This window comes from Podarcis raffonei, chromosome 4 (assembly GCF_027172205.1).
Source record: "Podarcis raffonei isolate rPodRaf1 chromosome 4, rPodRaf1.pri, whole genome shotgun sequence".
In the NCBI taxonomy this organism is placed as follows: Eukaryota; Metazoa; Chordata; class Lepidosauria; order Squamata; family Lacertidae; genus Podarcis; species Podarcis raffonei.
Window position 1 is genome coordinate 97378864 of NC_070605.1, and position 144179 is coordinate 97523042.

General features: G+C 42.8%; 2 protein-coding genes and 1 long non-coding RNA gene across 17 annotated transcripts; 2 read left to right on the top strand and 1 right to left on the bottom strand.

Moving 5' to 3' along the window:
* The first annotated feature begins 2100 nt into the window (after positions 1-2100).
* Positions 2101-82501, top strand: MBNL2 (muscleblind like splicing regulator 2). 15 transcript variants are annotated; one of them, XM_053384595.1, is made up of 10 exons: positions 2102-2272; positions 22210-22976; positions 44995-45159; positions 47167-47367; positions 48823-49086; positions 52980-53033; positions 53664-53817; positions 59989-60024; positions 63524-63618; positions 77465-77672. In XM_053384595.1, the coding sequence occupies exons 2-10, from the start codon at positions 22803-22805 to the stop codon at positions 77477-77479; spliced, it is 1158 nt and encodes a 385-aa protein (XP_053240570.1). In that variant the 5' UTR covers positions 2102-2272; positions 22210-22802; the 3' UTR covers positions 77480-77672. The 15 variants fall into 15 exon arrangements, with proteins under 15 accessions (XP_053240584.1, XP_053240570.1, XP_053240578.1 ...); XM_053384598.1 differs by lacking the exon at positions 2102-2272 and adding an exon at positions 2763-2847; XM_053384596.1 differs by lacking the exon at positions 2102-2272 and adding an exon at positions 12353-12572.
* A 16911-nt stretch (positions 82502-99412) lies between these two features.
* LOC128411959 (uncharacterized) lies at positions 99413-101102 on the bottom strand. Its single transcript, XR_008329985.1, has 2 exons — positions 100385-101102; positions 99413-99599 (listed from the first exon to the last, which is right to left on the bottom strand). It is a non-coding gene; the product is annotated as an uncharacterized LOC128411959 (long non-coding RNA).
* A 188-nt stretch (positions 101103-101290) lies between these two features.
* RAP2A (RAP2A, member of RAS oncogene family) lies at positions 101291-119748 on the top strand. The gene is made up of 2 exons (XM_053384611.1): positions 101291-101810; positions 115562-119748. Exons 1-2 carry the CDS (start codon positions 101497-101499, stop codon positions 115797-115799), a joined length of 552 nt encoding a protein of 183 aa, XP_053240586.1. The 5' UTR covers positions 101291-101496; the 3' UTR covers positions 115800-119748.
* Positions 119749-144179: the final 24431 nt, after the last annotated feature.

Consider the following 144179-nt stretch of genomic DNA (forward strand, 5'->3'; position numbering starts at 1 on the left):
TCCCTTGGCCAGTAAACTGAGATGAGCGCCACAACCCCAGAGTCGTCCGCAACTGGACCTAATGGTCAGGGGTCCCTTTACCTTTACCTGGATATAGGGAGGCATTTGTTATGCAAAACATGCACTTTGTGACTGAGCTATGACCCTCACTCTATGATAGTACTTCATAACAAAAGGCAGAACACACACACTTTGTACAATGATAGTAGTTCATTAATGAAATATACCCATTAATTCATCATTGACAAGCTGGAACAATATACTGTGTTGTAACTACATGTATATAAAGCAAAGAATATCTTCAGAGAGAGCAGTGGTTATCAATAAAGAATTCTGCTGTGCAAGTAATGATTACAAAATAATAGGGAATATTGTCTTGGGTCTAATTATGCTAGTCGGTTTTTCACTTTTGGTTAGTGAGAAAGTGGAACCCAGATTTAAGAGGTTACTAAGAAGAATTGTTTGCCTCTTCTCCCCGCCTCTGCTCCCATTTTGCTTGTTACTATTTCCAATTTGTGTGTCACAATCCTGCCCCTATGCAAAGAGTAGGGGGACGTGGAGCTTCTCGTGACAATGGTGCATGAGACATCAACCAGGTGTGATAGCTTAAGGCTATCATGCATGTCCCTTCTGCACAATACACTGAAAGCTGTATCATACCACTTTGAAGAATCACAGCTCTCCCCACACCACACCAAGAATCTTGGGAAACGTAGTTTGTTAAGGGTGCTGAGAGTTGTCAGATTTCTCCTAGCAGAGCTACAATTCCCAGAGTTCCCTAGGAAGAGCCATTGTTAATGCATTTGAGAAAATGTCACTCTGTGAGGAGAGCAGGGGTACCCTAGCAACTCTTAGCACACTTAACAAACTACAGTTCCCAGGATTCTTTGGGGGGAGACATGGGTGCTTAAAGTAGTATTACATTGTTTTAAAAGTTTAAATCAAAAGTGCAGATGGGGCCCTGTTTGCAGCAGAAACTAGCTCTGGGTGATGCTGAAGGACTGGTGTTCATATCACCAAGATGCTCCTCAGCTCACCATCCCCACATTTCAGGAACAGTTTTCTCCTTTGAAAACTATGTACAGTATAAAGTGATAAATGTAATGGAGAAATATGCAATCTGCAAATGCCAGTCCAAGATACTCTACTGCCTGAAGTGGGACAGCAAATGGTGCCTCTACCACTCAGTTAAAAATGCATCCTAGCCAAGGCCTTTAAAGTTATTTGGCACCTGAGGTGGAAAATCCCACAGGTGCCTTTCCTCTTCTCTGGTAGTAAAAATACAATAATGATGATGATGATAATAAATCAAATGACCAACAATTCACTGTCCTTTCAGGACACCCATAATCAGCTGGTAAGGCAGGCCCTGCCAGAGGACTTTTAATTCCAACCCCTCAAATGATATCCCACCTACTGTAATGGACTGGGGAGAGAAGCAAGACTAGTGACAGCCGAGCTAAGAGCTCAATTCAGAGGTTTGTTTTGTGCTTTTCACTCAAATTGTGCAAGTTGGAAAAAGCCAGGCTTCTACGGCTGTTGATTCTCATGTTCTCTGACGCCTGGTTCCTATCATGGTGCGCGTGTTTTGAAAGCAAGCCCATTTCAAGGGCAAACAATGCCCGTTTTTCGTGCTTTATCAATAGGGCGGGGAAGAAAAAAACAACAACTAAGAAATATCATGGTTATGATTTGTCCGTTTTTCACAATGAGGGTCGAGGGCCCCCCAAGGCAAGGCGGAGAGGGGCCTCGGCTTCCCCGGCAGCCAGCCCAGCCCCTCCGCCTTCACCTTGGCGGAGCCGCAGGGCTGAGGCGGCGGCGAGGCCTGAAGCGCCGCGAGAGGGACTGTCGGTTTCCGCCCCACGTCACGCTTCGCCAGGAGAGGGCCGGCCAGCTGAAAGCCGAGGCCGCCCGACGCCGGTCCCTAAAGCTCCGAGGCGGGTGCGCCTCCGAGGGACGCGCGGCGACCCCCGGGCATGGGCCGCAGAGGCGCCGGGGGTGCAGCGGGCTCAGGGAAGCCGCCCGCGTCTCCCGCCGCCGCCGCCGCCCGGCGTCTCCTCGCGCGCTGCCTGCCGGCGGGGGCTGCAGCGGCTCTGTGAGGAGGAGCAGAAGAGGCGGCGCCGCGGCGGCTTTGGCCCGGCCCTTCGGGGTGGGCCCGGGCCAGCCCGTCCCCAGCGGCCGCCCCCGCCCGCCGCGCCGGCAGAGCTGGCAAGTTCCTGCCTTTCGCGCCCAGCCCCAGACGCGCGGACGCGGCTCGGTCTCTCCGCGGCAGGTGAGGGGACGAAGCGGCGGCGGCGGCGAGGGCGAGGGGACCTTGGCGAGGCGCGGCGGGTGGCGGCCAGGTGCGGGCGGCGGGCTGAGGGGAGGACGCCGGCCTCTCTCCCGGGGGCGGCGGGGACGCACGTAGGGAACGCGGGCTGGGCGGGGGGTCGCGGCGAGGCGGCGGCGGCGTCACCTCTCCGCCCGCCCGCGCGCAGCGGGTACTATGGAGATGAGCGCAGGTTCGCTGCGCAAGAAGAGCCGCGGCGTTGCCAGGCGCCCTGTTTACCCTCCAGACCCGGGTTTACGCGTTTGGCGTGCTCTTTTCCCGGGGACCCGACGCTCGCGCACTCACACGAGCAGTTGGCGCCCGAGGTGCTGCCGGGTTTAACCCCTGGCTGTCCGGCTCCCCCCGCGCCGAGGAGGCACCGGGGCTGGTGGGGCGTCGGGAGAGGCGTTCTTTGCAAGGGACGCGCGTGTGAAGGAGCAGAACGCCTCTCCCTCTCTTTGCTCAGGGAGGAGGGAGGAGTAGTTCTGACTTAGATCAGATTAAAAGCCATGATGGGAGCCAGATCCCTTTCCCTTAGGGTATGCCAACTTGGTCTACTACTCCTTCAATCCCCTCCCCCCTAATAATAGTAATAATCATAATCATAATGACACCAACGCCAAGGTCTCCTGCAGCTGACTCAGGCCTTTTTCAAATCTTTCCCCTCCCCGAGTAATGAGTAGCATATGTAACTTGGGATCCGCTTGAATGAGGCACAAATGCGTTGGTTTTCAACAGTTTTTTAAAAGATCTGACGCATCTGCGTCTGCCCTTGCGGAAAGAAGAATAAAGTTACGTGCCTGCCTGTCCAGGGTACAACAGTGTCAGGCTACTGAGAACGTGTGGAAAGAAAGCCACGCACTCCCTATTACTTTTGGTTCAGTGCAGATTCACAGTTTTGTTAACTCAGCATTTGGCAACCCCTGGTGCTTTTTGGTGGTAGCAGCAGCAGCAGCAGCGAGCAGCTCATGTTTGCATTTGGCTGAATTGTTTCAAGCAAGGAAGAGAGCCTGACTGCAAGGTGCTTTGTATGGTGGTGTTTTCTAAATGTTTTGTTTCCTGGTTCTGTAGTTGCAGCTGTTGGTGAGATTGGTGCAAGAAGTAACATTCTTAGGGACATTGCATTTACAGAAGTGATCTGGCGCCAGAAACAGAGTTCAGAGACAGTAAAATATGTTGTTCTCTTGGCTGTTAAGGATCTGTGACCAGGACTACTCTGTAAGAGGGGAAGATGAAAGAAAATGCAACACTAGAGGCAGAGGAATTTTACATAAAAACAAGGCTTCAGACACTGAGGCTGCATTGGGATGGTATCTTTTTTCTGCAGGCTTGCAATTCATAAAATCCCATTTTATGCAGTATGATATTGTTTGAATGCAAGAAAACATTACGTTTGTGAAAATGCTGCAATCCTATGCCTACATGGGAAGTCCCATGTGCTCACTGATACTTAAAGAGCAATCTTGTGTGTTTTTACTCAGAAGTAAGTTCACTAGTGGGTCGCGGGGACGCGGGTGGCGCTGTGGGTAAAAGCCTCAGCGCCTAGGGCTTGCCGATCGAAAGGTCGGCGGTTCGAATCCCCGCGGCGGGGTGCGCTCCCGTTGCTCGATCCCAGCGCCTGCCAACCTAGCAGTTTGAAAGCACCCTCGGGTGCAAGTAGATAAATAGGGACCGCTTACTAGCGGGAAGGTAAACGGCGTTTCCGTGTGCTGCGCTGGCTCGCCAGATGCAGCTTTGTCACGCTGGCCACGTGACCCGGAAGTGTCTCCGGACAGCGCTGGCCCCTGGCCTCTTAAGTGAGATGGGCGCACAACCCTAGAGTCTGTCAAGACTGGCCCGTACGGGCAGGGGTACCTTTAAGTTCACTAGTGGTGCTTGCTCCCTAAGCAACTGTGTTTAGGATTTCAGTCTTCCTCCCAGTTAAGCCTGCATGGAATTTCAGACTACATCCCACTGAAATCACTTGAGATTTACTTCTGAATATACGTGCTTAGATTTGTGCTGTGAGTGCAGTCTCCTCCTCCACTGGACTCGGTGAAGAGAGCCACCTTGCTTTTAGTGGAACAGCCCCCCCTCCTGACACAATCGTGCACCAAAGGCTACATACCAGTGGTGTGAAAGAGTGGGTGCCATCTTACATTCTCATGTGTATTATAAGATGGATGGGAAGGTGGCACACTCCATTCAAACCATGCATGGTAGAAGGGGGTCATATATATTTGTTAATTTGCGCACCCATATGCAGTCTCCCAATCCACCATTGGTGATGGTGTAGTCTGCTTCCTGCGTGTATCTTTCTTGGTGGGTTGGAACAAAAAGGTGTAGCCTGACCCGTACTGAACTCATATTAAAACTTACCATTTAGTGAGGGGAGATTGTTGCCTAAGGAGAGTTTGCAAATTAAAATGATCATAACATGCTTTAAAAATGGCATTAAAGGTTCTGCACAATTGTCAACATGTGGGAAAAGTTGGCAGCATAGCTGACGTTTGTTTTGTATCTGGCTAGCACTGTCTTAGCTTCCGAGATCAGACGAGATCAGGCGTGTTCAGGGTAGTATGGCCATAGACATACGCGGGTGGCGCTGTGGGTAAAACCTCAGCTCCTAGGACTTGCCGATCGCATGGTCGGCGGTTCGAATCCCCGCAGCGGGGTGCGCTCCCGTTGCTCGGTCCCAGCGCCTGCCAACCTAGCAGTTTGAAAGCACCCCCGGGTGCAAGTAGATAAATAGGGACCGCTTTATAGCGGGAAGGTAAACGGCGTTTCCGTGTGCGGCTCTGCCTCGCCAGGGTAGCTTCGTCACGCTGGCCACGAGACCCGGAAGTGTCTGCGGACAGCGCTGGCTCCCGGCCTATAGAGTGAGATGAGCGCACAACCCTAGAGTCTGTCAAGACTGGCCCGTACGGGCAGGGGTATCTTTACCTTTACCTTTAGCGCTGTCTTATTGCTTTTAAGTTGCTGCCTTAGCATTATTTATTTGATTCAGTTGTCTCAATGTATTTCGTTTGTCTTAACAGGCAGCTTGAGAACATTTTAAATATATGAAAACTTTTGAACTTTATATTAAAAAACCTGAACTGAATTGTGATTCCCATCAAAAATATTATCATGTGTTTCAAGCTGCTGAGCTGTGGCATTTAGACTTGCAGTTTGCCTTTGTAGTTCTGAATTAATTATAATAATTTTATAAACACTTAAATGCAATGTTATATTAAAGGATAAAATTAGCACTATATGGGTGCCTTGGAGCCACTTTTAGGATGTATGAAACCAACATATGGTAGTGAAATGTTGGTGGGCACCTAACAGTGTTCCATCGACTTGGGTAGACCATACATCCAGTAAATGAACTCTGAATTGCAGTGGTTGCTTAAATCTATAAACCTAAGGCTGTATTGTCCCTGCATAGGGAGTTAGTAACTAGGAAGTGGACACAATAGAACTTACTTCAAAGTAAACATGGAAAAGGATTCTGTTGCACATTTGTTCATTTCTTATAGAAATGTGGGGTTGTTGTTTTTTTCCTGACTAGTGAGAATACTGAACAGTCATACCAAAATGACTTGCTTTGGATATTCTTGGGTTAAGTCCCATTGAATTCATTGGGAGAAAACAATACTGTGTGTGGATCATAATTTAACTTTGCTCCAGATGAAATAAGTGAATTTAGTAATACTGTAGCATCTGATAATTATACCGCCTGGTTGCCTCCTAATTTAATATGTTATAAAAGTAGTGGGGTTGTAGCTGCTGTATGTCATGGGGGAAAGGGCCCAACTCAGATATAATGAATACAGTGTTTAATTAAATATCTTAATAGGGGCATGTGGAAAAATAAGAGAGCGATTCTTCAAGTTGTAGAAGAACTGATGTGTCATCAACTCCTTTCTTTTGTTCTCCTATTCTCATCCAAGCTGCAACTTGTTGCACACTCATAGTTTTCTCATTTAATGTTTAACTCTGCAAACACACCCTACCCAAAGGAAGATGCAACCATCGCCAGGCAGCATCTATTACTTCTTTCCACATGTCTAAACCTGATCCTTAAAGCTGGTATCTCAATAGGCTATCAGTGAATCGCATGGAATGCCAGATGTTCAAAGAAAATGGGCTACTGCCTGTTTACAATGGCTGCACTTGTACATATTGCTGAACCATGGTCTAGCACTACATGCATGAGTGTAAATGAACGGAGGCTAGCTCTTCTACAAAAATAGTCCTGCATTAAGGATAGAGATCACTTTTTCAATTTTGGGGTGTGGGTTGAGCACAGTCTCTGATGGAAAATGCTTGTCCATTTTTGAAATTTTATCAATGGCAAGATAAACTTAGATATTGTTGACTTCCCACCCCACCCCAGCTCACATTGGGTTGAGTAAAAAATAAGTTAGGGTACTTAAAAATAAGTGGATCGTCTTATTTTTGGAAGAGCCCAAATTTAGACTCCCTTGTGGCCCCCAAACCCCATGTCAAGGTGCAATCGTTATAAGCCATGGAATTTCTGTGGCTTATAATGACAGAAACCCTCTAATTAGGACCAACCAAACTGTCACAAAATAGTGGCAGACTTTCTCTTCATCAGGCAACTATTGCGCAAAGCAGATGATGGGGCAATGAAGAAAAAGCAAAAGTAAAATAACAATAAAATAAAGGCAATTTATAGTTAAGCATGCCTGAAAGGAATCCTCTTGATGTTCTCTTATCAGCCTAGCCTCAGGAAAAACCCTCTCCAGAGTAGTTAATTCTCACACAAATATACCTGTTTACCACATTCTTTTCATAGAGTTTGCTGTTTGTGTGCATTTTGCCTATTAAATGGTGAGAATGTGCATTGTGTGAGAGGAGGCAGCTGTCTCCTTATCCTCCCATTCTTTTAAGAGTTATTTAAAAAATGGATCTGTTTGGGAACTCTTTTTTTTGTAGGGGGGAGGACAGTTTTCCTTCCTGGTGTTCTGGCCAGGGCATTTGTCAGTACCTGCCAAACGGTGATGCTGTATGGCTGCTCATTATGCCCTGGGAGTTGTCCTTCTCCAACATAGGCGCCTACCAGGTAAAATTATAGAAGCAAATTACAGCCAGGGATGGAGAAGCTGTAGCCCCCTAGATGTTATTGGCCGTACACAGAAAACATTTTTGGCTTACCTTGAAACCAGTAAAGGGTAAAACAGTCTTCAGATCTTGCGGTGTGAAGTGCTTACTGTGTAGCTGACCACAGTGAAGGACTCTATGCATGTCCATTTACCAAAGCCGTGTCCAGATTAAATTGAATTAATGAAGATTGACAGATATTGTGTCCTCAGTGGGAATGATAGGGACACCCATAACAGATAGGGATCAGTCTCCTCTTGTCACTCAGGTCTAAAACCTTGGGGACTTGCATAAACTACTCTTGTACTTGGCACTTCAGGATAGGCTGGAATGCTTTTGTGTCAGATTCTTAAGGCTGTACAGTGGTACCTCGGGTTACATACGCTTCAGGTTACATACGCTTCCGGTTACAGACTCCACTAACCCAGAAATATTACCTCGGGTTAAGAACTTTGCTTCAGGATGAAACAGAAATCGTGCATCGGCGGCGCAGCGGCAGCAGGAGGCCACATTAGCTAAAGTGGTACCTCAGGTTAAGAACAGTTTCAGGTTAAGAACAGACCTCCAGAACTAATTAGGTTCTTAACCCGAGGTACCACTGTCAATGCAAGATTGCTCTTGAAGTTGGTTTTGAGGCTTCAGCTGGTGCAGAGTACAGCAGGAGTCAATCTGCTTGCTGGATTAGGTCATCGCTGGCACAGCACATGACGTGGGTCAAGTGTCAACATTGTTGGGCACCTACCTAAGCACCGGGAGCTCAGACGGGCTCATTGCCAATTCCACTGCCATTGGAATCCCTTCCACCACCAGAGCTGTGGCATGACACTGCTGCCACCACTGCTGGTACATTCTTCAGTCACTTCCTTGCCTTTGTGCCCTCTTTCTTTTCGTGATGCTTATCCAGAAGCAGTACATATTATGGGAGCTTAGCTGATACTTGGCTCTGTTATGCAGCAGGTGGCCATCATGGTAGAGGCAATGCCTGACGTTCTTGGGGAATGTAACCTGGTGGTTGTCTCTTGTTGGCTCAGATCACACACTAAGCAATAACTGCCTGCTGCCAGGTGGCATGTCTGTGGAGATAAGGAGGCCAAAGTGAGTGTACAAAGGAGATGTGCTGTATGGGAACTCGGGTGGTAGAACCAGATGGGGCCCCATTAGTAGCATGAAAAGACTGATTTAAACCTGATGTTGACCCTGCATGTTTGTGCTTCGTAATCTGAATGGACTCCCCAATTCTATGTCCTGACCTTGACCTATAAGTCATAAGTGTTTTGGGAATTCATATTGACCGTAGCAGGCAGCATGCCAGGGGTGCCTCTGGCTGAGTTGCTGCTGCATAACGGGAAAGAGAGTGGTAAGGGTAAGGCAGCTGTGAGGTTGGCGCAGTGCAAACACACTGGCAGGAGCACAGGAGTTGTAATGCGCTGGGCTAGATGCTGTATGATTTTGTTGTCTTTTTACTTATTTTGTTACTTCTATATTGCATTCTATAGGTTTCAGATTGTAATGCAATCAAATATAAGAAAGGAAAGCAATAAAATGCAATATTAATATTTAAGCTGATGGATTGTTGCCTTCCATCTTCCACCATGCATCCACAGATATGCCATGGACCAAATTAATAAAAATGCAATATTAATACAGTGGTACCTTGGGTTACAGACGCTTCAGGTTACAGACTCCGCTAACCCAGAAATAGTGCCTCGGGTTATGAACTTTGCTTCAGGACGAGAACAGAAATTGTGCGGCGGCGGTGTGGCGGCAGCGGGAGGCCCCGTTAGATAAAGTGGTGCTTCAGGTTAAGAACAGTTTCAGGTTAAGAACAGACCTCCAGAACGAATTAAGTTCTTAATCCGAGGTACCACTGTATTTAAACTGATGGATTGTTGCCTTCCATCTTCCACCATGCATCCACATATATGCCACGGACCAAAATAAGTTTTCAGGCCACAGTTTGGGAACCCCCAACCTAGAGCAAAACACTGGGGCTGGGAACATATCCAGTCCATTCTGCAACCGTTTCACTTGCTGTTGGTTCGCTTCCATACTGAATTCAAAGTGCTGGTTTTAACCTTTAAAAGCCTTTTTTGGACTGAGTGGCTTTCATACTGTCCTACCCACCATAAATTATAAGGATGGATTGGGTGCTGAGCCTCTCTTTATTTATTTTTAAAATATATAAGCTGCTCTTTTTTGTCAAAACACCCTCAAAGCGTTGCACTTGAAATTTAAAAACAAAACGCACAAGTCATAATCAGAACAAATCATACTTGGCATCATCTAGTAGTACTAAAAACACGTAGAAATGGGATGCTTTTCACACTCTTCCTAAACGTTGAGAGAAAGCACTAGATATGCCTCTTGAAGGACAGAGTTTCAGAGTTTGGATACTTCATCCATGAAGGCCGTCTTCCATGGATTCACCAGCTGAACAGGATGTGGAGCAGGGCTACCCTCTAAGTTCTCAGTAGGTTGGCAGAATCTTGTATGAGGACAGCAGACCTTTTTTGCAAGGTGTGTAGCCTGTGCTGCGGGTGTAAGTGACAGAAGGCACTCCTGCAAGGTGCAATATTGGGTCCAGGAGCAACATTGGCCTGTAAGTCTACTTTGATGGGATAGAGCAAAATGTCCCTTGAGCATCAGCATCAGTCAGACGATGTCTGCATTCAGTCTCAGCCTAATCAACCTCATCCATTTCATCATCAATTCTAAACACTTGCTTTAGCACCTAGCTGTTTAGTTGATGAAGTATAGAACTGGGTTTCATCAACATGATGATGATACCCAACTGCACAGCTCCAGACTATCTTGCCCCATGGCTTTGTGTGTGTGTGTTGAGCAATGTGTAATAGTATCAACTCCTGTGGAGTCCCACTTGACAGAACCCAGCGAGGAAATGAGCTTGCCTCATCAGTTATGGCTCCTTTGCATGTGTTCAGTTAGGCTTCCCTTTCGTTCCCATTAGAATAAATCACATTTGTTCTTCAGAGTGCTATTAAATGCCCAATGCTTATACTTCGGTGACTGAATGCTCTAGTCTAGACCATGTGTTAACAAGCTGGTCCATGTTACAAAAGTATCCACAGGCATCATTCAGGTGGTCAGCAGTGTATCCTGTGAACCACCCTGAGACCTGCGGTTGTAAGGCGGTATACAAATTTAATTAATAATGATAATGATGTCTGTGGATTTGTGGTTGAAGATGAGTGATGGCACATCCATTGCAATAAGTATTCCTAGTGATTTTTAATTGCATTTTATTGTTTCTTTATATTTCTTATGATTTATTGTACTGCAATTTGAAATCTACGGCATGCAATAAAATACAGCGTATGAGAAGTAAAATTACAACAGGCAGACAAGTTGTCTTCTAAGACACTCAGCATTTTTCAAGTGGTCTATGGGGGGGGGGAGTGTTTGGGAACTACTGCTCTAGACCATTATCTTGTTGAATGTATGTATTAGCCCTTATAGATCATTGTAGTGTAGGAAGGAACCTAAAGGAACTGTTTATTCTTCAAGTGTTAGTTTTTCCATGAAGCGAAACTCTCAGGAAATAATAATAATACTTATTTATTAAATTTGTTAGTTTCTTTATCTTGTCCAAGGCAACCTGAAGTGACTTACAACCAACCAAGCCATGCCAAGAAATCGTTGGAGCTAATTAAAAAACACATCTCTATTGTGCCGCAGGAATTATATCTCAATCTGTACCTCAGCATCCAAATTATTGGAAGATATGTGTTTTATATATAACCCATTTATTTATAGGATTTCTTACTTTGACAGTAGGTCTCAGGGCAAGCTGCAACCATATAAAATAAGTTAAAACAATTTACAACAGAAAAACTGAGCGAGTCCTAAATTCTACGGGTTGTATCCAATGTTAGTTTTAATTCAGAGTGCATCAATAGAAATTAATGAGCATGACTAACTTAGATCCATTAATTTCAGTGGGCCTACTCTGAGTAAAATTTAGTTGGCTACGGCTCTGAATCTCAACTATCAAACATCAGGCGATGCGTCCTCAGCATGCAAAGGAAACTATGCAACAAAAATGCCAGCTGTGCTTCTGTGGAGATCTAGTTCCACAGGTGTGCCCTCTCTGTGGCTGGGCTGCCACATCCTGAACTTCTGAAGGTGGCAGAATCACCCTCTGCTGATCTTAACACCCCCCTCTCCCCCAAAAATAATAATTCTGTAGGGATGGAGACAGTCTCTCAGGTCTTTTCCTACCTCATGTGTGCCAAACGTAACTTTAAAAATATAACATCAGACTCTTTTTCAAATTTAGAAGCTAAATAAATGAGGTAATGCTATGGTACGTTGTTTGCGGCAAACCTCTTTCTAAGAAAAAAATGCAATTTCCACATTGAATGTGGAGATTATAAACCGCTTGTCTAAATTCATCAGCTTTTATTTTGGCAACCTTTTTTTTTTTTGAGTGAAGGTTACATTACTTGGATTAATATGCACGAACAAATCTCAGTACCAACAGATGGCAGCCTGTTAACCATAACCCTGTACATACCAGCACTACTGCTTCTGAGGGGGGAAAAAGCTGGTGGTGTTGACTCTTTCGTCTGATTTTAAAATGTAAATTATTTCCTTCAGTATTTGTATGCATGTCCTCCTGTGTTTTCTTTCAAATCGTTCTCAAATCAGCCTGCAATTGAATCGGTACCTGAGCATCTGGTGGTGTTTCTCCCCCTACCCCCTTCTTTTATTTCTGTTTTCTTGTAGAGGTGTCATTTTACCTTCTCAAGAAACACCATTTTCCAGGGAGATTCCTTTCTCATTGGCGTGGACGCATTGTTTTTGCACATTAGGCAAGCTGCGCTGCCTTGTCAGTCAATGCATTCCAACCAGTTTAAGACCAACAGAGCTGCTGAACTACTGTGTGATTGGCTACAGTGGACTGGGAGGGATTTTGCTGGAAGGAAGGGCTGCAGTTGTTCACCAACAGAGTTCAGGCTGCCTTTGCTTCATCATCGAAAGGAAAATCCCCAGATAAAGCGTATGGCTTCCAGAGAGGCGGGAGAAAATAAGCAGCGGTAATTATTTCACCGGAGACTTATTCATCGTCATGATGCAATCGAAAAGATAGGACCGCTATTGCATTAGAGTATTTTGTTTGCGTGATTTAAGTGTCAGATAGACAGAGGAACACAAGGTATGTAGGAGGCTGGTTTTCTTTTACTGAATGTTTAAAGAGTTTGCTGCAGTATGCTGCATACCATATGTGTTGCTTAAAGGGGCAGAAAAAGAGACATCCCCCCCCCATGTACAAAGAGTCTCTGTAGGATGTTTGTGTTTTATTAAGAGAATTCAGTGTAAAGCAATTCAAGTGATCCTGTCTCTCTATAGGATGATGGGACAGATCTATTGAAAAATAACACATTTTTTTGTGGGGAAACAAGCAGTCAATGTTTCTAAAAAGTATTGCATGTCTAAATGAACCTTGAATCTGGGAAGGGGATTAATGAACTTTGCAACAGATAGATTCGAAAGGAGTTCATGGAATAAAACATTCTGTCTTGCGGGGGGGGGGGGATGTCAGCTTAAACTAACAGCACAACCCTGTACCAGTTTCGTCAGAAATAAGCCCCGCTATGTTCAATGGGGCTTACTCCCAGGTAAGCCTGTGATTGTTTTAGTGAAGCTACCTGCCAAAATTTGGCAATGGCCATAATTTCTAAAAGGAATCTGTTTCTTCACAAAAGAACAGTGGGAATCGTAGCCCATTGCAATGTACGTCTCCATGATTTGATAGCAGTGATTGATTTGGAGTGTTATTTTCAAACTTGTCATGCTATTTCCAAAGTTGTCAGTACTGTAGAACCCTTATATAAAACAGAAATGGCCAGGCTAGTAATAGTTACTGCAGATATCTTATCTATATACATTTTTAATGAGAACACACAGCCAGCAGAATAATTTAATGAGGAGGCCTGGCTTTTAAAGCCGAGACATGTCAGTTTACTTGATAAGAACTAGCTACAAGCAGCAACAGAGAAGATTTATGTTGAATACTCTCACTTACGAGATTGGGGAAAGCTGCAGTTTGGATGGAAGACTCTGATTCTTCTGAATAGAAAGTTGGGTTTGAAAAGGCAGAGTTTACTGTTAATTTCACTGTCTTCTATACCCACTGTGTTCAAGAAGAAATCAATTTGCAGAAATTGGTTGTTAGTTGTTCATTTCTCTCTTTTTTTTCATTCTTGACCATTGTTTTTTACACACACATGATTTTATGATGAAGGTTTTTAAAACTGAAGCATGAAAAATACTAATTCATGATCTGTCATGGGTATTTAAGCATACAGTTCATTTCTCAAAACATTTCTCAATTAAAGGAGTTCAGACTGAGCATGCTTTCAGAGTTGAACTATAATATCGTATTTAGCTGCTACCAAACAAACTGGTATTGCAAAAGCAGAATAGTAACTGCTTGTCTGGTTTTTAGGGCATGTACTTAAAGATTTATCAAGTTGCTTCTATGCAGTGCAACATCTCTGTAATTTTAAGAAATGTTCCAATTTTGTTTCACTGAAAAATGTTTCGCCTATCTGTACAAAGTTGCACATAATGTTTAGTTAATCCAAACACACAAGTATGTTGTATCTGTTAAGTGAGGAGTTGCTTAACTTCTCATTTGTCCTATCATTTACTTCCTGATATGGCAGAGTGTTGATCGGAATGTGCTCCTAGCTACAATATAGCTGCAATTATATATCCAGTTTTCTTGGAGTAAACTTTATTGAACCCAATGAGACTTTTGGGTAGATATGTGTAGGATTGCTCTGTGATTGCCTTCATTTGTTCAGAGAGGCTTCTGGAAGGTTGATATTGATATAGGCTGCTTTTCTATTTTAGAACAGTGCCTTTTTCAAATTACTAAAAAAAACGGGGAAAAAGAATTGCCTTTAGGAATACTTAAGGAGTAATTCTACACCAGCATAAAGCAAGCTTGCCATAAAGTAAGCCAATTTTAAAGTTACACCAGATCCAAGCTCTGTTACGCAGTGGGGTTGTTGCTATCAGGCCTAAGCCTGGTAGAGGAAAAACAAGCCTTTAAATAGTGTTTTAGTTACATTTCCCTTTTTCCTGGTTTGATTTATTCCGGGGTGCCAGTTCATATGACTCAGCTGAAAGGGCTTAGAATCCAGACAAAGTCCCACCACACCCCAGAACACCCCATTTTCAGGGCTTTCTCCAGTTTAAGATTCACTGGATCTCAGGTAAGCTGGGATGGAGGAGATACTGGCATATCTCTGGCTGAGCCGAGGTTGAGGCAGTGTAGCCCAGCTGTGCCAAGAATCCCCCTGCTCAGCCAGAGATCTGCTGGATCCTAACCCACTCATCCCAGTGGATCATTTTATCATTTCCCCTGTAATTGGAGCTACTTGTATGGCATTGTTTTTTAATTCTCCCAACTTCAGATTGCTTGTAAAGTGTGTAAAGGGAGGACACTACTATGCAACTCGCTGGCTGATGTTATATGTAAGCTCTGATAGATAAATTGAAACACCAAATCTACGAGTCCAGGATGAAGATAAGATGCCACCCTAACAATAAACAAGACCTAAGTTTTTATTTGAATTCTGTTAGTATTATCTATAAGTAAGATATCTGTCACATATATCTAATATACAATTTAAATAACTTTCCTTAGCCCAAACCTGGTGATCTCAAGATGTTTTGGATTCTACAGCCTCCACCAACCTCTGCCAGTGTGGTCAGTAATCACGGATGATGGAAACTGCAGTTCAAAACGTCTAAAGGTTGTGGAAGACTAGTTTGGAGTGTTTCAGCATCTTACACGGCATCGTGGCAAATACCGCTTTCAGCAGATATAAGAGGAAGCACGTAGCACTAGTATTTTGGGGCTAGATTGCCAGCTCATTTTCAGACCCAATTCATGGTTCTCATGTTAATGTTCTAAACCATAAACAACTTAGGCCCTAAATATATGAAAGAACACTTCCTTCTCTACAGACCCTCTTGGGGACTAAGATCAACAGAGGGTAGTTCCTCTGCCTGCAGAGGTTTGGCGTAGTAGTGACTGGAAGAGAGGGCATTCTCTGTGACAGTCACTGTGTTGTGGAACACCCTACTTACAGAGGTAGGTCTGGAATGCTCATTATACAGCTTGCGGGCAATTCTGAAGACGTACTTCATTAACTGGCTTTTGACACTCGGGGTGTATATTTTTAGGATCCACTTTGTTTTTGGTAATTGTAAGTTGTTTTAAAATGTTTTTAATACTGTTTTTTAATGTTGTAACCTGCTCTGGGACTTTGGGGGAGGGATAGGATGATGATGATGATGAAGAAGATGAAGAAGAAGAAGAAGAATGATGTATGGGGTGTTAGGGGAGGAGTAGCACCTCTGATCCCCACTATGCACTCAGCTCTCACCTGTGGCTCCTAGAAGCTGTCAGTATGTGACAGTGGCCACACACCAGGAAAGGCTTCAACTGGCTGGCTAAACCAGGTGTGGGTAGCTGATGGGTCTCAAACCCTTAGTGAGTTAGGGATTTCCCCCACATGCAAAGATAGGCTCCAGCAGATGGAGTGGAAAAAAGCAATAGCGGGTCCAATGGTCAAGAAGGCAGTTTTGGCACATGCCATAGAGGTTAGTGAGGGGCAGATTGGGCTCATCAATCTGAGAAGGCAGCCCATACAAGAGAAGGAAAAATCTGGTCCTAAACCTCCACCGCCTAACAAGATATCTTCGGGAGAAGAAAAGGCTAAGGAGTAAACCCTACACAAATTCAGAGTGGTGTCCCTAAGACAGTTTCATGGGGACTTCATGCCTCCTTCTGGAAAATCCTGCAGCCAAGCTGTTGCCCAATGTGTTGCTCTGCTTTCCTTTGGCCCACATCAGAGAGATCTTATTGTCTGGGCAGCCCAGGACCTCCACACACAATGCTCAGGTTTGCATCCCAGGTAGGTCACTGGTGCTGCTAATGTTCACTCATGGAGGTGCACTCCATTGTCTCTTGAGACGGATGCCAATAACAGCAGCCGCAGCAACAACAATAATGGAAAGCAGACTCAGAGGAAAGCAGCCACTGCGATACCAAATGGGAAGGTAATTGAGCATGAAGTGTCGGAATGCACTGTAACAATAGTAGCTGGGGCACTCCCCTTGTGGAGGACACTGGGCAAGGCAAGGCAAGATATAGTGCACCTGAATCATACGTTTGCAGTACTAGCTACCCAAAACCCAAGCTTTTTTCATTCTTCTAGTGACAGTTTTGGGTCAAGACAACCTTTATTAGGATGATGGTACTCTGTGAATTGGCCCTATGCCACAGTACTTGGGATGCGATGGAGTTGCGTCATGCATAATTTCCTTTTTGCATGATCCTCTGGGGATCTGACTAGTTTGGAAATGAATTGTCTGTATGTATAGGCTGGACACCACTGAGCAGGAGTCGCATGCGCCTCCATCCTTTTGCTTGAGACATCAACAACTATTTGCTTTCTAAGTTGTTTTGTGCAGTGCGTCAGCTCTCTCTGCTTGTGGCACATTGTGCTCTGGACTGCCAAGACTTGTGAATGGATAGTCCTGCTGTTAGGCAGGAAATTGTGCTAGAACGCTTGTGGCAAAAAGTCTGTGATTACCAAGGTGTGTGCCCTTCATTGGGTGGGCACTGAATGCTCTCATTGTAGAAAGCACAGCTCAAGAGAACTTGGCAGTATATTTTTAACTTCAAGTAGTGTGAGGAAAATGTGAAGTATATACATCTCTAAATATCACATGTGAACACTGAGGTAAGGCATGCTAGCCTGAAAAAACTGTTCCAGAAGTATTTAACACTCTTTGCTTTTACTCGCGATGGATGTTGCCTGAGGCCGCTAGCAGAACTCATTATGTTTGGAACAGGGAGGAAGGCTACTCCAAATGCCAGGTGCCGTATTCACCTGCAGGTATAAGAAGAATTCGTTGGCAACCATGAAGGTTTCATTTATGCACTCATATTAGAGGGAGTGATGGTGGAAATTGGTATGGTTGCTATTGCATGTTATCGTGTTGACTCTTGGGGCATGATCCGGTTCCACTGATTTTAATGGGAATATTAACCATGTGTTTAAATAACTTGCACTGAAATCAATGGATGCTTAAAATCTTTGGTCTGGCAAGACTTTGGCCTTTTGATTTCTATCTCATTAGTGCATTAGCCTTTTTGGAAAACAAAGAAGAGGTAATGCTTAATAAACATAACTTGTGTATATTCTCTATTGAATTTAATGGGGCTTATGTGCACCTACATTTAATCAATCAATCAATCCAATCAGTTAATTAATTAACAGCCCTTCAGCCCAAGGATCACTGGGCGGTTTACAGTATAAGAACACAAAAATACATTTAATATAAAGATACTAGTTGTAGTTGTAGTAGTAGTAGTTGTTGTTAGGTGATATTTACTGATGTGGTATTTGAATTTAGAATACAATATATGGGGATACCTAAGAATGACATTGATATAATAAAACTACTATTAAGCAGAGAGGACAGTCTCGTGCAAAAATATGATTTGAAATTTGCCTTGTGTCCTAGAATTCCGCGAACATCCATCTGGTAATTGGTAAATAACAGCATATCTACAATTTGAGTTCCTGCATGAATTAATTAATATCCACATATCCATCTCTTTGATATACTGTGCTCTGCTGTTGCTCCCTTGAGTGTATTGATCTTAATTGCCGTTCTTTTGCTAATTTAATTTTAGCTTCTGATGGAAAATTCTGTCCTGTGTTCCCTTTACTCCTTCCTACTACCTGGAGTGAAGCACGAATTAACATTACATATGTACCAGTTCAAAACATGCAGTTCAAAACTACATCAACCATTATATACATTTTGTAATTTAATAACCACACATATTAAAAGCCCAATATAACAAATCCCATTGGTTTCAATTGGGTTTATTGGCTTGGAGAATTTGTGGATACTTTACACTCTGATCCTAATCCTAGCTGTGATTACATGGAAAATAAATTCCAATAATTTTGGCAGGTCTTGCTTCTTAGGAAGTGTGTTTATACTGAAGTCTTTGGTTTTTATTTATCTCCCGGCTCAGTTGAAATATTACCTTCTTGATGGTTGAGCCAATTCATCACAATGGGATTTCACACCACCAAAAAACCACCGTATGTCCAAATCCTATGAAGTACTGCTGACATTAACAGCAGAAACCAGATTCTGTGGGGACTTACTAGATAGTAGCTAAGCAGTTTGAACTCTCCCACGTGATTGGGATGAAGAAACAGGGCTCAAGGGAGTTGAGATCTGGAGACGGCACACACACACTGTATATTTAAAGCACATGACTTACCTCAAAGAATCCTGGAAACGGTAGTTTAACCACTGCAGAGCTACAATTTCCAGCATTTAGTTCCTAGACTTCTTCGGGAGAAGTCATGTGCTTTCAATGTGCATTAAACATGTGGTGTGTACACACCAGAGAGGCAGCTCCGGCCCAGCAGAGGTAACCTTTAAATCAGACCTCAGTGTAAAGGTGTCCTATAGAATCTTTCCACTTTCAGAGCTGTTGCAAGTTTGCATTTGCTAACATAGCATACGCCTACTTACTCTCTTAACTTGCTTTTGTGGCATCAGGAAAGACACCCTCATTTAAGCAATGTGCCTTTTTGCAGCGAGTTACTAATCGCTTTGAAACTAACCTGACTGGCTTGATCACTTTCCACTTGCAAGAGTTGTTATCCATTACATCTTGCCTGGGCTTGACCGACAAACCCACAGGCAGAGTAGACCTAAGGCAGCAGATTTTATTAAAGATTTCACAAACTGCTTCCAAATCCTTGTTTGAAATTGAAATCCTAGTGTGACGTAGGTTTGGAAGCGGTCCTGGTTAGGGCTGGCCTTAAGTTGCATGGCATTGGCAAGCTTTGGTTATTGCAAACCACAGAAGGGAGGGGTGAAGCTGCTGCGCGTGACGGGGATGGGGCAGAACAAGGAGTGCTCAAACTTGTGGAACATTCCCAATCATTTGTTGATTAGGTGAGCATGACATGTGAACCAGTATGGTAAGCTAAACGTAATTGGTCTGTTGGCTTTTCAAAGCTCATCCCGACAAAGAATGGGTGTCTCTCTGAAGTGAATTCAGTGTACAAGCAAGCCCATATATACATTGTAGTGAAATCGAAGTTCTTTAACTTTTACCTTAATATGTGTGTATTCTTATTTCGGCCTATTCTTAGATGAGTTATCTTAGAATCATAGAACTGGAGGGGAAGAATCATAGAATCGAAGGGGACTGCAAAGGTCATCTCGTCCAACCCCCTGCAATACAGGAATCTCAGCTAGGGATACCTCAGTTGGTAGAGCTTGAGACTGTTCATCTCAAGGTTGTGGGGTCAAGCCCTACATTGGGCAAAAGATTCCTTCATTGCAGAGGGTTGGACTACATGATCCTCACGGTCCCTCCCAACTCTTTCATTCTATGATCGTGTCTTCTGTTCTTAACATTAGATACACTGCAGATTCTTTGAGATTTGTTTCTGATGAGTTGTTTAGAACAGCCTCACACGTCATGCCATACCTGCTTTTGCTGCTCAGTTTCTCAAGCAGGTATAATTTGTGGACTTGTAATGCTGAATGCACACCAGAAGGGGACCTTCAGACAGCTAGAGCTGTTAGCATGTGCAGACAGCTGTTGGTGTGCATCTGCCCTTCATACTTAATGTGTGTTAGTCAAGACACTGGTGTAGTGCTAGTATATCCCCAACAAGTGCTACGTACAGAAGTTTATTTTATGTGCATTTGATGGGGTTGACCAGTTTTAGCTCGTTTCTGAATGAAGCAGAGAAAATCATAACAAAAAGGAAGAGAGTAATGATCTAAGAATTGTGTAAGAAGAAAAAGGTGCTGCTAGACTCCCACAGGGATCTGCAAGCAGTTTTGTGTGGATATTGAAAAGCATGGGGGATAAAATGGAGCCTTTAGGATCCCCATGGCCTAATTGCTGCAGAGGAGAGCAACCATCCCCCAGCACAACCGTTTTGCAAATGACTGTCCCAAGTAGGGAGAAGAACCACTTTGGTGCTGTACTGCCTGCCGGAGAGGGTGGAGTTGCCACGGAAGTGACTTTAGGAAGCTGGTCAGACTAATGGTCCATCTAGTTCAGTATTGTTTTTTCTGCCTGGAAGTAACTTTCTAGGTTTTCAGATCGTGCTCTTTTCCAGCCCTACCTGGGGCCCTTTGGATGTGCTCTGTTGCTAAGCCATGGCCACTCCCCAAAGTCCAAAGACCCTCAGACTTGCTCTTCTCAGCTCACCTGGTAGAACATTGCAGCTGATGTGAGGGTCCGCGGAGTCCTGAATCCTTCAGACCCTGGTCTGCAGCACCATACAGAGGAGCACGATAACCCACCACACCCAGGAAGGTCCCAGCGTTCTAGGGAGAGGTACAGCCGCCCTGTCCAGTTGCTTAAGGACCAGTTCAAGGATTTAACCATGATGGGAAGGGAGATGATGTTGGCAGAACAACAACCTGTGATGAATCCTCACTGCCATTATCGGGGCACAAGGGGTGCCTTCTCTTGTCACAACAGATTTCAAAATACATTAACTAAGCTGACCCAATACACAATTATCCAGCCTTGCATAAAGGAATTCTTTTCTGGAGAGTTTTTGCCATGGTAGCAACATGGGCCCTGCTTCCTTTGCAGCTGGTGGTAGATTTTTCCTCCCGCTTTCCCACATGGCCTAAACGCCACCCGTGCTATTATAATATAAAGCCAGCTTTGAAGTAAACCCAATAGATTTTCTTAATAAGCTCATTGCTATCCTGTAAATAGCACATTAAAAAAAACCCAACCTACCTTATAGTGGCTAGTGGATCAGTGGATCAGGTTAAGTAATCCTGGCAAGGAAGATGTGGTTCATTTTAATGAAATTGTTACTTGTAGGTGAACATTATAAATAAGAAAACAAATAAACAAAGCTTGATCAGCCTTGCAAAATAATTCCATCCATTTGATTCCTAGTACACTTTTTGCTACATTCTGTGGTGCCAGTCACGATGTTTTGCAATGAAATCTATTTAGGGTTACAGACTTTGTCTCTGCTAAGAGATGAGGAACGCTATTTTTTTCCTGGAAGAAGGCACATTCAGAGAAGGCCTTTACCTCCTGAGGAAATGAGGACAGACTGCTTGGAGATAGCTGCTAAATAATGCAAACTGAGACTGCAGCCCTAAACACTGAGCATGCATAGGATTGCCTTGTGAGTAGTAAAATGATGAACTGGAAACTGTTATAGAGCCTTCTGAATAGTAAGCATGTTCATCTGCATTATGCTAGGGCTAGAATGATCAGTAATTTGTTTTATATTTTTAATTTTAAAATATGTAACTAGCCCCAAGACTGAGTGTCAAATGTGATAAAACATTAAGAACTTTGTCTTCTCCCAGCTTAATCCTTCCCTCCCAAAGTCAGCCCAGACAGATAAATATCAAGTAACAGTGGAAAATGTTCATTTGTGTTAGCAGGTCTTAGGTGAAAAAAACCTTACAACTGATACTGATAGTGAAAGTGACTAGTTAATAATAATAAAAAAAAGAACAGGTGTTTCCTGCAAAACTTGTGTTTGTCATTTAAGGATGAAGAGATTAGCTGATTGTGCAGTTTGTGCTATATTTCCTTTACATATCCTTGGCTTTAAAAATCTGTGGCACGTTGTAAGAAGCAACTAATGCCATAAAGCTACTTAGATAGGGCGAAAAACCACAGGTAATTTGAAAGTTGTTTGAATAAGATTTCTGCTTTATTTTCACAGGTTCATGCATTGTAAGTGCCTTTCTGAAGTCACTCGTACAAGGAACAATCCGTCTGCTTTTTTCCAGAACGATTTCTCTGCCAGCTCTTACCTTATGTGTCATCTGCAGCCGTTTGCCAGCCACTTGATGCAAAACTGACTCCTGCATTTACAGAGCCTGAGGAAAATATTAGTTTGGGCATGAAAACTGCTGAATGTGTAGCTCTTTCTGTGTAATCAATGCCAACAAAGAGGACACAGTGGGCTGAAATGTTGTTGAGGAATGCCATTGCATGAAAATAAAACTTGCTTAACAAAACGGTGTCAACAAAACCATCGAGGGACTCACATTTTCTACAGCCAGAAATGCTACCGAGCATGAATATTGTGCAGCCAAAAGTCTACAAGTGGCACATATTGATTGATGATTGACATGCTTGCTGATAAATAGTTGTCTCATTCAGCTTTGTGCGCATTGGACTCTCTGAAGGATTTATTACATCATTGCTGCAAGGAGCGATTTACATTGAAAGGGTGTCCCTGAGTTGTTGGAATTCATAACTCGAGGTGATTTCATTAACAGCAACTCTCAAAATCTAAATCAATTGTACATCATGGCTTTGAATGTTGCTCCTGTAAGAGATACAAAATGGCTGACATTAGAAGTGTGCAGGCAGTTTCAGAGAGGAACTTGTTCACGCTCTGATGAGGAATGTAAATTTGCACATCCACCCAAAAGCTGCCAGGTTGAAAATGGAAGAGTTATTGCCTGCTTCGATTCCCTAAAGGTAAGAACTAAACATTATGTGTCTTGTTTATGGCAAGAAATAATGGTTTATTAAGTAATTTTAAAGATACTGCTGCTGTTAACAGTTGCAGTGTAAATTAAATACAAATTCTGGTTTGTATTAACAGCAGCTTAGAATCCAGACTACGATGTGAGTTTCCAAATATACAGCAGGCAAACCAAGGATTGGAACTTGCCTCTTTTTGTTTCCCAACCTCTCTCTATACCCAGCTTAATTAAATTCACTGCTGTCTGTGTTTCAAAAGTCTGGTCTGGATAGAACAGCAGACTATGGTGTTCCACAGACTAGGACAGGCAGAGGCAAACTTGGCCCTCCAGATGCTTTGGGATTACAATTCCCATCATCCCTGACCACTGGTCCTGTTAGCTAGGGATGATGGGAGTTGTAGTCCCAAGACATCTGGAGGGCCGAGTTCGCCTATGCCTGGACTAGGAAGTCAAGGAGGGAATAGGAGAATGGAAGTGGGTAAAGGGGAACGCATGAGCCTGAAACTATTAACGAAAGCCAAACATGGGTTTTCCATTACATCCAAACTAGATCACCATTCCTTTTACTTGAGGTGTTGTCTGAATTCAGCCTGTGTTGTATCTTATTTGAAGAAGGGGGGGAGACTGCATATTTTCCTTGTAGCTGTGAATCTCAAAGTCTGTGGTGTCACCTAGTATGCCGTGAGTAATAAATTGATTTACATAATTATAAGCTCCTATGTTCCCAAAGTACTACCAAAAGAGGAGGCTGCCCACTGTTCCTGCAGCTTTAATTGCTCTGGCCTTACCTCCCTCTGTCAGCCTCCACAATGTGGAGGTAATTCTTACACATAGGCTAATACATTGTGAACAACTTGTCTATAAGGCCACTTTCTCAAATGAATCTTAAATGGCTATGTTTTGAAAACTTCTAATGTGAATGTTCAAACTAGATGGGCTGGATGCACACTCAACTTTATTCAATCCCCTCTAAAATTAAAACTGATGATGCGATTTGGAAAAATCAAGAGATTCAAAAGTGTTTAATATTGTCGTATTCTGAAAGCATCCCAAGCCCCTTTAGCCACAGATTCCTGTAAATGACACCTTTAGATGATGTACTTCTTCTTCCCTTGCTTATTCTATCCTACCCAAGTCAACTGGCCTGGTGTATGAGAGTCAGAGCCCAGTATCTCTTGCCTGCGTCCCTAAACCCGCTCTCCTATAAACCCCAACATTTCCATTTAGCATACCCAGCACCCCAGAAGCTGCAGAGCTTCACCAAAGCTGTTTGATAGTCAGTTCATGCTACAGAGAGCACATGTCTTCTTTCTTCAGCCACTACCTTCCTAAGCTAAGGGCAGCGGGGTTTCTGGCAGCCCACCGGCTTTTCAGCCCTCCTCCTCACAGTCAAGTTGTGGGATCAGCCTGAGAAAGTCTGTCCGGCTTCTTGAAACTTTTTGTTTGTATAAAGCATAAGAGCAACAAAAGTTTTATCGTGCATTTTTTATTGTAATTGGTTTGGTTGTTTATACAGGCTTATGAAGAGTCAAATTCTTAGTTCTGAGAATCAAAAGACCTGTTTAGTTTTAAAACGTTGATGTGGTTAAATGATTAAGGCTATTTTTGGCTTAGTGGTGGTACCTGGCTAGTATGTAGACTTTTATGCTCTCTTTCTCGGAATGGTAAGTACTTGTCTGTCACGCCCATTCTCTCTTTGGCTTAGAGCCCCCTTCCATAAAACGTTTTTCAACTTTGCACGTCTTAAATCTAAGACATTTGGATGTATGCATACCCTTTAAGAAGGGGAAGTGTTTGCATCACCACCAAGATGCAAGTTAGTTTGCAAATGTATATCTTAGCAGTAAACAGGTTCACACGATAACCTTCCTTTAGGATATTTCTGGTGTGTGTCTGGTCTGGAGAGAGATGTAAAAAGAAAGGCCCCTTCAGGAAAATCTGTTGGCTTTATATCATGCAAGTCCTTCACACAAACAATTGTCTTTGTGCACTATTAATGACCTTAATTCATGGATTATCATATTGTGTTTTAATAGCTTCTTAAGAGATGTTCTAGCTCATTTAGGACAGTGGAAGCATGCATGTTTTATTCTTACATGCACATCCTTTGCTCTCTTAGTCTATATGCGCCACATATAAACCATTTTACGTCCAACGCAACTTGCCTCGCTACCATAACCCACTCCTGGGTTAGCTCCTAACATCAGACTTGCTCACCCCATTATTCACTGTCAGTCCCTGACCTCTCCTCCATCACTGTATTGCGTGTCCGTTGTCAACTGTTTGCCACTTTTGTGAATTTGTATAATACCAAGGAAGACTTGGCGCTATGTGCAATTAAATATTTAGCAGCAGGAACAGGAGTCCAAGTGATTGAAGGTGCGTGAGGGTCACTATTGCCATGCTTTTCATACAAGCAGAGTTATCTTTGCTTAAATTTTTATATAAGCAAGTTTGCATGATGACCCTGGGGGCTGGGAGGCTTGTTCGCAAGTCACAGCACAGAGACAAACTCAGCATGATGGAAGCAAAGACATTTGTTTCTTCGTGGATCTGCCCTTATTCACAGGTAGTGCAGTGAAGGGAAAGAAAGAAAGAAAGAAAGAAAGAAAGAAAGAAAGAAAGATGGGGGGGACACCTGTCACTTCTCACAGTGATGGTGGGGAAAGTTCAGCTCCCACCAGCACCCTTCTTTTTTTCTCAGAAATTTGACCCACCTATCAGTTGCTTTTTGTCTGATTGGACAGATATGGGAACAGCAAGCACAGCTGCCCCAAACCACTCTGTCATTATCTCACTTGGTGATTTGGGGCAAGTCACAATATCTCAGTCTCTGTTCTCAATCTCAGTAAAAGATTAGGCACCTCCCTCCAAGCTGAATGAATGAATGAGGTGGAGAACTGTAAAATGATTAGGGGATGAAAACTTCTTGCCTGCTGCCCAGAATCTGCTCTCCTTCTAGTTCATATTTACAAGAGACATAACCCCAGAGGGGCTGCAGCAGAGCATGTGTATGAAGGTATCAGGGTTCTAGAGAAAAGGAAATTCATAACTGAAAGCATTTTGTTGGCCATATATTTTTACAACTTTTATTCCATGTTCATGAAATCCTTAACTGTGGTACTAATCACTTGGCCAAATTTGCTTCAGATTCTCAGTGGTTACTAGCAGAAGTGGCCCGCTGGGTGTAGCAGAGATGCCACACTGATGTCCTGTTAGGTGGGTCACTATTGCTTACAGGAAGTTGGCACAGTGTAGATGCACTAGCGGAGCCAGTGGTGTGTTTTCATCATGCCAACTTTTCTGCCACCTTACTCCACCTTTACGCCTTTCTCCTGCCTAGAAGTTATATTCCTGGTATACCAAGTTGACATTTCTGATATAATATTATATTTGAAAACTTTCAGAAGAGAATTAACACATACATACGGGCAATAGCCTTAGACAGTTTTCAGCAGAATTAAACACTTATCTAAAAGTCTTCTTAGAAGGAAGGCTTGCAGTGAAGCCAAAGACATAGTATATCATCTTCTCTGAAATTTTCCAGTGGGGAAGTATTATTGCAAATATGCATATATATATATCAACAAGAAAGCGCCACAAAGGGAGAATAGGAACGGAAAAATCACCATGAGGTGATCCAAATTATTGAATAACCAGGGCCAAAGCAAAAGACAGCTTAACATTACTACCCATATTTCACATTAATATTTGTTGGCTGTATTGACTGGCAAGATACTAGGTGTTTTTTATCATGTTTGTAGGGGGTGTTGCATAATAATTTTAAAAATGCAATATTTTGAAATATTTCTGCCTCATAACTGGCCTTTATAAACCTAGAGGCTGTATTTTGAACCAAGTTTCTGTGCAGTTTTGAAAGACAGCTTCATTGGATAACAGTGCCTGGGTTATCTCTTCATAAGCTGAAGCTGATGAAAAGGTGCTTCGTGAAGAGAGGTCACTTGGGCCATACCTAGGAACCTGATCATTTTAGGGGGAGTGCAAATCAATTCAGAACAGGCTGAACACCATCTGCTTGACCAGATGTACCCCTTGCCCATAGCCACTTTTGGACATATGGTGAAAAGTGGGGCATGAATGCCTTAAATAAAATAATAGAACTTCCATCTTGTCAGGATTGAGTTTCTGTTTAATAGCCTTCACCCATCCCATTGTCTATCCCAGACAGTGATTCAACAGTCTGACCGCCTCACTTGTCTGAGATGCAAAAAGGAGAACTAGAGCTGGATGTCATCAACCTATTTTATAGACTGATGCTCTTGGGACATGGGAACTGTGAGGATCTTAATGCATCCGATCCCTGACATAGGCACCTTGTCTGTTTTAAAGACATCTGTTTTCTGTACCAAAATATGAATACATACATAATGTTTACCGTATTTTTCCCTCTATAACACGCAGATTTTTTCTCCTAAAAAGGAAGGGGAAATGTCTGTGCGTGGTATTGAGCGAATGTGTGGCCCCTGGAGCCGAAAAATCAGGCAAAAATCAAATCGCGCTTCACGGAGAAGGGAAACCTGAAAAGAGGAAGCGGCTGCTTTCCTGCATTCTGCTTCAGGGTCTTACTGCCCACCCTCCTCTGTTTCGTTGCTGTGTTTGCTGAAACGGAGCAAAGAGCAGGGAAAGCCCCTCCCCTCCAGGCAAGCAGAGGGGAAAGCAGAGTGTCGTTCCTTCTAATTCCTCTCTGTGCTCCGGTACTGCTGGGGGAGAGGGAGAGAGGGGGGGGAGGGAGAGAGAGAGGGGGGAGGGAGAGAGAGAGAGAGATGGCTGGCTTGGGTGGGGGAAAACTTTTGCCTTTCTTTCCTCCCTCCCGTTAAATCCCTCTCCTGCATTCTTAGCCAGCTGCTTCTCTGCACACCCCTCTCATGTCCCTTCTTTGTTTTTCCTTCACTCCCCACTTAAAATGTGGTTACAAAGCATAGATCCACATGGATCCTCAGGATCTTTGCATTGGGTCACCCCAAATTCACCATCAGATCACATAGCATGTCCATGGCTACAGCCTGCCCCCCCAAAATCACGCACCCACTGTTGCCTGGGGCTGCAATGGTGCAAAAATGTGGTTACAAAGCATGGATCTACAGGGATTCTCAGGATCTTTGCATTGGGTCACCCCAAATTCACCATCAGATCACATAGCATGTCCATGGCTACAGCCTGCCCCCCCAAAATCACGCACCCACTGTTGCCTGGGGCTGCAATGGTGCAAAAATGTGGTTACAACGCATGGATCTACAGGGATTCTCAGGATCTTTGCATTGGGTCACCCCAAATTCACCATCAGATCACATAGCATGTCCATGGCTACAGCCTGCACCAGAAAAATCACGCACCCACTGTTGCCTGGGGCTGCAATGGTGCAAAAACGTGGTTACAAAGCATGGATCCACAGGAATTCTCAGGATTTTTGCATTGGGTCACCCCAAATTCACCATCAGATCACATGTCTGTGGCCACAGCATGAAGCACAAAAATGATACATCCACTGTTTCATTCAGAATGTTTTTTCCCTTGTTTTCCTCCTCTAAAAACGATGTGCGTGTTATGGTCAGGTGCGTGTTATAGAGCGAAAAATACGGTATATCTTACCTAGGGGTGGCAGGAGTTCAACAGTAACTAATCCCAGATCTAAAATTGTGGCCCTCCACTCTTCAGCCATTTAATCCAGATCAATACTGGAGTAATCACATGGATTATAATGAGATAAATATTTGAAGAAAACATGCATGCTAATTTTTCCATTCCATACACATAAAATTGGCCCCAAATATTTGAGACTTAAATTGTTTGGAACTTCAATGCATCATGTTCCTTAAGAATTGTTACCTAGAAGCACAAGTTGCACCAATAGCTAGCTCTGTGCCGGAGTGTTCTCTGCCTGAGAGCAAGGTACTAATACTAAACTTAGCAGATTTATATCTCAGTTCCAATAGGGAACACCACCATGTTGCCAGCCCTATAACAGAGCATATCTGATGTGCATGGCCTCTGGATCTGATATTATCTCTTTGCTGCTGAAACAGATTCAATGCAGGCTATCCAAATACCTTTAAGTAAATGATGAACAGTAGCATCAAACAACCCCCCTCCCCAATATTCATTTTTACTAAGGGAGATGGCAAAAACCTTGGTTGTAATTTTAAAAGGTACCGTTTAAATCAGGCTGTAGTATAACAATACTTAATTGTTGTAAAGCGTTTTCACTTGTTCCCAGTGCTTCACATGCTTTCTGTGGTTGTCATCCTTCTGACTCTGCAAGGTGTGCAAACATTATTATCCCCATATTTCAGATGAATGGACTGTTGCTGAAAGAGAATGTCATGCCTAAGGACACATAGTAGATTCATGGCAGGGGTGAGATTTGAACCAGCACTCCAACTGCAATTGCACCATACATTTGTATTATGGCATTACCATATTAGCATTTTTTTTTCAACTCCTTTCCTAATACTCTCTAAGATGGAGCTGACACACAGTGACAACAACCCCAGTATCTCTTTCCTGGCCAGTCATCACCAGTTCAGACCCTACTAACGTATATATGTCGTTAGAATTTTTTGAATTTAATAATCACATAAAAATGATTTAAGCAAGTGCAGCTTCCCTTAGATTCTTATAATCTAATAACCCCCTCTTTTTAAGGCTTTCATACTAAATAAATAAGAAAAATCCTGCTTTAAAATGATTTAAATCAAACTTCATTTTTACTAGTCAGATATTTTCTAAAGTTGGTTGTACATCAGTACAACAACAACAACAACAACAACAACAACAACAACAACAACAACAACAACATAATAATAATAATAATAATAATAATAATAATAATTTATTAGTTGTACCACACCCATCTGTCTGAGTTGCCCAAGCCACTCTAGGCAGTTTCCAACAAAATCTAATAGAACATAATGAAACATCAGGCATTAAAAAAATCCTGATGACTACGGAAAGTTGCATAATTGTGTCTCTTTGACATCTGAGGGGAGGGCATTCCAGAGAGCAGGCGCCACTACAAAGAAGGCTCTCTGCCTGGTTCCCTGTAATTTCACTTCTTACAATGAAGAAACCACCAGAAGGCTCTGAAAACTGGACCTCTCTTTCCAGCTGGGTTGAACGATGGGGGGCGATAGACATGCTCCTTCAGGTATACAGGACCGATGCCGTTTAGGGCTTTAAAGGCCAGCACCAACACTTTGAATTGTGCTAGGAAACGTACTGGGAGCCAATGTAGGTCTTTCAGGACCAGTGTTATACAGTGGTGCCCCGCAAGACGAATGCCTCACAAGACGGAAAACCCGCTAGACGAAAGAGTTTTCCGTTTTGGAGGTGCTTTGCAAAACGAATTTCCTATGGGCTTGCTTCGCAAGACGAAAATGTCTTGCAAGTTCCTGCAGGGTTTTTTTCCTCCCCCCCCCCCTTTTCCCAAGCCGCTTATCAGCTGATCCGCTAAGCCGCTTAACAGCTGATCGCTAAGCCGCTTATCAGCTGATCCGCTAAGCCGCTTAACAGCTGATCCGCTAAGCCGCTTAACAGCTGATCCGCTAAGCCGCTTATCAGCTGATCTGCTAATAGCGCTAATCCGCTAAGGGGCTTGCTTCACAAGACGAAAAAACCGCAAGACGAAGAGACTCGCGGAACGGATTCTTTTCATCTTGCGAGGCACCACTGTATAGTCTCGGCAACCACTCCCGGTCACCAGTCTAGCTGCTGCATTCTGTAGTTTCCGGGTCACCTTCAAAGGTAGCCCCACATAGAGCGCATTGCAGTAGTCCAAGCAGGAGATAACCAAAACATATACCACGCTGGTGAAACAGGACGCAGACAAGTAGGGTCTCAGCTGGCGTACTGGATGGAGCTCCTGGACACATACTGTATTTTTCGCTCCATAAGACGCACCAGACCATAAGACGCACCTAGTTTTTGGAGGAGGAAAACAAGAAAAAAAATATTCTGAATCTCAGAAGCCAGAACAAGAGGGATTGCTGCGCAGCAAAAGCAGCGATCCCCCTTGCTGTTCTGGCTTCTGGGATAGCCGCGCAGCCTGCATTCGCTCCATAAGACGCACACACATTTCCCCTTACTTTTTAGGAGGGAAAAAGTGAGTCTTATAGAGCAAAAAATACGGTAATTGGCCTGTGCCTCCATGGACAGCTGTCCATGACCCCAGGCTGCACACCTGGTCCTAGGGGCATAGTTCAGGGAGTCCTCCACACCTGCCCACTTGCTGTAAGCGGTACTTCTGTCTCGTCGAGATTCAGTCTCAATCTGTTAATCCATCCTCTAACTGCCTCCACAAACTTACAGAGTTCTCTATACTTACATGCTCTAAGAGTAAGCCTCACTGAACTTAATGACACTACTTTTGAGTATGCCTCTATAGGATTGCACTGTGATTTGATTTGAAAGCACTGGCTTCTGCTTGTTCTTTAGACACATGTCAATCCCAGAAGAAGAGTTCACATTCTTTACAGAGAATAATGTATTTTTTTAAATAATTTTTTTAGAGCTGAGCTGACTGCTGAGGTAGCTGGAGGGTATAAAACTGGATTCTGTTCATGGATTATTCTGAATGAAAAGAGATTGGCTTCTTGGACCTAGGGGCTGGATCACAACACTTTTGATGATTTTCTAGTCCCTGTTCCTTCTCTAGTTACCATAATAATGCACTACTTCTGTATATAGATAGAGAGATCTACTCATTATGTTTGAAAGAGGGTCATGGAGTCAGTTGTAAATGACGTTGCTTTAAGATGTTTGAATTTAGCATGTGTCAGCGCTGCCCAAGGTCCCAGCTCACACAAGACCAACGCTGCTTCTTTCTCTAGTATAAAAGTCTTTATTGAAGTTCAGTTTCACTTCCACACGCGCAGCGTGCAACGCTACGTCTGTACCTTAGACCGTCGAAGCTCCATCTGAATCTCCTCCCCCTTGACACCAGTTTAAGATTCTAGCCTTACTCCACCTCTTCCTCTGTTCCTTCCTTCTCTGGGTCCGCCTGCTAGTCGGAGTCTCACTCTTCCTAGACTCCTCTGACGCTGAGTCCCCTGACTCTTCCCCCTCCCTCCTTCGGGCTTTAGGACCTGGCTCCCAATCCGGGTTTTCTGCTGTCCCGCGCTCCTGCACATTTGAACTTGGCGCGCGCGCGCAGCCTCCCACTTTCCTTCTGACCGTTACACTTGTGTCACTGCTCCCTCTTTCGGGGAGGCTAGCTGGACCTGCCCTTCCCTCCGTTTCCCCACTTCCCGATGGGGGCGTGGTTATCCCTGACTCATCTTCTCTCCCCGCTGGAGGAGAGGCTGGTCCTGACTCATGTGACTCTTCCCCCCCACTGTGCTCTGGTGGGGGAACTGGTCCTGATCCTCCGCTGCTCCCTTGGGAGTCCCCGCTGGTCCCTTGTTTCTGGAGCGTCCCCCCTGGGACCCCCCTTGTCCTTACCATAGGCGCCCCCTCCTGGGAATCTTCTGATTCGCTGGAGAAGCTCATGGAATCTCTCGGGCCACTGTCATATTCCCCTACGCTCCCCTCTGATTCCTCTCCTCCGCTCTCTATTTGCTCTCTCCCCTGTGCTTCTGCTCCTGAGCCTCTGACAGCATGTTTGTATTGTATTCAGACCTCCTTTTAAATCAGCCCCCCCCCAAAAAAAACCCCACTCAGCCTTATAATTGGAAGACTAGGTCAACCAATGATATTTACCAACATATTTAGTAGGACTGGGTTTTGTTTTTCAGGTTTTCGGGGATTTTTTGTTTTTGCAGCTGTAGCATCTCTTGAAGTAGAAACATCAAGATATAAAGACACATTCACAGGCTTGTAATAGCTTGTCTTAGTAATTATAGATTTGTTTCAAATTGTAGCCTTCCGCTAACAGAAGAGTCTGTCATCTTACATTGAAATGAGCAATTAAGTGTACAACTTGTAATATATTTGGTTGTTTAAAGAGAACCACAAAATACAATATGTTTGTTTGCTTCTCCTTTTTAAGTTTGGGATTGTACATTTTTAAAAGCGGAATGTTCATTAAGAGAAATTATATAATCCATTCAGCGCAGTTTCCTAATTATTAGACAATAATTGATTTACAGTACAATCCTGCTCCTGCTTACTTGGAAGTAAGCACCACTGTGTTTATTGGGGATTTTCCCCTCTAGTAAGGATTATAGCTTTAAAGAATCAAGATTTAGTGCCCCCCACTTTGAACTAGTGGGAAACAGAGAGAGTGGAAATGGGGAATAAAAATGCCAGGAAAAATGTCTGATGTCCTCTCCCGGTATACCCCACAGAGGAACTTAAGGTCCATAAACAGCAACACCCTAGAGGTCCCGGGCCCTAAGGAAGTTAGATTAGCCTCAACCAGAGCCAGGGCCTTTTCAACACTGGCTCCGGCTTGGTGGAACGCCCTGCCTCATGAGACCAGGGCCCTGCAGGATCTGATTTCTTTCCGCAGGGCCTGTAAGACAGAGTTGTTCCGCCTGGCCTTTGGCTTGGAGCCAATTTGATTCCCTCCCCCTCTTTTTTCCTTTCTCCTCCTGTGATGAGGCTGCATTTTAATGTTTTAATGTTGTATTTTAATCTTGTTTTTTAAGTTGCATTTCAATCAACTTGTTTTTTATTGGTTGTTAGCCGCCCTGAGCCCAGTCTTGGCTGGGGAGCGCGGGGTATAAATAAAATTTATTATTATTATTATTATTATTATTATTATTATTATTATTATTATTTAAACAATTAGATATGAGACTTGTTGATTGATCTGGGAACGCTAGCAATATTATGCGCCAGGAATTTCTTAATTTAGAACTGCGGTCATACCTCGAGTTAAAGTTGCTTCAGGTTGAGTGCTTTCAGGTTGCGCTCCGCGGCGACCCGGAAGTAACGGAACACGTTACTTCAGGGTTTCGCCACTCACACATGCGCAGATGGTCAAAATGACATCATGCACATGTGCGGAAGTGGCGAATCGCAACCCAGTGCATGCGCAGGTGCAAGTTGTGTTTACTTCAGGATGCAAACAGGGCTCCGGAATGGATCCCATTCGTATTCAGAGGTACCACTGTACTGATCTATTCATGATTACAAAGGGAAGACACCCAGGAGTAAAATTTTAAGGTTTTTGACTGACAGTGCATATCATTGCAGGTTAAATATTTAAAAACCACCCCATGTATCCTCCTTTACAGTAAACCGCATTGAAAGTGTGTATTTTGAGTAAACCTGTATAGTAGGAGTTGCCAACTTTCGAGAACTAGTGTGGAAATTTCCAATTTTGAGCAAGTGATGGGGTGCCAGTTACAGAATGGCTGTTGTTTCGTGGTGGTGGGGGGCATAATACAAAATTAGAGAGGGGCAACCGTCCCCTTCTTTATGCTTCCCTTAGGAAGTCCACTGTGTCCTGCTGGTCCTGAGAATGGAGATCACACATACAAACATTAATGCTTGTGCTGTCTATTAACAACAGGGAGCATTCATCAGTACCAGGAAAAATATACGAGGTAGCCACGCCACTCTCATTTTGCAGAGATCAGAAGGTATATGCACATTTTGCCCTATAGCTTGCTTTCCTTTTTTAAAAATATAATTTCTACTAACAGGCAAATCAAATCACATTAGTTCCAAATTATACAGCCAGATTTTTAAAATTTTTGTTGGGGGTACCCATACTTCAAGCTCCGAAAGGGATCCAAACTTCACTCTTGCTGCTGCTGCTTTAATTAAACAGTTCTATCCAGTTCTATCCAGATAGTCTCTTTGTTATTTTCCTCATCTTCTTGTTGTTATTATCATATATTCCTTTCTTTGTGATCTCTGATAATCTTCACAAGCGGGTTGCAAGCAAACATATTCTGTGTGGGTTTTACACTCTCCAAGAGTCATATCACATAAAGGACAGACGCCATTTCCACACCTCCGTAAAAAACATTCCCACAGTCTGTCCGTTGATTTCCACAGGCTTGCCAATCTATATCTCAGGGGGACCTGCCAGGTCAAGATCACATTCCGATAACCATACATTCACATTCCGATGACCCTGGTCCTCCTCCCCCTCGTCCTCCTATGGGCAAGCCTGTCTTAACGAAAGTCCATTTGTAATTGCGTCATAAAACTTTCTTTCCATTCCCCGATGTTTCCACCAGTCCTCTCTTTGATCAGTAATTCATTTCCACACAGTTCTTAACTCCTGCTTGTGATTAGTAATTAGCAACGATTCTTCTCTCTGGAGGGGAGGGTTCTTGGTACTCACATAAGACAAAATAAGAAAAGTTTTTTCCTCCCCCCCCCTTTCCGTTTCACTCCAACATACCAGTCTTTTAATGATGATTCTTCACTTGATTTATTTGTCCAGCCCGTCGCTCCGCTCACAGAGATCCCATTAATCAGCAGTCTTTACTCCCGATCTTCACTTGATGTATGTGTATTAGCTTCTTTCCAATTATATATTTCCAATTATATATTTCGAGCTAATGCGAACCAGTGCGCGATTAGAGACAGCGTCAGGGAGAACCGACCTCACCCGAGGGCTTCATGCCAAGAGTCCTCACCCCCTTCTTTCGAATCCGGGGGTGAATTATGGACACAGCTGGCAAGGCAGTCCCCCCCCCCATTCCCTTGGGGGGGCAAGGGAGGCTGCATACTCCCATCACAGCCTCTTAATTACCTCGTGTGGGTCAGAGAGATGTTATTGTCGGCCATCTTCCAATGCGCCCCCTGGTGGCCCTATAGCTTGCTTTCCAAGTGGGCTAAAAACTTTATTATTATTATTTTACATTATTATTATGAATCTCTTTAACAATAACAAAACACAAAAATCAAGAACAACTTTGGTGCAATGGAATACAACACAATTACATAAGATGTTAAGTCTCTTGTACAAATACACCTAAGAGCCCAAGCAACATTGCTGAATTTTCAGATTCTCCTGTCAAGAATTGCTGAAGGCTTTCTAAACCTCCCTCCTTAATTAAGACACTAAAAAAGGGATACCATTCTTTATCAAACAAATCAAGGTCAGTCCCCCCTTGAATAACTTAATGGTGGTAAGTTAGATGTTCTGAGAACTATATAATCCATATATTGTTATACCACATCTCTTGAGATTTCCAGTGGGATGTTGTTACTAGTCTCACATGGTGAGAGTCACTTTCTAGGGGCAAGAGAGCTAGAGCTGGGTCTGGAATTAGCTTCTGAGGTGCAATACACACACATACACACTCTTTGAAAAATACTTTTTTAAAACATGAAACCGGGGCGTCTTTTTAGGAGCACCCTGAAAGCTTTAATGGGTTCTGGGATGGCAGTCCCTCATGTATAGGATTGCACCAGGGCAAATCAATACTGAAAGGGGCTGGGGCGGTGCAGAATGGTGGATATACCACCACATCCGAAGCCCTGGTAAGTGATGCGAGGCTTTCCCTCTTTTTGTTGTTGTCACTGATCCAAAGTCTCCATGACCTTGCGCCCAAACATCCCATTTTGTGGCTTCCACTGACTACTGTTGGCAGGAGAGACCTTCATATCAGTTCTCACCTCTGGTGGTAGAGAGATGACTGCTGCATTGTTACTACCTTCTTGTTGTCAACATAGGGAGGTAGGATTGAAACCTACATTTTGAAAGCAGCCATTACTTAATAAAGTCCTAAATAAACCAGCTTCTATTTAAGATGTGATCCTTAACATCCTGGCTTAGAAGTGAGGATCACTAAAATTCTGACAGGATTGGACATCACAGCTAGCTACCAGATTTGCAAGTCCAGTTCTAATTTGTAGATCTCTGTATGTATAAAATTAATTTCAGACATCTGTTGATAGGAATAATCTGTAGCAATCATTTACAGTGACATGTTGATGAGAGCTGTTCATCCCCTTTCCTCAAGGAACATCCATGTACAATTATTAATTTCTTTTAATAAAGTAAACTTGAAATCCTTACCAAAGTAGAGTTGTTTCTGCCCTCCAGCTCAGATGTTGCCTAGTGATCTGGCTGTGTGAATTTTCTTCAGACAAAATGCTACTTATCCATCATAATTTTACTGTCACACACTGATATAAGACAGAAAAAGAAAAAGACTTCACTCAAGTAAATCAGTTATTTTTAGAACACAAGTCGTTTGAAAAGCATTACGGAAAAATCTTAAACTTGAAAAGGACTAATGATAGAGCACAGTTTAAGCTCTGTTATATTTTTAACCTAAATATCTTTCAGATCAACTCAGATCTGAAGTGCCATGGTGATTTTAATCATTGTATGAGGTACATGTCAGAAAGAGAAGCTTGAAACAAGTAACTCAGTCATCTTTGTTATAAGTGGTTGGGACTGTGGCATGGAGATAATTAGAAATATGCATTTGCTGTGTATTACAATGCTGTGGTCATCTTGAATGGAAAAATATCCCTCTTGAATGCCAGAATTCGATCAAGTGAAATCAGATTTCTGAACTAAGCTAGTATTTGCTTTGGGTTGTCTGTTCAGAGTAATTGCCACTTATGTCCTTCATCGTACTCTGACTTTTCTGCTGGGCAGCTTTGCAGATATTGCCAGAGACAGATTAATTTTGTTAATCATATTTTGACTAGCTTCCCTGATTCCCTTACCACTCTTGGTGTGTTTCATCTGCATAGCACCTAATAACGACAACAACAACAACAACAACAACAACAACAACAATAATAATAATTTTATATATACCCTGCTCATCTGGCTGAGTTTCGACATCCACTCTGGGCTGCTCATCTGATAACAACAACAATAATAAATGTTATTTATACCCCGCCCTCCCCAGCCAAGACCGGGCTCAGGGCGGCTAACACCAGGTATAAAAACAATTGATTAAAATACAACTTAAAAACAAGATTAAAATACAGCATTTAAAATGCAGCCTCATTTCAGTAGAAACTCAAATCAAAAACTTTTTGGGGATGAAAACGTCAAATCTTCACCAAGGCCAACTATCCAGAATGGTCCTACGTGGGCCAGAAAAAAGCCAGGGAAGTCCCCAAATAGGGGAGGGGATCAAGTTGATTCCAAGCCAAAGGCCAGGTGGAACAACTCTGTCTTACAGGCCCTGCGGAAAGTAATCAGATCCTGCAGGGCCCTGGTCTCATGAGGCTAAGTTTGTTCAGGCTCGCCTAACAGGAGGACCCACAAAAGTTGTAGAACTCAAGTAACCAAGAAGATGACTTGATGAGAGTCGGAGTCAGCTCACTCCAGTTCCCCCCACCCCACCCTTCTCAGCAATGATTTGTATAACAGCAGCAGTGAGACTGAGAAGGGCAAAGCTGACAGGCAGCACCATCACCTGGAGCGGTTGGAAGGCGGGCAAGGAAGGCTGACTGAGGCTGGGAGGAGCAGCAACACCCGGTCCACCCAACAGACGGGTCTGTTATGCTAGACTGCAGGTTAGATCTTGTAAAGGTGAGAGAGGTGGATAATGAGAGTATTGTGCTTGTTTACCCCATGGCATGGTGAGCACTTTCAGTCTCAAAGGAGGAAAAGGAGCGTCCTGGCAGAAAAAGACAAATCTCCCCTCCCCACAGCCTCTAAGGTCATTCCCAATAAGCAGTGTTTACACCGACAGACCCCGCTTTAATGTTTTTTTTGCCGGAATACAGGATGCGTGCAAACTCTGCCTTGGCGTGTGAGGTTTTCATTTCAGCTATAAATGTGAATGGAATCTGGTCTTTTTATTTTCTTTAATCCCCTCAAGCGCTGCTTTATCAAGATTAAGGAATGATTTGGCAAATGAAGTTCTTCGTTTATTTTTAATCTGCTCCCCATAATTTTTTGTCACCTTCCCAAGGAACTGGAAATGTTTTCTCATGCTGCCCTCTCGTTGGGAAATCCTGCCCCCCATAACACATGCATTGTTTTGTTTTGTTTTTTAATAAAATTTTTATTGGTTTTTCAACATACAGTATAAAACAATACAAAAGACGAACACAAACAAACAAACATATAAACATGTATAATTTCATAAATTTTTTCATGTACCCAATTTCAGCGACTTCCCCATGCCTCCCTTTTCTGCATCCCTGTTTTGAGCTTTTTTTCAGCAACCCCTGGTCCAGATTACTTATTAATTCCTTTCTTTAACCTCTTTCTTTCCTCTTATCCAATCATTTATCGCTGCAAATCTGTTATGCTTTACCCATGACATTTTAACACTCAGTAATTTTACAGAAATTTTTAAGATAAAGTTTGAATTTCTTCCAATCTTCTTCCGCCGTCTCTTTCCCTTGGTCACGGATTCTGCTCGTCATCTCTGCTAGTCCCATATATTCGATCACCTTCGTCTGCCACTCTTCCAGTGTGGGTAGTTCTTGTGTCTTCCAATACTTTGCTAGTAAAACTCTCGCTGCTGTTGTTGCATACATAAAAAACATCCTATCTTTCTTTGACACCAATTGGCCTACCATGCCCAGGAGAAAAGCCTCTGGTTTTTTGTGAAAGGTACACTTAAGCACCTTCTTAATTTCGTTATATATCATTTCCCAGAAGGCCTTAATCCTTGGGCACGTCCACCAAAGGTGATAGAAAGTACCTTCAGTTTCATTACATTTCCAACATTTATTATTGGGCAAATGATAAATTTTTGCAAGCTTGACTGGGGTCATGTACCACCTATAAATCATTTTCATAATATTCTCTCTTAAGGCATTACATGCCGTAAATTTTATACCGGTGGTCCATAACTGTTCCCAGTCAGCAAACATAATGTCATGACCAATGTCCTGTGCCCATTTAATCATAGCTGATTTAACCATTTCATCCTGTGTATTCCATTTCAGCAGCAAGTTGTACATTCTAGACAGGTTCTTCGTATTGGGTTCTAACAATTCTGTTTCTAACTTTGACTTCTCCACCTGGAAGCCAATTTTCCTGTCCTGTTTGAAAACTTCATTTATCTGAACACATGCATTGTTAATGGCACAGTTGCAGCCCTGGCAGTATCATTAAGCAATGAAACCCAGCCAGCCAGCCTCACACAGAGATAAGAGAATGTGCCTTTGTATAGTGGTGGAATTTTCATCCATCTACTTGAATGCTTTGCAAGATTGTTGCTTTTTGCCCTTTTCTAGGAAAACCACTTTTCTGCTTGGACAATGAAGGATGAAGTCTACTAATAAAATAAAGCCTCTGTATATTGTTCATAATACAGTAAAGCTTAGAGACGGTTTGGTGATATCAGACTCGCATTGTGCCAGGCACTTGGGGCATATGTAGTAAAAATGTAGACCTTGCCTCAGAGAGACAGTAATATGTAAGCCATTGGTATTGACTTTCCAGCCAGAGTTTAGCATATTTAATTCCTATTGAAATCACCAGTGCTTAAAATAATACTTAACTTTGGCAGGATCCTGCCCTGGGTGACCTTCTTGATACGTTCTTAACACATCTTGTTCTGCAGGCCAGTTGCTTATAACCTCCTAGTTCCATTTCTCCAATTAGCAGTGTCATCTAGTTAGTTCCCAGAACTGAAGAATTCAACCTGTTCTCCAGCAAAGGAGAGGCCATGGTCTCAAGCAGGCAGGTTTTATGGATGGTTAGATGGTCAGAATAATAGAATTTAGGTCCTTTTAATTTCCTCTGCTGTACTTGCCCCTTTAGTAATTGAGTTTCCATTTATGTAATTAGTGCAAAAGGGTGGGATTAACATATGTAACAGAAACAGATAATTTATTAATTATAATTTATGTTCACTATAGTATGCAGATGGCTTTATTATAGTGTTGTGTGGAGGAAAGGGGGGTTTTTCCTTACTTTATTAACAAAACCCAACTTCTATTCCAATGGTTTTCTTAAACCCATACTTCTGCCACCATTTAATTCCACCTCTGTCCTTAATAGCCCAGTGGGATATAGACGTGCTTCAAAGCCAATCTGGTATAGTTGCTATACTTAACTATGATATTAATGTTTATTTCTTACAAGATTATGTAGTACACAGGCTTATGTGGTTACTTTAATATAGTTCTATCTCCTTAAATTCTTATACGCTTTTCTAACTTGTTACTGGAACTTGAAATACCAACCAAGACAACTTGGAGGATGTAATCTGTTACAGTATTAAAAATCTTCTGCTCAGTTGCCTTGGTATTTGACTCCACTCCAGTTAAGCCTTACTAACAGTGTAACTGAGGACTTTGGCAAAAGCCCTTGTTCGGTCACGTATTCAAGCATAGGATCTGTTTTTCATCTTCTTCTGGCTGTCCACCACAAGGACCAAGCACCAAGCTACATTGATTTATCCTGACTAGCACCTAGCCATATATGCATTTCTTCTGACTCCACCCCACATCCAGCTCCAGCCAATCACACTATCCAACTAAGAATTCTAAACCTGCCACCCACCAACCAGAATTTGTGTACCTTCTCTCCTTCTTTTGCATAGAGTTCCGTCTCCAGCCCCTCCCCAGCTCTCAGTTAGGGTTCCCCAGTGACTGTTATAAACCGACTTTCACCTGACCAGATAGAAGACTTCTTCCATCACAAACATTATACAAGGGTTGGGTGGGGTGGTAAAGCTTATATTCTTCTACTTTAGTGTATATGTCTCTTTCCCCCCTCCTTTCTTCCCAAGTTATTCAACACTAAAGTCTCACAACAAATGTAACTGATCTGTAGAAAACACAACCTGAAAAAGAGACAATGCACGTGCTTTTATAAACCATGAAAATCTTTAATATTTCTTTTTTAAAAAATAATAATCATGCAGCAGACATTACAGTACAGAAAAACACGCTAAGTTACACAAAACAGTCAAACCTCAGTTCCCGAATGCCTCCGTTACTGTACGTTTCGGCTCCTGAACGCCCAAAACCCGAAAGTAAGTGTTCTGGTATTTGAACATTTTTCAGAATCCGAATGTCCAACGCAACTTCCGCTTGAGTGCAAGAAGCTCTTGCAACCAATCGTAAGCCGCACCTCAGTTGTCGAATGTTTTGGAAGCTGAACGGGCTTCCGGAATGGATTACATTCAACAACCGAGGTTTGACTGTACCTATTAAAAGACAGTTGAAACAAACAGGATTTCTTTTCAGTTTGCAAAGTACATTGGGGTCCAGCTTCTAAACATTTATTTAGTGTCAATAATGTGTTTGGCCACCTCATGAGAAGAGAAGACTCCCTGGAGAAGACCCTGATGTTGGGAAAGATGGAGGGCACAAGGAGAAGGGGGCGACAGAGGACGAGATGGTTGGATAGTGTTTTCGAGGTTACCAGCATGAGTTTGACCAAACTGCGGGAGGCAGTGGAGGACAGAGGTGCCTGGCGTGCTCTGGTCCATGGGGTCACGAAGAGTCGGACACGACTAAACGACTAAACAACAAAAATGTGTTATGCTTAGGCTTGTAGGAGGTAATAATTATATATGGATTTAAGAAAAAATAGCAGATATTTTGTAAGGTTAGAACTGCACTGGGTAGTTCTAGAGACAAGGGGGGGCGGAATCAAAGGAAGGATACTTGAGACACTCTGTATGTGATCTCTAGGGGAAATGTCACCCCATTTGTCAGTAGTAGAAAATCTCCCTATCTTCAAAACAAACAAAAACCAAACAGGTTTTCTGTCTGGGTGTAAGAAGGGATGCTGTGTTGTTGTTTTTTTAACTTGATCAAATGTAAAATAACTGTGTTAAATTGAAATCTGAGACTAATGTAACAAAACAAATGGAAGAAGTCTACATACAAAAAATTGAATCCCTTACTCTCTTATCAAATAGAGTGGCTCAGTTCTAACAGCTGTATCTTGGCCTTTTTAGTTGTGCACACAGTCCCTTCACTCTTCTCTTTGCAGTGCAGACATTCAAACCATTAAGTCTCTAATTAGCCATTGTTTCTCATTTTGCCCAAACTGGGAAACCTGACTTCAGAACCAGCCAGGATGTTAATCCACTGTTTGAATTTGGTTTAATATCCTGTCTTGGCCCAGTTCTGGTAACCATAGCTTCCCTGTTTGCACAAAACAGAAAACATGGTTCATTAAAGACTTCCTGGTTTGAGTCCCCAAGCTGTGAAGGGTCTGCAAGCACAGACAAAAAGCTCATTTATATCTCATTTATATAAAGCTTATTAAGCTGAGATAGGATTCTCTACACACAGCCATTAAAATGAAGCCTGTTTCTTATTGTTGAACAAATCAAAACAAAGGGCTGTCAAAAACATTCTCCTTTTGAGATCAAACATTTCAAATGTGGCATAATGAGTTACATCCCAGGTGGCCTTTCTGTAAACTGAAGCAGCTCTAAAGTTTTCAGAGGGGGCTGTAATTTAGCAGCGGTCTCTGCAGATTTTTACTACTGCTTTATTTACTACATTGCTACCTTTCTTCCAAAGGGACGCGGGTGGCGCTGTGGGTTAAACCACAGAGCCTAGGACTTGCCGATCAGAAGGTCGGTGGTTCGAATCCCCGCGACAGGGTGAGCTCCCATTGCTCGGTCCCTGCTCCTGCCAACCTAGCAGTTCGAAAGCACCTCAAAGTGCAAGTAGATAGGTACGGCTGCGGCGGGAAGGTAAATGGTGTTTCCGTGTGCTGCTCTGGTTCACCAGAAGCGGCTTAGTCATGCTGGCCACATGACCTAGAAGCTGTCTGCGGACAAACGCCGGCTCCCTCGGCCTATAGAGCAAGATGAGCGCGCAACCCCAGAGTCGGTCACGACTGGACCTAATGGTCAGGGGTCCCTTTACCTTTACCTTACCCTTCTTCTAATGAGCTCAGGGCAGTATATCTGGTTCTCCTCACCCCGTCCATTTAGTCCTCACAACAACCCTATAAAATAACATAGAGAGAGAGTGACTTGTCTGAGATCACCTAAGGAGCTTCTGGGTTAAGTGGGAATTTGAACCTCCGTTTCTCTAACCACAACATCACACTGGCTTCTGGAAGAGTAGAGAGTTCTGCTTTGGACCTTTGGATCCAAACTATTATGTCATGTGTACGTTGTTACTTTTTGAACTGTGAATATCAATTAAGATAGTATGGACATTTATGGTTTATCTCATGAAGTAGATGGCAGCTTTATTGAATATCCAAGCGGGTGGGTGAATGGAAGACTGTAATAATGGTAGGTCTCATCACATCTGCTGGGAGGAGGAGAATGGTGTCAAGCAAAGGTTGGTCCTGGGAGTATGCCTCTTGACCCTTCTCCGTTGCAGGGCACTCAAGGGTCTTTAAGAGGCCTTAGCAACCCATCCTTCTCACTTCTGTATGGCTAAGTTACTGCCTCATATAAAAAGTGGTCCTAGGGTAGGATTGAGCCTGGAGCAGCCTTTTTCAACCTGTGGGTCCTCAGATGTTTGTTGGACTACAACTCCCATCACCCCTAGCTAGCAAGGCCAGAGCTCAGGGATGATGGGAGTTGTAGTCCAACAACATCTGGGGACCCACAGGTTGAGAACTGCTGCTCTAGAGTCTCCCCCATTGAAGCTCTTGGAGTGTGGCTGAGAAATGCAGTTCTGTGAGCACTACGTCCAGTCTCATGGCGTATGTCATGGGGTGTGTTTGGAAGTAGAGCAGGGCATGCCTCTGTGTCTTTTTGCGTTGGATATGATGCTCCTTAACCTTCAACTTCTCCCTTCATTCCATCCATAGAGGGCAGCACCAAGGCTCCACCTAACTGCTGAAGTATTACCGTATTTTTTGCACCATAACACTCACTTTTTTCCTCCTAGAAAGTAAGGGGAAATGTCTGTGCGTGTTATGGAGGGAATGCCTATGGGTGGCATGCCTACGGATTTTCCTCCTCTAAAAACTACATGCGTGTTATGGTCGTGTGCGTGTTATAGAGCGAAAAATACGGTATTTTGCAAGGCCGTTAATGATCAGACCACAATACTAAATATGCTACATACAAGTACTTCCCATTGATTTCAATGGAATGCTCAATATTATTAGGACAGGGATGTAATGCCTTGGAGAAAGGCCAACCATTTCAGATGCTTTTGTGATAACACCAGCCTATAGTTAAATTTCCAGAACTGAGTAACATTTTCACATTTTTCAGAGCCGTTGCACAAGGGAGAACTGCAAATATCTTCATCCACCAACACATTTGAAAACGCAGCTAGAAATTAATGGAAGGAACAACCTGATCCAACAGAAAACTGCAGCAGCAATGCTTGCACAGCAGATGCAATTTATGTTTCCAGGAACGCCTCTTCAGCCAATGGTAAGTACCTTTAACAAAAGAGTTGTCTGTATTACCTTTACAAGTCATTTTCAGATAAACTGACAAATGCATTTCAAGCACTTTAACATTTCCACCTTAACTTATGTAGTTATTACAATATTGCTGTTGTGAAGTTCTGAAATAAAATGCCTAGATCAGTTGTGTAAATTAAATTCATATATATCTATATCGATACATACATAAATAGATTTGTACAGCTGTTTTGAAACGTTTCAGTTTCAGGACTAGGCAGCTTATTGATTATTAGGCCAATAAGTGAAAGTCTGAGCTGTAGAGCTATATTTGGATAGTTTATAAAATTATTTTTATATACCATAATTTGTATGCATTCTTCATTAAAGGCAGGGCTATTGGGGGTTGTTATTATTCTAGAATGGCTTTGTTCTGAAAGTTTAACCTATAATGTGGAAATCATATTATGAACTTGCAGCCTTTTGTTTAGCATTCTTGTTGATTGTCCTTTAGCATTTTTGTCATCACAGTTTCAGGTGCATGCTATTCCTTTATAGGTTCAGATAATACCTATGAATTTCCTAATCTGTAACTGACAGTTTCTACTCACCCTTCTTTAGTCCGACTAGAAGGAGGCCATACCATAATGTATAACAAAGTGTGGTTCAGATTTATTTTGGGGGGGACTTCAGAAGGGTTATGCGGATGGTTGTACTCTGCAGTCACACTTGGGAGCAAGTCATGCTGGCTGAAATTTTTTGGATTTTGAGTTTATCTGGACAACCACAGGTTTCCTTTTCCTGAAACAATATTGCGTACCCCTCACTGTTTTCCAAAAGGATCATGCCAAATATATGCCTTCAACTGGATTTGCAGGTTTATAGTTTAGTTAATTTTACCGATGTAAAATCACCCAGCCATTTACTGGTTGCTTGTGCTGCCTTTTTCCATCTTTATCTTATGCCTTTATGTGCAGTACTCATATATCCTCCCACACAAAAATGACTTAAGAACTCCTCATATTGAGCCAGTTATAAAATGTGAACTTCAATTTTTCTACTTCTTAATGTCTGTTTTGGTTATTCCTTTTGGTCTAATTTATGGAGGCTAAGCCATGTTTTTCCTTTGAGGCTGAGGCCTGTAGCGGAAGCTACCTCAGCAGCACGTAATATATTCTAGACACAATCACAAATGCTTTTCAGACTGGTGAGTCACTTAAAAACAATGAAATGATATGTGTTTGGAAACACCCATCTATTTACATTGTGAGCCCTCATACATTACACATACTATCCCGTGTTTTCTTTGAGCAGCCTCAGGTCCATAATTTCAAACTACAACCATATATTTCAGTCTCACATGGTTAAATCATTCCCCCGCTTCAAGAAACTGCTCAGATGTCTGGAAGCTTCCCTGTTCTCCCATCCTGTTTTTGACCAAATTCAACAGCGTAGTCTTTCCAACCTGGCAATTGTTTGACTCTGTAGTAAACACTGACTTTTAGGACCTGCTTGGTTGTATTTTACTATTTCCTTTTAAAGAAATAATTAAAATCCACCTACCTGCACTCACACACCCCTTGCAAATTGCCTAACTCCAGACTCGGATGCTGAGGAGACCGCAAACAATCCATGCAGGGTAGAATCATATTGACTTTTGTCATAATTCTCTGCAGAGAAGCTGCTTCCCTGATATGAACCTGTTTATTGCGGCAGTGTTTGTCTGGAATGTGAGTTATCCATCACTGTAGGCTCTGGACACATGAACGTCGACTCGGTTTATATCTTAACAAGAGAAATTCTTTTTTTCAAAGTTCCCTGCAACGTCCGGAGCAGCATTCTGGAGGCTGGCCAGTGTAGTTGTGGTTCTCCTAAAAAGTGGTGCATCTGGCTGGAAATTGCCATTTTGACCCTTATTGAACCATGTTTGCCTATAGGATTTACATGTTTGTTTTTCATATCTCTCTCTCTCTCTCTCTCTCTCTCTCTCTCTCTCTCTCTCTCTCTCCCTCTCTCCCCCCCCCCCTTTCCTCAGCACTCATTTCCTGTAGGGCCAACAATAGGATCCAACACAGCACTTAGCTTTGCACCATATTTAACACCCGTCACTCCTGGGGTTGGATTAGTTCCTACTGAAATTGTCCCCACGCAGCCTGTCATTGTTCCTGGGAGCCCCCCTGTCTCAGTCCCTGGTTCAACCACGACCCAGAAACTCCTCAGGACCGATAAGCTAGAGGTATGGTGAGCACCGTTATGCTGATGCGTACTTCGTATGTTAGGATTCTGGTAAAATGGGGGGGGGGGGTTAGTGCAGTGAAGCAGTTCCCTAACCTTAGTTACCACTGAGCAGAGGCATTGCAGATACTGCAGCAGAGATCAGCTCAGAGTAACAGGAGTACAGAAGTAATTACATCATTATATTACTGCCGCTGTGTTTTTATATGGCGTGGGTTTGAGGCTGTTAGCAGTTTTACACGGAAAGGACCTAATAAATCCAGAACATAAACCCAGGGAGAGACTCTGCACACCAGCTATTTATAGGTCTGTTACCAACTAAACATGCACAATTGTTTGCTTGTCCTAAAAAAGAAAACAATGTGTTTTGGGAAAGCTGAGCTACTATCCCAACCTTGTAACATATGAAAACTAGCACAAAATGGGCCAGAGGGATAGCAGGAGTGCTCTATGCTAAGTCAGAAGTGAGGGTTCCATCATTTTGCTCTCTTCCTGATGGCAGACAATACGGCTGCTGTATGACCCCTACCACTAACCAGCTCTGCTGACACTATAAACAAGGGGCAGAAGAGCAAGATTTGCTTGTGTTTTTGAAGGTGCATGTACATCTCTAATCACACTTAGGCGACTTTATAGATTTGTGAGGAAGCATTAAGGGTTAAAATACCTTATTCTCCTAATGCCTCAAAGGTGATTGCAGGTACAAGGAAAATCTAGGCTGCTGGTCTTCATCTTGCGGGTTGTGAGTTTCGCTAAGTTGGGGTGAGCCAACGGCAGGAAAAGTATCCTGCAGCGAAAGAGGAAAGGGCAATGTAACAGAGATGGAAATGGGGAAAGGGCTAATCTGAAGCGAGAGGGCATGGCGTGGATCCTGAGATAAGTTAACTTAAAAGTTCAGGGAAGGAAAGTTACCTGTCCTTCTTGCAGCCCCCTGGGCTTCTACTCTGAAAGGTCAGGTGCTCTTCCTGAACAATGTGACATGGGGCATGGGGGCGGCAGGGGGCTGGTGGGCGGGGTGAAAACAAGGAATGAGACATTTTCCTTCTGTGAACTTCCTTCTGATAACTTACCCTAGCATTCAAGTCCCGTTTTAGCCAATTCCCCTCTTCTCCAGGAGCCACCAGGCCACATTATTTAAACCGGCTTCTAGAGAAGGAAGGCTTTTCAGGGGAAGCAGGTGGCTGAAGGGGGAAGAAGGAGACAGGAAGCATTCCTTCAGTGAACCTCCTTGCCTTAAGTTATCTTATGATCCAGAGCTGTGTGCCTGAAGATACATAAGTTGCAGAGCGGTTGTAGGTTGAAGTTGGAAGTTTGGTTTGAAAAGCACTGGAGGCCATTTGGTCTCGAGCCTTTGGGAGTTACATTTTTGAATGTCTTCTCTTGTTCAGTATATGCAACTACCCCACCCCACCCCTCCTGATCTAGTATGCATAATGAGTATTGTTTTGCGCACCAGGTTTGCAGGGAGTTCCAGCGAGGAAACTGTGCACGGGGCGAAACTGACTGCCGCTTTGCACATCCTGCAGACAGCACAATGATTGATACAAATGACAACACCGTAACTGTTTGTATGGATTACATAAAGGGGCGCTGCATGAGGGAGAAATGCAAATATTTTCACCCTCCTGCTCACTTGCAGGCCAAAATCAAAGCTGCTCAGCACCAAGCCAACCAGGCTGCAGTGGCTGCTCAGGCAGCTGCTGCAGCTGCTACAGTGATGGTAAGTGCAAGAATGCAGGATCCGTAATTACTGCTTTTGTGAAGCCAGCATTGCTTTTAAGAGTGTAATTTAGCTTAAAGCCTTTACCAGAATATGGTCTTCTATTAATTTGCGAATGCTGATCTAATGAAATAATCCAGTGATCCAAGGTCCTTTTTCACTTTGTACCTTTAGCACAATAGGCATCTTTTTGGAGAACAACGCAATTAATGCCCTATTTGCCATCGTTTAGGACGTGTTTTTTTAGGAATGGCTGGGTGAGGAGTCTATTTGGATGTTCAGAAATTTGGATAGGCTTGTCTAACAGCAACATGCAGTTAACATTTGCATAGTGGTTTCTGGGACCCATAGTCTTGATGTAGCTGTATAGAAGTCTCTGATAAGTTGATTGCTGTTTTCTTAGTGACTGGAAGCATTGCTTTTTGATTAAGCAGTATATAAAACTTGTTAAATGAAGGCTATCAAGGGAGAAGAGGAAAAAATGCTTTATATATGCGGGTATTGAGGACTGGAGAGAATAGAATCCTAAATTTATGTGCATTTAGGGCAGGGGTCAGCAACCTTTTTCAGCCGTGGGCCGGTCCACCGTCCCTCAGACCATGTGGGGGGGCCGGACTATATTTTGAAAAAAATATATGAATGAATTCCTATGCCCCACAAATAACCCAGAGATGCAATTTAAATAAAAGCACACATTCTACTCATGCAAAAACACCAGGCAGGCCCCACAAATAACCCAGAGATGCATTTTAAATAAAAGGACACATTCTACTCATGTAAAAACACGCTGCTTCCCGGACCGCCCGTGGGCCGGATTGAGAAGGCGATTGGGCTGCATCCAGCCCATGGGCCTTAGGTTGCCTACCCCTGATTTAGGGTCTGTTCACCTGTCTAGTTTGATGTGGAGATAGCATGGTGAACATGCACAAACCAGTGTGGCATCTTGTGAGTTGCTATGGGTTGAGCTCTCCTACAGAAAATTTCCAAATGGGGATTGAACTTGGACGTGGCAGGCTTCAATGCCCTTGGCATTCCATCACTTACCACCATGATTGTTTGAATGGACTCCTCATTTTTCTTTAAAGTAAAAAATTAAAAGAACATGCTGTTATCTCAGAAGGTTGATGGACAGCTTAATACACTGACTTGCCACAGCATTTTTGCACAGTTCCAAGAACAGCTCTTAAGTGCATAGAAGGGTTTGTGCAGGTACACCCTGAAAAAGCTCATTGCACTGTGCTGAGTTTAAAAAAAGGAATGCTGAAAGTGCCCGCTGTACACTGAAAGTGCTCAGGTGCATACAGAGCTAACCACATGACTCTCTGCTGCTGTTTTTAAGACTGCCAGGAATGTCATACTGATGGCTAGAGAAAGTATCTTTCCAGAAGTGGCTTCTTTTAGTTCAAAGGAAGTGCTGAAAGAGCTGGTTTTGCCCTCACATTTTTCTCACTACTTCTGGAATGTGGGTACTTATCATCCTGAAAACTTTTATGTTGGTAGCAAATTAGTATCAGTAGAAGCAGAATTTTCCTACCTGGAAGATAAGCTGACTCCACACACAGGTCAAAGAGGCATTGTCCTCACTGGCAAATATTTAAGACTTCTACTGTATGCGGTATGAGATACACAGCACACTACAGAATTTACTTAGTGAAAGCCAACCTTCTGCAAAGACTTGATATGCTTAGCAAGAGAACAGAAATATTTCAAGGTCAAAGAATACACATGTTTTAGAGGGAGAAAGGAGGGTGTCTCCCACTTCAGTGTATGTTCGCAGCACACCAGAATAATCTTAAAGCATCAGAGTTATTCTAATGTTTGTTTAACTTAAAAAGCAGTTTAGGGTTTGGGTGTGAATGCGGCTCAGAGCGAAAATGCCTCTGGAGCACATAGGAACTGAACCTCCTTTTAAATTTACATAAGCCAGTGTTCAAACTGAACATTTGAAAAGGATGGTGTGTTCCATTGATGACTATAGGAATGCAGAATCATTGGCCTAGCAGTTATATCCTTTACTTCTTAGGGTCAAGAACATAATTTTATCTTTGGTTAGGAGCCCAGAAGCTACCTTACTTGTTTCTTAGCTTCTGTGGCCATCATTGCCCTTGATCCACACCTTGTCATGTGCAACCAATCATATGCAAAAGCTAGTGGTATGGCTATGCATTTCCACCTCTGTGAAGAGACACATTCATTTCAGTGGGACTCAGATGAGCATGGGAATACAAATTCAGATGTGCATCAACATCTGCATTGACTAATTACATCTTAGCCTGCTTCTGCTCATAGATCTCCCTTGCTGGGACAGCTGTCTTAAGAAGCAAGGTCGGAGGGTTTCCTAAACATGCACACACAACTTTTTTTTATTGCCGCTTAAAATGTCATTCAAAACGTTCTTAAGTACTAAGAATAAACATATGCAGTCGTACAAATGCAGCAACAACCCTTTCCAAGCACCCACAGACTCAAACTTGGCACCTACAGAGCCTCTTCCTTTTGTTTGTTTGTATATAAGTATGATCTTTGAGTGACTCCATTCTCTTTGGAGGGTTATGTGCTGGCAATGCTGCAAAGATCAGGCTTTCTTCATGTTCCAAGTGTGGCGCCACAACAAGAAAATATGACCCCCGAATACCGTTGTCTCCAGAGGAGAAACCTATTGTGCTGAGAGTGTAAATGAGAGTTCAAATGTTTTAAAATTTTAGCTTAGAAGAAAAACTTCACAGACATTTATTGGAAGTGTAGTCAAGACCACCCCTCTTTCTTTGTGACTTAGAAATATTGACAGTCCAAACTTGTATGGAAGAGGTCCCAAGAACCTCCAGTTCAGCATTAGTAAGGCTGGTAAAGGAGACTCTGGAAAGCCACTGCTACACAGAGTAGATGGATAAATGATACGGCTTTGTGGAAGGCAGTTTCATATGCTTTTTGTTCTTACACAGGACGTAATGTCTTTAAAATATTATACAATGCAGTGTTGCCATTTCTGCTTTGATCATAAAATAAAACTTCTGACTCGCAATGAGCAGTGTTTTCCATTACTATGTTTTATTAAAACTTGGTATATAGATTATGTGACTAAAGGTGAAAAAACAACAACATAGAAAGTACTAATTCAAAATAATGTGCAGTTTTTCTCTGCTTTGTGCGGTAAGTTCACTGGAAAAAAACTTAAGCTGTTGTTCCCAGCATAGAAAAAGAAAAAGGCCCGTGCTGAATTTGCTGATAAGTTAATTATCCTAAATAACATTTACTAAATACACCAAAAAAAATAGATTTTAAAATTAAAACAGATTTAAAATTTTACACTTTGCTAATAGAAGATCTATTCCTAATAACATGGTAAACCTCTTATGTGCTCATTCCATTAAATCGTTTTTAAAAAACCTTTTCAGTTGTTTAGATTTGAATGTTAGCATTTGGAGATTAACTTGTGCTTTTTAACATGGCATAACTAACTTATCAAAAATTCTTTTAGGAACACCTCCCCCCCTAAAATAATGCTTTCCTATGTAGCATTCAAGCTTACCGGTGCTTATAAATGCTTAAGGGTGTCTGCAAGCTGCTGTTTTAATCAACTTTCCTAAATTTCAAACATCTATATTTTACTCTCTTATATGCTTTTAACTAAGGTACAGTAGATGCATTTTTTGCTTCAGTACTAATTCGAGATGTAATATTCATTTCTTTAGAAAACAAAACATTTTTGTTGTTGTGCATGCCTAGTGTTTTGTATGTTGTATATTGCATTCAGAATATTTTTTTCCTTCTCACCTATCCACAATGCAATGCCGTTCCCATGATGCACCTCTGCTTGCTGTTTACCTGTATGTTAATTCGCTTGAATCCCATTGGCCCACTGCCATCATGTGCTCGCTGCCTGTTATTAAAAGACTCAGTCGACTGCCAAAGCAATGAAGCGACCTCTCGAAGCAACTGTAGACCTGGTACTTTGACCTTTCACCTTTTGCTTTGCATGTAGCTTTTCCGAGATGCAAAATAATTTTTAATGTTAACTGAATTTTCTTGTATTATTAATTTTACAAAAATAATTTCCGTATTTTAGCCATTTCATTTCCACATGTAGTGATTGCAAAGCAACTTTCCGCCTTTCCTAACACAGTTCCATCTTCAACTATATTCCCTTAAAAGCTTTTTAAAAATCCTGCTTTTGTAATTGAAGATGCTTCTTCTATGCTAATTAATCTAGTTAACGGTGCAAAGATATTTAACTTTTTAAAAATGTTATGAAAGACAAGTGCTGTTTCTCTTCTTCTATTTTTAGCCATATTTAAAGAAAGATCTTTGGATTTCTTTAAAAACCCCTTCGGTCTTGAAAAGCTTTTTTTGTTTTGTTTTCGTTTCAGTTTAATTGTTGTGGTGCTATAATTTTAGTTTAATTGTGCCATGCATTTACTATCAATAACAAAAAAATGCCATCCATTTGACATTGTTCCTGTTTTGAACTAATGTGCATGGCAAGGCATCTTCAACCAAATGTAATATTTTAAGAGTAGAACAACCTATTACAGCTTCTGTCAACCTTACTACTGCTACTCTTATTATTCCATTTACAGGCCTTTCCTCCTGGTGTTCTTCACACTTTACCAAAGAGGCAAGCACTTGAGAAAAGCAATGGGGCCAGTGCTGTTTTTAATCCCAGTTTCTTGCACTACCAACAGGCTCTTGCTAGTGCACAGTTGCAGCAACATGCAGCATTTATTCCAACAGGTAGGTCATTTTAAGAGTTTAGTTTTGTTTCTTTAAATCTCCGCAGCAGAGATCACTCTCTTTGTGATTACATTCATTGTGCTTTCCCTTGGACAAATCCGTCATTTTCTAACCTCTTTTGTGACCAAAAAAATATTACGTGGGATTATATTTTACTTCTGAAGAGCATTAGGATTTCAGAAACATGTCAGTGTGGTGAAAAGACTTTGGGTTGGATCCAGACCCACTCATTCTTAGAACAGATCCATTGAAATCTACGAGTCCCATGGAGATTTTAGTGGGTCTGATCTAAGGGTGACTAGGCCTGGACCCAATGCATTAAATGTGAACAATCTACAGGACTGCTTATTTTTGGTCTTTCTTCATATGTGTCACAACAACCCATTGGGACGGAACACAGTCTGTTCTCGTCTCCATTGTTTTCTGTCAGCTTGAATCATGTTCTGCAATACACCTCTTTGCACAGGTGTTTTGGGAACTGAAGAGAAAGAGCCTTGAGGGACAAAGTAGACATTCAGTTTCACTAAGAGTATGTTAAGTACTTGCAATTAACTTCCTCTGTCCTTCAAGTATATCTTGCATGGCTTACCTGTACATTTCTCAAGCAGAATGAAATTCCTACTTAACATCAACCTGCTTGCTAATATTCAGACTCCTTCCGCTACTGCTATAAAAAACCAAAGTGACGATACCTTTCTGCAGCTAATTCGCATGGGCAAGGAGAGCATGTGTTCTGTACAGTTACCCAAAGGCAACAGGTGGGATCAGGCAGTGGCAGAGAACAGGGCTTCCTGAGAATTTTCTACTTTCCCTGCTGTCCATGCTTTGGTGGACATCTGCTGGAGAGGGCAACCTGCTGTATGTTCCTGGGCTCCCTCTGCAATCAGGCTACCCTCCCAAGGTGTTCCCTACTCAGTACGTGGACAACGGGGGCTCGTGGCAAGGCAGGACCCATGAGTGTGGCTCTGCTCTACACTCTTAAACAATAGTTAGTGGTGCGGTGTGAAATCTTGAACAAGGCTATTCTAATTGGTAATGGAATCCTAATAAGATAAGACTTTCCTTGCCCCTTTGAACACTGAAGCCAATGCACATGTTATTGCAGCTGGTAGATTACTGTAATTAACTGCTCACATGAGTGGTCTACTCGCATGAGCAGTATGACACCGGATGCAGAGATATGTAAAAGATTGCAGCGGCTACCTCCACGACTAGAAAAACCCCTAGTCACCAAAGTAGCTGCTGAGATCTTCAGTGTGTTTAGCTATAAATGGTAACTTACTCACAGAAAATGAAATGGAAGATCTTTCAGCATGTCACATTAGCCCTGGCAAGCACCATCTATAATTTCAGAGAATAGTGCAGGGATATATTTTCTTTCTCGGAAAGAAGGATCACTGCACAACTAGATAGGATAGTTTCTCAGGGACAGAATCAACATTTGATTCTGAAGTTTGTAGTGTTTACAGTGCCTGGGCAAACATCAGTATCACTATTTAATTGATAGACATGGATGAGTGATTGTCTTGAAGTAATTTAAAATGACCACCCACATGTAACCCCTAGTATAATTTTGGAAGGTTTTCACTGTGAAGTTAAATAAATGCACATACATTAAAGAGTTCAAAAGAAATGCAAGCTTTGACTATAGAAACGTAAGGTTTATGGTCCTGCCTTATTAACAATATAGAATTTGGACAATCCCAGTTCAGATGTAATGATAAACTCCAGTTAGTTTAAAATGGGACTCACAAACTTCCAATCATTTCCTCACAAAGGAAGGGAGGAGGAGCTTGTGAGTGTGAGGCTCACATAATGCTAAACTATGGTTTAGTGTTTAGTGTTAAGTCTGAAATGGGCCGATATTTTACGAACGATAATTAAAAACAAAGAGTGACAAATCTATGTCGGCTTGGCTGTGATGCTGTCGTGCACATACAAGCTCTGTTAATTTTTATGGTGCTTAAAGCTACATTATTGTTGTATTTCACTCTCATAACAAAAACTGTAAAGTGAGGACATATATTCCATGTATTTTTGCAATTCATTGCAAGTAAATTAGGCTGAGCATCGCAGCTGCAGCTTAACATACCTGTGCCTGAATTTCAGGTGGGTATGCTTATCAGTCTTTTGAATATCATGAATTTTGTTACTGCTATGATTTGCATGTGCATGCCTTCAAAACATACTTTTTAACATTAGAAGAAGCTGTTATAAAGAAAACAATGCTTATGGGACCTCCAACTTTGGCCTAGTTCAGACATAATGCTAAACTAGACATGAGGAACCTGTGGCCCGTCAGAACCCCAAACAGTATGACTGTGTGGCTGAACAGCTTGGGGTAGAGGAGTCCTCCCTTCCCTTTGTTCTTCCTGCAAGCCCAAAGAGGAGAGTAGATTGGAAGCTTTTGCTTTCTGTTTTAAACCAGAGCTTTTGATTGCATCCAGACTTTGGGGACTTTGGTTAGATCAAACTATGGTTTGTTCAAGCAAGATAGGAGCACGAACCACAGTTTGATCCTGACTTGTTGGAACAAACTACAGGTTAAACCAATCAGCGTTCCCTCCCAGTTTTGACTGCAAAGAGAAGGCAAAGCTTCCAGTCTTCTCCTCACGGTTCACTAGAGAAGGGGAGAGTGTAGAGCCTGAGGCTTGCTGCTGCTGCTGCTGCTGCTGGTGGTGGAGGTGAATCTAGCACTAAACTGTGGTTCAGTGTTACACCTGAAAAAGAAAATTTCATCATGCCCAGGCAGCCACAGCACCAATTTATTGCTAAAAGATTTTCAGGATTATTCATTCTTCTTTGTTGGAAAAGGTTTCTTTCTACGTTTTGAAAATATTTTGTTGCCTTATGTTATTTTACTTAGAGGGCTGTCAGGAATAAGAATTACATCTGTGAAGGAGCTAAAGATGTTCTCCTTTGCCTGGTGTTTCCAGCAGCTGCTTTTACAAAATGGCACAGATCTAAAGAGTAGTTGCATGAATAGCATCTACCTATCTGCATTACAGCAAATCTTTGTTTTTGAGTTTGTTTGCAATGCAGAGGTATCTTGCCCAGTAAACTATATGAACTTTGAAAGCACCCATTTTCTGCAGCTTTCCACAAAAGATCAATAACAAATGATTTTGCCATTTGTTTCCGTTATGAAAAGAGGTAGGAAAATGTAGTGACACTTAACAAAAAACAACAACCTGAAACACTAGTGAAGATGTCCATAAAGACAATTGGACTGGAAGATCTTTTAATATGTCTCTGCAGAACTTTACCCCTTTTGGCACAACTTAACTCCAATATGTAGTGACTTGGAAATTCAGATATAGATGTGGCTTGTACTTCGTTCCCAGCTAAGGGGAATCACCAGTCATTGCCTGTCAGTGTAAGTGTCAATTGAGAGAAGTGCTTGTGTCTGGTACAACCTGGAGCCAGTCTTGTGATGTGCCAGAGAGAGAGAAAAGAGGCAGTACAGGCACTTCTCCTCTCCAAAATCCTCCATTAGGGGTTAGATGCCGGGAGAGAGTTGATACTCACATGGTGTAAGAAGGCTGCAAGTCTGCTGCTGCTAACACAAGGAAAACAGGAGTGTATTAAAAGAGAGGCATCCCTTGCACAGACTCATTTGAGCAGCCTTTCAGTGAGGGAAGTACAGAGAAGTGGCTTTCTGCATTTGCAAACAAAATTTAAGAAGACACAGAAACCATGGTCAGCTTTCTTCAATGCTCATTCACATCTTCCCACTAAGTGGATTTTAGCTTTATGCAATCCTGGCATTATCTGTGCTTGTGTTGTTCGTCCCTGGGGAAAGCAGTAAGACTGCGATCAGGAGAACATTGCTGCTCCTGCAAGGAGCGGGTTGTAGGTGGCAGGTGAGCACTGATGCTGAGAGGGGAGAGGAGCAATGCCTGAGGTTCTCTTCTCTGAAGAGGCAATGAACAGCTTCAGCTGGGCCTACTACACACCCATCCAGCTGTGATTGGGGCTCACACACCTCAACAATACCCCCCCCCCAATAGGCAGCCACTTTTCTGTTGAATCTGACAGGGGCTTCCTTAAATGCTATGGCTTGCCTTTCCATACTTCTCGTTTATTGAGCTGCGTATGCCTCCTAAATCAGGGTGGTCCAAGGTTTCATACCAAGTGGGGTACTTCAACTATGAACCTGCGGGCTGCTCACTGCCTTGTTGCAGGGGAGGTGGGAGTGAGGCCCAAATTTGACCGTCACCAGCTTTCTCAAAGTTGGCTAAGCAAGGCATCAGGCTTTGGGAAGGAGGTGTGAGGCTCTGGTCGGGCTCTAGAGCCTTCCAGCTCCTTCCCAAAGCTGGGAAAGCACTAACTAGGATTTGGGAAGGATACAGGAGGACTCTAGGACCCCACCAGAGCCCTCATGCCTCCTTCCTGGAGCCCAGTGTCCCACTTACCTGTCTTTGGGAAGATAGCAGGAGGGCATGAAATATTGCTGAGGGCCACCAAAAAAGGCCTTGAGGGCTGCACAATAGGCTGCCCTGATCTAAATAATAATGTGAAGGAGCTTGCCTCCAGGGGCACCTAGAGGAACACAACACCAGTTAACATTTGTATATCAGTCCCATGTGAAAATGGGAATTTTTACTCCTAAAACCTCTATTTGGGGGGAATGTGGGAAAATACATATGAGGTTGTGGTTGTTGTTTTTTAAACCAAGCCATGTGAAAAATACAGAGTGGCTCCCGTCTCCATTTTTCAATATTGCATATATATTGCACGATCCACTACTGCTGCCATTCACTGCCCACAAATGCTAGAGTCATCTCATTGATTCTTCCACAGTAAGAAGAATTAAAGTAAATAGATTGTGGTCTATAGGCAAAGTTATTATGCCTTTAGCATAGTCATTTGGTAATTTGGTGCCTGGTTTGCTTTATGATCTGCAAAGGAACAGCAGTATTTTTCTTCAAATACTAGTTTCTTTGGGGGTTTTTAATTGAGCATGATAATAGAAATATTGAATTATTCACTGGAGGTTGTTCCTTCAAGGCAAGGTCGTTCATAGCTAGCTAGCCAGCTAGCTGTAGGTAATGTATATGGAACTGCAGGACGTGCTGGGATTTCAAAACATTTTACATATACAGATCCTTCCCCCCCCCCATCTGCCTGTTTTCTCCTAACTATGAGGGCCCCAGGGAACACTGAGTTATTGCAAAGATGCAAAAGAATATACAAAAAATATAATGGTACGCCAAGCACTGCGTCAGGTCAGAAATGAAACCCACCCATACTAACAGCACAGTCCTATGCATGTTTACTTGGAAGTGTATTCCATTGTGTTCAGTGGGACTTACTCTCTAGTAAGTGTATTTAGGAGTATAATGTGAAGCATACGTAATAGCCTTGTTAATGTAGAGTATTAATACTTTAAGGTTGCAATGCTAGAGCTGGGAGTAGGTCCCGCTGAACTCAGTGCAATCTCGTTTTGAGAAGACATTTATACAATTGCACTGTTAGGCTGCAGTCCTAACCCCACTTACCTGGGAGTAAGTCCCATTAAATTCAATAGGGCTTCCTTCTGAGTAGGCATGGTTGGCATGGCATTGCAAGCTAAAAACTATCTTTGAACGTGAAATGCAGAAAAAAAACCACCCCTGATTTATCTTACTTGTGTGTAAAGCAAATTGTTTAAATGATGGAGGGCAGCTTAGTGCTATACAAATTTGGAAGGAAGTCCTACTGAGTCCAGTGGGACTTACTCCCAAGTGTTGTCTGCACAGATTTCCTGTCTGTCATGGCTGCAGTATTAACTATATTGGCTCTGAAGTAATCTTGTTTATCTTGGTAGTAGTACATTTTGGGGGCTTAAAACAGCTGCAAGTTGTAGATCGTGATACAGACCATTGTTGGATAACCTAGACTATTCAAAGTGATTGCTTTTTAAAGAGTTAGTTCCCGTTCCTGAAAGGAAATGCTACAGAAAGGCTTTGCCATATGGATTTTGATTAATGTGCACAATGTGTTGAGTGACTATAAGAACTACTGTTTTAAAACAGCAAAGAAGCTATGAATGATCTCTTTGAAATTGTATTTAACTAACTTTGGCTTATCTTGGGGATGCTTGGATCTCACTTTGAATGTTAACTCTAAACAGCTAACCTGTTTCTTCCCTTTATTCACTTTTTCCACCTATCATTGCATGACACCCAGGGTCAGTTTTGTGCATGACACCCGCTACCAGTATTGGTAGGTTTCAAACTTTATTGATCTCTTTTTTTTATCGTATTCTGTAGTTTCCTTTGTTTTGAGGAACGGAAACATAACTTAGACAATTGACTCAGTCTGATGATCCATTTGGATTTCTGCTTGAACAGTTAAATTTTTCAACTTAATTGTTTTAAAAAAAAGAAACAAAAAACCCTGCTGCTTAGATGCAACATCACTTGCTATAACAATCCCACTGCAAAAAGCACAAACACCATGAATTCCAAGCTGCTTTTCTGCTTTCAAAAGGAAAAAAAAACTTTTTCTATATTTTATATTGCTAGCATTATTAAACCATAAGATATTGAAAAAGCAGTCTAATTTCATTAGTGTTCTAAAGTTTCATAGTGGTGTGCCTGTTTCTTCTTTTTGCTGTGTTGTGAGAAAGTTTTATCAGTGTTTCCCAGAAATCCTAATTTTAATACTTGCAGTAAAAAGTAGAGAAAAGTATTTAGACCTAAATAATATTTTCCTTTTTTGAAAATATATCTGACTTAAGAGTTGAAACATTTGAAAAGTTTTCACTTTCTGGTTTAAAAAAAATAAAATTAGAGTTTGCCCAGCAGACTTTCCCCAAATTAATACTGAATATTCATTATGTCCGTTGCCTTTGAACTACTGATTTGCAATCAAACTTCTGCTATGTCCTATGATAAGAGATCAATTTATCTATAAAAGTGAACCAAAATAAATTACCATAATAACTGCTTTCCTCTTCAGGATCAAATAATATACTAGCTAAATCCTATAGCAAGATCTGCCAGGACGAGTGGGTTGGGATCCAGTGGCTCTCCAGCTGAGCTGTGCCAGCCTAATTCACTCATCCTTGACTCAGCCAGGCCTCAGCTGGATCTGAAGCTGGCAAAAGCTTTGAACAAGATGGGTTCTGGGGGCAGGACCAGGGAGGGGGCAATTAGACTGAATCCTAAGCCCTGTTCAGCTCAGTCGTGGGACTGAACAACCAGGCATAAATTAAGCTAACAAAAAAGGTGGTGTATCTGAAACCCGATTTTAAAGGCCCAGGTAAGGTTGGCTCAGCTGCTGAACAGCTTAACTCGCACCAACTTCCTTTATGCCAGCTTCTCATGTAGGATAGCTCCCTCAGAAAATGGTTACAGACAGTGAAATAAATCAGATTTCGTCCGAGAGTCATAAAAAGCAAAAGGATACATCTAAAGGAGTAAATGAGTATCACTTGTCTTTTCAAAAGACAAAACATACAAGCTTGAAATAAGAACATAAGAAACCAGAATTAAGTTTATTTAATTTTCATAATTGTACCTTTCCCATTTCAGAAGGAAATAAAGCACGTTGCGCTCCTATTTCTGTGTGATAGTATAAACTCATTCCGTTTGCTAAACCTCAAGTTTTATATTAGTCTCAATCTATGGCCAGTGATTGCCAGTTTTCTGCATAAGCAGCTGTCCATGCATATGGTGCTAGTGGGTTGCAGGGCTGCATCTTTCATGTAGCTAAAATGCGTGTCTCTATAATAAGATTAAATCATCCAAACCCTGACTTTATATAGATGGATGGAAGGATGTAGTTAAGTGCACGTAAGGTGTTTTGAGGGACTTAAAAGAGGGGAGGTGAAGAATGTTTGAGGAGTGAGGCATAGCATAAGGCAGCTAGAGGCATAGCTGTCAACTTTTCCCTTTTCTTGCGAGGAATCCTATTCGGAATAAGGGAATTTCCCTTTAAAAAAGGGAAATGTTGACAGCTATGGCTAGAGGACCCTGCCAGGACCTGAAGTAGGAATAGGTGAGGGAGTGTGTTAGGAAGCCCCGGAAAGTAAGACTATGCCCATTGTGCGTGCATTTTTGCAGTACCCTAAAGAAATAATGGGACACGGGTGGCGCTGTGGGTTAAACCACTGAGCCTAGGACTTGCCGATCAGAAGGTTGGCGGTTTGAAACCCCGCAACGGGATGAGCTCCCGTTGCTCGGTCCCTGCTCCTGCCAACCTAGCAGTTCAAAAGCACATCAAAGTGCAAGTAGATAAATAGGTACCGCTGCGGCGGGAAGGTAAACAGCATTTCCGTGCACTGCTCTGGTTCGCCAGAAGTGGCTTAGTCATGCTGGCCACATGACCCGGAAGCTGTATGCCGGCTCCCTCGGCCAATAAAGCAGAAAAGGCTGCAGGAGAAAACTGATGGGAACAGAAGTTGAGCAAGACCCACATGACCAGTATTGCTCCTGAACCAGATATTGGGGGACAGAGGTGGCAACAGAAAATGATGGAGGGTTACTTCAGGGACCACCATCCTATATGCAGTTAGGAGTAATATATTCCACTATATTCTTTGGGGCTTCCTCTCACGTGTGTATGGGGTTTTTTAGCCTAAAACAGAGTAATGATGTGGTCATAACACCTGGGAGGAGCACTTATTTTGGAAGACTTCTCTCTTTCCAAAGTGGGAAGAGGTGACAAAAATGGACATGGAGGTAGTTTAAGAGTAATATGATCACAGGCTTGCCTAAGGATTTTAGTACCAGCTGCTCAAATATAAGAGCACGTTTTGGTAAAGACGACAAGAAGCAGGTGTCAGAACATTGTCACATGTGTGCAGGCAGGCAGAAGGTGAGAGCAGATCGGCCCAAAATTAAGTTTCCAGGGTTGTAATTTCTAGGACAGTGACAGGAAAGTTTGCTAGGCAGAGGGTTTGAGAAATGTGAGGAAGTGGAGCTTTTCCTCACCTTCATTCTTAATGCATCCCTCCTGAACTCCTCCAGAAAAGTCCCACTGGAGGGTTAGGGACTCTTCTGGCACAGCCTTAGGCAGGAACTGGGGAATAACCTTCATTCTACAGATAGAGGTGTCTGCAGCCTGCTCAGGAGCACCTTCAGAGCCAGACAATTGGGATTTTTAGAAAACTAGGTTTGTTTGTTTTTTAAAAAATAAATGAATTCCAAATACCAGTAGTTCTGTCATATTTGGGGTGATGCCTAATGAATGTGATGGGACCCCACTCCCTGCCACCCCCCTGTGCCCTCTATCTGCTCATGAGGGTCCATAACCTTCCAGAGCAGATTTGGGGAGCACTGGGGGGGGCAGGCACTGAAGAGAAGAGGGTAGGAGGGGGAAGTTGGCTTTTAAACTTTGACAGAGAACCCCTACTAGGCTACCTTTGTTATTTTAGGGGAAAACCACACCAGCTTTTCCGTAAACGAACTGGCCATTTTCATGAAAGCATTATTAAATTAAAAAAATACCAAAACAACAAATTAATAATTCTTTTCTGGGAATCGTTGATAACTGTGACATTCTTCCTTTAAATTGTACCTGTAATAAGCTATTTTCCCTTTTGTTTTATTTCTCTGCCACGCTTTCTTGCTTTGCATTGTGATTGCATGCCATCTGCTGGTTTAACCCATGATGGCTTGCTGCTGCTGCTCTGATATTCACCATGCCAAAATTCCACTGCCATTGCCATAATGCTACACACTCCTGTTCATTGCTTCCATGGCTCCCCTCCTGAAAGTACCCATGATGCACAGCGCTACGTCCGCCACTGTCTCTGCAGCAACAACTCCTGCAACAAGTGTCCCCTTCGCCGCAACAGCCACAGCCAATCAGGTTTGCTCCTTTTAAAGCTTTCTTTCACAAATCCCAAACTCTAAATGAGTGCTGGTACTTATTAAAAAAAAATTCTCCTGGAGAATTTTTTTCTTCATGTTTTTACCCATCAAACTTTATTTTGAAGTAGTCCTTTAGCAAGTATTTGTGGACAGGTTGCACTTATTTAGAGTTAACATTTATTGCAAATAATGGTATAGCTATGTCTAATGTTGCACTGTTTGTTTTTTGTTTCTAACACTGTGTAATTAACCCAACTCATATACATTCATTTTAGCGGTGATCTATTGGAATGATCCAATTAACTTTTGGAATTGTGGGGCGGAGGGGTAATGTGTTAAATCATTTTTCAAATGCTAACTACCTTTTCTCCACACAGTAAGTATAAATAACTAGTCTTTTTCTTAAGGCTGAAACAAACTCCAAAAAGACAAAGTCAGCTGCAATAACAGCTGGAGGATTTATCTATCATCTATCTATATTTATTTTCCTGCCCTTCCTCCTAAAGTCACCTGGGTACCAAACAACAAAACAGAAAAAGGAATTCATTTTTTAAAAATAGAATCAAGTATCCATCAATGGCTGGGTATAGAGAAATGTTTTTAAGTTCTGCCTAAATGTTAATAAGGGAGGGGACATATGTCTGAAAGGGTATTCCATCATCGGAGAACAACTACCAAGAAGGCCCTGTGACAAGTCAGCAGCAGCCAGACAACAGTAGCAGCACCAGTAACAGGGCCTCCCTTGCCACCATAAAGCCCAAGATGGTTGATTTTTGTGTGTTGGGGGCGATATCGTGTAGACCCTTGGATCCCAAGCCATTTAGAGCTGTATGCATTAGTACATCACCTTGAATTGGCCCCGGTAATTCACAGAGAGTTGGTGCAGTACTTCCACCAACCTGAAAGCCACTTTCTGCACTAGCTGAAGCTCCCATGCCTCCTTCAAGGGCAACCTGCTGTAAAGTACCGTATTTTTCGCCCTATAGGACGCACTTTTCCCCCTCCAAAAATGAAGGGGAAATGTGTGTGCGTCGTATGGGGCGAATGCAGGCTTTCGCTGAAGCCTGGAGAGCAAGGGGGGTCGGTGCGCACCGACCCCTCTCGCTCTCCAGGCTTCAAGAAGCTATCCGCCAGCCGTGGGAGATGCAGTTCTCCCACGGCTAGCGGAGACCTTGCTGGCACCCAGAAGCTTGGGGCGCGCTGAGCTCTGCACGCCCCAAGCTTCGGGCTTCGCGCAGCACTCTGCTAGCCGTGGGAGAGCTGCGCAAAGTCGCGCGGCTCTCCCACGGCTAGCGGATAGCAGCCTGTTCTGGGGGCTGGGGTCGGGGAAAGCTCGGGCTTCCCCAGCCCCGCACCTGGGGGGGGGGAAATAATTTTTTTTTCTTTATTTCCCCTCAAAGAAACTAGGTGCGTCCTAGGGGCCGGTGCGTCCTATGGGGCGAAAAATACCCCCCCCCCCAGCTCAGAAGCTAGAGTCACGTAGTGCTGCTTTCTGGTTGCAAGCTTGCAAGTAGAAGGGGTACCACTGTAATGCAGGGCTCTCCACTTCCACTCTTGAGTCATTCCAGAAGGACAGCATGGTCAGTGGTGTCAAAAGCCGCAAAGAGAGCCAACAGGGTCACACTGCAGTCTCTCTCATCGGTCAGGGCAACTAAGGTTGTTTCAGTGCTAAGAGCAGGCGTGAAGGCTGACCAAAATAGGATGATATAATCTGCTTCTTGCATGCACACCTGCAGCTGGCTTGCCACCTTACTCAGGGAGTGCTGCCTCGCTTTCCCCCCAGGAATTTTACATCTACAGTGGTACCTCGGTTTACGAACTTAATCCATTCCAGAAGTTCGTTCTTAAACCGAAACCGTTCTTAAACCGAGGTGTGCATTCCCCAATGAGGCCTCCCACCGCCGGTGCCCTTCCACCGTTCGGATTCTGTTCTTAGACCAAGGTAAAGTTCGCAAACTGGGACACTACTTCCAGTTTTGCGGAGTTCGTAAGCCAAATCGTTCGTAAACAGGGCTGTTCTTAAACCGAGGTACCATTCTACTGTTCTAATCGTGCTTCTCTAATTTTATCTGTATGCATGCTTGTATATTCACATTCACGGGCAAAATGTGTGCATCAGTTAAGTGCTAATAGTGAACTTCAGAACTGTCTAAGCACAATTTGTCTAAGCCAAAACAGATGTGGCAGATGTTAGGAAGCCTCATAATATTTTTATTTTATTTTTTTGCTTTTGGTAAAATGGCCAGATTTCAACCAAGATCTTAAATGAGCAAGTCTGCTCAAGCCTTCAGGCACTATTGCCAGAGCTTTCCAAACTTCTCATGTTGTTGGCACACTTTTTAGACATGCATCCTTTAGCGATACAGTAATTCAGTTTTACTAGCAAACCAGTTTTCCAGCCCCCAGAAGGAGCGACACACCTATGTGTCGCAACAGAGTTTGGAAAGCTCTGTACTGTGTGCCCCATATTATTGCTATCTTCGTACACGGTCCTTCAAATCTGCCTAGTGTATAGAGCAGAGGGGGAAAGCGGAAGCAGTAGGAGAATAGATGAAAGCAACAGTTTAAGACTGACTCCATACAGCACAGAGGTGTGGAGCTCACCTATGTGTATAAGGTATATTCACCTCCCTGCCTTCCCTAAATGTTTTCAAAACAGGAACAAAAATTCCTTAGGCACGTAAGAGACTCCCAATCTATCTTGGGCAACTTACTCTTTTATTAAATGTCCCACTATTTTTCTGTACTATCCAGAGCTTGCCTCTCTTTATTGCTCTTTTGTATTTAGTGCTTCTCTCTCTTTTGTGTTTGGAGTGTGGAGGGGTAAAAATGGGCCTGTACACTTCATTTAGTGGAAAAAGTAGACTTCACCACCCCCTATAGCAAAACGAGCAATCATGGTTTGGTTTGTTTGTTTGTTTGTTTGTTTGTTTGTTTGTTTGTTTAGCAAAGCAAAGACATGCACAGCTGATTTGACCAACTGACTATGAACAGTGCTTCTCTTTTAAAAGCATATTTCCCCCCCTGAAATCCGTGTGCATTGACAGGAAAGTTATATTGCAGTGTTTGATTTGTGATAGCCGTTTCACACATGCATGAATGCATGCATGGATATGCATTATGAATCAACCTTTTTTGCTTACACTCAGAATCTGATTGATCACCATATTTGAGAGAATTACGAAATACACCCCCCCTCACCACCCCAGGTCAGATAGTGGTACTCTCAATGGGATCGCTTTCATCTTTTCCTTGGAGCTTAATTTATTTGTTCATATCACCTGGAGCTCTTTGTTTTTTAAGGCACCTTTCTGCAGTGAACACCCTGATTTGGATTGCATTAGTTGCTTTGTTTTTACAAAGTGACGCAAAGTGAATTACAAAACGAACAGTAAACGAAATATAAAAATAAGAGTAAAAGCAATCTAAAATGCTGATAGATAATACACACACACACACACACAGTATTATTTAGTATTATTTACTAGCCCTTTTACTCAGAGACTACTCCAGTCCACTAGCACCAATCTCAAAGGCACAGCTATTTATCTCTTTCTTTAAGCCCTGGCCCTGATATCTAAGCTGCCTCTGACACACTTTCCTATCTTGAGCATAGCTTATGCTTGCTTCTGCATACCTGGCCCTGGGGTTGGTTCATATATCTGCCACAAGCCTTGATGACCTAGGCTATACTTGGGAACGTAATGGCATGGAGATTATAGTATGGCACATTATGAGCACACTGCTTGGAAACATGCTACAAATATTATTAATTATTATTATTATTATTATTATTATTATTATTATTACCAGCCCTTCACCATAAGGTCTCAGGCCAGGATTCAACTATTTAAAATGCAGCATTAAACACAGTTTAAAATAAACAGTACATGCATGGCCATGAATGTCTTAATGGGAATAAGTTAGTGAAGCAGTATTTTGATTAAAGTTTTCTCAGGTACAGGTCATGTTTTAAGTTATAGGAAAATTTGTGTAACTATCCTAATAAGGGAGCGCTAGTATGGCTGATTTTTAATTCCACTAATTTGGGATGGAGTGTCTCACTCCCTGAGCTTGCTTTGGATAGTTTTTTTTAGCTTGCAAATGTAAAAATAAATTCAGCAAGCAGTAGTGGAGAGTTAAGGGTTAACATTATAACTTAGAGCATGCAAATGCCTTCTGAAGAACACAGTGATGGCTTTGATAAGCAAACTGTCCAGAATACACCACATACACATAAGAATTGTTCAGTTCAATTTTTTTATGTAACTTGTAGGAAAAAATTGTTTCCAGTAAGTGCAATCTTGTGAGTTTCTGTAAGATATCTAGAATGTACTTTATCATCATATTTACCTGCTATGCCACTCACATGCAAAGGATTGCTTTAAAAAGCCATTTCATTAAAAGGAAGCTCTATTGCCTGCAAATACCAGTGTTTAGCATCCTATTCACAGCACTTTCAGCCACTAAACGTAATTTCCATTTCAGTTTTCTGCAACTTGTAGACTGCAACCTATTCAGCATTTAATATATGAACTCTGAAAAGGCATCTTCATAGTCTCTTAAGAAATAAGTAATATATTTTTTTAAAAAATCCCAAAACTCAAGAGAGACTTAATAGATCACAATTATATATAGAATTGTAGAGTTGGAAGGGACCCTGAGGGTAATCTAGTGCCACCCTCTGCAAAGCAGGATGCGTGCATCTAAACATCACTGAGTCTATGTAGAGCAGCCCATGGTATCTTTTAATCTGTCTCAACACTGTCACACATCAGCAGCCAATGTGGTAGTATGTGTAGCAGAATTGTTGTCTGTACATGCTCACAGTGTATGCCACTCTGGGCAAGTATGTGAATTGCTGTACATTAAAACTAGAGACTAAAAATCCTCCACAAAACACCTTGTTACCCAAAGGCTGTCCCCTCAACAGTCCATAACAGTAAAACACACACACACACACACACACACACACACACACACACACGATAAATGTCTAGAAAATTAGTAAATAGTGAGTTGTAAATCTCAGGACTAATCAAAAACCTTTCACAAGTGGCCAAAGTTCGTTCTTATTTCTGTTATTTGTTGATGCAAGATCATGCAACGATTGGTACCTCTCAATAAATACCATGCACTTTCATCAGGACCATCAATCCCCAGTCAGCAGTTGGGGGGATAATACTGCTGACCTACCTTACAGGGCTGTGATAAGGATTATAGTGTGGTAATGCAGGTGAAGACTCTGAACTCTTTGGTTGCTATGCCAAATGTTAAATATTAGGGAAACAGCAATAACTCCACGATGTAGCACATGTTTAGCAGAAGGTCCCAGGTTCAGTCCCTGGCATCTCCAGCTTCTGCTGGAAGACTCCCGCCCAAAACCCTCGAGTGGAGAGCTGCTGCCAATGACCCTACTGACCCGATGGACCAATAGTCTTGATGCAATGTAAGGCTGGTAGTCAGTGCCATGAATCATCTGAAGTGGAAGGTAGAAAAGCTAACCACACACACAGCTGTGCTATTCGTATCCTATGCTGTCTTCAAGTCAGTGTCCTGAAATCTGAGCATGTCAGCTGTGCAGTCCCACTTGGCAATTCCACCTGTAGCAACAATGAGCTGAGCAGCTTCTCGCCAACCGCTGTACCTTGTACTACTCTGTCCCTTCCATTCACACCACTTCTGCGCAGGTGATATTTGTTCATTTATTGCACTATGCCAGAAGGAAGCCGAATGTTGATGGCTCCAAAATGTGGGCTGGGGAGGAATTACTCTGGTTGGACATGGGGACGGATGGGTATATCAGGAAGTCAAAATAATTCTTTCCTCAAACCATGAACTTTTTGGAATACAGTATCCTCTCAATTCAACAGAAAGCTGTTTTAGTACCTTTAATAAAAATAATATTTTACATTCCAGAAAATGTTTGAGGAGCAATGTGTTGCTTTAAAAATCTGGACGTTTTCTCCTGGTTAATGTTGGAAATGAAACTAATGGTGGAAATGAAACTAATTTATGGAGGGATTTCTGAGCTGTACCAAGATTGCCATCACAAGACTTCTTAAAAACACTTACATTGGTGGCAGGAGAAATAGCAGCAGATGATCCTGCCTTTTTCAGGCCACTGGCTCATTTAGCTCAGGTCTGTCCATTGGGACCACCAGCAGCTCTCCTTTGCCAGCACAGCATCCTCCATGGGCAAAGACTGTGCTAAGGATGGAACCTGGGACCTTCGGCATGTAAAACTGCCAATATACAGATATATTTTGTACTTGGAAGACTCTGTTCAGCTGGGGAAAGTTCAGAAAGGGGCAAGCAATGGGGCCAGTGGGCTGGAGCAGCTCCCCTGTAAGGAAAGCTTATAGCATTTGGGGCTTTTCGGTTTAGGGGAAAGGCATGTGAGTGGAAACGTCATAGAGGCATATGAAATTATTCATGGGGTGGAGAAAGTGGATGGAGTTTCTCTTACATAGGACTTGAACTGGGGGCAGTCGCTGAAGCTGAATGTCGGAGGATTCGGGGCAGACAAAAGGCAGTGCTTCTTCATACAACGTATAGCTGGAACTATGGGATTTGTTCTAACAAGAGGCAGTGAGGGACACCAACTTGGTCCACTTTAAAAGGGAATTGGACAGATTCATAGAAGATAAGACTATCAATGGCTTCTAGTCATTATGACTACGCCCTACCTCCAGTATTGGCTGTGAACATCAGTTGCTTGGGATAAGGAATGAGAGTACTGTTATGAGTGATGGCTCCTCCCGAAAATGTTCTCTATTCCCACTCCTTTTGTGCTAATTATGAAAGTGAGAAGGAAATTGGGTTGCCGGGCTTGAGAACTCCAGTAAATACATAAATACATATTTATTACTTTTTAATGCAATGCATTTTGCCCTTCTAGGGATGGCAGGTGGCGCTGTGGGTTAAAGCACAGAGCCTAGGACTTGCCGAACAGAAGGTCGGCAGTTCGAATCCCCGCGATGGGGTGAGCTCCCGTTGCTCGGTCCCTGCTCCTGCCAACCTAGCAGTTCAAAAGCACATCAAAGTGCAAGTAGATAAATAGGTACTGCTCCGGTGGGAAGGTAAACGGCGTTTCCGTGCGCTGCTCTGGTTCTCCAGAAGCGGCTTAGTCATGCTGGCCACATGACCCAGAAGCTGTACGCTGGCTCTCTCGACCCATAAAGCGAGATGAGCGCCGCAACCCCAGAGTTAGTCACAACTGGACCTAATGGTCAGGGGTCCCTTTACCTTTACCTATTTTGCCCTGCTATTCTGCCAAAAATGTTCCCAGAGCAGCTTACAGATCAATAATAAAAGGAAGACAGTCTGTGCCTTAATCTAAGAGGCATGGCACCAATGGAAGAAGAAACTGAGAGGGGAAAGGGATCCAAGCAGACTCAGGAACCTACTCTTAAAGTCTCAGAGTTCTTATAAGAACTTTTTGGGATGGAAACAGTTGGACAAGAGGTGGAATCTAAAGTGCATTGGGAGACCCAGAGCAATGGACCTGCCAGCTTCCTTATCGTGAGATCGACATTTGCAAACACAAATTGAAGTTGGCTATGTGGTATGATAATGGGGAGATGTCACTTCTATTTTCTATCAATTCAATCAAAAATAATAGCCAGATGAATAAGTCAGCATATGCTTCCAAACCAGAATTTGCTACCATTTCAAACTATACCTTTTCTTAAGTTGATTTAAGTTATACCATCTTGTTCCTCTGGTCGATTTAAATTAGTAGAGCAGCTGCCTTGTTCATTGTATTCAGCTGATTGAGGCGGCCACTGCGCCAGTCGCGGCCAGCCACCATATTTCAGTTGTGTGTTTTTTTAATCATGAAAACCTACACAATGTAGCAGCAAGAGGAACAGACACATTCTTTATAGATCAGGATCTCTAGTGGTAGATCTTTGCAAGATTTGCAGTAGATCAATAAAGTGTTCTGATTGTTTAACAATAGCAACAGAAGTGCACTTTATTTCTTTTTTTAAGTACTGCTGAAATGAATAAAATGTAGGGGAAACCAGGAGTTAACTATGACTATGAGCTCAGTTCCAGTCCTGAAAACAAATTTCTTGGCTAAACACATGCTCAGGGGCACCCTTTGCCTCAAGGGAACGTGTATGGGTTGTATTCAACAAAGTCCAAATGAGAGTAAACCCACTGCAATTAATAAACCTATGCTAGCCATGCCCATTAAATTCAGTGAGTCAGCTGTGAGCGGAACTAGCATTGACTGCCACCCTATGTATTTCACATGCACATGGACAAGTTGCTGTGTTGCACCAAATTCTGACTGGTGGGACTTGGGGTTCTAGTAAAATAGAAGCAGAGTCTGAGTGATCTGACCAACTTGTTTTGATGCTTGCCTGCGTTTGCAAGCTGTGAGGCCAAACCCAGTGCTAAGCCGGACGAAACCCCTTGCTATAACTTGGGGTTTCCCCCTTCCTTTTAGCTGCGGTTCCAATGCAAACCCCTTCCCGAGCAGGATTTAAACCCTTTCAAATTTGGCCTGTTAAGGATCTGGCCTGTGCAGCCAAAAGGGTTTTGCATGCCTGTACTGTGGTATAGCATTCAGGTACTTCTCCCAGACGCAAAAATTCTCTGGCACTGAAAAGTAGGTTGTGACACTGTTTGAAATTTCAAAATCTCTTGCAAATGAACCCTTAAGGTAATGCACTTTGATCCTTGGGCAGGTAACCTCAGGTAGAGGTGAACTGTTGATTGTGAAAGAGGTGCCTAGATTGCCATTCCCAAAGACATACCAGCTTTTCATTGATAACATTTAAAAAATATGTAAATATATGTATTTGGAGAGTCCCGTTCATTCAAGTAGACCAAGAATTAGAGAATATGGTGTGCAGTCCCAAAATAGATCTCACTGGGCCAGATATAGCTTTGGAAAGAGCATCTCTGTCCTGGAATGACCCCAAATGCACCATTTTTAAATTTATTTTGTCCCTTTGATTTAAATGAGATAAGCAGGTCATCGTGTTTCTTGCATTCAGTTGTGAGCATTAGCTTGTACTTCAGTATACAGAAGAGTACAGCGGCATCTCACCCTTGCTCTACCATGGCCAAACACCAAAGATATTTGTTCTAAATAACAGTATAGGGCATTACATCACAGCAGTGGAAGGATGCAATCCCATGGCAAGATCTGCTGGGGTGAGCAGCTTAGGATGCAGTGGATCTCTGGTTCGCCTGGTTGACGCCCCACACAGTCAGAGCTAAGTCCCCAACCCCAGCTCAGCCAGTGTAATGTGGTCATCCTGGAGAGCCAGTGTGGTGTAGTGGTTAAGAGCGGTGGACTCGTAATCTGGGGAACCGGGTTCGCGTCTCCGCTCCTCCACATGCAGCTGCTGGGTGACCTTGGGCTAGTCACACTTCTCTGAAGTCTCTCAGCCCCACTCACCTCCCAGAGTGTTTGTTGTGGGGAGGAAGGGAAAGGAGAAGGTTAGCCGCTTTGAGACTCCTTGGGGTAGTGATAAAGCAGGATATCAAATCCAAACTCTTCTTCTTCTTCTCAGTCAGGGCTGAGCCGAGGCTGCTACAAATTCCCCAAAATGGGTGTTCCAGGAGCACTTAGGCCAGATCCTACGCCTGTTCCTCTTGGTCACAGGACTGGGCAACTCAGCAGAGAACATTATTTTTAAGGCCTGTTTTCCCTCTTCCAGCAGCAGCCCCACTGCTGAATGGGGTTTGGATCTGGCTTCATACCAGCTTCCTGTGATTGAATTGCCCCCCTAGTTGCAGCAGAGGAAAGGAAGAATTGTGGGGGGCTGCCCCCTTTCCTGCCCTGCTCCTTTCCCAGCTAGTCATTAGAGCAACTTTTAACCATGAACTTGAACCCAAGTTCATTTTTTCCTCCCCCCAATCCATTTCCCTTTTGCGTCATGTCTGTTTAAATTGTAAGGCTGCTGACAGGGACTGTCAATTTTTAGTGATTTGTGAGCTGCTCTGGGAGCCGTTTTCTTGGTCTTAAAAACAGAATTAAAAATAAATAATATTTGAATAAATAAATGATAGAAGCAGCTACAGCAAGGAGGAAACTATGGCAGGGAACATCTGTGGATTAGTGTAAGGCCTCAGATTCTTGTACTCTCACTCTATTATTATTAGAATAGTGTTGTGATTGAAAAATATGTTTCCCATAAATAAATGAAACTCTGTGGAGCTATCTGCAGGAAGCTGGATAAAATAACTTGAAATTATTATTTGCTTATTTTATGAATTGCCCATCCTGTGGTTTAAGCTTGGTCTCTCAGTAGTCTTTTATAGTCTCATATCTGGCTCCAGCAACTATTTATTGATAAAGGAGTTGATTCTTTATGTGGCTGAAATATGCCTCCTAATGGCTAATGTATTTTAGCTTTTTGTATTAGTTTTTAGTAATGTATTTTAGCATTTTAGTTTTAGACTGTAGGGCAGAGGTAATATTTCACTGTAGTTAATAGTTCATGTATATCATACAGAATATATCCATTTGCCCTGAGAACATGAAATACACCCACCATTCTGATGAAGACTGCCACCTTTTATCAGAAATATGTTCTGAAAGTTATGTAGAAAAATGTAGCAGCTGCATATTTTGGAACTGTAGGCTCCATGCTGGTGTAGTGTCTCATAGTCCTCAGGTGATGATATAGGACTCAAACCTTATACAGTGGTGCCTCGCAAGACGAAATTAATTCGTTCCGCAAGTTTTTTCTTCTTGCGAGTTTTTCGTCTTGCGAAGCACGGTTTCCCATAGGAATGCATTGAAAATCAATCAATGCGTTCCTATGGAGACTGTCCGGGGACAGAGGGGAAGCGCCACGCGCCTTCCCCTCTGTCCCTGGAGATTGCGGGGCTGGCAACGGGGAGAAGCGATCTTCTCCCCGCCGCCCCTTGCTTCAAAAGAGGTCCTGGGACAGCGGGGAAGACGCGCTGCGCTTCCCCGCTATCCCCGGAGCTTGCGGGGCAAGCTTCGTTTTGCGAAGCAAGCCCATAGGGAAATGCGCCTTGCGAAGCGGCTAAGAAAATGAAAAACTCCTTCGTGTAGCGAGTTTTTCGTCTTCCGAGGCATTCGTCTTGCGGGGTACCACTGTACAGTCGTACCTTGGTTTTTGAACACCCTAGTTCTCAAACGTTTTGGCTCCTGAACGATTGAACCCTGGAAGCGAGTGTTCCGGTTTTCAAACGTTCTTTTGGAAGCTGAACGTCCGATGGGGCTTCCAATTGGCTGCAGGAGTTTCCTGCAGCCAATCAGAAGCCGCACTTTGGTTTTTGGACGTTTTGGAAGTCGAATGGACATCCGGAACGGATTCCGTTCGACTTCCAAGGTATGACTGTACCTTGAACTTTAAAAATCAACCAAGAACATCCTAAAGTGTCCCCAATTAGATCTTCATAGTGGTTGCATTTCTCATAGCAGTTTCCTTCAACGTTGGGTCCCCAGATGCTGTTGAATCAGGGAGAAGTAATTTGGCAGTTGTCACTTTTTCTTAATCCTAATTGTGTCATTCTGACTGACAAACTAGTTTAATATTAACTATGATAATATTTACCTTCAAACCATAGTTAACCATCGCTGGCTTGTTCAAACAAACCATAGTTAATGCTTACTATAATTGTGGGTCCAAACTACATGGCAATCTGTGGTTAATCAAAAGCGGAAGCAGAAGCTTCTGAATATCTGGCCACGCGGGGAAAAGCAGTGCACAAGCCTGGAGCTTGCTGCAATTTGTTCATCTCATGCTAAATTATGGTGTGCACATGCATATAAATTTTACATCTTCTACTTTAACTGGAAAACAGTGTATAGGCAGCTCCCCACTTGCACGCAACCATGCACACATCTGGTGCCAAGACGTGTGGAGCACCCTGGAGAATCCTCTTGGTTCGCATGAAGGCCCTCTCCAGAGAGAAGACGTCCTCTTTGGTCTCCTGGAAGGGCTTTGTTGAGATGCTCATCTGATGTGCGGGGAAGTGGCTGCTGCGCTACCCCACATGTCAGCTGCTAGGCGGGGAGGCTGAGCAGCCTCAACAAAGCCCCGCTCCCCCTCCGCAGAGCTCAAAGAGGATATCCTCTTCAGGTTCCAGGTAGTGTCTCCTTGCAAGCCGCTGGGACTCTTCAGGGTGTTCCCCACTTAACATGCATTTCACTGAAACATGCGGAGGCCCAGAACGTAACTTCTGTGTAAGTGGGAGCCTGTGCTAGATTTTGGGAGTTGAGGCCTCGAGAAATTTACTTTCAAGCAGCTCACTTGGTGGGTCAGAGCTGCGGCAAGAGTCTCCTGGCAGCAGCATCTTTGCTACTTTCCAGGAAGGGCAGCTGCATGGTTGCGGCTGCGTGGGCGCACTGGCAGAGCCAATGCAGCGTTTCTGCTGAGATGCCCATTCAGCGCTTGCTGAATGGCAGCAACCCTGTTGGCCTGAAGGCTATTGCTGCAGCTCCACCCCACCAGGCAAGCAGCTCCTGCTTCAAGCAGTTGAGTTTTAATAATAAATCAGCCTTGTAAATAAGTCCACAAAAATTACTAGCCCATTTCATTAGCCTTACGGTGCTTAAATTAATAATTTGTGACCCTGAAAGAAAAAAGCCACCAATTCTTCCTTGCCTAATTACCTGGAGGCGTTTTCCCTTTTATTCAGCCTGAGAGCAGCCTGTTTGCAAGCTTGAACTACATTCCCTAATTGGAGACTACTTTTCAGTATTTGTGGATTTCTGGTTTCTTACTACTACTAATCAGGTTAGGGTGGAATCTACACACACACACACACAAAATATGGGGTTTTTTAAGCTTAAAAAAAAATACAGTGGAGCGTCTCGGAAGCCGAACGTTTCAGAACCCGAACGCCGTAAACCCAGAAGCAAATGCTTCCGTTTTCAAACGCGCCTTGGAAGTTGAACGGCTTCCGAGGTGCGTTTCTCAACTTTCTCCATTCACTTTGATGATCGCCCATTGCACCTCGGCTGTCGAATGTTTTGGAAGCCGAACGGTCTTCCGGAACAGATTACGTTCGACAACCGAGGTTCCGCTGTACATTGAATTTTCCATAAGACTCACCATCTAGTGTCACATTGTATATTGCACTTAAAACACTCTTACAATGTTTTATTTGCAGCTGTAGAGCTGTGTCCTAGCTGACATATTGGGCAAATATTCATGGATACATCTCCCTTCCCAGGTTGGTCTCTGGTTCTAAAGGCAACAGCATAGGGGAAAGTGCCTGTGGAAGAAATAATGATGTGGCACAGGAGAACCCCAGCTGAGCGTGGTGCTGGGGTGGCGCCATTCAGAGATGGCAGCCGGAGTGTCCCCAGCTCTCAGCAACATCTGTCAAGACAGAGGGCAAAGGCACAGGGCACAGCTGGGGGCACAGGGGTGAGTTTCCTAATACAGTGGTACCTCGGAAGTCGAACGAAGTCCGTTCGACTTCCAAAACGTTCGGATCCAAAGCGCGGCTTCCGATTTGCTTCAGGAAGCTCCTGCAGCCAACCGGAAGTTGCGTCCAACGTTCAGATTCCAAAGAACGTTCACAAACCGGAACACTCATTTCCGGGTTTGCAGCGTTCGGGAGCCAAAACGTTCGACTCGCAAGGCATTCGGGATCCGAGGTACAACTGTCCAGGAAGTGATTGGGAGCACACACCGTTGTAACAAATGAGCACCGTTATTCTTAAAAGGCTCGTATACTACACAAGTTTTGTCCATAAGAACATTAGGTGCATCATCTGTGTGCTTTCATTCTGAGGCAACAACATAAAAGCAAAAGCGGGGGGAGAATAGTCACTTCATCAGAATTGAATAGCACACCCAACAATGTTGTTGCTGTTTTTTCTTTTCTTCTAACAGATAATCCTGAAATAGTCAACAGGAATGGGATGGAATGTCAAGAGGCCTCGATGAGGACAGCAAAGCATTGTTACTGTACATACTACCCTGTCTCTTCAATAGAATTGCCACAAACTGCATGCTGAGTAAAGAGTTTGTTCGTCTGGACAAATCACAAAAACACTAAAGAGCTAGTGCTGCTATATCATAAAATGAATATTAAATATGGTATGCTTAGTATATTCCAAACTAATCTAGTTAACTATCTGATGCCAGCTGTGATGGTTCAAGACTTTAAAAAAGGGTAACATTTTACTTTTAAAGGTTTTATACAGCACCGTTTACTTCTTAGAAATATCGTCTTACCGCCATGATTATAGCTAATGTAAGTAGTCCTATTCATATATTATTGTAGGGTTCACAACTTTATGAATCTTTCAATGTTAGCAATAAATGATTTACATTGGCCACTAAGCCCAAGGTCCAGAGAACCAGCTAACTAGCTCCACGTGGGCCCCGGCCACTTCGCAGGGCAAACTGCTTCGGAAATTGTGGAGAGTTCCCAAAGCTGTAGGTGAGACGGCAAAGGGGGTTTTCCTGCTCAAAGGAAGTGAGGGGGGGATCAAAGGCCCCTGCTGAGCACGTGCAAGCCCTCGGGTGCCCACCCCAGTCACCCTTTGGATCTTGGCCAATCTTCACCAACTGCAGACTTAACTTTTAACCCTTTGACCACTTTGTACTCTCTTAAAAAGCTCACTTCTCTACTAGGCAGTTGATGCCAAGGCAAAGGAGGTGATGTGAAAGCCGAACCCTGTATTCCTGAACATCACCCGTTAAAAGCTCCAAGGCAAAGCACAAATTGCGGAGATGCACACGAGCTGATTTTGGGCAGGTGCGGAGAAGCTGTACTGGAATCGTGGCATTCTAGAACTAAATTAAACCTTTGCACAGTATGGTTTCCATACCCCAAACAAAGTCTTGACTATGTTATTTTACAAAGAGAGAGGATATTTTTTAAAATAAAGCCTTTGCAAAAGTGCCTAAATTTTGCCACATCAGACTTGAAACTATGTGACACTGATGTCTATAATTGAATTTACACCAAGTGATTAAGCTTTCAGATTTGCAATCAGGTTACCAAAAATAAGAACTTGTTATGAAATAACTTCTTCCCAATTAAAGAAATGGGTCTATAGGTGAAAAGATAGCAAGATATTCTAATTTAACTCAAAATGGAATAATTGAAACTGAGTCATTGAAAAAACTAATAAGTGACTTTAATCTAGATGACTAGGAGAATACTGAACAAAATGTAGAGAGAGCTTCAGTTTAATCCATTGTTACTGTTGCCGTATTTTTAAAATCAGGTTTAAGAAGTTGTAACCGGATTACAGCACAGAGAAAGAAACTAGATCTTTTAACCTTTTTTTCTTTAAAAGCTTATTTTATGTCACAGAACTATGAAGATATCTTTAATACAGCTATATACATATTATATATACACATACATATATATGGACAAAACAGATTTTAATGTTTACTTTTTTAAAAACTGTATTGATTTACAAGGTAATTATATACATTTGATTAATGTAGGAGGTTTGTTTTTAAGATTTGTTTCCTACACTGTTGTACCAAATATGTCACATTTCACATTTTATATGTTGCACATATATCAGACAAGTACATAGTTTTTAAATTATTGTTTATAAAACAAAAAAGCAGCTGTTCTATGGAAATATGTATAATTGTTTGAAACATCTGGTTTTTTCCATGTGAACATTATAAATGATTGCAGTATTTTAACTTAGACTTTTCAGATTGATTCTAAGCTACTTAGCTCTGGCGACACTGCCTACTCAGAAAGACCAGAAGCACTAATTGATTTTTTTGTTGATGAAATTATTTTTCAGTGTTAATCTTGCTTTTCAAATGTCTAATATCTGTTTATATTCAAACGATAGCTTCGATCACCTAAAAGAGGGGGGGGGGCAAAGAACCCAAAATCTGATGGTAAACATAGTGTTTGTAATCTTGCATTAGTTTTAATTTGTGAGGAATACGTATTTCTTTTATCTTTACTTGTAAATTTTCTCAGATGTTTAACCTAGGTTGAGAATATGGCCGTTTACCTACATCTGTAGTTTGGGTTCTTTTTTTTTTAAAAAAAGTTGCATTTAAACATTTGATAGTTTATTGGACAATACTAAATGGCAATTTATGTATGTTGTTTAAATATTTAAACTGTAGAAAGAACGTTTTATCGGACATTATGTTTAAACAATTATTTTCTTAGAATCACTGCAATGTTATGTTCTATACATTAATGATCAGATCAAACGTCATTATCTTTATTTCCTCCTGAACCAAGAGAAAAAGAGAGATCCTATTTTTAAAAAGAGAGAGTTCCATTGTATTGACATATAAGTTTGTTCTGTTTCTACATTTCTAAAAATATTTATGTCAAACCGCAATCCACTGGCTCCAAAATAGCTGCGTTGTCTCAATGGGGCTAGGCTGGACTAAGTGGTTTGAGAATCACAGTTTTAAGAGCATGAGTCACAGAGGTTGCACAGGCAGAGAAACCAGCGGCAGCTAGAAGGTGGCCCACACAAACCACTCCCCAAATGCCCTCCAGGAGCCCTGACTAAGCTTTCAACCTGCATTGTTTTCCGAGTCTGTTGCATCACCCCATTTTGCTTTGGTCTACGCTGCTTCAACAGCCTCTGGCTCTGAAGTGATTGATAATTTTATTATTAACAACATATATTAATCCACTTGCCCCTGGCACGTTCTCACCTGCAACTTTTAAAAACCCTGCTCCTTACATACTGTGCCAGCCAGGGCTGGCCCAACCCTGAGGCGAGGCAAGGCAAGATCCAGCCTCCATGGGATTTGTCGCCAGCCTCTGCTGCTACATATGCTTTGGAGGCAGGATCTACCCCTCCTGAGCAGCTCCCGCCTCCAGTGCCACTGTAGAAGTCATCGAGTAGAAGGCTCTGCTAGTCTGCCATCCCTAAGGATGAAATGGCAAGGGCTGCCTTCTGGGGTGTTTGGGCTCTGAACCAACCCCATGTGATTCCCAGCATGACCCTTCCCCGCCCCCCCCATTCCCAATATAGATATTCACTCCCTCACCCCTTACTCCCGATGTAGAATTGTAGAGTTGGAAGAGACCACGAGGGTCATCTAGTCCAACCCCCAGCAATTCAGGAATCTTTTGCCCAACATGGGGCTCGAACCCACAACCATGATTAAGAGTCTCATGCTCTCCTGAGCTATTCCTCTCCTTGCTCCCAATGTAGAACTTCACACACCCCCCTTCTTCCCTGATGGGCGGGCAGGGCACCATTTTGTGGCTGGCCTCAGCTGCCAAAACGTCTTGGGCCGGCCCTCATGTCAGCCCTGCACTCCAGAACCGATTCCTCCTTTATCTCTGCTCCAGCCACCCAGCTGGTCTTCATATAGTGTTCATTCCAGCCTCAACCTGATGTTCTAACCCTTAAAGCGATACGCATTTTAATGCTTGCTTTCAGCCATTTGGCATCTAAACATAGGACTTTGTCCCACTGTTTGTTGCTTGCCTCATTTTACTGTTTTGGCTTCCATCTTCAGCCCGCAACACAAGCCTAATCCTGTTTTCCATTTCTACCACAACGCATCCCATCAGCAGAACTAGTAACAAGAACTTCTCATTTTCACCCGCAAAGGAAGTCTAACCCTGTCCTTTTCAGCAAGGGCTACCTAGGAGAGCAGAAGTCACGCAAATGCATTCAAAGATACCTGTCTCTAGGACAGCAAAATCACTGGCCCAGTGTGTACATCACATTAAACCAGGAGTCAGCAAACTTTTTCAGCAGGGGGCTGGTCCACTGTCCTTCAGACCTTGTGGGGGGCCAGACTATATTGGGGGGGGGAATGAACGAATTCCTATGCCCCACAAATAACCCAGAGATGCATTTTAAATAAAAGGACACATTCTACTCATGTAAAAACACACTGATTCCTGGACCGTCTGCAAGCCAGATTTAGAAGGCGATTGGGCCGGATCTGGCCCCCGGGCCTTAGTTTGCCTACCCATGCATTAAACCATAGTTTAAAGCAAATTATGGTGTGTTTGCAAGCACATGCTGCTAAGAAGGTTTTCAGTGCTGCTTTTCCACTGCTGCCACCCTGTGGACAAAATAGGCCAAAATCTGCCTTGTCTCGTCATTCAAACCCAGGTTTGTGGTTCATTTCTCCCCCAACAAACCACTAGTGGTAAGCTAAAAACAGATTTTGGCTGGTTTGGAGAGCAATGACAATGAGCCCAGGTTCAGACAACACAACAAGGCCGACTCATTGTTTGATCCACAATGGGGTAGGAGTGGAAGAGGAGCGCCCACTATCTCACATTAAGCCGCAGTTTGTTTTAAGCTAAGATTTAATGTGACATGATACCCAAGCCTGGTTTCCTTCTGCCCATTCTCAACTGCACTTTGTTTAGTCTCAGTGCCTCCTGCTTTTAATCTGTGCTCATATAGTAAAGAAAGAACTAGCGTTAAAAAAAAAAAAGTATACAAGAACATAATTTTTTATTTATTTTAGAGTAGTTTTGTAGAATACATTGAATCTGGAAAGATCTAAACCTATTTTTCTGTATAAATATTATTTGCCAAAACTTCATTTATATTTTGGAAAAGAATGTCTAACGATGGTAAATCGACCTTACATTGGTTTGTTGTTGTTGTTGTTTTTAATACTCCTTTGAAGCAACCATGAAATGGGCCAATATAGTCAGCAAGTACTGAAGCCGAGACATAATTTCAAGTGTCTTGGGACGTCTCTGTATTTTCTATAAGAGCACTTCACCAAAATACCTTAATTTGCCCATACAAAATGATCAATGGTGACATTTACACTGCATCCTTTGCTAACAGTTAAATAAACCCCTTCTCTTATTCCATGTACTGTAATTATTTAGGAGCCTGATTTAAATACTCATTTATGAGTTGGTTGAAATATTATTTAATTACCCAATGTGCAACCATGGAAATAAAAAGAAGCATTTTAAAACGATTCTGGTACTTCAGTGTTATTTCATTGTTGTGACATACTGAGAAAACGATTCCAACAAAGGAAAGTGGATCGATGAGCCTTGCGTTTAGAAAAGCTATAGGCAATAAATATATGAAGAAATGCTGGAATTTAGGGTGCTTTATCAGACCGGAGTTTATGCCAGGCACCCCTGGCATTCTCAATCCACATGCAATGCTTTTTAGTCAGAACAGACTGGTAGATCTGCACTGCTGGCACAATCATTCTTTCACAAATTCAGAACTTCCTTCCCTTTTCCGTTTGGCACAGACAAAGAGCTATCTCAAAACGCCCTACAGGTGATGATTTTCTCTGTACCAGGGAGCCTGAAATAAGGGAAGCCAGAGTTCCCCTTAGAGTGACTTCATGGAACGGCTGAGGCCTCTCAATGATGATCAGACAAAAAATGACTGCTCTTGTAGTCAATTGGTAAAGGTGAGTTCTTTTGTTGTTTAGTCGTGTCCGACTCTTCGTGACCCCATGGACCAGAGCACGCCAGGCACCTCTGTCCTCCACTACCTCCCGCAGTTTGGTCAAACTCATGCTGGTAACCTCGAAAACACTATCCATCCATCTCGTCCTCTGTCGTCCCCTTCTCCTTGTGCCCTCCATCTTTCCCAGCATCAGGGTCTTCTCCAGGGAGTCTTCTCTTCTCATGAGGTGGCCAAAGTACTGGAGCCTCAGCTTCACGATCTGTCCTTCCAGTGAGCACTCAGGGCTGATTTCCTTAAGAATGGATGCGTTTGATCTTCTTGCAGTCCATGGGACTCTCAAGAGTCTTCTCCAGCACCATAATTCAAAAGCATCAATTCTTCGGCGATCAGCCTTCTTTATGGTCCAGCTCTTACTTACTTATGGAAGTGAGAGCTGGACCATAAAGGTGAGTCCTAGAACCCAGCAAACGTACCTACAGCATCTAGCTTGCTGTGCCTTGAGAACAGCCTAGCTGAGAACTAGGCTTGAAACGGAAAGCAGAGACGCCGATCCCTGAACAGTGATCTGCTCCTTCTACAGTTCTGTAATACTCTACAATTCTATGATTCATGGAATTACATATTTTCAGCACAGCTGGGATCCTGTATTTAATTTTTAATTTGATATTAGACCATCTTGAGGCCCTCTCTCGCACCTTAAAAACAAACATCCACAGTCATACCTTGGGTTACAGAAGCTTCAGGTTGTGCATTTTCGGGTTGCGCACAGCGTCGAACCCAGAAGTACCGGAATGGGTTACTTCCGGGTTTTGGGACATGCGCGGAAGTGCCAAATCATGACCCGCGTGTGTGCAGATGTGGCACTGTGGGTTGCGAACGTGCCTCCCGCACAGATCACGTTCACAACCCAAGTGTCCACTGTACAAGGTCTCTGTGCAGCGTTACCAGGCTGCAGATCTACAGCCATTCCTAACATCTTCAGCCTAAAGGTGGTAAACCTGTGTGGTCTTCCAGGAACTATTTCTTTCCTTGCAGTTTTACCCCATTCTTCCTCGGAATGGAAGTGTGGAGCTGCTAACAATACAATATTGCAGGTAAGCAGCACCGCACAGTAAAATGTACAAGGCAACAGTCGTAGAGAGCAAAAATTATAGCCTCATCAAAAAAAGGTGCTTTCATCCCAAAGGCCTGGGCAGATAGGAAGGTTTCTACTTTTTGTGCTTAAATGTGGCCAAAGTGGAGAACCACATGTTTTATGGGAGTTCCATAACAGATGGGGGGAAGTGCACCAGTAATATTTCCTCCATTAACAGAAGCAGCGCTATAGTGCTCATGTCCTTCTTGTGTGCTTCCAGTAGGAATCTAATTGGGCACTGACAGCAGGTTATACTGGACCAGGTAGGCCCCTGATCTTCTATCCTAGCACATGCTTGCCTGTGACCTTCCAGTTCCACACAGCCATCCAGAGAGACTTCTGCACCCTCAAACAATTCCATCCTTTCTCTCCTAATGTCATATACTGCTGGAGCTGTCTTGCAGAATACCTTTAAGTAAAGTCACCTCCCTCATTTCAGATATCTCCTCAAAATTTATTTTCCCATATTCTGCTTGCACAATCCCAGCCCCAGTGGCCTAGTCTAAGGCTGCCGCTTATTGAATAGTAAGCCCCATTTAACTCTGTGGGGATAACTTTTGATACGATGGTGTAAGTTTAAGTATAAGCAATGGAAAGTACTGCACACTTCCCTGTCGTGTGTGTGTGTGTGTGTGTGTGCGTGCGCGTGCGTGCCTGTGGATGGTGCTCAATGAATAAATATTTCGCCCTCCAGAACTAACAGCTCATGTAGAAAAATTCATTAAAATGAATCAAATGTCACAGCCCTAATCATCCATTTGGCTAAATCTAAACTTGTGCCAGCCATGAAAGCTGTAGCAAGAGGCATTTTAATTACAGTGAGGGCTACTTATTTAAAAATTACTGCGGTGTCAGAAAAACACTGTGAAATGGGTTGAGTTGCTAAATCTCTTTGTCTTCTATTTAGTTTTAAGAACATTGCACTATTGTTCTGTATGAGGCAAGTGACCCATCTGGCCCTGTATTACCTGCAATATCTAGATGCCTCAGATGAAACATACCAGTACTATTGTAGGAGAATCCACTGTCAACCATCTGCATCTTCTAGCAATACAAGTGATTATCATTCCATTGCTATTCTGCAATATTGCCTTCAATTCACTTCTGTCACACAAATCCCAACATTTCTGAAATATGGTTCCGCAATATTTTCATGGTGTGCAAAGCTCACACCGACACAGTGAACGCGAGTAGTTCCTGCCACCTAATCTCCCACAGGAACAGAATTTTGGAATACCAGGAGTTATATACCAAACACACACACACAAAAGAGTGATCAGTGACCTGTGTGCATGCTCATAACATGATCATTTACTGGTTGGTGGAAGGAAACAATGCAAACTGAATGCATCCCGTCACTGGTGTGGACAGAAAAACTGTGACCACCCTGGAACATACAGAACTATAGTGCTATAAATGAAGCATCAGGAGGGGCACAGTATGAACCATGAAACTAGGATGGCTCGATACAGAATTTGTCCAGACCCTGGCATGGCTGCCGTACTTGCCTGCTAACTCTGGCTTCCAGTCACTGCAGCTCCGTTACCTGGCAACGCTTAAGAGGTCAAGAAGTGAGAAGCAGCAGTGAAGGTGGGTTGGCTTTCATACATTAATTTAAACTAATCAGCCAACTCTTTTGCTGCAGGTCTCTGGAATTTCTGTATTCCCCTCTAAAATAGTCAGCCTATATGCAGAACATGATAGGAGGAATTAAGAGATTCCGCCCCCCTTCCCTTAGCCATAAGATGATGACAAACCCACCACATCGCAATTAAGCCTCGTTTCTCATTAGCTTTCTGAACTTCATCATCACAAATTCTACGGTCCGGTTCACACAAGTAAAAAAAAACCCTATTTTGTCAAAGGGTTATGTAAGGCAGTAAACGTGTTTTGCCGCTGGCAGGAGAGAAACACTTCTAAAATGTTTTCACAAGGTCTCAGAACAGTGCAGAAGTTTGCAGTATCCTGATCACAGCCGCGGTTCTTTCCTGAAGAAATGTGCTTACATTTTGAATAGTACTGAGGTCCTATCTGCGGAGAATTGTGGTGGCACAGACAGAAGTCAAACTAAAGAGGACCCCCCTTTTTTTTACCCTTTCTCTTTGCTCCTGTCAACACTTTGGGCCCCTCCAGACATTCTGTTTATTGTGTATTTATGATTATTTGTGTTCATGACGGTATTGGGGCAGTTATATGCAGTTATACGTGATCCCACTTTCAACACTCTTTGCTCCTGCAAGTTTCATGGTGGATATACTGCTTCGTTTCCAATGAGTTTTGGGTCCTGTAACTTCTTGCTGAAATCCCGTATTTTGCAAGTGTTAATAGTTTGTTTTTGTCTCACGCTTGTTGCACTATAGCGCAAGAGTGCCCCCCTCCAGATAGCAATTGTTGGTTTTTAATATTTTGGTTAAAGGGAAATATTTGATACGATAAAAGGAGAATGTCCTGGGTGCCTAGATCCAAATTTGGGGCAAGTATTTTTTGGTGAGAGAGCCCCAGCAGATATTTAAAATAGCAAAATAAAGCGTAGAATCATAGGCTGTTAGACCTTTAAAATATTCCCCTTCTATGTTGCTTCCAAAGCTCCCCACTTCCCTTAGCAAAGAAAGAGACCACATGTTTGACAAGTGAAAAATGTTTTACTTACAAACTCTGCAAAGAGATGATTCATGTACTTTTCCATACAGCAGAAAGAAAAGACAAGCAGTACAATTTAGTTTCAAAATGGTAAATGCTTCTAAATTACCTTATATGTATAGAAACAGAAAGGTGGCTTGGAGCGTCCAGCTTCAATAGCCTTACTGGTAGGTGTCACATGGTGAAAAAGAATAGTGGAAAGTGGGAGAACAAAGGGTTTGCTAGCTCTTCCTCCCAAGGTTAGGGGGTATGATCTAGCTAAGCCAGGCAGGACAGCTTACTCTATGGTCTTAACCCCTTCATGCGTTAGTTAGAGTTAAGTATTTTTTGTATATGAGATTAGATATATCCTATACTAATAACGTGGTGACATTGAGTAAGCATTGCAAAGCAACTGGGTGACCTTGGGCCACCCACTGCCTTTCATCCGAAATGACCCCACAGGGCTTTTGTGGGAATTAAATGAGGAAGAGGGAGTTAAATGAGCTCCTTGGATAAAAGGGTATGATACAAATGCAGTAATAAAAAACAATAGAATAAAGCAACGTAAATCCACCACTAAGGAACTATTATTGGATCAATGTCACGTTGCAGAACAGAGTCTGGAGGGGCCCTTAGAGATTCTTTACAGGTGGCTACGAGGAAACAATCAAAGCCTCCACTACCCCATCGCTTAGCTGGGAAGCATGCAGCTTTGGAAGAGGAGCTTGCAGTGGCATTGCCAAACGCCAAACCGGACCTCATGGAGCAGATATCGCCACACCTCCTCAGCTTGATCCACAAGGTCCCCAGCAGGAGCAGAGGAGCTCCACAGAGAGCCACCCTGACTGCACCCCTTTTCCCATCAGAAGGGTTAATCAGCATGGACAAGGTGGCCTTCAGCTTGCCTGTTTTTCCTGCCTCCCTGTATCCTGTTCCCCTCAAAATGATGCGGCTTATATTTATGCCACCCCCACACTTCAGCTGACGTTGGCTCCCAATATGCAGCTTACAATTAATCTACACACAAATGTACAACATAAAATGAGGGCTATGTTGGCATTTGTGCCAGTCTCTTCTGATCCCTGGCAGTTGGCAATGCAGCCCAGGTTCCCAGCTCTTTCCTGCGGCAGAAAAAGCTGCAGATAGACATGGGATGGAGCTGGCTGTGGCTCTTTGTCACTCTGATGCCAATGGCAAAGCTGACGTGGTTAACTTTATGTTTCAAAATGGGTTAGATTTCCTGGGGTATGCTAGCATGATCAATACTCTCCATTTCTGATTAACTGGAGATTAATACTGATTAAAGAACACAAAATAATTTGCAGACTCACCAGGAGCAAAAAAAACCACCTCCAAACAACCCACCATCAATAGTATTTAGTTACTAATTCACAGAAAGTATAGGGGGGAAGTACGATGGAACAACACGGAAACAGAATGTGCCAACATAAAAACGGTCCTACGTAGTTCTGGGAAGAAGACCAAATAACAAAAGAAAACAGTAATAACATTTTGACCAGCCTCCAGGGTTTGGCCAAGGTAGCAACTGTGCTATGCTTTTTGAGGTTAATCATCATTTTGAGCTGCTTTCAAATCAAAATTTCTGCTCCTATATAATTATAGCTCTTTAAATAAAGGAGCCTGGCAGAACTATTCATCTGTTACTTCTAAATACCATACAACTCCTAGACGTCTTAGAAAATTGGCCTCATTTTTTGTACCAAACATAAGGGAGCCAAAGCTCTAAAATCAATTGAGAGATCTGAAAGCATCAAGATGGAACTTATTTTACTACCTTTTTTATCAAAACAGATGGAGACATACATTGCAAAGCTTCTAAGAACAGAAGCCAATCTGTACTCCCTCATCCTTTAGCCAAGCCATTGAAATTTCACTTAGATATTGCAGAAGGCATTGTTTGCAATCAATATGGGCCAAGACCAGTATTAGAATGTCAGGGTAGCTCTAGTCTTCTTCAGACATAGTGTGGGGACAGAGATCTACTAATAACTAGGAGGCCTATGGCTGCATACACCAAGCCCATGCCCACACCTCCCCACACGTCTTTAGCCTTGCTGATCAAAGAAGGTCTGAAGGGGGGGTTCTGTCCATTTTCATTTGCACAACTAGAGATGCTACTTTATCAGGGTTCCAATTGCACTCAACATGAGAAGGTCAAGAAGGCCTTATGAGGAACGGTTGAAGGAGCTGGATATGTTTAGCCTCGAAGAGACTGAGAAGAGATAGGATAGCCATCTTCAAATATCTCAAGGGCTGTCACATGAAAGATGGAGCAAGCTTGTTTTCTCCTGCTCTGCAAGTTAGGACTCGAACCAATGGCTTCAAGCTCCAAGAAAGGATATTCCGACTAAATGTGAGGAAGAACTTTCTGACAGTAAGAGCTGTTCAACAGTGGAACAGTCTCCCTTGGGAGGTTGTGGACTCTCCTTCCTCGGAGATTTTTCAGCAGAGGTTGGATGGCCATCTGTCATGGATGCTTTAGCTGAATTTCCTGCATTGCAGGGGTTTGGACTAGATGACTCTTGGGATCCCTTCCAACTCTACAATTCTATGATTCTAAGAACAGAGAACGTAGGGCTGAAACAAAAGGGGGTGTTGGGGACAGCATCAGTGCAGGAAGCACCGTGCCTCTTACACAGCTGGATATTTCCTATTCAAGCTTAATATCTCAACAGCACTTCCCTGCTATGTTTTTAGCAGCTCTAAACCTAGACAGAGTCTTAAAAAGCAGAGACACCACCTTGCCAACAAAGGTAAGTATAGTTAAAGCTATGGTTTTCCCAGTAGTGATGTATGGAAGTGAGAGCTGGATCATAAAGAAGGCTGATTGCCAAAGAATTTATGCTTTTGAATTATGTTGCTGGAGGAGACTCTTGAGAGTCCCATGGACTGCAAGAAGATCAAACCTATCCATTCTGAAGGAAATCAGCCCTGAGTGCTCACTGGAAGGACAGATCCTGAAGCTGAGGCTCCAAGACTTTGGCCACCTCATGAGAAGACTCCCTGGAAAAGACCCTGATGTTGGGAAAGATGGAGGGCACAAGGAGAAGGGGACGACAGAGGACGAGATGGTTGGACAGTGTTCTCAAAGCTACCAGCATGAGTTTGACCAAACTGCGGGAGGCCGTGGAAGACAGGAGTGCCTGGCGTGCTCTGGTCCATGGGGTCACGAAGAGTCAGACACGACTAAACGACTAACAACAACAACAACAAATGCTTGAGTTCAGTACATGTTTTACATGCAAACAGTCCCTGGTTCAAACTGTGAAAAGGACCCATGCCTGAAACCCTGGAGAGGTGATGGCAGTCAGTGTCGAAAATAGTAATCTAGATGGACCAATGATCTATGTTTCCAAGAATTCTCATTTAACATATTTTGCTCCCTCAACCCTTCCGAGTAAAACAAACTTATTACTGAGAGCTTGTGAGAAGGCAGGCTGTAAATTTTAATAAAACCCCACCCACTTTTAATGCATCAAATGAAAGCTACAATGGATGGTTTTATTTATTTAATAAATGTATGAACAACTATTCGCAGCACAGTGATCTTCCCACAGTGTCTTACAGCATTTAAAACCATTCTAATCCATATAAAATAGAAAGCAATATTTAATGAAACTGTAGGGATGTTGTCAGGCTGCAGTTTGCGGGGCTGCCAACAGGTGGTGCTACAAACTACAGCATAACAGAAAAGCAACATTAGATGGTGAGGAGTGGGGGGATGTAGAAAGAGGCAAGCAGGTGGCCCAGGTAAACAGGCAGGCATGCAGGCAGTCCTGGCTAGCAGTCAAGATGGACTGGTGAGCAGGCAGCACAGCTGAGTAGAGTGGATGGTGGATGGCCCAGGTGAGCCTGCTGCTAAACCCAGACTTCCGTTAACCTTGCCAAACCCTCTTACAGCTCATGCCCCCCCTTACAGCTCCCTCAAACTGCATACCCTCCAACTTTTCTCTGATGAAAATAGGGACATCCCATTCCATAATAATAATTTTACTATTTATACCCCACACATCTTACTGGGTTGTTCCAGCCACTCCAGGCAGCTTCCAATGTATATAAAAACATAATAAAACATTTAACATTAAAAAAAACCTTCCCTATACATGACTGCCTTCAGATGGCTTGGGGGTCAGATAACTCCATACCCTCCAACATTTCTCCATTGAAAATAGGGACATCCTAAGGAAAAGTGGGACATTCCAGGATCCAATCAGAAACTGGGACGGCTTCTCTAAATCAGGGAAGTCCCTGGAAAATAGGGACGCTTGGAGGGTCTGAAACTGCAACCATTCTCCTTGAATGCAAGGAGCCAGGGGGCGATGATGGGGTGTAAAGGGAAGGGACTGGTGAGGTGTAAAGAGATTGTAGTGGTTTGCAAGGGGAGGATAAGCAGAGTTGGTAAATAAAGGAAACAGCGGTGGCCTTAGTCCTTAGTACAATACATTCATAATAGCAGCAGTAAAAAGATTCCAAAGATTTCTATATAATTTGATCCATTTCGGTGTACCACTGCCAGACATTCCGATACAAGACAAAAAAACAACTGAGGCCATAATCAATTGATTCCCCAACTCCCAAATGAACTAAACCCATTTTCATAGAGACACTGAAAAAGCAGAGCTTTTCAGTTACAGTCAATCTACTGATGGATAATGGGAAATGAGTGACAGTGCACGTTTTTAAAAATTGCACAGCATTGTCTTTGTGTGGAAGATTGAAAATGGATTCCCCACCAGATGTAGTTATGGTTGAGGGTCTGTTACGAAGCGATGTCTTTGCATTAAACTATTTTAAAAAGCAACAACTGAGCTATAAGCTCTTATGAGCTAAAATGTTGTTGTTTTTTTGCTGTTTCAGTTTTATTTAGCTTTATACAGTGGTACCTCGGGTTACATATGCTTCAGGTTACATACACTTCAGGTTACAGACTCTGCTAACCCAGAAATAGTACCTCGGGTTAAGAACTTTGCTTCAGGATGAGAACAGAAATTGTGCTCCGGCGGCGTGGCAGCAGCAGGAGGCCCTAATAATAATAATAATAATTATTATTATTATTATTATTATTATTTATTTATTTATTTATACCACGCCCTCCCCAGCCAAGGCCGGGCTCAGAGCGACTTACAAGCAATAATAAAAACAAGATGCAAAAAATGGTTATGCAATGCTTCTAAAGAGCTTTTTTTCCTAAAAAAGTAGATTTTCTCTCAGTCCAAATGTTTTAAATTATGCTGTTGTCAAGCAGCAAAATCTCTATGTGCGTTTCCAAAGAAGAGCAGGGGAGGTGACTCACGACATCCTAAGGAGCTACTACTAAACACTCAACATACTGAAAGTATACAGTAAGCAGCAAAGCTTAAATCTACAGTACTTAAGAAGAAAGAACATCATGTGGTCAATTTGAGCATATTCTGCTGCTGTGATGGCAGCTTTGAGACTTTGATTCTGACCCTGAAAAATCCACTTAAAAGTCTGCCTCGTGCCGATTTGAATGCCTATAGAATCTATATCGATTCTGTTACTGACAAAACACAGAACTCCATTCAGCAGCAGGAGAGGGGTGAGGGTAGGAGCAAAATATGCGTCATCCACATGGTTGCATTGCTAGTTTTTAATGTCTGTAACAGAAAATTGTCTGTACTAAAAACACACGAATCTAGCGGTCATTTCTCACAGTAAAAAGAATTTTAGAAAAGGGCAGTGGAAATGGAGAGTTAGCTTATACAGGAAAAATAGTTGCTTGCTTGCTTTATATTTTGCATTAATCAGTAAATGAGGCAAGGTGATAGACTTCCTTTTTACCACAGTGGTAGTCATATTCAGAGTAGACCCACACGGATTTCAATGAGTCCACTCAGAGTATGACTAATATTAGCCACCACACATTACTTTTGGTAAAATAAAAAGCCAACCTACTTTTGAAAAAATGAAACAAACAAGGAAAGTTGGAGCCCCAAATGACAATGTGTATGTTGAATGGGAAGAAGTAATTATTCGGGGTACTCTCACCTTTTTTATTAGGACATTTGAGCAGAGATTTCGATCCCTGGGCTCATCGCTGCAGATTTTAACTGATTTAAGAGTGATTTCCTCATATCAGAGCATCCTAGGAAATACAATTCTGTGAAGGGGAAACGGAAACATGCAGCAGGGTCCTCAGCACTCTGACAAATATAACTCCCAGAATTCTCCAGGGAGGAGAAACAGATGTGTTTAGTAAAACAAATATGGAATACCTAACAGTTCTGGTGGATATACAATCTGTGTATAAGATTACAAAATGCTTTTTTGCCCAGGGATTTTGTGTAGTCTCTTCTGCTTCAATAGTTTTGTATTTTTGTTGCCTCTCAGTCTTATTTTTGTTTAAAGGATATTATTGCATTGCATTTTTTTTAAAAAGAAAATGATTGAACACTACAATGGGATCCACTGGGTAAAGGGTGGTCTAGAATTCTAACAAATAAATATCAATAAAGAAAAGCTTAATTCACTGAAAGCTATTTTGTAAAAAACAAAACCCTAATGTTAAGAGGAACAATGCACATTGTTCTGCAAGGTTGCTAAGTAACAGTGGCATGTGCCCCATTGTGACACAATCCCGTTGGCTGACTTGCGACCAAGTGAATTTTTCTTATTCTTATTATTAACTGAATTTATATACCACCCTAAACCCGCAGGTCTCAGGATAAAATCAGAATATAAAACTAACAAGTACAAAACCAAAATAAAAACAACCACCCAATACCCTCCCAAAACATTTTAAAGGGGCATAGGATGCCAATCAAATCAACCAATGAGGATGCCCTGGCACCAGGATGGTGGTGGTGCATGCCTGCGGATCCTTGGATCTCAACTGTTTTCACAAACTAGCAGCACATCCTGTACAATACTTTGTTAAATTTTATCTGTACAATCAGAATGAATTTCAGGAACCAAAGAATTGTATTGAAAAATATGACTTCTGAGCCTTCTGGCCCAAAAATGGCAACTAGGCATGCCGTTTTAGCGACTGTAAGCCTGGTTTAAGGAGTCATTTGGCACCTAGTTGGTATATCTGACTTTCTAACACTGCTTCTCCCATAAGCCATACAATTCAGTGATATTCCTCAAAATCTTTTATTTGCCTCCTTTTCTTTCTGAGTCAAGCATGAACACCTTTCACAGCCACGTTCTCAGTGGGTCTAATTCACGGGTGTCAAACACAAGGCCCGCGGGCCGAATGCGGCCCGCCAGACCTCGTCATGTGGCCCGTGTAGCGCCGGCCGTTCTACACAGGAAACCTCCACTTTACATGCATTCAGGAAACCTCCACTTGCTTTTATATTGAGCACATGCCATCCTGTGATGTGACAGATACAACCGGCCCTTTGAGGGTGACCAAACTGCTGATGCGGCCCCCCAATGAATTTGAGTTTGACACCCCTGGTCTAATTCCTTCCTGCACTCTGTGCAAGTTGCTCATGGCAGATTTTTGTCAAACCTGGAGGACCCAGGTGCCCCAAGTTTAGTGCAGTGATGAAGACCCTGCAACCCATTTCAATTTTTGGCGGTGCCGTTGAAAGGGCAAAGAGGATGCCCTGGACTGGAAGAATAGCATCCCTTTCTTTTACTGGCCCAGTGCCCTGGATATGGATAAGATTGGCTCTGATGAGGTGAGGAAATGATCGGGAATGGTTGTGAGGCCAGAGAGAATTTAGCTGTTTGGGCAAGGAGGTGGCATGTCTCTGGTTCAAGAAGACCTCTGGGGTGAGCAATGGCATACTGTTAAGGAATAATCATTTCTCTTTACTTCTGTTTTCCCCCCTTGTCTCATGGCAAAGGCCTCTCGACTCATCTATTAAGTTGCCATTGAAGGGGCCAGAGAACAAATTAAAAGCATAAAGCATCCTTGAAGCCAAAGAAAAGGTGCTGCCGCCACCTTCCTCCCCCTGGTTTTGATGCAGAGGCCTGGCACTTTCACTGCAGTAGTTAAAACATGGGTCACCAATATGGCAGCTTCAGGTGCACATGTGCCCACACAGACCTTCTCTGGTGCTCACAGGGTTCCCTGCTGAAATTAGGCTTGAGACAGGCATTCTATCAGAGTCAACATAAAGGGTTGTGGTGCCCACAGGTCCAAATGGTTGGTGACCACTGAGTTAGGATGTTGGCCTTTGAGCTGGGAGACCAGGGTTCAAATTCCCCCTCTCCCATGATGCTGACTAAGGGACCTTGGGCAGTTACTGTGTCTTGGTCTAATCTACCTCACAGGGTTGTTGTGAAGATAAAATGGGGAGAGGGAGAACCATGCAGGCCACCTTGAGCTCTTTGGAGGAAAGATGGGATATCAATGTAATTATAAGTAAATCATATGACTGACAGGTGGGTTGTCCCACCCAACTGTCAAAGTTGACCTACAGGGTGGCCAAAAAGGTTACCTGGTCTAAGAGGTTAGTGTGGCAGGGAGGTTGTGGGGGGTGGCCCAGAGGCATTGGGTAATAAAAGCAAGCAAGGGTGCAGCCCCTAGTATTGTAATAAGCTTTTAAAATTAGACACTTTCGGTTATAAACAAAATTGTTTTCAGTGGAATTTAGCTTTTCCACTTTCCACTCTCAGCTAAAGTTAAGTATGATACTTAGGTGAGAATAATCTGATAAAGGGAATACATTGGATCCATACTTTCCCATAAACTATTTTGAAATGTTATTTTAGAGAACTCAAATGTGCATGTATGTAGTTGTTTCAACTGAGTATGGTAACATGCCATCTTATTTCATCCCATCTGCTATACAATATATCTTCTTATTGCCTTTAACATTTTGCACGGGAAACCTTTTTCCTTCTGAGTATTTTTCTAGCTCTGGTATTGTCATTTGTTACGTAATTTGGGCAAGCCATCTAATTCTTCACATACCAAAGGGACCAGATAAGGGTGGTGTTGGAGGAGATGCCAAGAAACAAATGCTTTGGGTGTGGCTTCAGCCTCAGTTAATTAAAACCACATATATTTTCAGATGGAATTCTAATAAATACAAAATCTCCACCAAAGTAATTTCAAAATAGTTGTGCAATATAAAGTATGCTCAGATAGACACGAACCAGTTCCTTAATTACGGTATAAATGAGACGACTCACTGACTACCGTGAGTAGAGTCAAACTGACTCAAAGTTTCCCTATACATGTGTCATTTTGCTTAAGGGAGCAGAAAGCTATTAGCAAATTACCTGAAGATAGCAGAGGCTTCCAACCCTATTTAAAAAAAGAACTTGTTCTGACAGGTTGTCTGAAACAACTAAAATTCCCCACTGGCACTGCAAACTTTCCTATTGCTTTACTTGTATTATGTATGCATTCAAACTAGAGGGAAGTCCCAAAGATGCCCATTTTAAGTGGCTAGAATAATCTATGCTCTGTAATTTACCCCTATTCCAAACTCCATTCAGAAGCAGGGCTACTGCTGGCTGGACCAGCTCGGGCTTGGCAGCGGGAAAACAAGCCTCTAAAATAAAGTTCAACTTCCACCATCCTTTCTGCCAGTGTAGCTTCCACTGGGTTGCTGGGTCATGCAAACCAGCTAAATCGAGTTTGAATAGAGGTAAGTCTCCCCTTGCCTCATCCCTTTTTCAGGAAACTCTCTGGCTTCGGTTGAGCCGCAGCTGAGCCAGAATGGAGAACTTATGGCACTGTATCTCTGGATGAGCTGAGACTTCAGCAGCCAGATATTTGCCTATTTCAGTTATTGGGTTTGGATTCCTCCCTTTACTACCATCTACCACTGATTTACAACCAGCAATTAGCACTGCACAAAACACAAGCATGACATGATCATTGCTCAGAGGGCCTGTGCTACTGTATAAAAGAGATGTGACAAGAGAGAATGATACATACAGTTAATTGGAGGGTTAACTGTTCAAAGTTGTAGAAAAAGTGAGGCTGGTTGACCAAAGTAAAATGTGTCTTGCTTAAAAGGCCTAGAAACCATATAGTGGTACTTCTGGTTGCGAATGGGATCCGTTCCGGAGTCCCGTTCGCAACATGAGCAGAACGTCTGTGCATGTGTGTGATGTCATTTTGTGCGTTTGTGCATGCGGCGAAACCCTGAAGTAACCCTTTCCGGTACTTCCGGGTTGCCGTGGGACGTAACCTGAAAAACTGTATCATGAAGCAAACGCAACACGAGGTATGACTGTATCAAAAATGCCATATTGTCATATTCCTGCATTGCAGGGGGTTGGACTAGATGACCCTTGGGTCCCTTCCAACTCTATGATTCTATGAATATGGATGTAAGCCTCTTTTAATATTTTGGTGATTAAACAGTATATAAATTATGTTAAATAAATAAAGGACAGCATATATACTATCTAGGTAAGCAACTGCCTGAGAATATCTGTTCGAGGGGCAACAGCACTTTGTAGGTAACCAGGAATTTTATTTTATTTTATTCACATTTTTCAATACATAGGGAACTGCAATGGTGTGGTATGCTTTTAGGGACAGATACTATAGGGCTAGTACTACATGCTTGCAATCTTCTCAACCTGTATATTTGTATATACACACTTTATTACAGAAGGAATTCTCCCCACTGTGCTCTTGCCACAACAGAAACTGTCCCTGATAACTGGTACCCTGGAATTTTCTCATACTTTGAGAAGTTGTGGGAATGCCAAACTGAGGACTGGTCACAGAGCTCCATGCCACTAGGAAGCCTACAGAGGGCTTGGCTAGTTTGCCAGCTTTAGCTCTGTGGCATAAAATAGCCTAACCTGGAACTGGTAACGCGAGGAAGCAGTAGAATCCCATCTGGCCTTTTATTACATAAGTGCAAACTCTGGCCAGGCTCCTTATTTGAGAAAGATCCAGCTAGCATAGTCAAAGCTGCCCAGAAACCACTAGTAATACTGCCTAACTTCTACCAAGCCACTGGCTTGACTACTTGCTTGCCTCCATCTTTGATAAGTAGATAATGTGCAACATATACAGCGTGAAATCTATGTAACATGTATATACCAATTGTGTCCACTTCATTCATCAAATAGGCTCTTGCCTATAAAATGTCATGACCCTCCTCTGACGGGTTGTATGCCTTCAACCTGAGACTTCACTGGGCTTCCCTTTTCAAGCCATTCCTGGTTCTATGAGACAGTAGGGCGGGGGAAGGTGGGGTCCCTCGCCTAAACCGCCCCTTCTTTCACCACATCCTTTGTACTTTCCTCTGCCTCGGACTACCCTGACTTCCCTTCCTCCCCTGGCTCCTGCCTTGTGGGTGGCATCACACACCATAAATCTCTGGTTCCTTGCCTCTACCACACACTCTTTGGAACCCTGCCAGTCCCTAACTTAAAAGCTCATACCATGATAAATTAGTTTTAAAGGTGCCCTATGATTTGAGTCGGTCACAAATATAATAATTATATAAATAAACTTATAATAATAAAGATCACCTTTCATCAAAGTCCAGAGCAGATTACAACACTATAATACATACAAAACACAAAGCAATCAAAGATAAAACAGAATCCACTTCAGGAAAAGCATATGCCACTCCTACAGTACTGTTCTGAAAAGGAATATTTTTTATCTGGTACTGAAAGACAGATAGGCTAGCCAAAGCCAGCCAAAGCTTGAGGGGGATTTCATAACTGGGGTGCTACTGCTGAGAAAGCTCTCCATTGGGTCCCTGACCCATAGACCTCCACACCTGATAGTATTACTAAGAGGGCCTATAAAGGCAATCTCAAAGAATGGGCAGGAGAGAATAGTTAGAGGAACTCCTTCAGAGTCCTAAATTGCTCAAGGCTTTGTATGTCAAAACTACTGTCTTGAATTGGGCCCAGCAGAAAAACAAGTAGTCAGTACAGAACTTACAAGTATATCACATGGTTCTTTCAAATACATCAGACCCATCAGGACTCTGCAGCAGCTGCATTCACACTAGCTGAAATGTATGAACTACCAGTATTTTCAAGGGCAGCCCCACACAGAATTCATTACTATAGTTTAAATGGAAGGTTACTATGTTACTGGCTCACATTGGCCAGGCTGTCCTCCTGCAAGAAAGCCGGAACTGGCAAGATAACCATAATTAGAAATGGGCACTGCATGCCAAGGTCACTTGAGCCTCCAGCAACGAAGTGGAATTGAGAAGTATTCCCAGACTACATACCTTAACCTTCAGGGGGAGCATCTCCAGAAAAGGCCATATTCCTATTTTCTGGACCTAGGATCCACCAATCCACAGAATCTCTTGTTGGGATTCAGCTTCAGCTTTTTGGCTTTCATCCTACCAGTATTACCCCCAGGAACTGAACAAGAACCTGCAGAGCTTCACCTGACTCAAATTATATGGAGAAATGCAGCTGAATGTCATCAACATACTGATGGCACCTCACTCTTCTAAACTCCCTGCAAACTGCTTCCAGCAGCTTCATATGCATGATAAAGAGTACAGGGGAAGAATAAACCCTGAGGGCCTCCACAGCATACTTACCATGAGGCCAGGAAGTCCTCTACTACTACTCTCTGAAAGTAGTCCTATAAGCAGAAGCAGAACCACCTAAACACTGTATCTTTCACTCCCACACCACAGAGCCAATTCAGGAGAATATCATGGTCAGCTGTATCAAATGTTGCTGAGAAATCCCAGGAAAATTAACAAGGTCACACTTCCACTGTCCCTTTCCCAATAAAAGACATCATTCAGGATGTCATTTCACTGCCCAAACCAGGCCTGAAGCCAGACTGAAACGGTTCTCAATAATGAGAGCAATACTGTATTATGTCAGTGCTTAAGCAGGAGTTGAACAGAGGTCAATTCCAAAACTTGGAGATATCTCTAGATCCTGTCTCTGTGCTCCATTCTCTGTCTTCTAGCAGGTACCAAACCTGCAGAAAAGGAAAAAAATAATGCAGCAAATACTGCTGTTCTTATGTGCTATATTCTAGCTCCAAAAGTAAAACAGGTTGCTTAGCCTGTTGCATACAAACACACACACACACACACACGTGTCAGTCTGTACATCACCCTGTATAATAATAATTATTTATTAAATTTGTGTATTGCCCTACACTCGCAGGTCTTAGGGCAGTTCCAAGTTAAACCAAAATATAAAAACACAAAATACACAAAAGTAAAAAAACCAATAATCCCCCTCCCTCCCCAACACATTTTAAAAAGCCATTGGGTGTCAATCAATGAAGGTGGCGGGCGAACTTCCCTGGGGAGAGCATTCCACAGACGGGGAGCCACTGCAGAGAAGGCCCCTTCTCGTGTTGCCACCCTCCAAACCTCTTGAGGAGGAGGAACACAAATAAGGGCCTCAGAAGATGATCTCAGGGTCTGGGTACGTTCATATGGAAAGTGGCGGTCCTTGAGGTATTGCGGTCCTGTGCCATTTACGGCTTAATAGGTCAAAATCAGCACTTTGAATTGGGCCCGGAACTAATTTGCAGCCTGTGCAGTCGGACCAGGATCGGTGTAATATGCTCAACCTGTCTTGCTCTGGTGAGCAGCCCAGCCGCTGAATTCTGAACTGTCTTCAGAGGCAGCACTATGTGCAGTAATCTAACCTTGAGGTTACCAGAGCATAGACAGTAGCTGGGTCATCTGTTCAGGTTAAGGGCGCAGCTGAAGGGACAGCTGCCGCCTTCGCTAATTCTGATTATTTTACCTCACTGCGCTTTATTATTCTCATATCGTGAGCTGCCTTCCTGGAGACCTATGCTAAAAGAAGCTGGCACAGAATCCTAATGTTTGAAGGGACCCACAGGGGTCATCCAGCCTAACCCCGTGAAAGCAGGCGTATGCACGGGGACTGAACCTCGGTGTTACCAGGGCTAGCCAAATAAAGTTATAAGGAACTTCGTAAGAAATAAACGAACAAAAAAGCCTCTTTGTCGTCGGCGCAGCACAGAGGACTGGGCTTTTGAAAACAGGACAGTAGGGAAGGGTTGAGAGCCCCCGTGAGGGAAAACCCCTCTCCTTCCGCCGGCCGACGAGACCCTGCCAGGCCCAGAGGCCGCCTAAGGGAAAAGTGACCGTTGGGCGGGGGAGGGGAACGAGCCCGCCCGCCAAGCCAGCCAGCCAGCCAGTCAGAGTCCTCTTTCCCACCGCGTCTCCCAGCAGCGACAGAACCCCGGCCGCCGATTGGGCCGCCGCTGCGGCGCGCGCGCGACTTTCGGGGGGCGCGCGCTCCGGTTGGTCCGGAGCCACGTGCCCTCCCAAATCCGACGAGGGCAAGGCGGGCCTCCTGTTTCCTAGGCTACAGCGGGAAGGCGAAGAGAGCTGGTCACGTGGGGAGAGGGCGGAGGACGAGGTGGGGAGGGTGTGTGAGAGAGTGTCTGTGTCTCTCTCTCTCTGCGTGTGTGTCATTCAACTTCCCCTGAAAGCGGCGATTGGCGGAGACGGGCGGCTGCCGTGCGCGTGACGCGGCGCCCCGGCGCTGCCCGGTTGGTGGTTCCCCTGGTTACGAGGAATGAGGGGGCGGGGCGTCCGCCGCGGCTGGCAGCCGACAGCAGCAACGGGAGCGCCGCCGCCGCATTAGCAGCGGCCCGTGAAGGCGGCGGCCGCGGCGACCGGTAGCGCCGCCCAGGGGCAGCTGCGGCTGCGGGAGCGGCCCACCCGCCTCCTCCCTTCGCGCTCCCTCACAGCCATGGCGGCGCCGGAGGTCGCGGCGGCGGTGGCGGCCGCGGGCGGGTGAGCGCCCGAGGAAGAGGCGGCGGCGGCGGCGTCTGAGGCGGCCGGTGGGCGAGGCGGTTCGGCGGAGCCCGGCCCGGGAAGAGGATGCGCGAGTACAAGGTGGTGGTTCTGGGCTCGGGCGGGGTGGGGAAGTCGGCGCTGACCGTGCAGTTCGTCACCGGCACCTTCATCGAGAAGTACGACCCGACCATCGAGGACTTCTACCGCAAGGAGATCGAGGTGGACGCCTCGCCCTCCGTGCTGGAGATCCTGGACACGGCCGGCACCGAGCAGTTCGCCTCCATGCGGGACCTGTACATCAAGAACGGGCAGGGCTTCATCCTGGTCTACAGCCTCGTCAACCAGCAGAGCTTCCAGGACATCCGCCCCATGCGAGACCAGATCATCCGCGTCAAGAGGTGAGGATGGGGGCGGTGGGGGGGGGAGACCCCGCCTTGGCTAGGAGAGACCCCTCGCTTCTGCCCCCCCAAAAACCTCACCCACATCCCCGTTTTCCTGCCTCCTCTGCGTTTCCTTGTTTCCTCTGCCTTGCTCCCACCTAGCCCTCTTTGCCTGTTGCTCAGCAGTTCTCCTCTCCTCCTCCTCACTGCTCTGCAGGGAGCTCTCTACCATCCTTGGGGATCGCCTTCCAGGACCGGGGACCCTCATCCAGCACCCTTTCCTTCTGCCTTATTCCTCCAGATGGGCCCTTCTGCCCTCGCTTAAGGTGTCAAAACCTACCTGCCCTGGCAAAAAACCCCAAAACCCTACCATCCCTCAGACCAATCCCACACATCCTGACTGGTTCAGCTTCACCCCCTCCCTGCCTGCAGGTAGCGCTCTCTAAATACTGCAGGGAGACTTGCCTACCTCTTAACACCCAAACCTGCATCCCCTGCTCAGTATGTCAACCAATTTCCTGCCCTTTGTGTGCTGCCAGAATGTAATTGCATGCCCAGTTAGTATCATACACTGCATCCTTCCTTGGGAACCTGGTAAGAAATCTTGTCATTCCTGTTCACCCACATTATATATATATATATTATCCACATGGCGTCTTACTTCAGATCTATCTGTCCTCAGTGCCCTTGCCTTGCCTATCTTTAATTCCGTTCCCATGCACAGAGCTTTCAGTTCTTCATTCCACCCACTTCTGGAGCTCTGTGTTGCATCTCCCAACAGCCTGCACAACTTCTGCAAGTCCTGACTGCAACATTGGCATATTCACCTCCAGCTTTCTTTATCTAGGCTTTCAGCATTCGTAAACCATGCTGGTTACCTTGCATGTTCCTTAATACACCTTCCTCTTTCCTATGTTTTTGTACATGTGTCTACACATCAACTTGAATATAAAGCACACCTCTTATATCCTGTTCTTGTTGCCTAGATTTCTGCTTTATAGAAGCATTCTCTCTGCCTGTATTGTTGCCTATTCACATGTGCATAACAGATGTCCATCCCTCCAACTATACATCAGACAAGTGGTTTGGGATTTCTTACTTTCTACTTCTGAAAGCAACTTAACTCTGCCTAAAAGCACTAAAAATAATTTTACCCATAGTAAACACTATCTTTCCTTGTAATATTGGAGCCAATGTCCTGATGGGGTGTTCCATCAAATTGGGGTGTTTCCTTGATTCTCTGGTTGTTAATTTACTTTTTTTTTTGCAAGGTTTAATAAGATGGCATTAGAGAAAAGCATTACTCTTTGACTCTTCATACTGAAGCAATTCAGGCAAGATCTTTGACATCCTAATCAGCATGAAAAATATATTTCCAGAAGCTGCATCTCTTCAAAAATTCCTGATAATTATTAGTATTAAGACTGCAGAATTTTTAAATGATAATTGATGTGCCTGTCAGCATCAGCTTATTTCAGTGTCCACACGTCTAGATGGATGCCTTAATCTGCTTTAAAATCAGCCCTAAAACGTTAAGTGCTGAAAAGGTTTTGAAGGTCCAACCTCTTGCATTATGATAGAATCTGCTCATGTCTAAATACTGAAAGATTACCCTCTTAAGCCTCTTTGCTGCTATTTCACAGTACTGTACTATGCCCAGTGCGGTTCAAAATGAACAAGAAAGATAACTGTTAAAAAGCAATAAAATACTGCAATAACTTCAAAGTTTGAAACTTAGTAACCAAATGCAAACCATACCTTGGCAGTAAAATAAAAAGGTACAGGCCTTGCAGTTTACCAAAAGCCCAGCTGTTAAAAATGGTGTTGACAAGCTTATGAATGTATATAAGAGTTGTACCTGGTGGGCCTCCTTGGGGAGTAAATTCTGTAGTGCAACTGTAGAGAAGGTCTTGCTTTGGGCACCCTGAATTCTGATTTCACATAGACTCTGAACTCTGGAGAAGAGCACAGTGGGGAGGCAGATGATCCACATACTCAGTAGAGTCTAGTACAATTGAGCAGACAAAGTGCCTCTGGGGCAAGAAATAAATTGAATGAAACAGCTTGTCTTGTTCAAGTGAAGAGCGCGCCATACAGTGGGGTGGCAGTGGCACCTGTATTCTCTGCCCCATATAAAGAATTGCATCTGGTTTAAAGGAGCATATTCCCAAACCCTAAGCATGGTGAGTTTTCCTGCCATCCAAGCCTCCTCACAAGAAAGAGTGTTCTGCCCGGACACTGAGGTCCAGCTCCGAGGGCCTTCTGGCGGTTCCCTCACTGCGAGAGGCCAAGTTACAGGGAACCAGGCAGAGGGCCTTCTCGGTAGTGGCGCCCGCCCTGTGGAACGCCCTCCCATCAGATGTCAAAGCGATAAACATCTACCTGACATTCAGAAGACATCTGAAGGCAGCCCTGTTCAGGGAAGTTTTTAATATGTGACATTTTAGTGTATTTTTCATCTTTTTTGGAAGCCGCCCAGAGTGGCTGGGGAAACCCAGCCAGATGGGCGGGGTACAAATAATAAATTATTATTATTATTATTATTATTATTATTATTATTTGCCTCATTTGAAAGTGTGCAGGAACAGACAAGTACAGGGGGCTGGGAAACCATGGTCCTTTTCCCTAGAAGTTATAGCATTTATTATATTAACAACAGTAGTTTTAGGCACAATATCTAATCTACTTTAACCCATAGCCTTTAAGCATATGATTGTCATGTCCAGCATAATGTCTCCCATAGCAGCTGTAGGATTGGGAGTGCAGAAGAGGAAAACCACAAATATCACAGTATAAAATTCCTTCCTAATCTTAACACACCATTATTAAGGCACATCTGTAAATGTATTTATTTTTACGTAATTGTGGGTTTTTTTGGTCCTATGACTCTGCTAGTGATGCTATCTCTGGAATTCATTAATCTCTCCCAGGATATGTTGTGGAATCTATTCCTTGCGGGAACTAGAATTGTAAGCAATAGTTGTTAACTGATTTTTCTACTATTATTGAAATTCCATTGGTGGCAGTACCAATGGACATAGTTTTTTTCAAATCGCCAAACTGTTCCAGTCAGAATAGATGGGCTCTCTTAGTTTATTAAGATGCTATTGCATTATGTTGTTAATATGACCAATCGGTGACATTTTATTAAGGACTCTTCTGTCCCCTGCCCCAGATCCAGAAATGGAATATATCGTTTCCTTAAAGCTTTGTCTTCAACATTCACTAGTAGAAGACATACAACTGGGTTAGTTGTTGTTGTTTTTCCCATGGTTAGAAACATTTTTAGATACCTAGATAAAAACAAGTACAAGGAAGAACAAGCAGTTCATGGTGGGGAAAATATAATCCCGCTATCCCTCTGTTGTTGGGGAAGTGTGCAGAGAAATGATGACCAAATACCTACCAATGTAGCCTGTACGTTACCAGGCTGTGCACCATGCAGAACATCTTTTGCCATCTTCTGAACTCACTTCCTGGTTCTGCTGGAATAAGCACCACCACCATTTTCCTGGGCACCAGGATCCACCCCCAACTGTGTGTGGTCTACTAATGGGCCAACCACTTGGGAATTACAGAGCTAATCTGTACCACTGTTCTTACAAATAAATTTAATCATAGGCTTTCTGTATTTACACGTGAAATACTAAAATAATTACTGATTTTTCTTTGTGTGTTTTCTTCTGTTTTCTACAAAATGCTACTGACCTTGGGATGAGCAGTGGTTTCAGACTAAGGAAGCTTAAGCCATTTATGCTTCTGGTTAAAATGCTATGCTGTCCTGCATGTGTGATACCTGGTTCCTTTTCATTCTGTATTTTTGTCCACGTATATCTGATAAACATTGTAAAGATACATGATCTGTGGGTTTTTTGACATTTCCACAGTTCCAGTAGAGAACAGAAAGCCATCAATCTGTGGAATTTGACTGAAATCTTTTGAGGAAATTCTGTGGCTATTTTTTAACTTAGATTATATGCTATTTTTAAAATATAAATTAGCATCACGTCTCAAAACTTGATAGGATCTGTCATCCTCAAAACTAACCAATCATAGTATATGAGACAGTGTCAGAATCCAGATGACTGATTACTATTGCTGCTCCCATGTATGCTCATATGCCCCATTCCCCAAATAGGGTGGATATTTTCAAGCAATATCAACTTAAGAACTCCAGTGAGACTAGTCAAAGGTTCTTGTTAGTAGAACTGAAAAAGCCCACTGCCTGTGCACCAGGCAAGGCAATTACAAACAGGTTGTGACAGTTTCCAGGTCCTTGGAAAAGTGTATAGAACTTGCTATTTTTTGGGTTGTCTTATTACACTACTTGAAATTTTGAAACACAGGTTGCATCGCAACAGAACAACGTGTGTCAATAAAGTGAGCTCTACTAGTTACACAGTGCTTTGTTTGCCACCAACTCTAGCTGCCCTCCATTACTTCCTCACAGATGTCATAACAAGAATAATGGGGTTCCTATCTGGATCTGCCAGTTTGCATGCTTCCTTGGGGGTAGTGTTCCTCCTGCTGGCTTGGAGACTTTCCGTGCAATTTGGCAGATACAAAGATCGTATGTGGAATGTCTTCTGCAGCATCCATGTCAGTCTACACATCTTTTAGCAGTAATCATGCTCAAACTACTGTAATAGAATGAACCACAGAATGGACTTTACTGTAAATCTCAGTGCTGATTTCAGGCTAATTCAAGTAATCATCATTCTATGTTAAGATGTGGATTGAGAAGTGTTTGGGTTTTTTTTGTTTTCAGGCATGTTATGAAATGATCATGAGACTATTTTACCATGTGTTTCCACCCAGTGACCATGATATTAGTGTTTTGGAAACACTACGTAATTTTCACACAGTGAAAAATTACGTAACCTAGAGGAGAAAGTTCAAGTTATGTACACTCAGTCCACATCCTGCAACCTGAAGAGAGCCATAAATGTTGGTTCTTGTGCAACTAAATCTCCAAAACTTTGTGCCTTGTCTTTCACGAAACTTGCAAAAAGATTGTCAGTCTTTGAAATATCACCTTCGATACCACTTGTAGTAAAAAGTAGACATCTGCTGAACCTGTATCTTGTCTTGCTAAAACTACAAATGTAGCATTGTAGTACCTCCGCCTTTCTTGGCAAGATATCCACTCCTGTAGTCTTTAATTGAGCATGCTTGGTTCTGAAGCAGAAGATAGCAAGCCACAGTAACATGGGCAGGAATCTTTTAAAGGAAAAAGCACAACACATTTTGGGCAGAAAATTTAGCCTGGATAGCTCAGATCATAAGAATGCCAAGGTTGCAGGCATTGTTAAGATTGTTTTTGAGCTGACTAGGGATAACTCAGAGTATGAGACTCTTTATCTCAGGGTTGTGTGTTTGAGCCTCGTGTTGGGCAAAAAGATTCCTGCATTGCTTGAAATTTCACTAGATCACCCCTTCCAACTCCACGATTCTATGAATCTATGATATTAGATAAGAATATACATGTGATGTATTTTCATGTTGGAGCGTGATCCAGTGTTTAGGACACTAATGTACTCCCCTTCTACAGACTGGAAAAAGTGCTGCTAATTGTGATGTTTTGAAGATTTCACTATTCATTTCCCCCCTGCAGCTGGTGACTTGCTGGGGCAAAAGCACCTAAGCTAATTCATTTGTGGTCCTACTGTCATTTCAACATTTTTTTAAAAAAAGAAAGAGCCCCAGTAGCTTCCAGAATACATTCAATGTTCTGCCTATGTTTGGCCCAGTTATTGTTTGAAACCTCCATCGTATCTTTATTTTAAATGCCGAAAGGTTCAGAAGTTAGAGGTAATGATGTTGGGTTGGGACCAAACTAAGTTGAACTTTGTTCTGATGGGTTTCACTAGGAACACCAGGCAGGATCCAAAGTGCATCCGGGGACTTTTTGAAACTGCCTTCTTGTCCCCTTCTCCCTACAGTAGCCGTCCAGTTTTCAGGGAACCTGTCAGTCTCCTGCACAACAGATCACCCTATTTGGCAGGTTCCCTCATTTTCAGGAGAGCATTTTGTAGGGTCAACTGCTGTGGGAAGGAGAGGGACACAGAAATAAGCTTCTGCCAGTCCTATTGTGCACACATAAACTTTGATCCAGTCCTAAGCCATTACTAACTTTTCCAATGAAATAGGAAACTTGGTTTAACCAAATTTTGGTTAATTAAAATTTTCCTTGAATTCTTTGTAAAATATTTTCTAATTATGGATAATTTATTCTTTCCCAACAACTACAGATTTAAAAAAAAAACAACGTACATTCTAAGTACCTGAAAATTCTATTTTTTATTTTCAAATCATTTTTCAATGTCTGTCATTACAGAAATAATAATTCTCAGTTTTAACAACATGGATATTGTTGATTCTAACAGGTTCAAGCTATAGAAACAGTCTTGAGAAATAAATTGAAATCATAATGAAAAGGCGAGTCAACAGTTTTTTGCCAGTGCAGTACTTGCACATAAGGAGATTAAGAGGAGAGGTTTCTAAAGAATTCTACCTTAAGAGAACCTGGCTCAACTGTTAACCCTTTCTAAATTGTGGGGTTAAAAAAACAGAATAAAACAGCAGGTGACTACTTCAACAAAGGCTAAAAAGGATATACCAATGTAAGCTTTCAAAAGTTAAAAGTTGTTTGCTTACAGAAGCACAGATTAAGAAATGTTTTGTAGGAGAAGGAGCAGATATCATTTATAATTACTAGGTAGAGTTTGACACATCACTTGCATGCTAGAACAGCGTTTGCAGTGAAACTGGGTTTTAAAATGTTTGTACAGTTATCGGGATAAGATTTCCCCCCCTTAAGGCTTGCACTTTCCCAGAAAGGATTTTTGTGGTTTGTTGAGAGGTGTTCTGAACACTATATGGCTTTTTGGCACAGCAGATTAAAATCCTCTTTGTAATGAGGTGTTTTGGAAAGATTGAGTATGGGAAAACATCAATATATCCTAAAATATTTTTCTAGAGAATAAGTAAATACATTGTTGTAGCTCCAAAGACGTCATCAGAATTCTCAGGCGCTCTGTAATTCCATTTTATATATGGGGTAGGGTGGGACAAAAGGGACTTCCTACAGTGTAAGTATATGTATTCTGGATCAGACCCAAGACCTAACTAATCCTCACAAGGATCAGTCAGATGTCACTAGGAAGTCCTCAAATATAATATGAGGGCAATAAGTTGCTCCTGCGGATGTTGCATGGGCACTGGTGTTTAGAGTCATGCTGCTTTGTGGAGGTAACATAGCAGTAAAAATAATAGTAATAGTACAACAACAACAATAATTTTATTATTTATGTGCTGTCCATTTGTGTTGTCCCAGCCACTCTGGGCTGCTCTCAACAAAATATTTTTTAAAAATAAAACATCAACTATTTAAAAAAAAACTTCCCTGAATACGGCTGCCTAATTCCGTTTTAGAGATATCTGAGTTGATGGACACCACCCCATAATTTGGCAATGAATTCTTAAATTTTAATTATGTGTTCTGTGAACTAGCACCTTTTTTGCCTGTCCGGAATTTCCCACCATTCGTCTTCATTGGAGAAACCAAGGCTCCAGTATTTCTGAGAGGTAGAAAAGCATCTCTCTCTAACCACTTTCTCCACATCAGGAATAATTTTATATACCTATGCCATCTAGATTTGTATAATACGAAGCAACAAAAATGGTGAACAGTGGGGTGAATAGAAAGAAGTTGCAACTGAATGACAGCTTTCCTTATGCCTGATTTAGTGCTGTGTGGGCTGGGACAGGCCAAAGTATCTAGAGAGAGCCAAGTTTGGGAAGGCTAGCTTATGCATTAGAACAATGGTTCCCAGTTGGTGGTGCATGGACCCCAGGCGGTCCATGGCACCATTCACATAACCAAAACGCTACCATAGAGATATCTAAATTTTCAAAGGTAGAGGGTCCATGGCTTGGCTTTTGAAAAACAGTGCATCCACAGTAGGAACCACTGCATTAGAAGTTTGTAGTGGCATTATTTAATCGCATAATATGGTGGTTGTAGAGCAGGCATAGCAAACTCAGCCCTCCAGCTGTTTTGGGACTACAACTCCCATCATCCCTAGCTAATAGGACCAGTGAGTTTGCTATGCCTGTTCTAAAGCATCCTAGATTTCCATTGAATCCTACTTGTTGTTGTCCTTGGAAAAGATTTGTATACCTAGATCATCCAGCTGACTCTTCTGCTTGTATCTACAGTGGTACCTCGGGTTAAGTACTTAATTCGTTCCGGAGGTCCGTTCTTAACCTGAAACTGTTCTTAACCTGAAGCACCACTTTAGGTAATGGGGCCTCCTGCTGCTGCCATGCCGCCGCTGCCGCACGATTTCTGTCCTCATCCTGAAGCAAAGTTCTTAACCGAAGGTACTATTTCTGGGTTAGCGGAGTCTGTAACCTGAAGCGTATGTAACCCAAGGTACCACTGTATTCCCAAGATCACTTTAAAAGTTGTTTGTGCAGAAGTGGCAGCCATACACCTTGCAAGAGTTAGGGCTGGGACCATTAACTGATACACATTGTAAATCATTGTAGTTAAAATGTAGATTTTGGTCTGATCTATTCTTCGGTTAGGATTATCGCATTTGAAAGGTTGCTTTTTGTATGGCCATAATGTTTTCTTGGAAATGAAATATATGGGGCAACAACTGCCATGTTTTGCTTCTACACACTCTGAAATCTCCATGTCTAGACTTTGTACAGGGAGTGAATCAATGGATTTTATTCACAGTCAGAACTAGTACAATAATTGCAACTAGGAACATTTAAAACTGGAATTTTCTTTCTATATTAATAGAACCCAAACACACCTGCACTTCTGGAAAAAATAATTACTGCAGTAGAAATCCAGACATTGGTTTTAGGGAAAAATAGTTTCTGCAGTAGACTTTGAATTATATCTGAAATGTAACTTAGTTCCAGTTCATCCTAATGGAAAGACACTTTCACTCGGTATGCATTGGTGCTATGTGGATAATGTACATTGTACACACAATCAAAATAGTTGGTAGCCTTGAATTTTAGGTACTAAATAACTTGAGTTGGGCAAGTTGATGAGATCATTCCACTTCTATGATGTTCTGAGTAATTGCATGGTGAGGGAGGAAGAGAAGAGCAGATAATATGGTTCAGATATGAGCTGCCTGATATATGGGAAAATCCTGGATTCCTAAATATTGGCTTCTAGGTCCTAGGAATTTGAAATGTTTTCCTAGCAGTGTTATATTTTAAATAAAAGTTCACTGTAAGGCCAATCCCTCCAGGAAGTGATAGTTGAACTCTTAACCAATAAATATCTACAAATTACATGTCTGGTAGCCAAATTTGTTTTGGCAGCCAAGAAGCTCTGCTCCAGTTTTGTTAAAGCATTGAAATTTTAAAATTCTGCATGCTTATTCAATGAAGATAATATGCCACCAGTTGGTTAAAGTCTGAAAAAGTAATTCACCGTAATACATTTTCCTGACATTAAACCTGCGAAAATGCATGTCATCTCTGGATAACAATATTATCTGTCTATTTCACTTTTTACTTCTGGCACATGTACTTATGTGCCATACAAAATCTGGGCCTCTTGGCTTCCTTAGGTGAAATAAAATATGTGTTTCTTTGGGAAATCTCGGTGTTTGTTTAAAAGTAGACTTCCATGTGCTGATTGTAGAGAAGATTCTAGAAACTTTATTATGCCCAAGCAATATTTTCCAGTTGTGGCCTCTCTGTCTTTTATGTACCAGAAACTGCTCAGGGAACCAAGGCATATATTGAGAAAGATGTGTGATGTACACTAGGAAAACATTCCTGTTCCATAGCCTAAGATGTGAGATACATCAGAGAAGGATAAGGAGGATTGTGAAAAGGAGTAAATTTTTCGGTCTGATCAAAGGTGGAGAAATGGTTTGTTGTATGAATGGGTGTGTGCAGAAGGGGGTAAATTTAAACCACATTTCCCATTTGTATTGAGGATATTTTGTAAACGAAAGTGCACACTAATTGGCATCATCACAGCAAGCTGACCTACAAATGAACAGAGCTTTTATGCTGCCTAGGAGGGTGATCCAGAGTTTCTGTTGTTTCTGAGTTTCTGCAGCCCATGTATCTTGTGGGCTATGGTATTCTGTGGATGGAATCCAAAGGATTTCCTTCCCCTTGACGCTGTTTTCCCAAGAAATATTTAAGACAGCAGCAGTGGTGTTTGTACTGAGGTCTTGCTATAATAGAAATTTAAAAATAAAAAACGAACTTGCATCAATTCAGAATTGTTTTTTCTCCTTCAGACATTTGGTTTTTATCAAATGAACCCTCTGCCTGTCTTCTGCGAGAGACATTTTCAGAGGCGGATGTTAGTGCAATGTGCTGGATTTTAAGCCGCTGTTCAGTTGATTTGTGATAGTTTGCTGGTGTTTTGTATGGGGGGGGTTCAGAGGATGATGTAATTATTTTGGGGGAAAATGTCTTTTCTAGAAAGAACCATTGCTCTGGATGTTTAGGTTCTAGCTCCGTGCTTCTCACACTTCTTGAGTTGGAGTGCCGGAGGGTTGCCCATTTGGATAAACCCTTTATTGAGTCCCCACTATAGGGTAGAATCCAGAGTGCTGCATGTGAAATCCTGCACATGGTCTACGATTGCTGAGGACCTCCATTCCTTCTCCAGGCCTTCAGACCCCTCCAAAAACTTCTTGGGAGATGTGCTTCTTCTTCTTGGTACCTGTGCAGTCAAACACATGGGTCATGTACATGCACAGAGCCTCATTCAGGAACATTCTCAGGCTTCCTTAAGAGTTCTGGCAGGTGTCCCACTCCAGAACTTCAAAGATGATTTAAGATCAGATATTCAAGAGGGAAGTTGAATATCCAGTAGTCCCACCCTCCATGTACACACATCAAGAGATTTTATAGTGGATTATTGAAGCTCAGATATTCATGGGAAATTCAAGGTTTAAAGGAAATGCTATGTCTTTCTATCCCTGAGAGATTTTGACATAAGACTTAACAGCAAATCATTCTTCAATGAAATGTGTTGTTGTTTTTAAAGGAAAGTCTTATCAATCAACATCTGTGCTGTTGTCAGAATTTTATGTTTAGCTCTTGATAAAAAATAAGACTAGTAATTCTTTTAGAGTGCATAGCTGATTGGCAGTCTTCAAATGTTGTAACTGTCATTACTAAGTTGGGTTTGCATGCATAGGCAGCAAATATTGTGGTTTAAACATGCTCTGCTCAGTCCTCACGCTACAGCACAATATTTAAATATTGGGGCGAGGGACGGCAATCATAATACCCTGCTTTTCACTGACGATGAGAGATTGCGTTAGAATCAGTAGACTTTAATTCAGTATCTGTTAGTTCTCTCTGGTGAAAGCTTCTGTGCATAAAAGGGTCAGAACATTATTTACTATTTGTAACTATCCAATGTAACGTAGAGATTCAAAGAAAGCTGGTGACGCTTAAGAAATGCTTCGTATTTGAGGGATGTTCTAAAAAGAGTTGTGTAGTGTACAGTCAAGCATATTTTATATCTTACCATCCATCGGCTTGGTTCACACAGTCCTAAACCAGATTTAGTAGCAAATCATGGTTAACACTGAGGTGTCTGGCATGTTATCACTTAAACCTTTGTTTATTGCGTTACAGAATTGTTAAAAGCACTAGTGGGAGCTTTTAACTTGTTTGACATTTTTGATACTCTTCACTCGTGGCTCTGTTGCTTTTGGGTAGTGACTGCTCTTTAACCATAGTTAAGAAGGCGGCCCAGATTCACACATAATTCTTAAGCTATGGTTAATGTTAACTAAGGTATATACCAACTATAAAGCTTGATGAATGAGCAACCTTTAACCATAGGTAAACTATCATTAAACTGCTGTGCTGGGTTCACACATAACACTAAACGGTAGTTTAATAAGCCATAGTTTAACACATCATGGTTAGTGTTGTGTGCAGACCAAGCCATTGTGGTTAATGTTAATTATGATTAGTTTCAAACAAGCCAACTTTTAAACCATGGTTACTGAAACTGGCTTATTTAAAGTAACCATTCTCAATGTGAATTGCATTTCTGAGTCTAGATGACACAGCAAGTTGTGATAAGTGGAAGCTTCTGAATTTGACTACATGGGAAGCACTCAAGCTCAAGGTTCACAGCAGCTTGTTCCTCCTTATGCACATTGCAGTACATGATGGTTTTTAGGTGATGTTACAAACCAGTGTTCAAAATTTGCCATTTTGCACCTGGTTATTGGCCACTTGCAACCAAGTGAAGATTGCCAGGTGTCAAGATGGCGCCTGATGTCTCCACCATCTGGAGGTGCATGCCTGGGAATCCTTCGATCTTGCCTGTTTTCACGCACTAACAACACTTCCTTTAGAATTCTATCTGTGATATTTTATCTGCACAAAAGGGACTTCCGGGTTTATCTAGTCCAACTGCCTGCAATGCAGGAATCCCACCCACAGCCGTCCCTGGGTGGGCTTGAACCACCAACCTTCTGGTTAACAGCAAGGCACACTGACCCATTGTTCCACTTAAGTGGTTGTATTTCAGGGTTAACCGGCCTTTCTTTAAAATACAGCACAACCTCTCCCCTCCATGAGCAACTCGCTTGCCACTGCATGTTGAACATCTGCAAATCCCAAACAAGTGTGAGCATGCAAGGCTTAGGCGTCCATAAAAAAAGTCTGGTTTTATTATTTCCCCAAATTGCATGTGTTTTGTGTACATTATGAAAAAAATGCCAACATTTGTGGTGGAAACATGTAACCTTTGAATACAACTGTGTTGCTAGAAGGAAGTTCGTGTTACAGCTTCTTTTGCCATGGCTCTATTGATTTCTGCATTGCAGCATTACTTTAAAATAAGGATATTTGGTGAAGCATGAATCATAGATGACTACAGATGTAAAATGTCTCCCAACACTTCTGCTTTCTGAAATGCTGCAAGAACACCATGCACTTTGGTACATTTCAGCACACTGTATCTTTATTCTGGAAGACACATAGATAGGGCTCTTTTCTCTACCCACTTCAAAGATTTCCAGCTTAAAATAATATGTGCACATATTGGGGGTGGGAACCAACCCTGGATCTCACCGGTTTCTGACAGGTGATTTCTTGGTGCAGTGACAACATTACCAGTGTTAGAAACTCAGATACATAAGCTAGGCACCAAATGGCTCCTTAAACCATGGTTACAGTTACCAAAGCAGAATGCCTAGTTGCCATTTGGAGGCCAGGCGGCTTGAAAGTCATATTTTTTCAATACAACTTTGGGGTTCCTGAAATTCATTCTGATTGGGCAGCTAAAATATAACAGATAGAATTCCACCGGATGTGTTGCTACTGTGTGAAAACAGGCAAGAGAGTAGGTGCAAGGAGGAATAGAGAAAAGTGTGGGCATAAATGGCCAAACCACTTTCCTCATGTGAACCAAGCTATCCCCCCCCCCTTTCTCTCCCTCCCCTCCCCCCCCCCCGCCTTATTGAAACTTTTTAGAGACAAACATGTTGTGGGAAAGTACTAACATTTCAGTAGATGGTTATATACTGGTGAACATTCTGTTCTTCATTTTGAAACATCATGCGAAGCAATGCTGAAAGTAGCTAGAAAACTGGGCTAAAGATTCCCAAAATGAGCCACATTGCCAAATCTTCATTGTACTGTTTTTCAAATCCAAGATTCTGTATCAGTATATTAGGCATTATTGTTTTCCTTAAGATTGCAAAGGGCTTCAACCTTGTTTTTGTATCTAATTGCAGGTATGAGAAGGTGCCTGTAATCCTGGTTGGAAATAAAGTGGACCTGGAGAGTGAGAGGGAAGTTTCGTCAAATGAAGGCAGAGCCCTGGCTGAAGAATGGGGCTGTCCTTTTATGGAGACTTCTGCCAAAAGTAAAACAATGGTGGATGAACTCTTTGCAGAGATTGTCAGACAGATGAACTATGCCTCTCAGCCAGATAAAGATGATCCATGCTGTTCTGCATGTAATATACAATAGCATTCCAAATGATGGAATTGGACCTGATTTGCTGTATTTTTGGTAAGATGATACAACTGACTACTTCGCTTCGTGGTTTAAAATTGGGTCTCGGGGGATAAATCCAAAGTGGAGTGGCAGCATTAACTGCAAGCGGAACATTGAAGTTGATCAGTTTAGTGAAAGAATTTGGGATAAGCTTCTACAGTTCACTTGCCTGCAGCACATCTCCTGCACCTGCAGATCTGTGACACAGCCAACAGATTTACAGGGTGAGCACAAACAGTGTATGTTGGCTTTGTCAGACAACAGCTGCTGCTTTAAGTTGTTGTTGATGGTGAATGGGAGAGCACCAGCAAAGACACTTTGCACTCTACATATTCTCCACTGATAAATACAGGTTAACAAAGTGTATGTGTCTGCATATTGAATTTCAGGACTTGTCACTTGTGGCCAAGTTTACTCAGTCAAATATGCTAATTCCATCTTTGACACAAGCGTTAGTAGGATTATTGGCAAGTTGATGTAGTTGGTCCCCCACCCCACCCCTTTAAATTTGATTCTTTTCTATTATCCCATCATGCGAAAAGGAAAATATTCCACCTGTACTTGAAAGTAAAGAGAGGAGCTCTGAAAAATCAACGGCTTGTGAAGAGAATAGTGGGACGCTGGAATGTGTTAAATATTCTGCATTGGTATTCAGAAATGGTGGATTGCTTTGGATGCTGTTCAGTCAAGAAACCAAACAACCCTCTGTTTACAAAGTGGGAAATGTCTTCATCTCTTTACTGAAACAGGAAGAAGCAACTGTGATGGGGGTAAAAATTTGCTTAGCCTTACTAACAAGGAAATTTTAGCACATTAACAAGTACCACCTTGTAAGGAAAATGAAGCCATGTTGTATCCAGATGTTCCTTTTGCAGAAACCTCATGGGGACTGTCTGAGCATCCTGCATTTTTAAGTTTAAGGATACCAGTTTATTTCTTGCCTTTAAGGGCTACGTCTTTGATGTGATACCTATGGAATTCAAATTTGCTATTTTATAGCTTTACTATTGGCAACTGGTTGATTGAATTAACTGTGCAAGTTACTTAGACTCAGAAGTTGAATACACAATGTTGTAATTCCATAGATGAGCAAGGAGAAGGTTCTTGTCTTCAGTTGCCTAACATGCTAGTCAGGTGCTGCCATACAGTGATCCTGTTGCCCTGGTTATTGCCGTGACAAATAGTGAGTGAAACATTGTTTTGAAATGGTGCTCAGCCTCTGGTCTTAATTTTCATAGCAGTGGAATACTTATAATTTGCATGACTTAACAGCACCAGTTATATCTATTCTGATGTTTTACAATCAAGGAAGTTTCCAATCAGAATGTCTAAGTTTGAAATGCTGGAGTGATCATGTTGAGCTGGACCTTTATGGATGATTTTGGCCTTTAAAATGCAATATCACTGAGCCTGTGGTCCAAATGCCACCCCACAGTTTGGTTTTGCAGTCTTGTGGAGTAGCTGTGTAGTTTCTTGTGTAGACGAGTGGAGAGGCCTGTATGTGTCTTGTGTGCGTGTTGGTGGGTGAGTGTGTGACTTTTTACAAATGCTGTAATGAACTTGAGTTCTGAGGTGTTTGCCTCCATCAGCAGAAAAACAACCTGCAATCTAAAGTGTGTCTAAAGAAACTGAATTCAGAAGCATTTTTTAAAAAGAAATATTGGCAACACTGGGCCACTTTATTTCTGACACTGCGGAACACGTTTAGTTTAGTTCACTTTCTAACAGTTTAAGAAAAATGATGGATGATTATAGGCCACTATTGCCTTAGTCCTTGCATGGTTTTTTCTTTAAATCAAAAACGTAAAGAGTGTAATGCTAAACATGAGGTCCCACTCGAAAAATGTAGCTCCTTCCCAAGCAGCTTGCACAGCCTACGGAGTTGTGGCACTTAATGCATAGCGCATTGATAGCTTGCATGTGGAGAGGGGAACTGTCATGACTTCATGGTCCCTAAAAGGTTTCAGAAGGAATTGCTTTGTCTCTTAGGAAAATAACCAGCTTTACCATTGAAATAAATGAGATGGACAGATATAACCTAAACACTGATTACATTTTTTGCTTATTCCAAACATGGTTCCTGTCTTGCATGCCAAGTAGTTTATGCAGTCATAACAGTGACATAAGTAAGATGACTGAAAGACAAAAATAGCATTTTTGGTAAAAATAATAATAATAATGGGCATGCTTTTAATGTGGAAGTCATTGCATAATGTGGTGGATTTGAACAGAAAAGTACTTCCTTGATAATGCTTATTGCTGTTTTTTAGAGACAAAGCATTGTGTATTCCCACAAATTGTAACAGTTTTATGTGATGTGTAATTCTAAAGAGGCATACTGTGTGCTGCTTGGGTTCTGCTTACATGGTTATAATGCCCAACCTGGTGCCCGCCAGATGTTTTGGACTACAAACCCCATGATTCCCCGCCAGTATGGCCAGCAGTAAGAGAAAATGGGAGTTGTTGTTCAAAACTTCTGAAGTACACCATGCTGGGGAAATCTACTATAGTGGGACATTAAAGGATGGACTTGGCTAAAATATTTTAAATTGGCAGGAGAGCTGCAGTTACTTACATTGACATGGGGTTTCGCCCCCATGTCATGTGTTTAGGCCAGCAGAGTGAGTCACAGGTCAAATGGGTGTCTTGTGTCACCAGTTATCTAGTGCCAATTCAAGAGGTGCCATTGCTCCTGTGTTGATTTCTCCCTCCCTTCTTTCTAGCCTATTCTAGTGAGGGGCTTCTCCTGGACATGTCTCCGTTGCATCAAGATTTTACCCCCCCCCCCCCCGGCTGACACTGAAGTTGTGCTTAGAATTAAGTCAGGTGATTGCCAACCCCCTCTGACCCAGACCACTTGGCATTCCTAGATCCATGCCACTGGGTTAGTCATACTCTTCAAGTATAGACCCTGTACCTTCCTGAAACATATCGCAGTGGTGGCACTCCCTCATGTATAAATGCGCACTAGGGGCACACTGGCATGCATCAGTGCCATTATACATATTGGGAGTAGCTCGTTAAGGATGACTGCTTATTTTTGTATCCCAATCAGATTCCAGTGGTAGTAATTTTTTGGGGGTATAACATGCCTTAAAATGTTATAATTTAATCCAAAGACCTACTATTCTTTAGCTCTTCTTATAGAGCTTTGTATTTTTCTGCAGCTGGCATTTTTAAGTTTATATTGTCATATAAATGGTTGTAACTTCTTTTGAAAATAGAAGGGGAAAATAATTCCTCCTTTGCCCTTTGCAAACGTTAATCAAACCAGCATAAGTTCTAAAGGTTTTGTGGTTTGTTTCTTTAGGTAAGGTACCCCCCCCCCCGCCGCCCGCCACCCCCCAGCAAATATTCATAGCAGCTTTTCAGGACTTTTTCTTCTGATAGGACCAACAATAGAACAGTCCTTTTACCTACACTCCTAATTCTAAAATTGCCATTAATGTCTGTGGGAAAATGTACTGGTATTTACTTTTCTATGTAACACATGCTGCCTACTGTCATCTTAGGGTGGAGGGATGCATGTTTTTTCACCAGTGTGCAGTTGAAGCACCACTTGGACTGTAATTACAAAACTCCATGACAAAGCAAATTTGGCAGCTGCAGGAATTCTAATGTGCATTATTCCTCTGTCAGTTCTTGATCGAGGTTTCCAGAAATGATTGCAGTGTGTTTTTGAAAACTAGGCTTAACCATTGACAATTTGGGATTTCCTAGAGTTGAATAAAGATATTTAACAGTTGATTGTTGAGCTCTGTTACAACTGATAACTGAAAAAAAATGCAGCAGGTTTTATAAGGTGTCAGTTGTTTAAATCATGATGTTTCAAAATAAATCAAATTGTACATAGAACTCAATGCAAACTCAGCAGTTGTATTTGGAGTTAAATTATTTTAACAAATAAATTTATTTAATGAAACGTCTGTTGGGGTTCTTTGCACCATTCACTTCCTTCTTTTCTAGCGGAAATAAAAAAATACAAATCAAAGAGTGACATTCTTTACTATACTCGGCTTGTTCAGAATGCAGCTAGCTCTCGTCTGTCCTAGAAAGGAGCACATTTGCCCTATATTTTTGGTGAGTGGAATTCAAAGTAGATCATTTTGGTAATGCTTTTGTAAGGCATCATATTTCCAAGAAGCACAAAAGGCTGAACTAAAATATCAGCAGTGCACAAAGGGTAATAAAACAAAGTCCACATACTGATATCAGCCGAGCCTTGATTTAAAAAGAAATGATGCGCATCAAATCCACTATTTCTAGATGGTTACCTTTTGGGGAGCTTCTGTTGCACTGCGCAATGGTACAGTTAGCTTGGACCTGACAGTACAGTTTCGACAGTGGTAGTGCTAATGTTAACACGATTGTTCCAGCCAACTGACATTGATTAGCAGTTGCATTGTAGTCATGCCAGTATGGATGAAATACCTCATTGTGTAAGATAGCAATGAGTATTGGGTGGTTTTTGTTTCGAAGCCATGTGGGCACTCAGGTGCCAAACACTAGAGGCTGGCACACATTGTGAGAACGATGTATTCCATGGCTAGGGCTGTGGAGATTGACAAATGCTGCTAATTGTACACAGCCGTCAGCTGGTCTTGCTACTGATAACTGGCCCATTCATTCTACAGTATAGGCCCATTTCCACTGCAGTTTTGGCCCAAGTCCTTTTGGAGGCCTCTGGTAGCATTCCTCCCATTTAGCAATATATGTGTGTGTTTTGCAAATGAGAGTCACTATATAGGGTCCTGCAGACTACGAGTTCTTGTCTCCTCTCATCCTCCTCCTGCTCATGAGGTTTAACATTTTTATAAAGTCTCCAAGAATGCTTTTTCAACAAAAAAATTAAATGGTACACGTTAGTTTACAGCAATTTTAAAAAAATGCATAATGAAACCGCATATTACTGTTAAAATGTTTTCTTCAATGAAAAATGTCAAAATAAAATCTCTATAACTGTTTGATTTTCTACTGGTTTGTAAATCAAGGGATTATTGACATTTGATTTTACTATTTCCCCATGATTCCAGAAAATAAAATTTTAAACCCCCCTTTCAAGCTTCATAGTGCATCAACCAATCCAGCGAATGACCTATTTGTTGCCTTCTAATTGATGCACCTGTAAATATTGCGCAGGCATCTACAGAGAACTCAATGGATTGCTTGCTTATAGGACTTCCTTTCTGATCTGATAGAGTTGTGCCAATCACAATCAGTAAGTTGCCATGTGTTAAGCTGAATTACTGGTTTGGTATTTTACATCATGATGCTCACATGCTAATTGTTGGATTGCTGCTTTGGGGCATCACAATGGTCCTATCCAAATAATTATGTTGCTTTCTCCACTGAGCAGGGAGTTGGCTGGATGACTTCTAAGGTCCCTTATAACTCCATGATTTTAAGATTCCTTAGTGATCATTGTTACTGAAAACCTATTTCTCTTATCAGGACTGAATTTTTATCTGTTTGCTAATTATTTTGTATCTGTTTTTATAGTGTTGCAAACTTTACAGTTATAAAAATTAAACAATGGTTTATGCATTTAGTTGGCTGGGGTGTGTTTACAGATACCCCTAAATTTATATTCTGCTGGTCATCAAAACTTCTAAATTCTTATGAAACCGAAGGCTGGGTTGAAATCTCCCCTTCCCAGTTGTGGAATATATTCTCCTATGAAAGCAGCCAAGTTTCTGCTGTTTGGAGAACAAAATAAATTTCTGTATTTTTAGGGTGTTGCCACTGACCTTACTAGTTGTCACTGTGAAGTGTGGGTAACAGGAAGCTATGGAGAAAGCCGCAAGCGACTTCCTGCTGCCAAACGTGGAATGGCTTGGGAACGGCATTCTGCAATGTGGCATGGTGACCCTGTGAAAAAAGCAATTAGACAGGAATGCCAAACCCCCCTCCTGAAAAATGTAAAGACATTTATTTCCCTCCCCTCATGATTTTGCAGGGGGAGTTCATCCACCCACCTTAACAAATAGTCAAAAAAGAAATTTTGGGGACATTTCTAATAAAAACTCCAAATGTCAGGCACAGTCGTCACTGAGTGCTTCTACCTTCTTGCACTCAGGAGTGGATACTTCTTCTAAGCCTGCTGCCAAATATGTATTATCTAAAATATGCTTTCTTCAATTCAAGGTCTTGTTTTATTCATATGCAAATGTGTTCACATTTAATTCGATTAAAAGTCACAACCAACTAATTCATTATCTCTTTAATTGGGTGACAGCCCCACTCTGAAGGTAAATTACCATTGAGACTGTCAGAGAAGGAGTTTCTCTTGGAGATGGAAATGCAAAACCCTGGATGGCGACTGTTTCCAGTTAGGAGAAGGTAAACTAAAATAAGATGTGACAGTTTGTGTTTTAGGGAGGATATGTCTTGGAGGGGCTGGTGGTTGGTTTGGTTTTTTTGCCTTGATGCTTTCACAACAATAACATCCTTAACATTCAGTTTGTGTATTCAGTATGGCGTTTCATCCCTATCTTGGTTCTGAACAGATCCCTTGAATACTGTGCTTGCTAGCCTACATCATCTGCCTTGTGGAGGTCACCCAGTAATAATGTGTTGATTTGGATCCAAGCAATTGTGTGCAGGATTCTGTTTCTATGCGAGGATTTTTATTAGATTTTCCATTCCTTTAAGCCAGCTACCTAAGTGGTCCTAAAACAAAAGTAAATAATTAGATTGCAAGTAAAAAGAAAATACTGGACCCAAGCTTTTCAGCAATACTAGGCTGATATAACTGATGAACGGTCAGTCTCTAAGCTACTAGAACAGGATCCCTGCGTAGTGTTGTACTTTCCTTGAGAGCCTCAAGGAAATCTAATACAAGAAATAAAACAGAACATGATAAATGGATATATTATCAACACTTCATAAAATTAGAATATTCGAAGAGAGCATAAATCAACTTTAATGCGGAGACAGCATCGTCTAACAATAAAATTGTAACATTAAAAAGTCTAATGTCTTGCAAAGGGATCCACGGGTAGCATTTTAGTTTCCCAGCCACTCAGTAGGAGACTGGTTTTGACTGTTTCATTGTTGTGCATGGAAATCAAATCTTCAAGAAATCTGGCTGCAAAGGTTTGATGTATGGGTGTTGGAATTTCTGATCTGCGTTGGTCTTTCAAGCACAGGGCTGGCCCAAGGGCAAAATGGTGCCCTCTCTCCATTTTGCATATACAGTGGTACCTTGGGTTAAGAACTTAATTCGTTCTGGAGGTCCGTTCTTAACCTGAGGTACAACTTTAGCTAATGGGGCCTCCTGCTGCCGTCGTGCGAATTCTGTTCTCATCCTGAAGCAAAGTTCTTAACCCGAGGTACTATTTCTGGGTTAGTGGAGTCTGTAACCTGAAGTGCCTGTAACCTGAGGTACCAGTGTAGAAGTCACATGAAAGCTAGTGACAGGATAGTAACCTCTTATGCAAGTAGATAATTTTAGTTGGCCTTTTCTGAATCCAAGTACCCAAAGACGCTCAAGTTATTCCAGCACCTGGGCCAGAAAATCCCTTCAAGCACTCATCCCCTCTGGAAATAAGAATAATAATCAATTGAACGATTTTGCTGCTCTTTCATGATGACCAAAATCAGCTGCCTGAACCAGTTGCCTGATGGTAGGGCTGACCTTGCCAAGGTTATCCCTTGACATTATGCATTTTGATGACTGAGGCTGCAGGGAGAGGGTGAGGGCTTAGTTGACATGCCGCAACCTTGTGGATCACAGTACCTGGAACCACCTAAGTGCTATTAACTCATTCTCCCATCCTCAGAATGTCCATTGGGCGAGTGGGAGAGTTGGCCCCTTATCCCCCACCATTTTGTAAGTGTTAAGTTGTGGGCGAACATATCAGACAACACAGCAATCCTTCCAAGCAGCTCTTTAATTGTAAGCTGGAACAGAACTGAACTGAGGAACTCAGTCAGCCTGCTTATATAGAGCTCCAGAACAATGTAACTGTTGCCATTTTCTAAAACTATCCAATCACTGAACGTCACTTTCGATCCTTCATTTGCATACAAACTATCCAATCACTGAACGTCACTTTCGATCCTTCATTTGCATAACTTTCTACAGTATCCCCCTGCTGGCCCAGGGTGAGAACTTCAGTACATAACAGTAAGACTTCCGCCTGTTGGCGGTTGAACTTCTGCAGCACAAAGCCTTTTCTCTTGCATACGTTTTCCATGCATGATCTACAACTCTGGAAAATCGGGGTTCTAAATGGTGGAGACTGTCTACTGGTGTCCAGCAGGTTCCCTGCTGCAGGCATTGAGCACCCAACTCATGGGGGGGTGGTCCAGAAGCAACAGCAACAGGGATGTGCAGGCAGATTCATCCCCACTCTTTTTCCCCTTGCCCAATAATAATCTGATGGGGGAGAGTGGAAGGTGGAGAAGAATAAACAAGGCTCCTGGAAATGTAATTGAGGTGCATTGGGTTGGGCTCTGCTTTGATTTTCACGCTTTGGGTTATTGAGGTCAACCGTAGAAGCTACCAGCAGCCACAAGTCTCGATTTGTTCGTAGAAGCTTTAACATATGCGTCCTCAAAAGTAATATTTAATGTTATTTTACAGGCACACGGGCCTATGCTGGTGCTGTTTAGCCAGTTACGCAAGTAGAAAGACATTGTGTAGCAATGATGTTCCTGAAACCTGTTTTGTCAAGGTGGAGCACTTGTAAGGTGTCAGCTGGGAAATCAAAGTCTTAACTTGCAAACTCTGTTCCAAAGCCAAAACTCAGTCTGTTTCTAGCATATCTCTTTACATGGAAAGGATATCTGTGCTTAAATTAGTTTGGTAAAACTAAAATTGTGACCCCAAATAATCAGGCAACATGATTTGGAAGAGTTCCCCCCTCCCCTTCTCTCACACAGGAGAGATGCTTCTTCTAAGACAGGATCTGGGAAACAAATATCACATAAAAACATTTTTTAAAATTAAAACATTTAATGTTTTTTAAAACGTTTTAAAAAGTTAAAATATGCCTTTTAATTTTATGCACATTTATCCACTGATTAATTCCAATTCATGTGATTAAGATTTCTTAAATACAGTATCTGATACCATGGCGGCATGTAACCTGGGTCAAAGAAACTCGTTCTCTGTTCAGCTTGACCATAACAAATCATACACAAATCATGAAGAGGCAAAGAAAACTGTCTGACAACCCAGTCCTATTGCTTGATGAGTTTTTAACCGCTGCACCCAAAACAGGGTGTGTTGTAACAACAAAAGCTTCCTTTTAACCCAGGCAAATTAGCCAGGCATTCTTCTTTCAACTCATCTTAAAGAGCCTTACAACAACACTGATTAACTGAGGTCCTCTGGTTCATTTATCAGCTACTGTCAGTTCTTGGTCTGATTAATGATTGGGGAACATGTGGTACCTTAGATGCTGTTGAACCCCAGTTCCCATCAGTTCCAGTTCACATGGTCAGAGATGGTAGGGGGCTCTAGCAAGAGCTAGAGAGCCCAGGTTTCTCATCCACTTCTTAGTATCTCCTTTAAGAGAGTGGTCCATCCAAAAGCAGATGACATGGTGGGGTTCAACCACTCACCCATCTTCCCACCAGCTAAGCCACTAATGAATACTGGGACAGAGGAAGAAGGACGAAGAGGCCACAAGGTTGGTGCAGCGCAAACATGCCAGCAGGATTGGTGGAGCCAGATTGGCTCCACCAGCACATTTGCACTGTGCTGACCTCATGGCCTCCTCCCCTCCCTCCTCTCTGTCCTGTTATGAAGCTGCGACTCAGCTGGCACAAGATCGTTTTGGATCCTGGGCTTAGTAGCTTCTGCAGAAAAACACACGCAGTGTTGATGAGGCTACCCAAAGGAGTTATTTTTAAAAATATTTTAGGACCTTGCAAACAGAGGCAATTAGTATGTTGTCAACATTTTCCATTAAAAAAATTTATGCACAAACTGAAGACTATTCTTTGTACATCTTGAAAGTATTGAACTTGTATGACAAGTCCTTTGAATGAGAGCACTTCTGCAAAAACCTAACTCTTAAAGTAACTAAAAGACAAATTGTTTTCCCTGAAGAAGTAATATTTGATGCATCTTTTGGAGTGTCATTTTGTTTTGTCTTGTATATTATCTAATTGCAAGAATGTTTTCAGACGGATTAATTAATTACATGGCACTGTACCCCTTGACCCCTTGTAAAAATGTCCCCAACTTTCTTTTTTGTTTCTTCAGCTTTGCCTAAATTCTGATAATTAAGAATATTTTGCAATCTGTCCTTTTTGCTAACTACTAGGATCCTTGATGTTCCAGAGCATGTTCACTAACAATTACCCATATTTTTCGCTCTATAACACGCACCCGACCATAACACGCACGTAGTTTTTAGAGGAGGAAAATCCGTAGGCATGCCACCCGTAGGCATTCCCTCCATAACACGCACAGACATTTCCCCTTACTTTCTAGGAGGAAAAAAGTGAGTGTTATGGTGCAAAAAATACGGTAATTAAGTAATTGCTAATTTTTACCAATATTTAATAGTTCTTATTAATTATCAGTTAATGAATAATTCAGTTAACCACTCTTCTCCTGAATGCCACCCCCCAAAAAAACTTCACAGTGTGTAATTGGAACAAACTATACAACCTTGGAAGGATGCTTGTGGATTTCGGATGGTCCAAATTTTTTTATGTGAAATGAACCTGATTTGCAGTTCCTGGGTTGGAACACAGTTTTCATTTGTCTTCCACACTTGTTCAAATTTAGCAACACAGTTTCCAACTCAGAAAGCATACCAAAATGAAGGGAAACGAATTCATCTATTTGGTTCTGAAGACTGGGGAAATATTGCAGAAAACCAGAAGTCCTTTTTCTCTGCATGATAGGCTCCAGGAGATTGAGCGGCTAAGACCAATAGTTGTTCCAGTGTTCAAGAAGGCAATTTCCCACACATGTTGTCGCGGGAAGTGAAAGGCAGAAGGGGCTCATCAGCCTTGGGAAGGTAGCCCACCTAGGAGAAGGAAAACTGATCCTAAACCTCTGATATCTTGCAGGATATTTTTGGGAGACAAAAAAGGCTAAGGCGTAGACCCTACACAAATCCATAGTGGAGTCCCTAAGATGGTTGGATGGCATGTTGTATGCCTCCTTCCAGCAACTCCTGTAGCCAAGTTGGTACCAAATGTATTGCTCCTTTGGACCACATCAGTGAGGCCGAGAGGGGGGTCTTGTCATCGGGACAGCCCAGGACCTCCATACCCACTGCCCAGGCTTGCATCCCAGGGAGGTCACTTTGGTGCTGCTAACGCAGCAGTTTGACTTCACCTCTGGAGGCACACTCCAATGTCCCTTGAGACAGACAGACGCCAACAAAATTGGAAAGGGCCAATGACAGGAGGAGATACCGTACCAGTTAATAACTCTGTGTAGCAGAGACGGAGACTCTCAAGCCCAGGGATGGAGGCCCTCCCTTGTTCCTGCCTTGAGTGGTTTTGCCTGGCTGGACTGTGCCCTTGAACTACGATGACTTATCGAATCTATATTATGAAGCAACTGATAGCTAGAAATACAGACACAAACTCATTCAAACATTGAAATGCTTCTTTCTCCATCTCGGTCTGCATTCACATGGCTATTAGCCTTCTCTTCTGGCAATTGGTGAGAAAGGGAATAGAAAATTTAGTTGCATGGTCTTTCTAAAAGAAACAGCATGCCCCTCTTTTTATCGACCTACATGGCGTGCATAAGCCGCTGCAAATTATTCTGGGGTGAGCAAAGCTTGTGGCGTTAGCCTTTGCATGGCTGCAGCCTCAGGTAGTTAAATCTTTTCCACCGGTGGCGCTACCCCCTCTCCAGCTCCGCAGTGTGAACCGTAGCAATCACGTTAGATAATCATAATTGGATTTCGACATTGCGCATCCTGTGTGCCTTGTCATTCAGAGCAAGATAAATATATCAACGGAGGGAGGAAATGATTTTCAATAGTCACACCCCGATAATCATTTCATTCACTGAAACCTATTATTACTATTAAATAGCAGTGGTTATCTTTTCAGGCTATGGCCTGTGAAGACCAGCTTATGCCAAGTAGATCCAGTTTCACTATTCATGGGGAGCACTCAGTGGAGACTAATGGGGCACTGCACTACTAAGTCTGCCCCCAACTTGCCTGCCTACCCTCTTAACAACTTGTCTAGGGAGGTGGCACTGCTTTTCAACAGCAGCATCCTCTGTCTCAGTATTGCTCTCGTAGAAGAGTTTGGATTTGATATCCCTCTTTAATCACTACCTGAAGGTGTCTCAAAGCGGCTAACATTCTCCTTTCTCTTCCTCCCCCACAACAAACACTCTGTGAGGTGAGTGAGGCTGAGAGACTTCAGAGAAGTGTGACAAGCCCAAGGTCACCCAGCAGCTGCATATGGAGGAGCGGGGAATCGAACCCGGTTCACCAGATTACGAGTCTACCGCTCTTAACCACTACACCATAGTGGTAGAACTCAGCAGGAAGGAGGAGAGGGACAAAACTAGAATTAGAAGTGAGACACTGCCTGTCATGGGTTCTGGCTCCACCTTCTGCTAGTTTCCCTACCTTCTGCTCTAACCAGCGTTCGACACTCCCATTGTTCAAGGCGCATTTTGTGACAGGGAATTTCATTAGCATGAGTAGTTTCTAAGCTCAGTACTGCGCCTAAGATTTCAGATTAAAACTGCAGGGAGGCAGAAAATGGTCCTCTTTTCCTTGAAGGAAAAGAGGACCCTTTTCTGCCTCCCTGCTTTCTAGCTACTCTCTGAAGACTGGAGAAGAGACCCTCTTTAGAATATTAGGGGAGTGGGCAGGAGAAGGACAAGACCATGTGGAAAATGAACATAATATTTTAGCTGCAGTTCATTCATTTCCAGCTTTATATCCTTGTTATAATAATGTGCATCCAGACATTCTGTTGTTGCGTCCATAACGATGATTTAAGGTGCCATTTAGCTCCTAGCTTTCATATCTCAGTTTCTGGGTCTAACAGTTTCATTGGAATACTCTTATTACACTGCCTCCAGTCTGACGGCAGCAACAATATGAGCTTCCTCGTGTATTAAGAATTGGACTGGAAGGACCTAGGTTCACATCCCCACTCAGTCATCAAGCTTGCTGGGGAACCTTTAATCAGTCACTAATAGGGCTGGGCGATATATCAATATATTGTCCAAAATGAGCTTGAAGTCCATAACAATTTTATAGTTATTGACCTGGCAACGTACCACAAATCATGATGTGTGTTAGGGCTGACTGATCTATTGTCCAAAACTGGTTTTAAGTCCATATCATGATAATTTTCATAATTTTTGACCTGGCCATATATTGTGAATCATGATGCATATGTGTGTGAGCTATGCAAAAATCACAATGTGGGGGAAACCATGAAGCCAGCCAATGCCTCTACAGCACGGGTGTCAAACACAAGGCCCGCGGGCCGAATCCGGCCCGCCAGACCTTGTCATGTGGCCCGTGTAGCTGCCGCCGGCCACCAGCCTTCACCTTTTATTCTCGCTTTTTTTTTTTTGACACAAGAAAGCCGCCTCTTCAGCGCATGCGCGGCAGCCTAGAAGCCAGAGAACGTCTGCCCTCTAGCGGCGCCGGCCGTTCTACACAGGAAACCTCCACTTTACATGCATTCAGGAAACCTCCACTTGTTTTTATTTATGATAATAAAGAGTGGACACATAGTCCTACAGATACAACCGGCCCTTTGAGGGTGACCAAACTGCTGATGCGGCCCCCGATGAATTTGAGTTTGACACCCCTGCTCTACAGTGTTCCATCCTTACGTATTTCAGACATCGTGATATATCAGTATTTCGTGATGTTTAGCTGGTAATATATGATGATGCTGAAAATCAGATATTGCCCAGCCCTGGCCACTAAAACCTTGCAAGTTGGCAGAGCCAACGTGGAGGATTTTGCTGCCTAAGAGATATCCTCAAATGATGTCCTCCACCTATCCAAGTCAAGGTGTGCAGTAGTACCCAAGGTGCACTCAGTTATTTTGGCACCTGGGTCAGAAAATCCAACACCTCTCCCTTCCCTGGCAGTAAAAAATGGAACAATAAATTAAGCAGCTCCTTAGCTCTCTGCCTAATGATAGGACCAGGAAGGGAGGGGCGGAGAAGGAGCAGCTCCTTGGACGCGTCCTTGAACACTTGAACAGAGCCAAATTCAAACGCAATAAATAAGCAGTAACACACTGAGGCGGAAATCCCTCCTACTGGATACCACAATGCAAGTTATTTTGCATCTTCCTGGAAATCAGAATAGGGCTAGAGCAGGTGTTCAAATTTCAGCTGGAAAATCATGCCACAAACATACATACCAAATTTCATTCTGATACCTGCCTTCAGGGGAAATAACTGGATTGAGATAGGTGAGAAATGAGCTGGAGATTGCTTGGGTCTCCTATTAGTTGCTGCCCAATACTCTCAGACATCAGACCTAGACTACTGAAATTAGGCAAATGTTGGCTCTTCTCTTCTGCATATTGGTGGTGAATCTGGAGACGGAGCAATCCAAACCAAAGATCGCCTGAAACAAGTGGACTTTGGAATAGTTGGATCTCCAGATGACCTTGGTCTCAGCCGACTGAAAGTCCACCATCTCAGCTCAGCTTGAGATAATGCCAGTGTCCATCCTCCATCTTGGCTCAGCTGAAGCTGGCTGAACTGAAACTGGGTAAGTCCCCCGAAACCCTGAGGCTTATGGGAATTGGGATCCAGTAATGCCTGTAGGGTACCAGTCTGGGAAAGGCTGCTCTTATGCAACACAAGGAACTTGCATACCTATGGAAGAAGCAAAAAATGCAACTTGTGTTTCTGTTTTCAAGAGCCACTGAAGAATTCAAGTAGTGAATCCGTGAGCTGCCATGAGGATGCGGCATAACACAAAATGGCAGTCATGGGGCGTGGCATAACACAAAATGGCTGCAGTGGGTGTGTGGCACAACAGCTGCCATATCAGAGAACAGTGGTGCCAACTTGCATAAAATATTGGGGGGGGCAGGTAAACCCCAACCCCGTATAATCAATTACATGATGTAGCACATGCACACCATTTGAATAGCAATGCCCAGCAACTGGGGGGGGGGAGCTCAAATATTTTATGTGGGGGTCAAAGGGAACTTGGCCCCTAGGATTTGGCACCTATGTCAGAGAAACAGACAAAGCCAGAATGTGGTTTTGTCTCTTTTTCTGCTCTTTTAGATGTGGCAGCTATTACATCACATCAGTGAGAGGAAGGCGTCTAGATCAGCCACTGCCATGCTTTCTCACATGCTCACTTTGCAAAGGCATCTTACGGGTCACTGCTGGTAAGAGGATGACAGGTTTGGTGGATCTTGGTCTGATCAAACAGCATATTTTTTTTAAATGGTTTAGTAGCCATTGCCAAATATTTGTGGTGGTTTCCCCCACAGTCTGCCCAACAAGTAATTTTAGGCAGAACATGTTGGTGTGACATGAATGCAAGCAAGTCAGGTTCATTTTTTTCATCTTAAGGTTTTTGGGTGAGAGATCAGTGGTTTTCCTGACAAGCCAATAAATTGGATCAGATACTTGTCTTGTTTTCTTTTCTGATTCTGTGATGGCAGCAGAAAACAAAACACCTTCCGAACGGATGATCTACTTAGCGCTGTCAAACACAACGTGGTGTCAAAACTGTCTGCGTAAGAAAAGACACCCTGCCTGTCCAGAACAGGAGGCAGCTGCCAAAGGATGTTTGCGATTGTCAAATTAAAACAGGGGGGCGGGCGGGGAGGCAATAGGATTAGTTGATCAGCTTTTGTGTGTGGCAAAAGATGCACAGCATTAGAAGACACAGCTGCCAGCTAGGACCAACGTTTCTTGTTTAGCTAGAAAAGGAGAGGTGGAAAAGCTATTGGCGATTGAATGTATTTGGATGATGGTCATAAAAGATGGAGGATTTCAAAAAATATAATCAGTTTATTGGGTAATACAATCCGAGGCCCCTCAAGTTGCAGCAAACAACCTTTAGAACAAATGTCACGTCTATGCACATATTGCTGAAAATTAGGTTAGTTGTAATAACACAGGGAGGCTACCAATCTTTATTAGCTCAGTTATGAACATAAAGTTACAACATTGCATTTGGCAGCCATAAACGCCATTCAGATGAATTACCCTTGAAACTTTGTCTGAAATTTTCTGATGTAATAGAATATATATATGACAACGATAAGCTCTAAATAGTGATGTTCATGTAGATCGGATAGGGAACCTCAGAGCCTAGTAGCTTACTTCACAAAGGTAAACATTGGAAACCTACATTGCCCTGGCTTGTTTTTGCTTGCCCTCCCCAGAGGGAAATATGACCCACAGGCTGGAAAAAAGTTCCCTACCTCTGATGCTAATACCGCAAGTGAAACAATCTCATAAGCTGTAGCAAAACCCATGTCTCTTCCCTCTGCCCCCGAGAGTCACTCCCTTCCGCAAAGCTAGAGTCCAAGTCATTGCCAAAGAATAAGGAACAAAAAGGGGTAATATTGGTCCTGATATGATAAGAAGCAAGTCTCTGTCTTGTTCCAGTCAGAGCTGTGTGTGTGTTATGTGTGTACCTTAATATTGCTGCCTGCTCGACCGGCTGTTCTTTACTACTGGAGGTGACAGTTTAAATAGTTAGACTGTGCAATTTAAAATATACCAGCTCATCAGTATCTGGCAAACACCAAGCGCCATCTCAGCATCCAAGGTCAGCAATTTCCCAGTGCTGAGCTCCAGGAGAAATGAACGCTGAGTGCAAGTGGGGTTAAACAGCCAGCCCAGAAGAATGCAACAAAGAGGTACAAGGAGCCTCTGGTTTTAGAGACAGCCGTGAGGGCTCCAAACTTTATCCATAAATGGGTTTCGACTCCAAGGAGCCTTGTGATGGTTCAAACACAGCTGCTATTGCCTGCACCTAGAACCTCATGATTCGTGGAAATGGGGCAGTGTTCAGCATACACATCCCATCTTGACTGATTGCTCAGTCGGTAGAGCATGAGACTCTTAATCTTGGGGTCAAGGGTTCGAGCCCCGCGTTGGGCGAAGAGAGGTTGGACTAGATGACCCTTGGGTCCATCCCAATTCTACAACTCTATGATTCTATGATCCGCATGAGGATTTCTGCTTGCACAATGGCACTTTCACCCCACCGTCTCCCTGTGTGCAACACACTCCCCCCCCCCAAATCTGCACCAGAGGATTGGGGGAACCCCTGGCACAGATTTAGGGGACGTGCCTGGAAAGGCAAGGGGGAGAGCATTTCAATGTGCAAGCAGAAACATTAGTGCTAACAGAACGTTCACGTAGCACCACGTTAGATACAACTCTGCATTATGGGTCCACTGCAAGCCAGCTACTTTGGCCCAGTTTCCTTCTCTGCTAATCTGCCAAGATTTCTTAACGTGCGTGGAATTTTCTTGTTCTTTCGTTAACCGTTTAGGCAACTCAGATGAAGCCCTCATAACAAAACCAGCCTTTGTAGCTCTAATGATACACTTGATATTGTTCTCAAGGGCCCGAAACACCCAGCTATTAAAAGCTGAATACATGGGCTTGGCAACTCTTTTCATAACCAAGGCAGATGTTTCTGCTCTGCTTTCCCCTGCTTCTAAATAGCATTATTATTATTAGTATTTGCCTTGCTTGAGTGATACACAGACAGTTCTGATGAAGATGACAGAACCGAGCCAAAGTGTGTTTGTACTGGAGAACAGTGAATTAAATGGCATCTTTAAATACACAGCAATTACATTAGCTATTGGCTGAGGCTGCACTTGGTATAGTGTCTGCCAGAGTTAAAACTCCAGCTCTAGAAAGGGCATTTGAAACTGACAGCCCTCAAATGCTACCTCTACGATGTTCCTAAATCAAACTCCCGTCTTCACTACTGCAGATCATTGATAAAACTTGAGGCGAGGCCCTTTCCCTTCTCTTTGAGGGCACCACAGCTTGTTCAACTGGTTGTACAAGAGATAAGACTTGCCAACTTTTCCACCATCTGCTGCTCCCAGGGGTGCCAACAGGACTTTCTGGGCCCAGTACACTGTGACTTCCAACCTGCTCACAAAAGAGGAAAGAGATTTGCATCTGTTTGTGACGTGTGCAGATTTCTGCCCTCTATTGCAAGCAGTGTAGGGGACCCAAAAATAGATCAGTGGTCACAGACGTAATAAAACACCTTACAGACAGAATGTGAAAAAGCTAAAGGTTTTCCCATAATTGTATCTGCATACTAGAAAAGGCTTAACCTGTTAAGTTTTGTCCTGCCAGACAGCTGTTAAAAGGCACAAGAACACTCCACTGCCAAGGCTGCAATTTTGTACCCACTTACACGGGAGTAAGTTAAACACAAAGAGACTGAAAACGGTGATATTTTCTTAAGGGCTAGAAACCATTAACGCTGAAACCTTTACAATCCTTTCCTTGGGAAAAGGGGGATTCTCCACTAGAGACGAGTTCTTCAGTGTTCGCTTCTATTTGGGGAACGATGTGTGCTCTGTCACTCTGCCTGCATATCCCTAGGCAATGAAAGTAGATTTTGGCTTCGGCATTTCATCCGAGGGGAGGGGGAGTCACCATTTATGAATCTCTTTGGAACATAATCATTTGTCAAGGGAGCCGTGCTTCTGACAGAAAGTGACCCCGATGTTGCCTTTTTCTATCTTTCCAATTCTGGAGTCTGTAAAAAAATATACTCTCCACAAGGAAAGCCCTAAGCTTGGCAGCTGTGCCATATTTTACAGGATATCTCCTTGTGAGACAGACAATTGAGAAAGTATGTACGCCCCATCTGCTTTTAGTTATAGGAGCACTAGAGTCCCATGTTGAGAAGAGAGAGAAATTCATAAAGAGCAAATAGATGAGAAATGAAAAAGTATTACTGTATCTGAGGGATGGTTCACATACTGTTGACATCCCATGTGGTGGAGTGCCATTGTTGAAAAAGCCATTATGCTCTCCTCCCCACAAGTAGAAGAGGGTCACAGCCATACCCTCTTATACCAGTTATGGCTGCCCCCAAAGGAGACTAGTAACTGTACAGTGGTGCCTCGCAAGACGAAATTAATTCGTTCCGCAAGTTTTTTCTTCTTGCGAGTTTTTCGTCTTGCGAAGCACGGTTTCCCATAGGAATGCATTGAAAATCAATTAATGCGTTCCTATGGAGACCGCTTGCCAGGCTGGCTTTTCTCCCCACCGCAAGCCTTCAGGACAGGTACGGGAACAGAGCGGAAGGCGCGCAGCGCTTCTCCTCTGTTCCCGGGGCTTGCGGTGGGAGGAAATGTCTTTCAGGACAGCCATCCGAAGGCTGGCACGGGGAGAAGGTCTCTCCGCCCCACCGCCAGCCTTCGGAGGAGCCTTCCGAAGGCTGGCGGCGGGAGGAGGTCTCTCCGCCCCACCGCCAGCCTTCGGAGTGCGCTTCCCCACTGTCCCGGAGATTTCCCTATGGGCTTTCGTCTTGCGAAGGAAGCCCATAGGGAAATTCGTTTTGCGAAGCGCCTCCAAAACGGAAAACCCTTTCGTCTAGCGGGTTTTCCGTCTTGCGAGGCGTTCGTCTTGCGGGGCACCACTGTAGTCCACTTCTACTACTACTACTACTACTACTACTAATTTTATTATTTATACCCTGCCCATCTGGCTGGGTTTCCACAGCCACGCTGGGTGGCTTACAGCATATATCAAAACATAATGAAGCATCAAACATCAAAAGCTTCCTGATAGAGGGCTGCCTTCAGATGTCTTCTAAAAGTTGTGCAGTTCTTTATCTCCTTGACATCTGACAGGAGGGTGTTGCACAGGAAGGCCCCACTACCGAGAAGGCCCTTTGCCTGGCTCCCTGTAACCTCACTTCTCATAGTGAGGGAGCCAGCAGAAGACCCTCGGAGGAGGACCTCAGTGTCCAGGCTGAGTGATGGGAGTGGAGAAGCTCCTTCAGGTATACTGGGCTTTAAAGGTCCTCACCAACACTTTGAATTGTGCTCGGAAGTGCACTGGGAACCAATGAAGATCCTTTAGGACTGGTGTTATATGGTCCCAGCGGTCACTCCCAGTCACTAGTCTAGCTGCCACATTCTGGATTAGTTGTAGCTTCCAAGTCACCTTCAAAGGTAGCCCCATATAGAGCGCATTGCACTAGTCCAAGTGATAGATAACCAGAGCATGCACCACTCTGGAGAGACAGTCTGCAGGCAGGTAGGGTCTCAGCCGGAATACTAGATGGAGCTGGTAGACAGCTGCCCTGGACACAGAAGTCTAAGGGTGCACAGTGTTGTTAGGAGACCTCACACAAAGCTGCTTATTCCCAGCATCCTTTGCGAACCACAGCTCCCAGAATTCTTTGGGAGGAGGCAGCCATGACTATTGAAGTGGCATAAGAGTGTTTTAAAGGTATGCTATGGATCCTCTCCTAGTCACCTGATTGGATGAGTATATACCTGCACTTGTGTGCCTCATTCACATGATCTATCCACCATTAGGATGGTTTTGGGTAGTGGACAAATAAGGGGAGGAGGACAAATCATGTGTAAGGACTGTGTACACCATCATATGGTGTATTCCTCTCCCACCAAATGGACAAGCATTGCCATAAGTTAATTAGAGTTTGAGTTCCCTACTCCAGTACCTCTTGCACACAGTAGAAAGGTGCTTGGTAACCATATTGTAAGGGAGTCTTTTTCAAAAAATAAAGTAGCTGCTTAACTCATCTGCTCCGAGGTGAACCTCTGTTTTCTGATATGCAAGAAGAGCACAATCTCTGGCAGCTTCCATACTGTTGCTATTTTCAGGTGTGATTCAATCACATATCAGCAAATTCAGGTTGATCGGGAGATCTTCCGTAGCTACCTCACTTTCCCAGAAGATCGAGCTATTTGCAGTAAGGAAGGTGATGGGGACAGGCATTGGAAAATGTGGAATAACACTTGCTTTGGCAGAATGTTATATAACCTCCCCACAAACAAATCAGGATAAATGTTCATTAAACAGCCATTATTATCTGATCTCTCCAGAAACAAATCAAGAAGAATGCTCAATAAACAGGCCATCTGGAATCTCCCTGCGTATTTCTGTTTTTCTCTTCCCTGTGCATATTTTGCACAAAGACGAAATCACAGACACTTATTCTCCCTGATGCTCTAGGCTTTCTCCCGTATTTACTTTGTAATATCAAATAAATTAATTCACTGGCATGTCACTAGATCAAGTAGCGTCAAGATGAGATTAATTGGGCAGAGGGGGACGGGGGAGACATTATATTTCTGAACTCTGTTCATAAAAGCAAACAAAAACTTAGATTGTGTGGCATGCCATTGAACGTTACCTCAGAGTACATCAATGGGTATTATTTCTCTGAGCGGATATTCTTACACATTACAATTCTGTGATTAAAAATTTAGAACATATCCAGACAGAGGAGCATTTTGAATAGAGATGATATGGATGGCATGTAAATTACATACTGTGTATATAAACGCAGTTGCCTTTTGGCATTTTGGGACAGCAACTCTGAAAGAATGACATGTGTTGGTCTTAATACCTATGGAGTCAGACTTCAGCAAGGAATCGTGGGTACCATCATAGGCATGCTTGTGAGTTGTTTCTGTGGCAAGCATCTTTTAATTTTTGAAATATGACGTTTGCAGATTTGCACAAAACTGCAGTAAAACAGTACATCATAGTATGCATATAATACATTACGAGTGCATTGCTCCAAGCCAGGAAACCTGAAGTCTGTTGTGGACATGTGCACAAGTATTTATTTACCTGTTCTGGCACACATAACTTCAAAAATAAAGAAAAAAAATTAAGGTTTCTAATATTCCAGATTTGCACAAAAACTATAGTAAGAATAAGAAAGAAAAGTGTGTCACTCCCAATCAGGCAATGATTTGGAGTCACTGGCATGAAAAGCTCTTTCTTTTCCTCCCCTTCCCCTTCCTTGCCTCATGTACCTGTGTAAAAGAGCATATTTTTCTAAAAATACCAGGAGCCTGCATGCTTTCCTACTGACTGGCAGAGCTTGCATCACAAAAACGTCACTAGAACTTGCTAAGACAATGGACTCCAGTGCATCCACAGTCGGGTAACAAGTATATTAGATTTATTTCCCCTTTTCAGATTCTCTGCTGATCAGGAACATCCAAGGTTACCATTGGAAAAACTGTGGGCTGCCAGTTGGTTGGGGTGAATATCATGTGGATGATGCCCCCCCCCCAAAAAAAATCAAGGGACATGCAGCTTCAAATCCACATTAGACTCACATGTGAATGAGACCCAGATATCTAGAACTACAATTTCAACAACTGCAGTTAGTAAAAATGAAATGTTAGACAGATCTGCAATGGTTTTAAAATGAATTTCAAATACAAGACTCAAATTTGGAAAGTGAAACTCTGAAATTTATTAGCATTAATGAACACATAATCCGGCCATTCAAATTGGAGGGGCTGAGAATTAATTACAGTGAGGGCTGTTAAGTTTGGTCACCAAAAATTGTTTTACAACCATAATTCAGATATTCTGAAAGTCAAAGGAGTTTGAATATCATCCCCTCCAACATTTCTCCTATGAAAATAGGGACGTCCCATTCCATAATGATAATTTTACTATTTATACCCCACACATCTTACTGGGTTGCCCCAGCCACTCTGAGTGGCTTCCAACATATATAAAAACATAATAAAACATTAAACATTTTTAAAAACCTTCTCTATACAGGATTGCCTTCAGACCGCTTGGGGGTCGGATAACTCCATACCCTCCAGCATTTTTCCAATGAAAATAGGGACATCCTAAGGAAAAGTGGGACATTCTGGGATCAAATCAGAAACCGGGACGGCTTCTCTAAATCAGGGATGTCCCTGATTTAGGAACACTGATTTAGGAAAATAGGAACACTTGGAGGGTCTGGAACATGCTGAATATAAACAATGTTCACAAACACTTTCCTTAAAGATTTGCCACTGCTGACACTCTGATTTGAGCTCCAAAGATAGGAAATTGCTATTAAAGCATAAACACAACTGAATATGTCTACAAGAACTGCTTTTGATGTTCCCAACATTTTTAAATGGGTGTGTGAGTTAATTAGGTGAGTGTTGCTGTTGGAAAAGCAGCTGAACCCGAGACGCTCCTGCGGTAAACCAGGAACTATTTATTAATTGCTAAATTTTCTGGAAGGAGCTGGCGCAGAAATTTAGATGGATGCAATGCAATATAAATAATGAGCATCCTAGATGGTTTTTCAGGTTGTACATTTGAGCCTATTTTCTGTGTCCCTGAAATTAAGGTGCCAAAGTAGCCTGTGTGTAAGCTAAATTCAAGTCCTGCGAAACTGCTTGAACTTAGCAGTGCTGATCTGAGGCCTGTGCTCTCATCCTGACAAATATTGGGAAATGGATTAGAAGACCACCCTGTTCTTACTGTGGCCACACAGCATAAAGCATCATCATGTTGTACTTTGCATAATGAGTCTAGAATAACTACCAACCAAGGGTTCTATGTTAAGCTGTGGGTGAACATATCAGACGACACAGCGATTCTTCAAACAGCTCTTGTTTACTCACCGGCCAGGACAGAACTGAACTGAAGGGTTCAGTCAGCCTGCTTATATAGAACTCCAGTACAGCGTAACTGTAACAACTTTCTAAAACTATCCAATCACTGAACGTCACTTTCGATCCCTTATTTGCATAAGTATCTACAGTATCCCCCTGCTGGCCCAGGGTGAGAACTTCAGTACATAACATTCTAGGCTCACAGCAATTAAATAAACTGGATAAATAAGCTAGAACCCCTACTTTACCTATAAGCAGTGCTCTTTTTCTAGAAAAAGAGGTGCCAGAACCCACCGTGAACACCTCCCTCGTTCTCTTAGAATGGCAATGGAGCCCACCTGAGAGGTGCTGGAACTGAGTTCCTGTGAGTTCCCCCTGGGGGGAACAAAAAAGCCCTGAGCAAGACACATCCTGGAAAAGAACAACAGCATTTGCAACTTTACCACATGGATGTTGCTTTCACAACAATATTTTACCAGAAGAATGTTGAAGGATCATATGACTCAGCCTTTGCCCATGTCTGTTAAGTGCTGGTTTTGTAACAGAACCATGATTAATTCTTGAAACATAGGTGTGAAGGGGCATAGCTGATTTCCATAACTCCTTACTAACACAATCGTACAAAATATGCCATGAATATTGGTGCCAGCAACTTTTACTGTAGGAGATCTGCACAGCTCCACCCTTCTCCCTGACAATCCTCTGAAACCCACCAACACGGATGAGAGACTCCCGGGGCTACTATTGTGAAATAAACGGAAGGGCTTGTGCAATATGTGGGCACTGCAACTAGGCTGAAGACGCTTGACACAGCAGAGCAGGATGCAACAGGAAAGTGCCTGTGACTGATCTGGTGATATTTCTCTCCTTAATAACACACTGTTACTGTAGGTTTATTTTTGTTTAAGAGAAATCATTGTCGTTTCATGGCAACCAGCCTTGGGAAGTAACATAACACAAGATGGCCTGATAAAAATATATTTTGGCACCATCCAGGTCAGTTAAATACCCTAAAAATAAAGGTGTTAGCATAATATGCTGACATTTCTGTATGATTTTAAAATGCAGGTGTCATTCTTTTTAATGCTACAAATGTAAAAAAATAAATTAGTATATGGCTGGTGTGGGAAACCTCTGGCACTCCAGATCTTGGCGAACTGCAATTTTAATCAAACTTATTCACATTCTTCACCGTAATATTATGCAATTCTCCGATTTCTCTGTATTGCGGAGTAAGCAGAGCATTTAAACCTAAGATCCGCCCTCCAGAGCTTTCATGAAACTTAGGCTACATTCACACCATGCATGTCAAGCACTAATGTACTACTTTAAACATTTACTGTATGGCTTCCCTGAAGGAATCCTAGGAGCTGTAGTTTGTTAAGCATGCTAAGAGTTGCTAAGAGACCCCTATTCCCCTCCCAGAGCTATGATTCCTAGGATGGTTTAACAATCTTTCTTCACAGGGACCTCTGGGAATTAGAGCTCTGGGAGGGAGATATGGGTTTTTGAGCAACTCTCAGCACCCCTAACAAACTACAGACCCCAAAATTCTTTGGGGGAAGTCACGACTGTTTAAAGTAGTATCATAGGGCTTAAAATATGCTGAGGTGGCCATGGGCTGAGGTCCCATAACCACGGCTAGCAAGATGCCCCAAAGACAGTGACATTTACTTCTGCCATCTGTGGGATTGTGCTGAATAAAGGAAGCAAAAGGCATGTTCCACACCCAATGGAGGCAGGCAGCCAGAACCCTGAACAGAATACCCACAATGCAACATTCTGTTGCAGCAGTCCCCTTTATTGGTAATAACGATAACTCCATTGTGACCAGTGTTAGAAACTGAGATATGAAAGCTAGGAGCTAAATGGCACCTTAAACCAAGGTTATGGGCGCAACAAGGGAATGTCTAGGCACGCTTTTTTAAATAACGAAGAATACAAAGCTGAAAATGAATGAACTGCAGCTAAAATATTATGCTCATTTTCCACATGGTCTAGTCCTTCCCCTGCCCACCCCCTTAATATTCTTAAGAGGGTCTCTTCTCCAGTCTTCAGAGAGTAGCTGGAAGTGGGGAGGCAGAAAAAACTCCTCCTTTCCTTCCACTCTGCAGTTTCAATCCAAAATCTTAGGCACAGGTCTGCGCCCAGAGCTCAGAAACTGATCGGGCTAATGAAATTCCCTGTCGCAAAATGCGCCTAAAACAATGGGAGTTTTGAACACTGATTGTGACTGGTTGTATTGCTACTATCCATAAGCCGCCTGGTCAAAAGTCTGCTACTCTATTTACAGATAAGCTTTTTGCTCTGCCTTCCTCAGTATACGCCATTCATAGCCTAAGTGTGATCCTATACAGTGGTACCTCAGGTTAAGTACTTAATTTGTTCCGGAGGTCTGTTCTTAACCTGAAACTGTTCTTAACCTGAAGCACCACTTTAGCTAATGGGGCCTCCTCCTGCTGCTGCACCGCCAGAGCCCGATTTCTGTTCTTATCCTGAAGCAAAGTTCTTAACCTGAAGCACTATTTCTGGGTTAGCAGAGTGTGTAACCTGAAGCGTATGTAACCTGAAGCGTATGTAACCCGAGGTACCACTGTACTGTATGTGTCCATAGAAGCAAGTCTACTTGAGATCATTGTGGTTTCATCCCAAGAAAGCAGTATGGGTCACCTATATGCGAAACGGTTTGTTCTCCAAAATAGAAATTCACACCTCTCTCTTCTTTTAAGTCAGCTAACACACCCCTCCCTTTGCTAGACGGAAATTAAAGTAATCTGGTTGGTTGGTTGGTTACTTAGCTTATAGGATGGCTGCCACCTGCTGCCAATGGCTTTACATTGCAACAGTACTGTCCCGTGCAAGCTGGTTCCTGCTGTAAGGAGGAGGTCCGTAACAGTGCAGCCATTCCGCTTTTCTGCCTACTCAAACAGTCCTTCAAGAAAAAATAGAAATAAAAAGGCAAAATGCCACAGACAGGAACACACCTGATCCCTCGCCAGTTATTCCAGTACAAATATCCTTGAATGGTTTGTTGGACCCAAGTGTAGGAATATAGGATTCAGGCAGTCTCAATAATGCTTACACATCGACTTCAGGGTTTCCGAACCCCTCATGAAGGTCTTTCCCAGCCCTCCCTGGAAACAGGGCTGGCCCACTTGTGAGGCAAGGTGAGGCAACCGCCTCAGGCAGCAGGATCCACAGGGCCAGCAGGGCCAGCCTCCAAGGAATGCAGTGGCAGTGATAGCCGCAGTTGGAGTCTGGATTTCCATCTCCATTGCCTCTACAGTGGCCTTTTGGGAAATAGGAGGCGCTGGTCTTCTCCCACCCCAGGAAATGGCTGGCCTCTGGGGTCTTCTAGGCTCTGCACCCACCCAGTGTGAGGGTCATTCCCTCCGCACCCTGTGAGGGACTTCGATCCCACTTCACCTGTTGAGTAAGGTGGCTTGTACCCACCTCCATTCCCAGTGTAGATCTTCACTCACTCCTTCTTCCCTGATGGAGGAGGGCGCCATTTTGTGGTTTACCTCAGGAGCCATAATGCCTGGAGATGCTCAGGATTAAACCTGACATGCTACGCAGCGTGTCTGCCACTAAGGTGTGGCCCCTCCCAAGGAGCTAACCAGAAAAGTGGCACTGAGGAAACTTCGCGGAGTTTTAAGTCAGGAAGGGAATGGGGAGAAGAAGATTACTAGAACGACTGGTGGCCAATAGACATGGGAGCCCATTGGCAGCGGCTTGCAAAGCAACGACTGGGGAGAATAATGTTGCAATTTCTGGCTTTCAAAACTGTATCTGTTCAATGGATTCTTGGGGAAAGGTTTTGCTAATATCAAGCTCTCTCTAGATAATGTCAGGAATAAGGGCCATCTGCTTCAGTCTAGCACGTCATGTGCATGTTCAGTAGCAGCAAAGTTCTCGGCACCTAACTAAGCCAAATGTGGATTCCATGCTGCCTGAAACGTGAGGAGAGGTAAGTGTTGGTAGCACTCCTTTCAGAAACGATACAAGGAAAGCTTTTTATTTCATTTGTCTAGAACATTCTAGAACAGTCTAGAACATTCAGGGTGGCTTTCAATAAAACAAAGGAAGTTGAAATATTAAAATCAATAGAACTTTATAGCATTATTAGTAAGTGAGGAGCAGGCAGAAAATAATTAAGGCTCAATGCTGTCGAAATAACATTTAAAAACAAACAAACAAGGAGAGCACTTTATGAATTGGGGAGGCATACCTGGAGGAAAAGCACCATGCTGTGCCAATAGCTCTTAAGGCATTTATTCGTTCTGCACTCTGATGCAGCTAAACCACTGAACCTGCTGGCTGTGGCATCTATTTTTGGCGATTTCATTATTTTTGTTTTAAGGAGTTATACTTCCCTTTCTGGAATGTCTTCTCGGAAGGCAGCTAACAAACATATACCTGTGCTTTTTTTAGGGGTAATAAATTAGGTGCTGGTACTCCTGTCTTGATAAAGGTGTTGCAGGTACCAGCACAAAATGGCTACCAATGGTGGCATAAGAAGAGGTGGCGGTACTCCGTATCATTGAGTACCATCACTGGAGCCCAAAGCAGCATATAATGTAGAAATGGTTCCCTGGTGGTCTCTCATCCAGGCACCTAAATTTTGAATGGAATGAGACCGGTTCATGTTGTATCTCAAGGAGTATGTTGGGAAACACTCATTGATGTCTTTAGGATTTCCGTTTGTCCTGCTGCTTCCCCCCAGGGAAAACTCATCTTTACTGCTGAATTGGAGCAAATGGCAACTGGGTTTTCAGCAGA

Coding starts and splice junctions, on each gene's coding strand:
- MBNL2 (XM_053384595.1), top strand. CDS start 22,803: ATGGCTTTGAATGTTGCTCCTGTAAGAGATACAAAATGGCTGACATTA. Junction 22,977..44,994: donor CCTGCTTCGATTCCCTAAAG/GTAAGAACTAAA, acceptor CACATTTTTCAG/AGCCGTTGCACAAGGGAGAA. Junction 53,818..59,988: donor TGCAGCATTTATTCCAACAG/GTAGGTCATTTT, acceptor CATGACACCCAG/GGTCAGTTTTGTGCATGACA.
- RAP2A (XM_053384611.1), top strand. CDS start 101,497: ATGCGCGAGTACAAGGTGGTGGTTCTGGGCTCGGGCGGGGTGGGGAAG. Junction 101,811..115,561: donor CAGATCATCCGCGTCAAGAG/GTGAGGATGGGG, acceptor ATCTAATTGCAG/GTATGAGAAGGTGCCTGTAA.